At 37.7% G+C, this 144,179-nt stretch overlaps 2 protein-coding genes across 5 annotated transcripts in view; one reads left to right on the forward strand and one right to left on the reverse strand.

Annotated features, from left to right (window-relative positions):
* TDRD15 (tudor domain containing 15) overlaps nucleotides 1-5,502 on the reverse strand; it is a 10,841-nt gene extending 5,339 nt beyond the window's left edge. Inside the window, exons 1-4 of one of the 4 annotated variants that reach the window (XM_026092345.2) lie at nucleotides 5,309-5,436; nucleotides 4,666-4,735; nucleotides 3,861-3,980; nucleotides 1-2,585 (exon numbers count right to left, since the gene is read on the reverse strand). The exon at nucleotides 1-2,585 is cut by the window's left edge and continues 5,339 nt beyond it. In XM_026092345.2, the coding sequence (XP_025948130.1) occupies nucleotides 1-2,580 (2,580 nt within the window). In that variant the 5' untranslated portion in view covers nucleotides 2,581-2,585; nucleotides 3,861-3,980; nucleotides 4,666-4,735; nucleotides 5,309-5,436. The other 3 variants (XM_026092344.2, XM_026092343.2, XM_064508359.1) reach the window with 3 other exon arrangements.
* Nucleotides 5,503-50,111: 44,609 nt separating this feature from the next.
* On the forward strand, nucleotides 50,112-88,749 carry APOB (apolipoprotein B). Its single transcript, XM_026092318.2, has 29 exons — nucleotides 50,112-50,266; nucleotides 52,022-52,060; nucleotides 54,450-54,565; nucleotides 55,432-55,577; nucleotides 56,593-56,746; nucleotides 56,932-57,087; nucleotides 58,517-58,641; nucleotides 58,823-58,908; nucleotides 59,648-59,867; nucleotides 60,892-61,119; nucleotides 61,301-61,418; nucleotides 61,542-61,688; nucleotides 62,782-62,993; nucleotides 63,388-63,625; nucleotides 64,176-64,352; nucleotides 64,649-64,840; nucleotides 65,649-65,816; nucleotides 67,003-67,214; nucleotides 67,787-67,969; nucleotides 68,183-68,304; nucleotides 68,917-69,127; nucleotides 70,420-70,595; nucleotides 70,734-70,921; nucleotides 71,232-71,377; nucleotides 73,876-74,252; nucleotides 75,202-82,782; nucleotides 83,590-83,704; nucleotides 84,587-84,770; nucleotides 85,863-88,749. Exons 1-29 carry the CDS (start codon nucleotides 50,209-50,211, stop codon nucleotides 87,687-87,689), a joined length of 13,902 nt encoding a protein of 4,633 aa, XP_025948103.1. The 5' UTR covers nucleotides 50,112-50,208; the 3' UTR covers nucleotides 87,690-88,749.
* Nucleotides 88,750-144,179: the final 55,430 nt, after the last annotated feature.

The raw sequence follows: 144,179 nt of genomic DNA on the forward strand, positions 1-144,179 counted from the left end.
TTGAATATCTTTAAGTAAGACTCTTTCCCGATTACCAAAGTCTACAAAAACCACATCAACTTCATCCGCAGATACTTGCTGCACAACAGTTGCTCTGTACCACCTCCCATCTTTGGAGCATTTAACAACACAAGCAGCCTGTCCAGTTTTGTAAGGGCTGGTATGTACTTTATAATAAATCTGAATTTGTTCCATCAAGTTATTCAACTCTGGCAATTTGCTTTGCAATTGACATGAAAAATCTGCTGGGGAATCAATGTAGGAACACACCACCTCAAAAAAAGCTCCTGGTTTAAACACAAACTCTTTATAAGATATGTTTTCCTCTGGTGGTAATTGATGCCTCTGAGAAATAGCACCTCTTCCAAAACAGGAGAGCACAACAGATTCTCTCAGCACAGGAGGCACACTTAATGATTTTTCCTTTTGAAAGATCTGCCCATTTCCTGATATTTTATTTTTATGCTTATTACAGCTGCCCTGTGCACCTAATTTTTTCTTTTCAAACTTCTGGTGATTCAGGACTCGAGAATTTTTTGCCAAATTTAGAAGAGATTCTGGTCTCCCCTCCCAGTATTCAGCACATCCAGCCTGAACCATACACATGGCAACATTGCATTCCTGCAAACCATTCATACACTGTGCATTAACAATATATTTGCTGTTTTGCTTTCCAACTACTCGAAGCAGAATTGGTTTGTTAAACACGGTCTCTTTGAAGAAATCAGTTTCCTTTTTAATCCACACATCCTCCATGGGAAATGTGCATGCAAGTGCACAACACATAGCTAAAGCTGGTAAATCAGAAAACTCCGGAAGCAATGTTTTTACATCACAACAGGGTACTGTATCTGTATATCCAAAATCCAAAAAGTATACAATAACGTTGACACAAAGCACTTCAGTGACAACACCCCGATAATAGCGCATATCTTTGCTATACCGGGCACAGCACAGCAATCCAGGTTTTGGGTTTTTAAGGACCCTGTCATCCGTTCCACATTTGTTATACACATCTGCAATATTTTTCATCAAGGCTTGAAATTCATTCTTACATTTTTTTGTTTGAATCCAGAAGTTTGATGGATTTATTACATAAACCACAAAAGCAACATGGGAAGAATTCATTTTCATTCCTACCCTTTTGCAGTGGCTTGAAAAAGAACTGCCATATTCAGTTAAGCAGTTTGTCAGTTTATTTCTAGTATAATTCTTAAATGAACTGTGGTTCTCATCACCTGTTTTGTAGTTTACATCAGTACTTGTAGTTTTTGCATCAGAAGGTGAGACATGCAATGCAGCTGTCTCATTCAGTTTTTCTGGAAATGTATTATTTATTCCAAATTTTTGATTTTGCAGTGTAATATAATACAAGTGTTTACTGGCATTAAATAAATCAATACAGACACACACAGAAGTTTGTCCTATCAAGGCCTGCATAAATTCTTTCAGCTGAAGTTTTATTGCTGCTTCATCCTGATTACCAAAACAAGACAGTGCACAAGGAAATGAAATCATTGGTAATGACATGAATTCTTCTTTAAGTTTCCAAACACTACTAGATGGCACAGCTTCAATATTGCCAAAATCCATAAACCAGACTTCCACACGGTCAGCGAGAAACTGTTGTATCACACCTCTATGCCACTGTCCGTTTTGTCTTCTGGCAGCACAAAGTAACCCTAAACTACCCAATGATGTATTACAGTCTCTGCTTATAGCTTCATAGTACAAATGCATTGCTCCTGTCAAATCTTCCAGCTCTTTCTGCCATTTCTGTATCTGACAGTAAAATTTATTTGGACTTATTGCAACAGTTATTTTTACATTTTCTTTACTGCCAACAGGCAGAAGTGGCAAGAGATCACCAGGAACTGGATGAAAATACGATGGTTTCTCAGAATCACTAAATGTAAGTAACTCCTGGACTGCATACTTATGTTTCAACAACTGTGGCATTTGCTTACAAAGCATTTCTTGGGGCAATGCTTTTAGTGTTTCTACAATAAGACAAAATGAATCTCCATCAATAAGTTTTCCTAACTGCAGTTCAACAATATCACTAATGACCTTTGATACTTCCAGGATATACAGCTGATACGGTAAAACAGCTTTCACATGACCTGCAATCTGTAATCCTACCAGAGATGAAAAATAGTTTACAGCTTTTGGACCCCATTTTTCTCCAAGAGGAAGTACGTTTGCAAAAACTCCATAAACTATCTTTGGAGGCAGCTGAAACAATTCAGCACAAGCAGAAGCAATATGTATTTCATCAACCATTATCACTTTCCCAATGTCTATAAGACAGACCTCATAGATGTTCTCTTTCTTTTTCAAAACTTTTCCTCTATGCCATTTTCCTTCTGTGTCTTCCACCAAACATGATCCACAAATATCAACATTATCTTGTACTTTGAATGCACGTTCGATTTCATTTTGTAATATGTTGTAGTCAAATTCACACTCATCCTTGTATTGACCCTGAAATGCCACTAGCAAACACTCTGGATGGCATTCTACACAAGTTATCTTCAGATGCATATCTAAAGTGTTTGGTGAGGGAGCCAAAGATTCCATTCTTTCTGCAAGGCAAAGGAGTAAGATCAGTCTGATGATCTTTCGTAATTTTCTACAGCAAATTATTTCTAACGTGAAATTTGTTTGCAAAATGTTTTAATACCATATTGTTACAGTTCTGGGTAAATTGTCTGCCAAACATTTAACAACTTCATATTTTTGTAGGTGGGATACACTTGGCAAAATTCTCTCTTTGTAAAGACATGCTCAGACAACATTTGAAAAACAGTATCTCTCGACTAGCTCTTGTGGCTACTGTCTGATTTCATCACTTGAGAATAGCTCATAATCAGAAAGTGGTTCTCAAAATACCAAACAGAAGTAAACAGGGGGAGAAGAGACCAGAAAGATCTCTGTATTTCTGCTCAAAGAAACAGAAAAGGCAATTCATGTTATTTATATCATCTCTGCTAATAATACAAATGGACCTCTGATCTTTTTTACCCTGGAATAGACTATTCAAAGTTTCCAGAGAGGTTTAGGAGCCACCAACAAGTTCAATGGCTATTCTCTTCAAGGGAGATCCAATTCACAGTTTCACTGCATGTGACTTGCAGTTATAATGAGATCTTCTGTATATGGCAAAAGTATTTTCAGTACATTTCTTTCAGTTTCTTTTTAGTACAGCAATTATCAAGGACTCCTACTAACCTTGCTTTTTCTCTGTGTATCACTTTTCAAATCAATCACATTTACAGCTCTATGCTTTGCTGTTTATTTAATCTGATTGAATTATACTATCATGTAGAGCTGTATCATGTAAGTTTTCATAATTGCAAGGACATAGGGAACATTATCTGTGTCAAACATGTCTGCAGTGTCCATCAACTAACAGCTGCATCGAATGCCTTTTGTAAGGTGTTACTTCACAGTATTCTGTAACATTCTAATTCTGATAGTTTAAATGTCTTCAGACTCTGTAAATCCTGCTCAGACCTTCATTTAAGATTAGGTCTTCAAGTTCAGCTTCCAGTTCTATTCAAATTTGGACTCATCAACAGAGCTGTGACTACACATTGGTTAAAAAGGATACCTATAATTTAATCAAGAAATTGTGAGAAACAAACCACTATTCTGATTAGTGATTAGGGGTAGTCAACATTTGTCAAATGCAAAGACTGTGGATAAGCGCACAAGGTTAGACTGGACAAAACACATGCTTGATTTAAGAAATCCTAATTAGTGCTGAAAGTGAAGCTTTCATTTTCAACTACAAATTATTAAAACAAAGTTTTCTTCAAACTGCAGAAATTCAACAGAATTACAGTGACAGCTCTTACCCTAAGCATATATGAAGTGGCTAGTGATAACACGATCCACCTTCCAAGTTGAATATGGATCCCTGTCATTTGAATTTTACAAAAAACAAGTACCCCAGTAGTGAAACTCAGAAAAACATCCTGGGCAGGAAGAAGAGATGACTCTGTGAACACATGACTTTTCAAAAAAATTTTTAAAAAAAGTCAAGACTTCCTACTAAAAGCAGTACCAAACACTGATCTGAGAAATACCATGCTAACTAAACCCCTCAGTTTCTCACCTTCCCCTATAATAAAATAGAAAGGTGAATTCTACTTGTTTCATTAAAGAAAACAACTTTCAGAAAAGGGTTCTGAGCTGATGGCCTCCAGCAGGAAACAGCTCCCTGCAGCCCTAAATAACACTGAACAGGGATAAAACGTCAGCTGCCCCTACCACTATGGTCTTCTTTATTGTTTGGCTTTAGGCAACTTCCCAATGATAGTACGAATTCCAGGTGACCTACCAGTAAAAACAGATAGCCAGCAGTCTCATTCCTTTCTCTATGTAAGGAACAAATCTTTCTTACATAAGATTTAAGATGTCGTGAAGTGCCTGATGGAGGCACCTAATCATTAGACATATTTAAACCTTAGGACTAACATCACTGATCCTTCTGGCACCTATTTTTTTCCACTAAAACTAACTCCTGGTTACAGAAACATGTAAAAAAGCCTTTTGTTTTGCACATCAACATTTTCTAGCTTGCTAGCAAAACCCAAATAGTGGCATCAGACAAACAGAAACATTTCTAGTTTACAGGAGGAGGCACTGCTTTTTACTCACCTGCATACCAGTTATGGCTTATGCTTTCAGAAAACTCCCTCCAGACTCTTATTATCACCTCTGCATCTCTCTGCAAGAAAAGATTACAGCTAAGTCATTCGAAAGATAAAAGAAACTGGAAGTCTTGTTCTCCTTCTCTAAATCCTCCCTTTCCCCAGGACACAAGCCCTGCAAGAGTTCTTCATACAAAGTTTAATGACAGGGTTAAGATTTCAAAAAACAGAGTTATGAAATTCATTCCTTCTTCTTAAAAGCTGGAGTAAGACCATTCTTTCTCTGCTGCTCAAAAAGCACACCATGCAATCACACACACAGTTCCTAAAAGAACATTGCAAATTTACTTTTGCTTGCAACGCTTCAGCCAGACCAGATCTATCACTTACTTCACGCACTACCGCAAACGGACGAAGAGGATTTCCAAATGCAACGCGAAGCAGGACGCAACCTATCGCTTAAGGGTCCTGCCCTCTGCAAAAGAGATGTGGGACGACCTCATAACGCGGACCCGAGGGAGCAAGCAAGCCTTACGCGGAGCAGAGCCCGAACCGGCAACCCGCGGGGCCGCAGCATGGGGGCTCCCGCCGCCGGGAGAGACGCGAAGCTGAAGACCGCGACACTCGGGCGGCAGCAGCCGCTTCCTTACCAATCACAAGCGACACGCGAAAGCCGCAACAACCCGCGCACGACCACCTTGCACCGCCTCAACACCGCACGGGACCGAAGACGAAACACCACCCACACCCACCCCACACAGACAAAATGGCGGCGCAAAGCAAGCGCTCACGCAGTAAGTGGCGAAACGCGTGCGCGGTAACACCACCAGCGACTTCGGCGCCTCTTTTGTGGGGGCGGGGCTTGAGGTTGATTGATGGGAGCCCCGCTGCATCGCCCAGCCAATCCGCACGGCCCAACGGAGAAGGTGCCGCCTCCATCTTGCGCTGAGGAGTGCTGGGTGCGAGGCGTCCTAGGCGGGGGGGGGGGGGGGGGGCGCGCCTGTACGCGCGCGGGTGGGTGTTGCAGATCTGTGAGTAGGCTGGTGCGCTTAGTTTGTTTTCCCTTCAGGTTTGCAGATTTTTTTAATGTTTACTGATTTTTTTTTGATAAGAAAACTGCTCCAGCTGCTTGTTTTTCATAAAACACCGTCTAAGCTTTATAAAAGGCACCCCTGAGTTGTGGGTTATCTAAAGATCTATCTGGGGTTATCTAAAGAGCGTTTGGGAGGTCTTCCCCGTTTTCCTGTTGTCAGGAGGACTTTTTCTAGGCTAGGGCTGAGTGCATCTGAAGAGGCTGTAAAATGAGATGGCTGCATCAGGGAAACATGGTATGAAGTGGAGATAACTAGTCCTGCAAAAGTATTGACAGAGGCTAGTACTTGTATGTATGTGTTTGGAATGAATGAATGCATGCAGGTGTAATAATCTCTATGGGTTAACCTTGAGTTTTTACAGACTTTTACCACTGATCAGGATTGTTGCATCGTAGTTATACCTGGCAATCTGAGAGAGAAAAAAGCTGCCTTTGCAGCATCTAGTTATAGTAATCTTCCCCAAATACAGCTGTTACTATCTAGTCTTGATAACATATTTTATGTTCAAAGTAATATTATGCCAACTTGAATTAATCTTAAAATTTAAAGAATTTCTTAATTTATTTTTTATTTAAACAGGCATGTCGGTATTCAAATTTTTGTTCAAACTTTTTTATAACAGTACCTTGGAACAAAAATTGTAGATCTATCACTGGTAAATCTAATGCTTTATTTTTCTGTACAAAATGTCCAGTTTGTTCTTGCAGTAGCAAACATAATTCCACTACTGGCAAGCTACTTTAGAATACTGAATTTTGCCCAGTGTTTTTACTTCTTTAACAGAAAATAAGGGTACACATACTAATTATGAACTGTCAAGTTGTTTACCCTGTTTATAATGCAATGTGATAATGTCCTGTGCAGTCCCTCTGTACGCTAGCCCTCCAAGTTTGGGCTCTTTTCAGCCACAATTACCACTACTATATCTACTGTTTGTAGCTAAAAGACATTGCCAGTCTTTACGTAAAAGGTCTGAGCATACTTTTGTCACTTCTAATAAAAAAGTAGAATAGCAGGATATTTAGTATAATAATAGACTGATGAAAGCCTTGTAATATTGACATTTTCTCTAAGGTGTCTTGAAGTTACTTAACTAGATTTATGTGTGTAGTTTAACATGGTGATAATCAGATCTTGCATCCCTAGAAATTCCATTAAACTAATTAGGATCAGTTTGTGAGAATGCAGTTCATTAGTACCGTACTCTAGATTTGGTCATAACTTTCATCCCCTTAAAAACAAGTTAAAACCTCAAACCGAAATCCGGAAACCAAGGTAGATACCCCAACATCCATAATGTGCAGGGAGAGTGCTGCCTGAGAATGGCAATTCAGATGCCTCATGCGCCAGGCAAGGAGCAGTCTTAAGCTTCTGAATATACTAAATGTTACAAAGAGATGTAGGGGTATGGCTGTGTTTTATCCCTTTAATTCAGGCTGAAGTCAGTCTTGTTGGTCAGTCTGCTGTTCAAAACCCACTTTTGAGGGCATAGTGCGATCACTATCTTTTTTTAAATGAAGCGAGATCTACATTTTTCTTTTCAAATATTACAGTGCTGATAGCAGCTGTAATATAATAATCTTATGGTTAGAGCAGTAAGAAGTGGTTTCTCTCAGCCTGAGTTTAAAAACTATCTATCTACCACATCCTTGCTGAGTGCCTTGAACATGTGCAGTTATACATGATGGAATATACTGCATCCTTCCTGCTTGAAGTTGTACTGCTATGGGCAGGAGGAAAGGGAGAGAGAGTGAGACCAGCAAATGTCTCAGATACTGGACACACTAGCTTTTGCTCCTTTTTGGGAGAGGGCAGGAGATTTTTGGTTTTTTGACCTGTTACAGAGTTATTTTCCATATACTTACCTATGTCTGTTTCATATCAAACATACAAACCCTGTCAATAGGTTGAATTGGAACTCATTACCACTAGGAGAAGTCATACTGCTTATATCAGTCTGGAAAATAGTGCATTCATTTTCAGGCAGTGGAACAGCTTGAGGATAGCAACAAAGCTACCAATTCTCCAAAGACTAAACCTGATACCAGATTTTTAGAACAGTTTGATACAGGTTTTTATCTTGACAAAACTAGTAAACATACCTTGATAATTGTCACAAATTTCTTTAATGCTGTTATCAAGAAAGTCTATGTGAACAAGGAGGAGCAACAGAAATGCACAGAGCTGAAACAAAAATATTCTCAGATGCAAAGTGAGCAATAAAACATATAGCAAATGTTGTTAAGGTGTAGGTCATCTGTGTTTAAATTCATGAAGGGATGTATTTCAGAGTAATAGATAACGTACATCCTTGTTCATTAGTTTGATAGAGATGGAATATAACTTGAGACTCACTTTAGGAATTTTGTCTTAGAAGTATTTTCTCTTTGAGACTTCTTCAGAGAGAAGAACTCTCTACTGCTTCATTTCCAGACAGAGATAACAACTTCACTGTTACTGTTGCATTTGCATTAGAAGTAGTTAATGAAAAACTATAACTTTGTACTAATGAAGCCTTTTTATGCTTTTGGGATGAGGTGGCTGTTTATACCAATTTCTATTCTGTAAGTGATAATGGTATGACTCAAGTTAGACTGCTTTCAGAACACTTCCTGTTGAATTTCTTGTGAAGAAACAGATACTAGTTTTCCTTACAGAGCTAAGTGTACCATAAAGAAAGAAAGGAGAATTGTTCTTCTACTACAGCTTAATACAATATTGTAAAAGACACTCCACTGCCAGTTGTCTAGCAGGAGATAGAACGTAGCAATGTACGGTAAGCAAAAGTTGAAAACATTTTGCTGAGTAGCAGCACAGTGTTGATACCAGATAATGAATAACTAATCATTCAGTTATAGCTGACTTCCAACATTTATGAAAATTGTTTGGGGAAGAAGAAAACAAACACCCATAACTAAGACAAAACTAGGATTTATTGTACAAACTTCTTATGGAGATACTGAAACGTAAAGCCAAAGGATGGCTTTAAATGGCAAGGATGCTCGTATCCCAGTCTAGATGCCAAAAAGTAGTCTGCAGCCTTCTTAGAGCACTCGCTTGGCAGGTGATAAATATGTTTGCCTTACTTTGAGCACAGGAAAAACAGACAAAAAAAAGGACAAACATTGCAACCAGTAGAATATCATATAAAAAGAGGTAAGGGAATATCAGCATCTCCTCTTCTACATTTTAAAATAAGGATGAGCCTCACTGAGTTCCTGAGTGGAGGAAAAAACTGCATAGCCATCTATCTTCAAGGGAAGAAAAAGATACAGGTTGCAAGAGGATGAGAATGTCTCCCTAACTGAGAGATGAAGAAGGGTTTAAGACTTCATCCTCCCCATAGCATTTCTTTTCTGGATTGTTTTTAACAGCTGAACACTCATCATGCTGGCTCTCTGCACAGTGTGCTGATTGGAATGGATCCCATTATGAAGCACCTGACTTTCACTATAAATTATGTAAAGATCTGAAATGTTTTGATTCCACATGGGGAGAGAAGCAGAATTAGACTCTGCATCCTGCTTTTAATCCCCAGGACTCTTCTGGGATCTGTTCTTTAGTGATGCTAAGATAGTTTCTGAATATTACACTTACTGTGACTGAATATTACACTTACTATGATAAAAACTTTTTAAAATAGATCATTTTGTTATACTTTTTCATACTTAGGAAGGACATAGCAAGTCTATCATAACAAAACATTTTGAAATTGTCTCCTATAGGATTTGGTTATCAGGTCATGACATATTAATGTTCATGGGCAGAGAAGCTTATACTCCTTGGCTGAGTTCCAGCCCTCTCCGACTTCAGAGTCTTGTGGAAATGTGGAAATACATCAGTGCTTTCTGATTGCCACAGAAGTTATTTATTTGTTGTGTGCAGTCAAAGCACTTTTTGAAAAGGCATTGCAGCATTCTGCTTAATACCACTTGTGATTGCCCCTTAAATAGCTTGGGAAGTGAAGATACATGTAGCACACAGGTATGGATGAGTGGCTACAGCAGAAATACAAGACATTTTCAAATTCTGAAACTGGGGAGTGAAAACATCAACAAAGATAATGGTAAATGGATCATTTATTTCCAGCTGAGATAAGCCCAGATTTATTGTTTTAAATGATAAAACATACATGAGAAGTAGAAGGCATAAAAATAATCACATAATTGTAATTAACTCCTCCCTAAGAAACCAGTTGCTTGTATAGAGCAGGTACACAAACCTTTCACACTGCAAGGTCTGTATATCACTTTTTCTTTTTTTCCTGAGGTCAATCCGGAACTTTTGTTGTCTGTGTAGTAGTTGATAGTCTTGAAAAACAAGACTTAAAACAGTTATCTCAAAACAAAAGTTTGTGCACTTTTTCCTATTTTCTCCTTGAAAGTGTGTCCTCGATGCATCTTTAATTTTTGTTTGATAACTTGAGCAACAGCCACTAGGTGGCAGGAACAACCACCAGTTTAGCGCAATGCTTAGCAATACACTCGTGTTACTTCAGTAGAAGGAAGGAGCACAGGAGCAATTAAATCAGTCTGACCTGTAATGAAATACGAGAGTGCACGTACTACAGAGTTTGAGTAAAAGAGTCATCACATTAATTACATCATTTGAAATCACCTGAAATGTTTTCAGGTAACCTGAAAAAAAATTTAACTTACAAACCTATTTATTCAAGATGTGCTCAATTTCAAATATTCTACTACATCGTGTGTTACTCTTATGGCCACTGTGTTTTTAAAAGTTATGTTGATATCATTGGTGATATGAAGTTAATCATTAAGTCAGCAGTTTACGTATCAAAAAGCAGTGGGTGGAAGCAGCTCATGAAATACTTTCATCAGAAGACTGAAACTATTGCCATTGCTTTTACTAAAAATGCATGTAGTACTTTTCAATGGCAATAACTCAGAGCACTCCTATTATATGAGAAGATATTCTGCCTATTTTACAGGTGAAAGAATAAATTGTGACTTGTCATTGAACATTGGGACAAAATAGAAATTAGAATTTCTGTTAATAGGGACCATCCTAAACAGATAAGTTTTGCCAAAGTAAGTACATCATACCACTACAGCTATGCAGATACAGTCCCACGATTAATGTTGAGGCTGAGTTCCTCTCCTGTGCAGCCTGTATAGTCCTATGTAATAAGGTCATGTCACCATGTCATATTACATGTCAGGCCCCTGGTGTTGAGCTACTAAGATCCTGTACTGCAGTTTTACCCCAGTAACCCCTATTTGCTGGATGGAGTGAGCTCTTTTACATTAGCAAATACTCTGGCACAATGAGAATAGATCTGTAGAGTGAAACAATTGGTGCCGATGATCCAGCATCCATATCAAATACATTTTAAGGAAGGGAAGATTACTTCAGCCTAGCTTTAGTGTGGTTGCGTGGTCTGAATGCTTACTAGTATTTGAAGAGTGTTTTTTGAGTTAGTTTCATTCCAAAGGATGCCGGTTTGTGCACTCTGGTATGCAGTGCATACCAAAGTGTGGTAAGTGGGGATGGTCGGGAGATTCACGTTAGAAACACGCTCCTGTTCTGAACTAAATCTAATGTAGAAGCATCTATAGGGAAGCTACACTGGTGCACTTAGTGGTAAGTTTCTAGTTCTTCAGCATAGCAATGGAAAAGTAGGGCTAATGGAGAAGTTGAATGCCTCCTTAAGAACCTCTGTAAGATCTTCTGGAAGTTACTTTCTAGTAGTGTACTTACGTCCATACAGGAAGAGGAGCAGCCACCTTCAGAGTAGGACTTTAATTCTTTACAGATAAAGATTTGTATTTCTAATATGAATATTACATATCTAAAACTTTTAAATGTACATCAAGGAGGCTTTTTTTTTTCCTGAGGGAAAAAGTGAAGTTGCATGTACAGTTGCAATTCTGTTGTTTGAAATATTGAATAATATTTCTGATGAGTGGTGGAAGAGTCCATTGTATGTAGTGATGGTGGGTGAGCTAATTGAATTGTGAGTCATGGAATCACAGGAACTAAGAGGTGGAAAAAGACCTGTTAAATCATGTAGTTGCTTCTGAAGAGACAAACTGAATGATCTAATAGGTTTTTAACATTATTCATTTCTATGGTCCGTATCAGTTAACAAAGTTCTGGCCCAACTCTACAAGCTGTATGTGAAGAAAGGACCTTAGCCTCTCAGAGCTTCATGAATGCAGTGGGTGTCTGCAGAGGTACACGTTTCTGATTCTGCAGATCTGATGGCACTTGTGTGGTCTTAATTTATACTCACTTAAAATCTTAGCAAACCTTTGTATGAATTTTACACGTTCAAGTAAAAATCAGACTTCCCACAGTCTTAACCAAAGAGGTTTTTTGGCTCAAATACTATCTATGCATGGGTTCACTGGATGTATAATGCTAAAGGAACACAGTCTTACCTGGATTCTCTATGCATAGTTTTCATTTAAACATAAAAAATACATCAGAAATGAAAAAGGCTTTGATTGCTTAACTTTCTTCATCTCATAGTTCAGGTCTGTAGTCTGTAAAAGGCTTTTTTATTCGGGAATGTTGAGCATCTCTAATTCCAACTGTAGCAGTGCTCAGCATCTTTTAGAAGCTGAGATCTGTGGTTTAAGCTAGTCCTGTGTTTGTTTGTTTGTTTTTCTCAAAGGCTTTGCAATGTCAGACTTCAATGTTAATCATTATATCCATCCTGTTAAATATTTTACATCTTGTCTGTTTACAAACAGAATGAATTCCCTAAAACTGTTTTCCAGCATTTGTCATTAGTCATTTGCATGAAATGCAAAATCACAATGCAAACAAAGGCAATGGTCATTACAACTCATGCTTGCTTTTCAGACTTTCAGCAGAACCTGTTATTTCACACCAGCATTTTTGGATGTTCGTATGTATGTGTGTGGCTGGCCATTTAGTACCAGTTCTGTTTTTAATGAATGACCAAATTCTGCCTTCAGATAGGTACAGACAGTGTGCTGTTCAGTGAGATGTCTGCATGCATAATTTCACTCAGTGAGATTAGTTTAGAAATGGCTTTTAAAATATAACATTTTAAAACTAAATGTCTCTTTAACTTCTCTCTGGTAAATTTTAGCTCTTTATACAGCATAAAGTGAAAAACATTTCCGCATGGTCTTTCAGACAATGTACTGGAAAAGTATGATGTACTACAGTAATTTTAATTGCTGCAGGGTGCTGATCCATCTTTGGAATTAAAACACAGAGTTGTGTCATCATCTGTATTAAAGGGGCAGAGACAGGCTGAAAATCACACCAGCACTTGGGGAAAATTTTGTCCTCATTGAAGTCAATGGCAAAACTCCCATTGACTTCACTGGGGCCAGGATTTCACTCCATATATTTAAGGAAAAAAAATAGTCTTACATGTGTTACTAATACTGTGTGGAAAGTAAAAAACAGAAAGATTTTCAGAATCTGATTGGCTTTTTATTATTTGTGCTGTGGATTGATATTGAATCACAAGGCTGCTAGAGCAAAAATGATAGATTGGTAATTTTCACTTTCAGGATCTGATTGCACGAACTTGCACAAGTGAATCCATATGCCTGTCACAGTCTCAGTGAATTTTACACCTGTGAATTTGATTGTAGGATCAGGGCTCGTAAGCCTCCAAAGATGAGGGTAAAGCAATTGAAAGACAGAATGTACTCAGTAGCATGATTTTTTGTTCGATATTCACTCCCATTTGACCCAGAGCTTGGCCACATTCAGGAAATTACGTAAGTCGCACCTCCTGGTCCAGGCTTTGTGCTAAGCTCTTTTCCCAGCATTCAGTCTACTCTAAGTTTTCCCATCTCTGTCATGTAAAGTGGTATTTCTGGGCAGGTGGAGATTTCTGCTCCATATACTTTACTTTTACTTGCAATCTAAGCCATGTAAAACACATTCAGGCCTTGTATATACTAGGTTTTTAGTACCAGTTCAACTGCCTCAATGCAAAGCCTAGTCCAGTTATGCTCCACACAGATGTGCTGCGAGGTTTACCTGTGCATCGTACCTTGGTTTCAAAACAGCTACACCTACACCAGTGGCTAAAAATGCTGAATCGACAAGGTTCCAAATATTACCATATGGATTTCCATATAAATTCTTTTAAGTACTTTTTCTCTATATAGACTTCTTTATAAGGTAAGAGGGAATGTTCTAAACTAAGAAATCATAAGGCATTACTGGATATTGTTAAAAAAGTGTTTGACTTGTATGTTTAGAATAGATTCCAAATATTGAGACAGCTAATCATCTTTGAAATGAGCACATTTCCAAGGGCCAGTTGTGCACAGTTCTTGAGTACAACCTATATATGCACAAAATGAAATTAACTGTATAGTTCCTGCACTTCACTGCTGAATGTATGTATCACGAAAGTATTGCACTCCTGTGAGTGAGCTGAGACTGGCATTTGGGATAATCAGTATGCTCTTTGGTAATAAATGATGGTGACCTGCTAAGTTTGCTGCAGTTATAGCAACAGCAGAGTTGAACATCAGGCCAGTAAAAGAAACCTTACTTGTAAAATGTGTTTATATGCCACAGAGATTTGTCTTCTTTCTTCTTACATGAAGAAAATACAATAATGATAATGTTGGCTGATACCTGAATACTTTTGAAAATAGGAGCTTACGATAAAAAGGGATCTAGTGGTCAATCAAGTTTAGTCCTTTGCTTTCATCAGCCATCTTATATGTGACTCAGTCCATAGTTTACAACCATCTTAAATTTAGCTAGGTTGAGGATTTTTTTTTCCCTTCTGCTGCCTTTGGGAGGTAGTTCAGATTCAAAGTGTTGTGGCAAGAAATAAAATACCTTTACCCTACTGGATATTTGCTTCTGTGGAACAATTATTTTTTTTTTGTTTAAAATACAGCAAATAAAGACTGTATAAATTAAATGTATAGTTGAAATTATTTTTTACTTAAGGGAGACTCCTGCTTTTGTAACCCTACTTTAGGATGAGAGTTATAAAACCTCCTACATCCATCAGTGAGAAAGTATCTTAGTGGTTATATTTGCAGTATACCCTTTTGTCTGGATGTTGGTGAAGTTTGAGAGAAGGAAATTACCCTTCTTCTCTGTTCAGTTTGATTGTAATATATTTTCAACTATACTAAGTACTCTCAGTTAATGGAAGCTCCATGAGATTATTTGGTTGGCTAATGCATTTGTAAATTAATATGAAGTTTAGAAATGATACTCTCTTTTTAGGCAGAGCAGGATAAACTGCACTTATTACAGTTGGAGATTCTCAGGTCTAACGTTTTTCAAATTATCTTTGATAACTGCCATGACATTTTCTCTTTTTGAGGATGAGTGCAATGAAGGATATCTTTGCAATGTCCACATGGAAACTTTAATAACACAAATTACTTTTTTTTCTTTTTTATGAGAATGGAAAATACTTATTCTTAGGTAAGTACCAGAATCTTGAATCTTTCTTGAATATATTACTTCCCAAAGAGTGCTACGGTTTTGACTTCACAGAGACTAATTCAGGCTTCAGACAGTTCTTGTGGGTCACACAGTGAATGATTTGCCTAAATACAAAAAATCAAGTTGATCATGTAATGCTCTTTTCAGAGTCTGAGTTGAAGCAAATATTAGCAATTGTAAAGTAAGTTGTTAAATTCCGAGTAGATTTTCAATCCAGAAGTCCAATTTTGGTGACCCCTAACACTCTTCATAAAATGTTACCTATTAGTTCATTCATTTTGCTCAGTAATTGATGGATAGAAGTTTGTTGATTAGAAACAAAAAGCAAGCAAAGAAAAGATAAACTTCATTACCTTTTCCATATTTGAAATATTACAAAGTTATCTCTCAAGGCTAAATTTAGATTGGCTTTTCTGGCATTCGTATATGTATTATTTTAAATATAAAGAGGAAAATTCTCTCCTGTGCAAGTCAGTGGCAGATTTGTCATTAGCTTCAGCAGAGTCCAGATTGCATATAGCTGGTCTGACAATGTAAAGATTTGAGCAAAAGGGAGGTAATTCTTCTGTATAGTCATTCTGGCTATGTCTGTACAAGTAAATAAAACAGTGCCAGTGCATAGATATATCCACTAGAAATCAATCGTCTATATTATTAGATTATTCGACTAGTCCTTGGCATGGTTTTGACCTGAGCCAGCAAATGCTATCCCGAAACTTTCTCAGCATGATTACGTAGTCAGCCTAGGTCAGGGACCATTTCCAATAAATAGCTTGGGTGCAGTCACCCTGTTTTTGAAAGTAAAGAATTAGTAATAAGGGTGCAACTGGATTATACCAATTGTACTCCAGGCAGAGAAGAGTTCCACATGCTGTTTGTTTTTTAGGGCCAACATAGCCTTTTTGTGTGGACTCGTAAGGACCTGACTTTGTTGAAAAGGGTGCACGGTAACTTATCTAGGTATTTCATTGGAAAACTACACTGTCACTGCCCTGACTAATGTAAAAGAAGGTTTATTAAAAATAGAAATTACTCAATCTCCCCTGCTGCAGTGGGCATATCCACAGTAGAAGAAAGCAAATTCCCTTTTGCCCAACCAAAATCGATTTGTATCTTAGCTGACAGGTAGTTGCTGCAATTTGCTAGGTTATATAGGAGAATGCAGGGGGATTGGAAAAGGTAGGAGGAGCCTGGGGTGGTCACGTTCATCCAAACAGTCATAGTGGTTCATGGGAGTGATTCTTTTTCTTTCATGTGTTCTGTGTCAGGGTGATCTTTCAGCTGAACAGGTCAGTGTGGTCTGAAGTTGAGTATTACCTGTTGATCTGAACCCTAAAGTGTTTGCTTTGAATAATTCTTATCATTTGTCCCCCTAAGAATTACACAACATGCAACATCTCTTTAAAAGTCTTACCAGGAATCTTTTGTAGCAATAAAATATATTTTTGCCTTTTTTGCTTATTTTTGCTTTTTCTTCACGAAGTAATTCAGAAAATATGTAATGATTTGAGAGTTGGGAATATATATCCAGCAAAATAAAAATGTGAGTGAAGATGAGCAAGTCTATAAATATACAAGCTTTAAACTGTATAGCATGGGTAAACAAGAGGGAAGATATGATTGCACAGGCTTAACCATGGGTTGTACAATCACTCTGAGGACTTCAGGCCTATACTTCAGTTGTTAGCCTGCTCTGACATCCACAGTCTCCAGGCAGTATATTTGGTGCACATTTAAATCATTCTCCACTGCAGTCACACCTTAAATTTTGGGGGCAGCATACCTCAGAGAAAAGCTGCTATGAGTTCTCACTAAATAGCTAGACTGAAAGTCAAACTACGCACTAAGTTCTTTGATTTCCAAGATCTGTGAATGGAACCAATTGTTATTTTTTTACCCGAACATTGCTTCAGTGAAAAGTACTGTTTTGAAATACTATTTTTTTTTTGAGTTAACAGTTTTAGCATTTTTGAAAAAAACACAAATATGTATTTGTGTGCAATTAAAATATCAAAAACTGAAAACCAAATGCATGTTTGCTAAGACCTGTAAGAGATTGGGGAAATTTTATGCTGAATAAAAGAAAAATTGTTTTAATAGGATTTTTGTTTACATTGTAACATTTTCATGAAAGCCAATTTGTGTATTTATATCACAGTAGCTGTGAAGTTCTGGGACCCATTCAGAAGTCTGTCCTGATCTGCCTTTTTCCTTGGTTTTGATACAGTCAGTGAGACTGGGAAATATCAGGACCAAAATATATGTAATGCACTAATACAAATTTTGAAGCTGCATAAAATTTCACTATTTAATGGATTTGGGGGCTGTGCAGGCTTTTTAGTTTTCTCTCTCAGGCAACTAAATCCTGCCTATTACTCATTTTAGATGCCAAACTGTCTTCCTGGTATCATTCCCTATTTTTTCTCAGTTCTTTCCAAGCAGACTAATATTTTATCTCTTTGCTATCACCACATCAAACTTAACATTTATATACTACATTTTTTCTATGTAATAAGTGCTCTCATAGATGCCTTCCAAAGCACAGGTGTGGAGACAGCCCACTCTGATGCAGTTCCTTTTATTTCACAGTTTTTAATATATTTATTGGAAAGTGCTAATAATGCTTGGAGTTGAATCATAAATAGGAAGTTTGAGACCTGACTTAAATTCTAAATGAGGAGTAGGACTTGGGCACAGGTCTGTGGTACCAGTGCTTCTTTCTGATCCATTCATCTCAAAAGACTTCCACCTTTATGAACTGAGTTGAAATTTTACCTTGAAAGCTTTTTTTCACCTTGGATAGAAAATGAACTATAAAGTTAACCATTAGTAGGATATTTTAGTACATGTAGAATGGTAATTGTCATTTTCTATGAAACTAAAAGCAATCTTGGGAGGTGGATATCCAGCTTTACATTTTTTGTCTCTGCAAAAATTGAAAAAGACTTGATAATTGGCATCTCTAAATATATGTGCTCTAGGAAAGCCTCAGTGTATAAGAAATTCATAGCTGCTTTTGAAATATATACTTATTTGATTTTTTTCTTTTCCCCTCTTAGGAGATGGTGAAACTTGATGTATGCTAATTAAGTCTGTTTGCCCAGATGGACTGAGGCCAAATTTCAAGACTGATTTAATGCCTGATAAAACAGCGACTTGAGAAAAGGGTCTTTGCAAACAAACCTGAAAGGTAAGGATGAATCGATAATTTTAAAGAAAAAAAATCATTATACATTTTGCAAACAAACTTCACAAACAAGTCTACAGAAAGTAGGTTAAAGGCTAACGAGGCTAGTCTATGTGATGTTCTCACATGAAACTTTCTTTGTAATCAGTATAAGTCAGAGTCATACTAATTTCAGAGTGTGAATCATTAAAGATAAAACTGTATCCTCGATCAAATGATAAAGCAGAATAATTGAGGGTTGTTCCAGTTATAAAACAGCACCGTAAAACTTGGGAGACTGTCCCTTGAATTTGGTAAACACATATACTGTAACTAATATAGCTAACTACACTGACTTTGTCATTATGTCCTCGTTAATTCCTAAAGGCATGAATAAAAATGTACAGAATTGCTGTTCATAAGCATAAGCAGTTGTGTAAAAGAGAGAACTGGGAACAAAATGTAGGTTGTTCACACATTCCTATGAATGAATATTTTCTTAAGCAAGATACCACCACTTAATAAACTCATTTAAATGATAATGAGGCGTGACCACTCCTTTATATATTTTATGTCCATACAGTTATTTTTAATAGCATTCCTCATCATAATCTTGCTAAGTTATTGAAGACAAAGCATGGATTGCTTACCTGTTCCTGATCACTCCCAAAGACACAAAGAACTTCCTATAAATTAGATCATAGTGTGTTACTGTATGTTATTTATTGTAAATCCTAATTTTATTCTGTAAAACATTCTTCACAATTGCTATGTTGCTGTTGATCATACAATATTATAATGCAATTAGTGGCACAGCGAAGTAACCACTAATTTGCATTTTTCTTGTTCTAGGTCAAAGATTTAGATATTCTATAACCATTTGTTTCATTTTTGTTGTTGTTATTCTCTACTTACTAAGTGGGCTGGCCTAGGTCTCAAACTGCTAAATAATTTCCTATCATTACATTACAGTATTTAATCATTATTACAATTAGATATCATGGAACAAAAAAGCATAGATTTTGCCCTGAAAAATGTACATGTTAATGTCATGACCTTTTTCATCTTATGTGGGTATTCCTTATTCATGCAGTTCGTCCTACTAATGTCAGATTTCTTGGCCCTATATGTTTAATTGCCAATTTCAATTCCAGGAGTCATAATAATAATCAGTTTATGTTACTGAAACCCTCTGGGAATGTTAAAATTAGTGGGTATTTTTTTGATGATGAAAAGCTTTAGGCAAAAGAAGAGGGAGCAACATTTTGTATGTAAAGTCACATTACCTCTCTCTGTGCCACCAACAACTCTGTAGCAAATGACAATGAACGCTTGTTAATGGCCATTCTGATTCTGTAGCGCCCAAATGTGATGGCCACATGTACCATACTTCTTCCCCTGGCATCCAGCCATCTGCCATTATCCCTTTGCTGTCACATGATCAAAGGTACTGCAAACATGAAAAGTCTGTGCAGATCCATTGCTTCTCAGAAACATTAGATTTTCATAATTAATTCCACTGCACCTCACATACATAGCACAGGCACACATTCATTGCCCATAGCCCACTCCTGTCTATGCCAGAAGAACAACTTGGAAAGGTGGTGACTGGGAAGAAGATGCTTGCACCAGCATAGTTCAAAATCTGGATAAAAACAGGCTGCAGTCTCTGTGTACTGTTCTGATGACAGCATTTCTTCTCTTCACCTTCATTTTCCATCACTGGACTAACTACATGCCTGTCACCTGACTGCAAAGGGTGACACCCACCTTCACCCACTGCCAATAAATAGCACATTCAGGCTGCTTATTCTGAGAGGCCTTATTCTGAGAGGCCTTCACTTTCAGTGGAGAAAAGAATAATCCAACTATTCCTCTATTTTAGATCATTCAAGAAAAAGAAAGCAAGCAGCACTTTTAGGAGCATTCAATATGAGCAAAATCCTGGAGACATTATTTTGCCAGTATTAAAGCATCCTCGTAACTACTCAAAATTACAGGGAAGGATCATGAGCTAATTCATTTTATATTTAAATAGGAAAGTGTAACTGTTTAACTGAACTGCAAATGTTTAAATAGCATACTAGGTCCTAGAAAATCAGAATCCAAACAGCCATGCAGGTTTGAAAATACAGTGGGAACAAAGACAGTGGGAACATATGCAGAAAAGGGAAATTGAAACCAGTGGATATAACTGAGAAGTCAGAAAGTGAAGAAAGGTGAAAAGGAAAGCAGGAAAAGAATGTAAGGAAAAAACGTATTTTGAAGATTTAAAGACAATGTAAGATGTTTTAAGTGTATCATGAATAAAAGGATTTCTCCCAATATAAACAAATACAAAGAAATCCTGTTAATGCAGAATAAGTGAAAGTATCCTAGAAATATTTTTATTTTCACTTTGGGAAAGGACATATTACATGACCATCTAATATGGACATATTAGATGACCATCTAAATACTTTGCACTCCAGCAGTAACTAAAGAAGTTATTAAATGTCAGCCAGTACAATTAATACTTTAAAATAAGCTGATAGGGATAACTTGCACCCAAATGTTTTGTAAATGCTGTCTAAGGAGGCCTCTGTACTTTTAATGCTGATTTTAATAAATCTTCAGGCATTTCCTGAGGACTGGAAGAAAGCTAATGTTGTGTCAACAAGTGGCTATTTTTTATGTAGACTGTAGTGAGGCTTTTGAAATAGTGTCCCATAGCATCTTGAAGCCAAACTGGGGAGGTGTGTACTGAGTAAATGCATTATAAGGTGAATTAAAGCTGGCTAAGCTGCAAGGTTCAATGAGTAATGTTCAGTGTTTAGAAAACTAACTGGTGGTTGGTTACTAGTGGCTTTCCATAGGAGTCAATACTGGGCCCAAAACTGTTTAGCATCTTCATTAATGACCTGGATGGTGGAACGGAAGGCGTTCCTTAGCAAATATGGAGATGACATCAAATAGGCGGGAGTGATTTGTATGCTGGAGGTCAGGACTGCTACTGAGAAGGACTTTGACAAGCTAGAGATGTGGGCTGCCAGAAACCTCATGAAGTTCAACAAAGGCAAACGCAGAGTCTTGTATCTAGAATGGAATAGCACCATTCAACAGTATAGGCTGCGGACTGACTTGATAGAAAACAGCTTTGCAGAAGAGGAACTGGTAGACAACACATTGAACATGAGTCAGCAGTGTGCCCTTAAAGCAATGAAGGCCACCCTTATAAATGGCAGTATTAGCGAAAGACTAGGCAGAAGGCCTAGGGAAGTAATTCCCTTATATTCGGCACTCATAAGGCTGCATCTGGAGTACTGTGTGCAGTTTGGGGCTCCAAAGTAGAAGAAAGACACTGGCAAACTGGAGAGAGTCCACAGGACAGCCACCAGATGGTTAGGTGTCTGGAGCACATGATGTATTAAGCGATGCTGAGAGCTGGGTTTTTTCAGCCTTGAGAAGAGAAGGCTATAGGGTGATCTTGCAGTCTTCAAGTGCCTTATAGGCACATCTTTGAGAAAATGGAGCCACACTATTCTCAGGGATGCACAGTGAAGGGCTGAGGAAAATAAATTTCAGCGAAGGAAATTCCAGTTAGATATAAGGAAAAAAAATCTTCAGAGTGCTAACCTGCTTTAGGCTATGATTCCGTGACCTAATCAGTGAAGGGGATAACCATTCAAGGTTCATCTTCTTGCCATAATTTGGGGACTTTCTGGTACAGCATGTGTATGATAGGATTCTTTCACTGCCAGAAATCGAGATGGAAGGGTGATAAGATACCTGCTTACAATTGTCAAAATCATTTAACTGAAGTTTTATGTGAGAGAATTTGCATAAAGGAATATTAAAAAGTCAAGATAGACTGCGCAATATACCACAGAATTCCTCAAAATACAAAGGAAATGTAAAGTAAGTGGCACAACTTTACATAACATTTAATTTAAATTCATATCAAATATAAGTTGAAGAAATAACTTGTATTTGGGTGCTCCAAATGTGAAAGATAGAACTTCTGAAAAATTTCTTCAGCTATCCCAGTCTGTTGCTTTTAAATACTTGTAATGTGGCAGAAACACATACGTACTTTGAAATAATTTTGAAAATGTTTCCTTTCAGAACAAATGGATATAGTTTAGTCTTGAAAATACCTACTCACTCTAAGTTACAGTAACTCCAGTACTGCTAACAGCATTGTCATTTGTTTTGATGTTTTTAATTTTATTAATTTTATTTTTATTTTTAATCCAGTTTAATGTATTTAGAGTGTATCTTGATGAAGTTCTTAAGTGTTTTGGGGTCACTTATTCTTAACTGTCATCTCCATGTAGAGATGATGAAGAACTAACTGCCTGTCATAGGAGGAATTGTGTCTCAAAGAGGGAGTAATTTGCTTTCAGCCCTTTACAGTAACAGTTTATTGCCCAGTGCTTTGGTAGGGTGGAGCCAGGGTTCTGTCTGTTACTCTGTTTTGTCTGTTTCTTTCCTTCCCACCTGAGGATAAAAGAAAGGAACGTGCCCTGAGCCTGTCTGCGTGTAGTGCGAGAGAACTGGGAGTGGGACAGAAACATAGCTGATGTCTGGTTAGACCATAATCATAATCTCATCATTTGTCAGCTTGTGAACATCAGCAGATGTCTGAACCGTGAAACTATGCTGGGCAGAGTTGCAGCTGCATCACCATCTATCATAAGAAATGAAAGAGAAACTATTCTTTGGAAGTAGGAAGTCTTCAATATCAATTACCTGTAGTATGTAGCAGTCTTGGGGGTAATAGTCTGCATTAGTGACAGCTCTGAAAACTGAAAAATGGCCACAATGATAAGGAGATTTAAATAAATTGTTACTGTTTCCGGTTAATATTAAGGTCGTTATCTGGGTATTGAACATAAGTCCATCGTGTTTTCTTTACTGTCTTTGTCAGGACTGTGTGCATCAAAACAGCTTTTGATGAGTGTATAGTTGGTCATTTGCAGATCTAGGCTTTCTAGCTAAATTTTATATTCCTTCTCTATTTTTTTTTCCTTAGGGTAATTACCAAATGGAGAAGTGATAGGAGTACTTAAGATCTCTGATTAGTGGTGGAACAATGAAACTATGCTAGATATTTAAGGTTGAGATACATTCTCATGGAAGCCGCTGCAACACAATAATTATTTCCTGGTATTTTCTGGGTGTTCTGTTTACCGCACTGATTTGGGGGAGGTTGGATAGGTTAGACTCTGTAGATGCAAGTACAGTATAGTAGGTCCTTAGCCAAAAATGACTTTTGATAAGCACCCTTGTGAATTTTTTCAACTGCAAGACCTATGCCGTATTTGTACAGGGAACAGAAGTCTTATCAGTAGTGCTGACTCCACCACTGTTTATCAGTATTGTGCATGTAGGTTAAAACTGGTGTCAGTAAATGAACGAACTCAAGCCTGAAACCAGTGTCTGCCTGTACCTCCTGTTTATCCCAGTTCTTATCAGTGAAGTTATAAAGAAGCTGTTTTATCTGAACCCATTCGGATTATAAAGAAGCAACAAGAAATACCCTGCTTTTATTACAAAGATCCCAGATACCTGGACTTTGCACGTAACAAATCTCTGTTGGCTGCAACCTTTGCACAGCATAATAAATATGTTTGCTGTGTGGCAATGAGCTCATTGAGTTGGTAGCAGAAAAACAAAAGAATGGTTTGAAGTTAGTTGCATAAAAATTCTCTTAAACACAGAAGGAACTGCTGCTTTATAGCAATTGTATGCTCTAATTTATTCAAATAAAAAGTTATCTTATTAGAGGAAAAAAGTCTCTTTTTCAGCACTGTTAATTCACCATAGTTTTATAACAATATTTCAGATTTTCTCAGACATAGAAGTTAGATATAAACAAAAAACGTACCTTTTGCCTAGAAACACAATTTAATAAATGGCAACTGTAATGTCAGATGTATTCCACTACACCTTTTAGAAAACCAAACCCAGATAAAATAACACAAATTTTATTTATATTTGGTTTTACCTAAAATATTTTTTTCTGAGAAAACAGAGAAAATATATGTGATATTTTCATGAATTTCCCCTTGTCATTTTTCAGTCAAGTAAACCTACCAGTAGCTACAGCATTAGTGGCCAAACTATTTAAGAGAACTGGGCCTGGAAGAGAATTTAGTAAAGCATCCAGGCAGCTAAGGTACAAATGGCATAAATGGGACTACATAAACTAGTGAAATAAATGGAAGACATAAACTGGTTATCCCATTAGGTGCCTTTTTGCATCACAAGATTCTTAAATGCCTTTGGAAATCTGGTCCTAGCCATGATTATATTTTTGTTGGGTTTAATCTGTTTTAGATTAGAAGAAGAAATGCCAGCTATTAGCAAATTACTATCTTTTTTTTTTCTTTACAAAAAAATTGAGATATAGATCACAGAAATATTCATATTTTATTAATTTCCAGTGTTCAGATTAACTTGGCTGTTTTAAACAGATATATTTTATACGGAGATAGTGTAATTTAAAAGAGTACTGTGCACATAAGTGGGCTGGTCTAACACAGAGCCTGAATTTCATCCATTTCCTCTCCAAGGGCAAGGTGAAAAAAAGACCTTGGGCACATGAAATGCAATGCAATTGGGGTTTTTGGTAACTAAGTTCATTGGAGTTATTCATATAAATCTTATTTGGACACCTAAGTATGTATGGGTGCTTTTTTTTTTTTTAAGTGAAAACTTACTTTGGTTCCAAAAATTTGTTACTTGTTCCCTGAAGCATCACCACCTTGGGTGAGCTAAGCATCTCAGTGGCTCTCTCCCCCCTAAGAGTGTTTATGATTTACAAACAAGGCATTTGTATGTCAGCTCCTTTGGGAGGTCAGTTCAATCAGTACTCTCTCAGCACCTCTAACACACATGGACAGCATTTATTTCAACAAAAAGTACAGCAGTCACAGGCAATTTCATCCAAAAGTACAGCTGGAGGAAGCATCAGACTTTTGTATAACAGTCTAGAGACTTGAATCAATCGTCAAGGAAATGGAAATCAGGATTTCCAGACTCTCTTCAGTACAGGCATGTTCTATCCAACTTTGCTCAGCTTTCAGGTGAATGCTCTAACCCTTAACTGATAGGTAAAGCTGTAATGGGAACTGGATACCACTCCTCTTATTAGAGTGTGCTGCAATTCCAGATGTTTTCCTAACAGATATTGTAGTAAGTTAATTCAAACAGCATTTTATTTTTAGTTTTATGCAGATAAATTATCTGTGGGCACTTTCCTGCATTTCGTATGCAGTCAAAATACTTACTGAGGTAGGAAGTCCTCAGCGGGGAAAGAATGCAAGGCTAGGCTTTGTTTGTTACAGAAGTAGCACTGCCAGCCTAATAGTGTCTTTTTAATTTCTAGGCAGATGATAATAATAGTGATAACACACTGATTGCTTGAATTAACCTTAGCTTAAAATATGACTTTCTGAGAAGCAGTGCTGAATCTACGTAGTCTTTAATGGAGGAGACAGTGTTAATGTTTTACTGTCTAAAATGCACAAAATAAAAACAAATGAGAAAAGAAGCAGCCAAACTCCTGAACAGTGTCAAAGAAGTAGAGAAATAGCCAAACTTTCCCAGGCACTCCTTTAGGTTATTACTCTAGCTATCTGTATTTTGAGGAAGAAACTGGAGAATGAGAAGAAAGGTTGTGATGCAGGTAGGTGCTCATATTACCCAACTTTAGATGCCTTGCCCAGCTATTTTCTTCCTATCCATAAATGGTCAAAGGAGAAAGATGAGAGCCTCAGAAAGAGCCAGTCACTTCAAGTGATCTGAAAATGCCTCTACATTCACATTTTAGCCTGAATCCGGCATGTGCTCCTGAAGCAAACCTCCTAGCTCTCTGCACTTACTATGCTTTGAATCACATCATGGAGCAGTCTTGGAGTGTATGAACAGGATGCCTTTCAAATGAAATTACACCAAGCATGCATCTTAAGCTGTCCAGTCCCTAACTTGCATTCAGACCCTGGTAGCAGACCAAAACTAATCTGAAGTAAAGTCCTCCAAAATGTCCGTGTAGCTGTCAAGTCCTCAGCACTAACAAGTTTGCTCTGTGTGTCTACTCCTTTTGTTCTACAGTACTCACTAATGAAGGCATAGCCTGATTCACCCCCAGGAAGAATGTACATCTTTCTACTGACAGTAAGTGGACCCAGAAAGAATTGCCAGTTCAGTGCCTAAGGACAGGTGGCTGAATAAGCCCTGTTGGTCTCATTTTTTTTTCCTAGTTTGGTCATTAGCCACCTAAGCAGCATTCAGCTGTTGATCAGTGGCAAAGCCACTGTTCAATTCCACAAGAATACACTTGTTAGAAATTATCTGCAAAATTATGATTAAATTATCATTTCCTTCCTCAGCACTTGATAAACACTTATACAGGTTCTGTCCCAAAAAGAACATGTTGACAATTCTATACAACTTCCCTGGTTCCCTCAGAACATGCTCTGCCTTATCAGGGAAGAGAGCACTAAGCAATACTCTCCAATGGCCGAGCTCTCCCACAGTTTTCGTCTGAGCCTTCTGAGTCTTTACAGAAATATCCATTGAGGGACGCGAGATGCAGAAAGGAATACAGAAAATGAGCAAAACATGCCAGTCACAAAATAATAACCTCATGTGTCAAGATAAAAAGAGATCAATGCTAGATAACTGCTGACAGTGGGCAAAGTAGAGAAAGACACGCTGTATAAAACAGTCTGAAGCCATGCCACAGAAAACTGTCACGACAAGACAATTTTTAATTAAAATGTAAAATATGTGAGCCACTAGAGCTGATGTGTTTCTATAACCAAACTACTCTGTACCTTAGAAAAAGAATGCTAAAATAGATAAAATGTACATAACTTTTGACTATGCTGGTAGTTGAAAAAGATAAAAACTGCAGCTTTGAGAGAAGCAATAGAGATAAAATGCAGGCATGTCACAAGGATTGTAACCAAAATGCTGATCCATTTCAGAAAGCTCTGACTGGTTGGGAAGGAAGTTCCATAGTGACCTAAAATATTATATTTATTAAAATTAAAATAAATAAAAAATAAAGATTAGATTGGGATACTTTTTGCTCAGATAAACAATTTATGCTGGCTTCAGAAATTATTTCATGTCAACAAAGCTGATCTGGCTGTTGGCTTTATGTGCTCCTAACCCTAAGCAAATGTGAACTTAACCTGACCAGATTTCAACTGCTGCAAGCTAGGGGTGAGCACATGGAGAATTACCCTGGTAACTTGGCTGTTTGTCGAAACCTGCATTCTGTCCCTAGTGGATAGTCATTCAACCATGAGAAAAAAATATAGCCACTTACTTATATATCATTATTTCTCCTCTTTGGGGTAATGGGGTTTGATATGTTTCATAATTCACTTTAGAGCAGCGGGAGTACTACGTCATACTGAGCTGCTAAACCCTAGATTTTGAGTCATGCAAACTAGTATTGCAGTTTGTCTTTATAAGAAACAACACTTCCTTACACCTGTTTGTAGGTGAATAGTATGACAGTCATTTGCATTCAGAGAAACAAATGGTTAATGATGAGAGTAGCAAAATATTCATTGTAGAAACAGTGACCACCAAATAAATGTTTAACTAAAATAAATTTGCCCTAGATTTCTTTGGCAGAATGACCAGGACACTGAAAAGTAAACAAAGATCTTCCCAGCATTTTTATTTCTTTTTTAAATGGAAAATAATGGCTTAAAACTAATGAAAAAAGCTTCATTCTCTAAATACTTTGTTTTCTATTCTTCCTGGTTCTGTGGAGGGCTTTCTGGTAAAAGTTTTCTGTTTTCTTTTTAAATGGCTTTTAAAAGCTCACAAGATACATGATGAATCTGAATCTAAACAATCTGAGTTCAATGTTTTTCTTTTTTTTATAATGTATCTTTAACTATAAATATATGTGGCTTCCACATACTGTTAGAGGGAGCAGAAGTACAAACCTGCCACTGGGAGAGCCCATGGCAACATGGGGTATGACTGCTTTTAGCAAAGGGGATCTGGTAAAGCTATGAACTTGGGCCAAAATCTTTATATTTCAAATAGCTTTTACCTGCTGTTACCTATTCTATGAGCAACTTGAGAATCCCAGTCTGAGCATATTCTGTGCCAGCACCAATCCAGCTCACAGATCTGAGTGTGCTGGAAATACAAGGCCAGAGCAACTGGGTTTTTCTGTTGTTTTTTTTTAAGCTTAACATCTTCCCTTAGCAGATCTTTTTAATGGATAAGTAATGAAGGCCCACAGGGCTCAGGGATTGCTGAAGAGTTTGCCTAAGGCAAACTGTCTTCCCCATCTGTGAAGAACAACTCAAAAAGGGTGAAATCTTGGCACTCTTGCAGTTGATGGCAAAGCTCCCATTGACTTCAATGGGGATAGGATTTCTTCCAAAGTGCACAGAGTATTCCTAAGTCAAAATGTAAGCACACCGGCTTATTAATAAATGCATAATAATGTAGCAAGCCAAAGGCAGTATAAATACTTAGATGGAGTGTGATTCAGTTTAGATGCCAATAGCAGACTTACTTTTGGAAGCTGTGAAGGGTCCAGATGCCACAGCTAAAATTTCTCACGTTCAGGCATCTGGATTCACTGATTACTATTCAAAAGGAAATAATTAATAAAGAAAAAGTGGCAGAGTGGTGCTATATATGTAATGGCACAGGATTTTATAGTGATTATGAGCCATTTTTTAATGTTTAAGTAGGTGAAAGCCGGATTCCTTTGGTACAGTCCCTATTCCACCTTTTTCCAGGAGAAAGTGAAAAAGAACAAATGGAGTTAGCAGAGTGCGGATGAAAATGTCAGGAAGTTTTGAAACCATAATTTAAAGACATGGAAGAATGTGAAAATTTTAATTAAGTAGCTTTCTGTTTTATAGCTAGATCTACAATGTAGCATATACATTTCAGACAGAGATGAGTATCCCATTATTGACTGCTTTCTATGAACAACGAAATAATACATATTTTATAGATTTGATTTATTACTGAGACATCTCTTCTGTATGCACCGTAAGTGTGCCTAGGTGCAGTAGTCTGTTCATTTTCTCTGTACTGCAAAGGAAAACCTACACTAATTAGCTGAACCCAAATGAGGAAACTGTCTTATGTAATTATTTAGTTTGCTTGTTACTTTTTAGTGGCTCTTACCAAAGAGGAGTCTTGAAATGATTCTTTCTGCCTATAAGGGCCATAGAAAGATCCTTCCTGTCTTCACCGAGAGAGAGAGAGAAGTCTATTTATGTAAGCTTTTTTTTTCCCCTGAGGTTTTTTTTAGTCCTACCTTTAGAGGACTGGTGACCCTAACTAGAGGTTGTGATAACAACCTTATAACAGAGATCTGATAAGCCTGTGAAGTCATCACCTTTTGTCTAATCATTTCCAATGCCATGTCTTATTCTGAAAGTATTTGCAAGCCTGGAACAAAATCTCACCCCCGTATGTCAAGCATTTCAGAGACAGAAATCTGTGGGGAAGCAGGGAGGGAGCTACCCAGTAAAAAACATTTCTTTGCACTCGCTAGTACACAGTTTTCAGTTTAAAGAAACTATTTTTCCCAGTTTGTACAACCTTAAACAGGCTTATGTCATGGACACATGACGCAAGACTTTCTCTTCAAATTCACGTCTGCTAGTGACACTGAGTTTGGTGTAGTGCTCGTTTCTGTACTGTTAGACATCAGACATGAGGAAGGGCTGATGTCTTCTCTTTTATAATTTACGTTAAGAGGTGGAAACTTTACAAATGAACTGAATAATTGTTTGCAGTAAGCTCACTGTCCTTGATATAATCGGTGCAATTTCCCTCATACTGCTTTCCTGAAGGCGTGGGTAAAATGATCCCATTTCAGATTTAAAAAGGCAATTTAATTTTTACATTTTATTCAGTCTCCTCAGCAGTAAATACTTGGTTTAGAAAGAACTGGAAACTGTGACATAAACATAGCAAACAGAAAACAACTTAGATATCTGTGGAGCAGTAACTCAATCTCCTATTCCTTAGCTTCTCTTATAAGGGGGAGGAGGAGTAATAAAACTTTACGTCATTTAAGAAAACCCTAAGGGTGCGATTCAGCTCAGGTCATGAAACTGGAGTCACATAACCATAAGGCATCAAGTTTAAGTGACTCATCAAAGTTAGAGTAGGCTAGATGCACAAAACAATAAAGTAATTCCTAAGTAATTAAGGCATTTATAATCTTGTTTAATTTCAGCCAGACTTAACACTTCTAAGGGACATACTGTGAATATTCTTAGACACCAAAATGAGAAAATAAGCACCTTACGAGACTTTATAAAATCTCTTTATACTTTAGAATTCAGGAGAGGTCATCTTATAAATATTTAATGTGTAGCATTAAAATCTGAACTAGCTGTCTACACTCCCTTTATATTCATTGGAAAGAAGTAGATATGTTTAGCACAAGTCATCTGCTCTATTTGAGATGTTGCTTTAGGAGGAAACCAGTTTTATCTAGAGGTCCCTGTTTCTCCCATTAGGTATTGGAGGAATCTAAAATACGGATACTTGCATTAGAGGTGTTTGGTCAGATGAATCTAAATGACCAGTTTAAGATATGCATCTACATTGTACATATACAGAGTTAGGTGAAATTAATCCCGCTTTACATTTATAGGTATCCCTCACTTGATTCTGTCCATACCTGTAGGTAAGTAAATGTTATTAAAATGTTGCTTGAGGAGGTAAATAAAAGAAGAAAAGCAAAACACCAACAGAACTGAGGCTCTGAAACATCAAGTGCCTTGCTATCAAATGGAATCATCTGGTGTAGAGCATCTGTCTACAAGCCTAGGAAGGTTCAAGTGATTGAAACTGAAATACTCATGCATCAGCACAATACATAGCAAAATACCTTCCCAGGTTAAGCAGGAGTAGATTTCATTAATAAAAGTCAATTCTTTGCTTTGCTTTACTTCTTTTTCTACTTGTAGCTCTGTGGTTAGACCATCCATTGGGGTTGGTTGGAGATATACATTCAATTCCCTTCTTCACACAAAATGATATAAATTCATATCGCCACTTCTCAGATGAACCAACAGACTTAGGAAGCACATCTGTTTTAATTCTTTCATTTGCAGCTGTTTCATTCTGCATGCTCCCCATGAGGAAGAAGGTCATTTGAAAATGAGAATCTTCCATTTATTTCCTTTTATTTGAAGTTCCTCTAATAATTCAGAATTTTCTCTGGCCTAATGTGAATGCCTAATGTGATGCCTAATGTGAATCATCTGCCGGTAACAGTTATCTGTGAACGAACTCTAGCTCTATTTGCAGCTCTGGAAAGATCTACTTTTACCCTAATCAGAAGACCACTTGGATTCATGGCACTGAGGAAACTAAGAAGACATACATTGTAAATGAGGAAATGATAAAAAGAACAAAAAAAAAAAAAAAAGGAAAATTTGACATAACAGCTCTTGTAAATCTTGTCCTGATAGAAGAGGTGCGGTAAGGAAGACTTCCACAGGATTTACAAAAATGAACAAAAGAGTAAAAACACTTGTGCTCCATGTCAGGTCATCTCACTGTAGGCACAGTGCAGCCTCTCCCATACCACACACTCTTCTAAAAACAGTCTATAATCATGCATGTATTCATTTTTCATGTACTTACCCTCACTTTTCAAGATGCTGTGCATCATTTCCTCACATGACTATTTGCTTACTCCTCAGCTCTGGAAGCAAGGCATCTGCTGTCTTCAGCTGGGCTACCAAACAATGACTCAACACAGAAGGAGTGGTCTCTCTTGTTGGCTTTGATTTGACCATGTCCTCAGTTTATTTTTTTGTCAAATGACAACAGTTTGTTAAATGTCTTGAAAGAAAACAATGTCCAGAGGCTCCAGTAATGGTTACAGTGCATTTGCATGATGACAGCAGTGAGTACAGGAAGAACTGTAATGAGGCACTTAGCCAATTTTTCTAGGACATAAAACATCCTTAGTCCACTTCCATAGAACATGGTGATACCGTGTAATGCAACAGATGGTGAAACCGTGGCAGCTGTAATGAAGCCTACTGTGGCATCCCTCAAATTTCCTCCCATCAGGCTCTTTCTTATCTAGTAAATTAAATTTTACCAGTTACCATATCCTGACAAACTCCTGCTTATCAAAATATGTATTTTTTTAATGCCTTCATTATCTGTTAGCTGAACAGGTTTATGTAAAGTTTCTTTACTTTGATCTTTCTTCTTTTTATCCCAAGCACTTTGCTCCTTGACCCCTTCCTTAATTACACAGAGCTCAGTTTGGCCTATATCTGTATGGCAAGAACTGTAGTGCATGGAGATAATCTTGAACCTGCTAACGGGCATTCTGTTATCAGTCAGAGCCAGAGCAGGGCAGAGCTCAGTGCAGCTTAACTTCCCAAGAGTTCACCCAGCTTCTCAGGTTGGTTTTGCTGCTTTCTCTGAGCTTTGTGGTAATTATGACTACAGCAGTGAACAAGTTAGCTGATTTCAGCTTGTTCAGTAAAATGTATTCAGGCTATGGGCACAACTCAGAATAAGAATAGTCTTTCTCATAACAGAAAGCTAAAATTGCCTTTATTTTGCTGTTAAAAATCAAAATTGCTACTCTGATTGTAAAAAGACATGGAAATAATTATCTTAGCAGCTTTACTGATGCAGAAATAATTGATATTGTACATTTCCTTAGTGTCTATAATTGCAGAAAAACATTGTACTAAACCAAGTTCAAATTCAAAAACAGAGCATTGATGATGACACTGCTCTCTTTCTTGGAGATATTTTATGGATGGAGCTACTGCTCTGTCTAAGAAGCAATTGTTGTGAGCCTCTGCCTCTCTCTAGGGTTTCACATAAATTCCCAATCAAACACAGGGTACACTGAAGTCTGCAGTGGAGTGGTTTGTCAAGAATTACCTTTTCAATTTCAGCAATTTCAGATACTTGAGGAAATTTCACCATTATGGCCAAGAACTCAGTGAGAACTAATTTACGCTGCAGTTTTATAAATACATTAGTGAGCGCAAAGCATGGCACTAGTGCCTTTTAAAGTCCACCACAAAATAGACTGAAAGGTACTAAGGAGTTTACAATTGGTAATAAGGTGTTAGTCTAACAAAGCCAAGTGTTTTTTTTAAAGATAGGCTCTCAAGTTTGCATTTAGTATTCAAAACAAGTGGTCTGATTTTCATAGGTACTCACTTTTTAATCAAGTGTTTAAAATGTAGTGGAGGTTCTGAGAAAATGTTGTTCATTTTAATGGGTTAAATATGCACTCATATTTAGCATAGTTAGCAGCCTTATTTTAATTATTGCCATTTTTCAGAATCTTGGCTTTGGTCTTTTCCATCATTAATTTTTATGACTCTGTCTATGTCAGCCACCAACAAATATCTAACTTAAGAACTTCTCTCTTTTAACTATATTCATAATATTGTGAATTTTTCATTGTTGAATTTATGTTTGTATATTAGTGAAAACAGGTACATGTTATCCCCCCACACCACTCGAATTTATTCCTTGGCTAACTCGAGTAACTAACTATACACTAATGGAAAGAAATCTTTAAAGCATTTCTAAGAGTTCTTAGTTCCTACAGTCTACCAATAAAGTGTCAGCATTAATTTACAACATGAAGTGCTGTATGAAGTTGTGTGTATGACCACCATGTTGCCTGAATTATACCAGAAGGATAACTTAAAGTCCAAAGAGAGCTTGATAATTTCTGTCATAGTTGAGCAGTTCTATTAAAATGCCTTCTCTTCCTAATAATTCTGTTCTTGCCACAGAATAATAGAAGTTATCATTATCATATTCTAATAAACTGTGGTCTAAAATGTTGGTTTTCTTAGTAAATGGCACCGTTGTAAGAAAACTTCTTTGCAAGCATTTTGAAGAAAAGCCAATGAAGGGATAAGTAGGATCCAGTGGGAAGGTGTGGCTATCAACAGAGGTAGCTAAACTTCCTGCATAAGAAAGTTAGAATGATCCAGAGGTAGCTTCTTTCCATGTTGAAATCCCATCCACCACTTATTGCAGACATTATTATGCAATTTAGAGGAAATTATTTTAAATTTCATTCTTGTATATTAAGTAATACAGATTATTTTAATAAAATCAATGTGCTGTGTAGGCAGAGTTCTTGGAAGCATCCTGAGTAGCTTGGGTTTATCAGGTAGTTTATTAAAACAACTGTGTCACACTAAAATAGATGCCTCCAAGAAAACTGATGTTTACTAGCAATCCTACTCCTTGTAGAAAAGCACGTCTGTATTAATATTTCTTTACATCATAAATAAATGGATGTTCATCTGTGGTGCAATGATGCCAGTTTCTTTAGTGAAGCCAAAATTGACTTTAAAGATTTTGAGAAAGAAAATTTCTCTTAAAATGTGTCCAGTCGTAGATCATTTCTTACAGGTTTCTGTATTTGTGTTGCAAAAGTTTAATTGTCCTTGTACGGCCAGATTAAAAGTTATGTATTTTTATGTAATGGAAAATACCTGTATATTAGTAATCCAAGCAAAAACATAGTGGAAGCAGAATGGTTCAATGCTACCACTCTGGCAGAACTCCTCGATTTATTACTGTGATTATATGCATTTTGCATAATACTGGTAGCCTTATGTACTGCATTAGTTGCAGAGATTGTGGAATCTATTTACAGAGATATAGTACCCCTCAGGCACCTAATTTCCATTGATTAACTAATTGTTCTTGGTGCCTTTGAAAATATTGCTTCTTGTCTTCCTCTATACTTATACATTCCCTGACATAATCATGCATCTAATAAGAAAACATAAGTGCAAGACTGAGCCTGAATATTTGAATATTATATCAATTGAATAATCTGTGTTTTTCTGAGTAGTTGTCAGCCTTTGAAATTAGACACAGTTCTTATTTTAGACACAACCTTCTTGAAATCTTTGGTGTAGGTTTTTAGTGGGATTTTTTGTCATTCTGTTTTTAAAGACACATTACCGTTTGAGGAAAAATACCATCTGATGTTGCAATGAGGGGCTTCACCTTTCAGGCTAATATTTAACCTTAGGTATAAAGGTACACTAGTAACTAGTCAAACAAAAAGGTCTCCCTGTAAGAACTCTGCAGAACTCATCTACTGATGTAGTCAAAGAAATAACCACTGTGTAGCACCATCAGTCTCTTAATTCATTTCTACTTAGCGAAGTTCTGTATATCTGCCCACATTTCTGGAGCATAAGACTGGAAAGGACCATTGACATCATTAGGACCAAAGTCCTACCATCACAAGCAACTGTTTTTGTATACCATTCATAAATGTATTAAACTGTGCTCTAGAAGTAGTTTGGTTTTGACCCCTTAGATCTCACCACTCTTCTTCAAAGGCTAATATTATGATGCATAATTTTCAATCTTCAGCCTAGATGTACCTTTGACTGCTTTATTTTGGGCCTGTAACAACGTTATTCTTCAGCTTATAAGGTTCTTCTGTCTTCCTGGGAATTTAAAGGGCTCAGTTGTAGCCCTCTCAGATTTCCGTAGAATAGAAGTGCCAGGTTGCTTTGCCCCTGTTGAAAAAAAAAAGTTTTTTATTTCCTTACTGATTCGAATAGTCCTTCCATGCATGTCTAGTTTGAACTCAGGTTTGCTGAATATGACTAAAAAGAAGTGCTTATAACATTCTGCATGAGGTCTCAGCAGTACATGGAAAATAATTGGTCATTACAGTTATAAACTAATAATACATCCCTATCACTTGTGCAAATGCCTTCTCCGATAAAGCCTAAGGTTGCAGCTGCTCTCCGCAGTTATACCACAGCTGGCTGTTCACAGTTAACCTGCACATAACTGATGTATCTAAATCCTTCTCTTCCTCTCTTTTTTCCCAATATACAGTTTTCTATCTTAAAGCAGAAGCTCCTCCTATCTGTTCTTAAATGAATGACCCTTCACTTTGTCCTACAGAATTTCATGCTGTTGTTCTAGTTCTCAAGATCATTTAGTTCCTTCCTGGGTGATCTTCTTATCTCTTATGTGTTGACTGTAGACCAAATCCAAGGAAAGGTGTAGCAGGATTTAGTCAGGCTTTAGGTCAGCAATTTTTGCTGAGTAGCTCATTAACTCTGGTGAGAGCATTCGGCATTGTCATTGCCGAAGTACCTCCCTTCTTCACTAGAAAGTTCCATAAATGTCTTCAGTTGTGTTCCTGTGCATGTCCCAAGCTTGTTTATTGAGAATTGAGGTTGATGTCAATTTAATATTTAGATAAAACTTAGAGTATCTATATCAACTTTTTCTTCCTACCCAGTGGCCTCACCTCTTTTTCTTTGCTTGCTTTTGTTACAGTGGTCATACTTTCCTTCTGGCGTTTTGGCAGTTCTCCCTTAACCCTTCCAAGATCTAACTTTTTTGCTGATCTGCTCCTTTTTCTTATTCATCGTTAATGTTCTGCTTATTTTAGTAGTATTTTCTGACAAGGTTATTTATTCGTTTAGGCTTGGAGTTCTCCCTTACAAGTTTTTTCCCCATCTTTAATATGGAAATTCCAAAGTGGTGTTGCACTAAAGAAATTACAGTCTTCCTCTACATACTTAAGATCATGCTCTTAGTTTGAGTATCTCCCCTGAGAACAATTCTCTTTTTATAAGTGCTTGTCAGTGGTTGAACATTTCTACATTTTCCTCACAGTACTAATCAGTAATCTACCTATTACACTTCTCCTGTCAAATCTTCATCTCCCTTTTTTGGAAAAAAAAAAAAAAAAAAAAACTCTGAAATTCCACTGGAAGAATCACTGGAAATAACACCACTACCTTGAGTGTTTCCACTTTCCAGTAGGAAAATAGAAGTATCATTGCTTCCCAGCACACCTAACAACAGAATTTTTCTCATTCTTCCTCAGATCCACATCTCATGTCCTTGCTTTTGGCAAATGCTGCATCCTTCTGTTCTCTGGTTTTCCTTCGATGACAGGCTTATCACATACCTCCTGGTAAGATATTTCCCAGTTTTTTAGACCTGACTTCACCAGCAGTTAATATGAATCCCAGGATTTTTCCTTTGTGCTTTTCTTCTATCCTCACATCTTTGCGTTCTATTTAATCTTGCAGTTCTTTGTATATTACCTTCATGTCTCCTTGGACTCTAGTCTCAGACTACACCTACACTAGTAAACTAAACAGAGCCAGGGCAATGGACCTTACTTTTTCTTACAGCTAAAAAGCACAGTCCATGACACATTTTTAGCTCAGCCCAATAAGCCCAGATAATGACCACACACAGCTTCAGACTTAGCTCAAGTAAGTAACCATTCCCAATAAGCAGTTTGTATGTGATCACCTTGTTTGGGCACATGAGAGAAATTAATCCGAGGGACATGGAGTATACAATGCCCGTGGGCCTTAGAGCCCAAGAGTGATCCTTGGCCCATTTTAAGTTATTAGTATCAACAAACCCGATTGTCTCCATCATCCTTTTTGCCTGGAACTAATTTCCTTACTGTTTTTCTCTGCCAACCATTTTCTGTCTGCTTCTCTTTGTTATTCTCCACTACAGCAAGTCTGTTTGTCAAACCAGTCTTTCTCTAGTAAGGGATTTCTTCTTTTCCTTTTTCTTGATGATAGTTGCAGTCTGCATTTCTGGGCCTCTTGTTTAGGTGTCTAAATGTCTGAGTTGCCTGTTCTTTCTACTAACTTCTCTCTTCCATCCCTATCTGAACACTGCCTCTCCTAGTCCTAAGATTTTTTTCTATACATTCTATTTTTTAAGTATGTAGCTTCATTCAGATCCCCATCCAAAAACAATGTACATTCTAGTTTTCTGGACTTACTCCTCTGTACTAACCATCATCATCTTCTCTGTCTGGACACTAACTAAAGAAATAGAGAAAAATTCCTATCCAAAGTCTCCTGTTTATGGTCTATTTGACTGCTACCCATTTGGTGTTTCAATCTATTGCCTGATTAAACCCTCCTTCTGTGCTGTGAGTGAGTTAAATGTCCATCAGCAGTGATCAAAGGAAGAAAGCTTCCAAAACAGGCTTAGCTAAGCTGAGGTGAAAATGTTAAACGCATGTGTAATTTCATTTCAGAATAATTTTCTACCAAACTTAAAGTCATGGGAGAACTTCAGCAAACACTTTCCCAACATATATCTACAATAACTACAATTCAAAATTAGCCTCAATCTGAATGCCATGAAAATGCATAATTAAAATGCTAATAACTGAATTTCTAAGCCCAACTGCTATTCCAAAGGATTGGAGAAGCTTTTTACATACCTGTTTTTGACTATCATCCTTCACCAAAAGAGCTGATTCTACACTCTTACTGCGATGTATCAGAAATAATTTAACTTTAAGATACTGGAAAACAAATGTCTGTCTGATGTAGCAATGTGTCTGGTGAGAGCAAATTTTATGTGAGAATGTAACTGGATCACTGAAAAATATTTACTATTTACTCCAGTAAACAAACAAGAAAACTCAAACACTACTAGAATCATGCCTCATAAACTAGCTATTCAGACTGAAAGATATTAATAGAATATAAAGTAGGCCTATGGAAACAGTGATACTCTGTCCCCACAATGCCAGATGATTCACAGAAAAATGCTAGAACCTGTCAGAAGGAGTTATGGAATTGCTATCCTCTGAAGGAAAATACTTAGTAATGCTCATGTGCTCAAACACGAAAGTTAAGATCTTTTCAAAACTGTCTTGTCTGTAATGTAGGTGTTTGCAGGTAACCTAAATGTTAAAGCTCGTGTTACAGTCAGTAGAGATCTACAACTTTTTTCTACAACTGCGTTCAGTTGTCTGAACATGGGCACCTGGTGCTTTTGGAGATTCCCTATGTTACTGAAGGCCTCCCACCAGTAATGGCAGGTATGATACAGTACCTAAGATGTTCATGCCCTTTTGGAGAGGCAGCTGAAGACCAAACAAGATACTCTAGGGTATGAAGAGACACTAGATGTGCAAGTTCGGCAAATCCAGCAATTGCATCCTTCATGTATCCTTGTACTATCATGTCTGCCTGCTTCAGTTTCATGTATTTATATTAATATCACCAGTTCAGTGGAGGAAAGAAGTATTCTTTTTTGTATTTGTAAAATGCCTACTATGATAAGGTCCCAGTCCAGCCAGAAGAGAATATCCAGGAGATACACTAAACCAAGGGATTGTAAATGAATAGACTTAAGACAGAGGTTACCAAAGCTACCTGTGGCTTGTGTTTAGTTGTTGATTTTATTTATTTAATTTAGGTTTTGCATTCAGATTTATTGTCACCTTTCAAATTCAGTGAAAGCAAAATTAAGTAGACATGGGCATCTTGCATCATTTTTGACCCAGTGGAATCTCTCTGACCTTCAGTTGCTATCCAAGAAGGCTATGAAATCCTGTAAGGTCTATGTCATACCTCCAAGCATCATACAGATGTCCTGGATATCACAGAGAAAATAAAATTGGATGGCTATGTTTTAGCAACTGGTTCCCCCCCCCCCACACACACACGCACTCACACTCCAAATGTCTTCTTGTACTATGAGAAAAGGAGAATCACAGTGCTTCTCCTCTTTCCATATTTTTGTAATTGTTTTGTGTGCCTTTATCTTATCTCTTCTTATCTCCTCTTCAAAGCAAACAATTACAGTCTCTTCAGTCTATTCAGAATATTTTCCATGGCTCTGATCTACCTATCTCTTACCCTTCTCAATTTCTGCTATATGTTCTTTGAACTGGAACCACAGGAAATGAGTAATAGCTCTGTTTGCTTCTATTACTATTATTGTTCCTGGTGAGAACAAACCATTGTATATATTATTATGATACTGTTAAAATATTTTGACACTGTTTTAGGTTCTCTTCCCTAGTTATGTTACTGGTTTGCTTTTTTGCCTGACTCTACATGTTGACCACAATTCCGAACCGCTCACAACTATGTGCATATTTTTCCCCAGAATCCTGGTAATGGAATTTGTCTCACCCTATAGGCCTGTAGGCCTAAAGTCTACACTGACACTCAAAATGGTGCTAAAATAGGAAACAGTGCATATACCTGCTGGATATAATGCCATTGCACAAGCATTTCATCATGAGCCTAGGAAATGGGCAGTGGGTTTTAGCAGGAAGCCACACAGTAAAACACTTAGAGGTTATGCATTTTTTCATGCAACAAAAGTAGGCATTTTAAGGAGCTGAAGTGGTATGTGATGAGTACCTGCTAAGCTGTTCTCGCAGAGGAATTCTGGATAGGATAGTGAATTACAAGGGCTTAGTAAACAGGAGGATAAAGAGGAGATTTCAGTAATCTAATACCAAAGCAAGAGTTAGCAAAATGCAAACTACGAGGAGGGCAGAATAGAAGGGCCACTGAGATAGGGTGATGGGGTGTGGGTGATGTGCTGAAACAGAGGAAAATAATAGGAAAAGAAATGAAAACGCATATAACACTAGAAGATAAAACTCTTTCATTTAAACACAATTATGTCACTGAAAAAATCAGAGATATCAGATGCAATGGGGAAGATGGTGAGAGGTCAAGGAATAGAAAGGTAAATTTTGGAGCTGTTGGCAGAGGAGAGCTGCTGAGACCACAGGATCAAATAAGAACAGTTGAAGAGGCAGTTTAAAAATTGAGCCAAATCCTCCTATCAGATAGAGTAACGTAACTCCCATCATTGCCAGCCAATTTATTTCTGCAGATAAACTGACTCTTAGTGTTACATTCCTCTAAAAAACTTCCTTTTTCAAAAAAAAAATCATAATTGGTATGACACATCCTGATTTGATTTTTTTTTCCAAAATTCAAATGCCAAAAAGCATAATTCACAAATCTTCCTTTTTGTCTGCTGAATAAATATTTAGATGTTTTATTTAACTTGATTAAACATGTTTTCAAAGAACTTAAAAAAATTAACTTCTGGAAGTTTTCCTCTTGTTACTAAATAACATCTGAACTAAATAACATCTGAACAACAGGATGTTTCCTTTTCTTTTTTGAGCCCCAGCTGCTATTGAAAGATGAACTTTAACCTATTTTTGCACTTTATCTCGCTGTTGGTTCCTTTGAATGACCAGCATAATGAATCACTATCTTGGTGATAGTGGAGAGAATTGGATAAAGTTTTGCACAAACATAAAATCTAATGCTACATCTTTACTGAAGCCTTCATGTAAAGGAGTTTTAGCTTAAATGGCAACTGGTTACAATCCATTATCACCCAGCAAGGGACACATTTTCCAAAGACTTTCTGGACAGATTTCCAAGCCTTCAGACCCCAAAATAGAAGCCAGATACAGAAAGAAGTCAGTGCCCAATGTGGGAGTCTGGCCACATACTTTGATCTTTAAATTGCAATCATGATTTGTAGTCAATCTAGCCCATTAAATATGTAGTCAAAGCCAATAGGGGTCAGCCTGATTATTTCCATCATCATTCTTTCAAACTGTATGATGGAGTTAATAAAAATAGCATGTTTTTACTAATGAGAATGTACTAATATTGGAAGAAGGTTTCAATCAAAACTTCAGATTTGGAAACCCCTCGATATTGGAGGCAGCCTATATTCGTAAGTACATGCATGTACCTACAGACAAGTGAGGAAACAGCAATTCTAGATGCAAGATGTAGAATATACACAGTAGAACACAGTAGAGCGCAGTAGAATTCCAGAAATCATTTCTAGGTGAAACAGTAGGGTTAAGTTTTAGTATTCTGAGTAAATGTACTTTGGTCATGCTGATTTACATTCCATCAAGGCCATATTCCATACAAAATTGAATTTCAATTGCAAAGATATAACTCCTACTAATACTGATTTTAGGAGAGACATTTCTTTCTTCTGCATTCCAAATAATAATTTAAAAGTCTCATCTTAATTAGAAGACTGCTACTTTGTCCTTTTTTGCTTCAAACTGATTCTTCCATGTATCTAGTGCAGGATGTTGAACTCATTCTGTTGAGAACAATGAATTTACTTTGATTATGGCCTCTGGCAAGGGTGAATTTAGGAATGTAGACTTCACTTGACCCACCACAGACCCACAGCAGAAAGTGTAGGTGATAAAAATAGCCTGCCTTCTTTCCTTGCCTCTTTCCTTCCTTCCTTCCCTCCTTTCTTCCTTTCTTCTTTGCTTTGCTTATTGATACTGTATTTATATCATTACTTGTATTTGTGGCTTATTATCAAGTAGAGAAGTATCTAGCATTGAATAGTAGTATTCTTAAATGAATGATAAGAATGGAGGAGAACTCAAAGAAATAAGAACTTATGTATAAGCTGAAAGTATTCTGTAGGGACTTAAAGTCCTTAAAAAGAGAATATAGCAGAACTGACCATAAAGTGACTTCAGCCAGGGGCTGCTGGAAGAAAAACAGTATATGAAGAGGATAACATTTGCCACCACAATTTATCTGGGCACAAGATGAGTATTAAGAGATTAAAGAACAAAAAAGAGGATATTTACTAGTAAACTGAAAGATAAATGAAGACAAGTGCTTTACTTAAAAAAAAAAAAACATGAAAAATGTCTAAGATTTGGCAGCACATTTTAGCTGAGTTGTCTCTGTGAAGAGTGAGTGTACAGTAATTTACTCCTCCACAATTCTGCCTGGATAAGAAAGGATATAAATATTTTAATGTAATAACTAAACATATCTCAATATCTGTCATTAAAATATGAATGTGGTTCTTGCTGATTCTATATTGTCTAAGTTGCTATATCAAGTTTAGAAAGGAACCTATTTAGACCTTTCTTTTTAAAGCACTTTTTAAAAAATCAGTAATTTTGGTTACCATGTAGATTCGTGCTCTTTAAGCAGCAAAATATTGAAGTGTATGGGCAACCCTAAGCCATTTCCATGGTACAATACATATGTACTAAGCCTCTTTTGGGGATAAAAGGCAGATTTTTTTCTCAAATCTCTGTGACCCCTGGTCTGCCCGAGAATTTAAAATCACAACCACTACAATAAGGTTTCGAATTCTGAAAACATTTTTATCCTAGGAAGGAAACTGAGCCTGCTACTCATTAAAGCTGTATTTACAAAGGTGATCAGAAAGTGATAAGCCTTTGATGTCAGTACCAATAGGCTGAGTGACACGTCCCCTTCCTTTCTAACTTTTCAGAGCCTCGAACCTAGCAGGTGCACTTCATCATCCACTAATGAAATTTATAGCCTGGTCCATATATAGGTTAAAATTCAGTCCCTGCCTGGCAGCCATATCTGCTGTCATTCTCATTGTTTCATAAATTTTGTTATCATTTCTGGTAATATCATGCAGAAGGCACTGAGTCATTTTCTCTTCTTCCTTGTATAGCATCACCACCTCAGCAAAGTGAAAAAAAAGTTCTCTTACACCTCCTCAGATGAGACACGAGGTAAACCTAGCTACAGTCAAGTGTGAGCTTGGTCCACAAAGCCTTCCTTGTGGCTATCTAGCAGCTGGTATGTCAGAGGGTGCAACTTACGCAGTATTAGCTATCTAATGTTAGGAGAAAGCTAGTAGTTATGGCCTCCTATGCAATGCTGGGCAAGTTAGTCCCTTTGGCTTTCTATTCCCCATCTATAATGTGAAAAGAGAATTTTTTCCATACCTGAGGAGAACAGTCCCTTGAAAAGGCTCTGGAATGATCTCAGTATAATTAAACATGGTGTTTTGTAGAAATTTATGTTGCACAATACCAATCAGTTAAAACAGCCAAACTGATGTATCAGCTCAGACACTGAATGAAGCCAACCTGTCAGACTGTTTGACTTTGAGTGATTACTGAACTGCTCACAAAGCACAGAGAAAAATGAACTGCTCAGAGTGGTGGAAAAATGAACTCCCAAGAGAGCAGAAACTGGAGAGCAACTGGAAAAGATTTAAACATTATTCCTCAGTGTATTTGTGAGCATAGAAGCCAGTGAAAAGAAAAACAGTGAGGCAGTACTTCTATAACTGATCATTTTTATGTTTGAAAATATTCATTTAATTGAAGTGCAGAAGACTAAGCATTAAGCTGCAGTGTGCATATCTGAGGGACATGATAATCTCTGTAAAATTGACATGTGTAACAGATAAATACTTGAAAGAAAGAACAGAAAAAGTAAAGGAGCTGTTTCTATGATGGTTAACTCAACTTGTAATTCTGGAGAACAAACTGAGTCTCTGAGAAGTGGCCAGATGAAGAGTTGAGAAAAAGCTTCATAGAAAGCACTGTGATGGTGTGAATTCATTTTGGGAAAACAAAATTTTGAAAGCAGAGACATCACCCTGTGTACATAGAAGCCTGTGGAGACAGCATGAACTCTGACAATATGAACACAATGGAGGATTGAGACCATGAGAGAGATGAAGCAAAGGTACACAGAACTTCAAGTTGAAGTTCTCAGAAAACCCTGGTTGACTGAACCACGCATGTCATGACACAGCAATGGAATATGACATTTTGGCAGAGTTGGCAATACTGGAATATTACAACCTGGACAAAAAGGATGAAAATAGTGCCACTGGTTGAAAGAAGTTATTACAACACCAGTATGTAATTTTGCTACAGGAGATCCCTGGATTGTCATACTAAAAGTAAATGGGTGATTTCCTAGTTTTAACTTTTTTGCAGATGCACTATGAAGTTATACTAGAAACACTATTAATACTAAAATATACAGTAGATCAGGCTTCCAGTGGTGAGATTGGAAGGAAACATTTGAATGGAAATTAGAGAAAAAATTGGGAAAAAAATGTAATAAAACTGTGGAAAAAAATGCTGTTTTAGAAATACATTAAGCACTTTACCATGTCACCTTGTTGGTGAGACGGAACAAAGTAGAGGTTTGCAACATCTTTCAAGGCATCTGTCAGCAGAATTCATAACTGAATTTAGAGAGCCAACCAACCCACCGTTCAAAAGTACATTTCTTTGCCTGTGGAAAAAAACAAAATGAAGGAACTGGGGAGCTTTAATACTTTAAAAGGAAAGTGTGAATAAGAGGTTCAACAGAATTGATACATTTTCTTGTTAGTGCAAAAAGAAGACAGACCCTTTGCTGAGGAATATACTCAAAAGAACTAAATAAATATGTAAAACGGAAACATTTTCCACTACCTACAAGGAGAGAAATTCTGGAGGAGATGGCTTATGCCAAATATTTTTCTACTCTTGATGCCTCAGCAGGCTTCTGGCAGCTATTCTTAGACAAACAGAGTAGATGTTTATGCACCTCCAACACCTCCTTTGGGAGACACCGTTTCCTCCAATTGCCATTGGGTTATAGTTAGCACCATAGGTGTTTTGCCAGAAAATACAACCATTTTTCTCTGATGAGGGACATGCTAAGACCTGAACAGATGACACTGTGATTTGGGAAATACAGTAGAAGAGTAAGGCCAATGTTTCCAAGGAGCTCCCAAAGAACCAGAAGTACTGGCCTTGACCTGAATGAATAAAAAAAAAAAAATGTGAACACCATGTAGTGGGTACTTCTCAAAAAAGAAGTTTGCACATAAAGGTACACAGAAGGATCTCAGTAACAGTGAGACAATGACCAGCATAGTTGCTCTTGAAGAAAAGAGGAAGGCAAGGCAAGGCAAGACAAGGCAAGGGAGGGGGAGAGAGGAGAAAGAGAAAGAAAGAAAGAGAGTGAGGGAGAGACAGAAAGAAAAGGAAGGAAGGAAGAGAGGGAGAGAAGGAAGTAATGTAAAGGAAGGTCCACAAGGGTTCTTTGGAATATAAGAAATTCAGTACCTAGTCTTATTGCTTTCATAAGCAGTCTATATTGCTACCTGGCAAAAGATGTGGAATGAAAAGGGGATGCAAAATTTGATAAATAATATGAATGAGTTAATTGAAGAGGCTCCTGTCCTGAAACAGTGCAACAATAAGCACCAGACTAAATTGCTGGTAGATGTAACCAGTGAAGGTGCTACCACATCTGGCTCTTAATGGTACTGTGGAAGCATTTGACCAGTCTGCAGTGACAGAAAAAGGAAATGTCAATATCATCAAAGGCCATGGTATTAATACATAACTAAAGAAAATCTAATGATTTTTTTTGGTATTTGTATCAGCATTAGCAAAACTGAATATAAGCCATTGCTGGCATTGCCAAAACAGGCCCGATAAAACCAGTTACCTCTCTGGGAGTGAACAGTGTAGGAAGGAGGGGGTTCAGTTTCAAGTGTGTGATTTAGTATTGCAGACTTCCTCCATGGGGCATTGGACAAAAGTAGAGTGAAGCGAAATCTGAAGACAGATTACAAATTGATAAAATAACTTGTTCCTAGACTGTGAAAGCCAGGAAAACTGTTAAGAATAAGCCCTTAGAAAAAATAATGTGTTAATGCACAATATGGCTAACAAACAAATTCCAAGCCCAAATCCTTTTATCAGTTTAAGAGGCTCACTTTATGTTTCAGCGTTAGGTGGGTTTTCTGTTTAAAGGTACTCGAATGACCATCCCTAAATACAACAGAAGAAACTTTACTAAGACACACAAAGGAGATTTATACTGAAAAGAAAAAGGGATCAATGAGTAGTGACACTGTGGAGGCCATCAAGACCTGCCGTATATATGATAAATATGGGCCATGTCAAACAAGATAGCCAATGTTATGGAATAGGACTTAAAACTTTTGTTCATGCTTGTGTGAGGAGGCTGTAGCCTGTTAATAGTGCAGCTAGACTGAAGTCCATGAAGGACAGAACATCAAAGGCTCATGCCTTCAGCATTTGGTTGGACTCCACTGGACAAGGCCCTGAGTCAGCTGATCTGATTAGATCTGTTTTGAGCAGGGTGTTGGACAAGATAACTTCTGGAGATCCCTTCTAACCTGAATTATTCTGTGATTCTGTGATTCTATGATTGCTTAGGCTTCCACATCATGTCAAGGATTTTCCCTATTCAGTACACCTATGCCCAAATTATCTGTCCATACAAAGTATGGACATGCAGAACATCCTAAACTGATGGCAAGATTTTCAAGAAAAAAAGCTGACAGCTGTGAAAATGCATGATATATATGACAGCTCCAGAAAGCACTGATTGGATTTTTCTCTTATTTCATCAGCATTGATGCCCTTCATGTTCCATAATGAGCCATGACACACATTTCAGTAATGGTTAACTACCAGATGCTGGTGACTTTTTTACCTCCTTTAGGGAATTCTCCCCTTACTGGGTTCTCCTAATAAAAAAGAAGGGAAATGTCGAGGACCACTTCCTTTCTAAATAGAATGTCATCATTATTTTTTGATCATTTTTAACATTAATAGTTAAGCTTTTTGAAGGTGAATGGTGAATAAACTTACTGGTATCTAGCAGTACCTAGTGCTTCAGTAATGCTACCTTACTGTAGCAGGCAGCAAGGCCCAAACTGGCCCTCTTTCCAAGTCTTGTGGACTAAAGAAAAAAAGATATTTTCTTAACGGAAAGGAATCAGTGAGTGCAGCACTCACTTCAAATGGCTCGATCCAAAGGCAGTTGGAGAAATCCCATTGAGGTAAATGAATTTTAGCTCAGAGCTGTACAGAGTAGAGACATACAGGGTATGTTCAAGATTGGAGCTAGTCTCAGTGTAGGGCACCAGGGAAAACTTTCCATTTGGGGGATGATGTAACATCTGTGTTGTCATCAAACTCTTTTTTCTTAAGTTTGATGTGTCTGTCATCCTTTCTCTTTTCAGATCTGCATGAATGTCCGTCTGCCTCTCTTTGTCAGAGTGCAAAAAAAAAGATACAAAGGCTTAACACCCAGTCACCAGCTTTCAGAATGGTTCCACTGCCAAACTCATTTCATTTGCAAAAGATGAACTCAGAGGCGGGTATGACCTGGCCAAAAAGTAAGTGGTGAAACACAAAGAATGACACAGATATGATTTAAAACATACCGATCCGGAAGATGAATTGTGTTCTGAGGTCAATACTGACAATTTCACAGAAATAGCTGAAATACAAACTTTATATTGTCTAGCTCCATGTAACTGATGACTTGTTCCAGTGAACTGAGAGAATGAGAATTCCTTGGTGATCAAATAGACAAAGCAGTGTGTGGCATTTTGTGGCACCTGTTGTGAAGAAAACTACTGGCCCTTGACTAGGTAATATAGTAATAGAAAGCTGTCACAATAATATAATACACCCATGCTACTTGTATACTTTTGGCCTGAGTCATGATTTCTATAATCTATTTATGTCTATGCAATGCCGTATTAATGCAATCAGTCAGCCTTAGCTTGAGCCTGGATAATCACCGAAAGGTGGAATAATCACCTAAAGTGAGGGAACACAGGCAAAATTTAGAAATAACTAACAAATCTCTGAATGCTGTGCACTCCAGAGCTTTATATCTCTGCAGTGCATAAATAAATAAATAAATAGGTTTTAAATAATAGTCAAAACCTCTTGATACCTGAATGCAGAGAGGAATCAAATGCCGTGAGCAAAAATAGGACATTATTGTATGGTCTCTTATTGGGTAGAATCACATTACAAAGTAAAATCACTGTTCCATATCACAACACATATTGAAGCAATTGTGGACACAAATGTTAAAAACCATATTGCTTTTTGAAAGTAAAAAATAATAATCTCCTATTAATTTATCATATCTGTGATTGGTATCAGCCAAGGACAGAAAGAGAAATGGAAAAATGTAAGAAACGCTTTTTTCACAGTGCCCCTGATGTTGAAGCATCCAGGAAAGAGAAAAAATTTCTATAAGAAATCTCTCTGAAGTGGAATACTCTTATTAATGCCACCAGACAAGATCTTGACTACAATGAAGGAGATATGTCCCTTATTGGAAAGTATGTCCCATGCTACATCAATGCTTTCCATTTGGTTGAACTGATGCTGTACTACTTAGAAGTTACATGGTCTTAGTGCATCCTGGGAAGTGTAACCTGGCCATGAAGTTCAAGAGAGAAAGGGTAATGAAGAAATAAGATACTTTAAAGATATCTCCAAGGATGCATGGTGACATCTCAAAGGAACACAAATTACTGCTTAGCTAAGCCAAAATTTAATGTTTGGTTCAACAAGCTAAGCAGAAATGCTTTGATTTGGGAATGTCATAACATTTCATTTTGATCAGATATGTGAAAATTAAATTTATTGAAAAAAAATTCTTAACTATTTCCATAGTCAATGTTTTTACTGCAATTACCATTCATAGATATGAGTTGAGAGAGAATTCAAACTACTGGAATTTCTCATGATATAAAACCAGTCTTTTTTTACCATTTTACATATTCATAAAAAGATTTTTCATTTGTTCATTAGATTTGTCTTCATTTCTTCAGATAAATTTTATCATCTCACTTTCATATTTTTGCTGTTATTAACAAGCAAGAAAATGGAATCTAAAAATATCATTTTCTCAAGTGTTTAGAGATGTCTTCAAGCCTCTCAACTTCTAAACTGACAGCATACTGCAGCGATCATTTCTTCCAGCCATAATTTATAATTAATATATTGTAAATTTTCCTGTGGAAGCATGGGAAATTTATTTGAATAGACTGTTAGACTCTAACTGAGGCTTTTTTTAAAAAAAATCACTGTTTAATTAAAAAAAAACAATGAACCGGAAGAATAACTTATCTTTGGTATATGTTCAGTCTTTTGCCTTCAGGGACTCCCAGCAACCAAAGCAGAGCACAGTCTGGAACACAGTGAGGATCCAGGACTCTCACCTTTGGACCTTTGGCAATTTGCTCTCAGCTTTCTAAACCGTTTGCCTCAGCTGCTTGCTATAGACTATATAAATGGAGGTCCAAGTCAGAAGGCTCATTCTACCTCTGACACATTAGCAAAGAGGTGAAGAAGGGAGGGAAGGAAAAGCAGAGGAGAGGAGAGCAGCAAGAGGGTTCGGGGCTCACCATGGGCCCTGTGCAGCTCTTGCTGCTCTTGCTGCTGCTCAGCAGTGGTGTTCTCACACGTAAGTACCAACTTTTATGTCAGTATTTTCTGATGTTTTGCTTACTGAACCCATTAAAACAACAAATGAGCAGGGCAGTGGGCTATACAATCAGAGAGGATAAGTGTGAGAAAGATATCATCTTTTCTCTTTATAGGACTGGGCAATCATAGGAGGATCCCAGTGCAGGAAAAGTCGCAAGTGTTGTCTACTGTGCTTGGATTAGATTTAATGTATTTTGCAGTTTATAAGGCATTCTCATAGTTTATTTTTGCCTAATTGTTTTTCCGTAATGTTATCCTTTTCACCTCCATGGAGATATTGTGGCTTACAGTTCAGACTTACCTCAGCTGTTGCTAACCTATTTTGTGACAACTGTAAAAAAAATGGAAGTGGTAAAATAAAATGTATTTGGCAGGTGGTACTGACATTTGAAATACAATTGTGTATTAAAGGGAGATACTTATCAGTAGCAGTAGAAGTAGTAGGCCAGTAGAGAAACTTTTTTTTAAGATCAGAAAAAATGTAGCCTGGGTCAATATGATTTACTGGATTGTGAGCTATCTTCTTGCTTCCCAGGAAGGGTCCTTTTAGAATACAACATTACAGCATTATGTAAGGAACCTTAAAGGGGAAAGTTGCTCTGGGGCCAATTATGCAGGTCTGAACCAATGTCTGGTTTTATATGCAGGTCAAATCCATCATAAATACGCCTTTGTTGAACTAATGTACTTTTATTGAGTGAACTGATATTACACTATTTTATGGGATGCATTTATTTCTAACCGTTATTATGAGTGTTGTTATATTGAGTGGTCTGCCTTAAAATTTCCAGTGTGGAAACTTAGTCTGCAGGGAACAGTCTGAAAAGTGCTGGCATTCATGCGTGATGTTCCAAAGAATGACATACCATCAAATGAGTGCAATATATTGACTAGATTATTATTATATTTTATTTAAAATAGAAGATCACATGGGACCTAAGACCTGTTGGAGCAAATGATTCCTCTTAACTGGAATGCGCTTCCAGACAGTGTTCTTTTCCTCAGGAGTATAAACTCTCAGTATTCAAACTGATTGTCAGAAATAGCATATTGATTATTTTAAACAAAAGACTTAACAAATAATTATTCATCTTGATTATCAACATTGATGAATGTTTTTTATGTCTCTTGCCAATTCCCATTTCTTCTATTTTGTCTACCTGAAAAAAAAATCTCAGAGAAGATTTAATAGCAGAGAAATGTCTTATTACTCATCAAAGTTGTCATTTTACCAATGCACAGAAAGCAAAATATAGCCATTCATCCATTATGCAGTATTTCTGTGTGTTCAGATAGACTAAAACTTTTAAAGTAAGCCAGCTGTGTTGTACAATGTATTCCATCTGTCTACCTCTGCATTTTGTGCCCGTCATTTATAAACTTTCTATTTCACACATCACAGGGCTTTCAAAAATATTTGTTAACCCAGAAGCTGATCCTTCTCAATTTGAATCAAAGTAGTTTAACTCCATGATCTCAGGATCCTATTCTGAGCTATTAGTTCACAATATCAAGGCAATTACAGTAACTCCCTTTAGCCTTGACTCTGTACCATCAATGTTAATAGGAGCTTTGTCATTTACATCAGTGTGCCAAACAACATCGAAAGTTAGTATGAATTGGCAAGGTCTTACACTGAAAATGTAGTATTCACATTTGCATTTCCATAGTCCTTGCTTTATAGCTATAAACTGCTTATCCAGTTTTTAATTCTTGTTTTTATTCTTTACAGAAGAAGAAACACCTGAAAGTGGAAACTTAAGCTGTTCAAGTAAGTGATTTGTTGCATATGCTTTTGTTATGTATGTTTATATATTAACTGAATATGTTTCAAAGCTTGACTGTTCCTATTCCATAAATCTCTTCCTCTAAAATAGCCAAAACAAAAGTGATGGCAGTATTCTGAAGTCTTTATTGCTATTTATTTTAGGAATTTAATAATCCATAAGGCATGGCCCAGGATTTCAGGAACTTCTTCAGATTTGAAAAGTCGAGATTGTGTTGGAAACTTCTAAAAAGCTCCCTTTAAGAAACTTTGCATTTTATTGTTTTACTGATTTCTTTATATGCTCTCTCAGGTGCAAATTCCTTACCGTGGAAATCCCTATTTGTCAGATATAAAGCCTGAGCAATGAGGTTATGTACATTTCAGTTTACCTTGGGCTGGGTCTCACTTTTGTTTTAGCCTTCACAGTGGCTGCTAAACCCACAGAACTGCACTTGGATATCTAACTAAAGAGCTGTAGAATAAATGATAAACTCGACAGCAATTTATTAAAACAAGTTGAGACTCAGGAAATGCTGACATTTTACCCTGTCTTTATAATAAACTGACCCTGACTTGCTTGGTTAGACACATAATGTTCTACCATAGGGTCAAAGTATCGAATGAGTTGTTTTGCTCTTTGGCCCTTACCATCTTCAGGGTTTTTTTCCCTTGTTGGATACTTTAGCACCATCTCCAGGCAAACAAGTTTATTTCAACTATCTGAACCAACTCAGGAGACTTTTCTGGGCTTCTCTGCCAATTTCTTGTGTATTTTTAATATAACAAATTCTTTGGTATTTGCCTTTCTAATCTTATCATTTCCATATTCCTTTTCCAGTGATTTCTTTTAAAAAGCAAGAAATCAAGCAATAATCAACCTTTTAGTTTTAGTATAGTAGATACTAGTGTTGCAAAAATTTCTGAGAATGTACGGTTAATAATGGTATAGTTAAGGAAAGCAGAAAGCTAAGAGGACCAGTAGGCTACATTCATGGCAGGTATAGGCAAGCAAAACTATATAGATTTGATGGTGGCCACATGGGTTTACACCAAGATGATTTTACCGTCGTTTTCTGTAAGAGTGGATCAGGATTCAAATGTGTTCAGACAGTCACAAATAACTGCACAGGAGCAACTTAAGAAAGTGATTGTTTGCTCAGCATCACAGTAGCATCACAATCCCAGAGAGTTGCCCAGTCTGGACAGAGAGGGCAGTAACTTCCAGTTGCAAAACAGCTAAACTGCTCTAACACAATCACTTAAAATGCTTAATCTTGTTTTTAGTTTAAAATGATGCCTGCAAATATAATGGGAGTGAATTGTACCTGAGGACATTATTTGCCCTACATTATATGTTCCAGACACCAAAAGAAGACCTTGTATCACTGTATTTGATATTGAGCCAAAATAGTCTTTTCTTTATATCTCTGTCACCACATTCATTCATGCTTGTATGATTTACTATTATAGCTGAATTGCCTCTGAAGGCAACAGAAGCAGATTAAGCATAGGTGAAATTCATCCCTTTGAGAACACACATTTGGGGTTTTGAGGCTTCCTTTGATCTTAAGAAAGACACTTCCACAAATACCTCCTCCTGGATCATTCTTACTCTAGAACGTAGTGATTTTGCGTTGTTCTGGATGCTCTTTATATATGTAAAATTTCTCTCCCCTAGTCAGCTCTAGTGAAATTCACTGATGTAATGAGTGAATTAATTAGAGTAGATAATATTTCAGGAAAGTCAGGAGCAGGTTGATATTCAGTAGACTTGGGTGAAATGCTAAAGAGGAATGTTGGTTTTGATGTTCTGTCCCTTTACGTGCTTATCTACTTTCAGTTTTAGCCATGTGATTTAGATAAATCAGCTCCTTGCATTTTGTTTGAATTATGATGCAATAGTCTGAGCTGAAGTGAATCATTTTATTTGCAGTTTAAAAACTACCATTTGCTTGGCTTAATTGAGAAGCAATGTGGTCATTTTGAAAACAGTTCTATTAATTATCCACATCTTATGTTTCCTTGTTTATGTTTTTGTCACTGATTTTAATGAGGCATGATTTTAAAGCCAGATGGGGTCATATTGTCAGCTCTTCTCCTAATACAGAGCACGGAACCTGAATATTTCTGTTTCAGCCCACAGCTTCTGTCTGAGCTATAACTTACACTTCAGAAAGTATCCAGATGATATGAAGACTTTACTTACTTGTCTGAAAACTCTTTTATAGCAAATATAAAAAGAAACAATTGGGTAGTCCTCACACTTCCTTTGTATGTGGCATTCATTTTAGTCACATAACACTAAGTTATGTATGCTAAGTATGTATTGTGAGGATCTACACAGGCATATCTTACAGAAGTTATTAAAACACACTTGTTTTTCTAATTGCAGAAGATGCAACCAGATTTAAGCACCTCAAGAAATATGTTTACTCATATGAAGCAGAAACATCAAATGGAATCACTGGAACAGCAGATTCTCGAAGTGGTTCAAAGATCACCTGCAAGGTAAGGAAAGAGGAGTGAATATAACCTATTAGAACTGTTAACCAAATAATGTTGGAGCTGGCAAGCAGGGAGTGTTTTTCAGTGTTTTCCCCAACAGGGCCATTCTTTGGAATTTTGAGAGGCCTGAAGACTAAGTACTTCCTTTTGTAAACAGGAGACACTGAAGATGGCAGACATCCTTCATACCACTACACGAATGAATGCATTTAATACTTACTGGCTTTTAAGGGAGAGAAAGAGGAAAGACCTGGTGTTTCAGCTTCACTTGGCTGAGTCTACCAAATCAGCTAGTTTCAGCTAGAGGCTGAGTCTACCAAATAGCAATGCCCATCAAACAAATCTAGAGATTGAAGTAAGACAGCTCATTGATTCCATGAAGACTGCTTGATAGCCCGTTGCTGATGACAGTCAAGCCAGGATTGGGGCTGTCTATTGTGTGCCAATCACAATCTCTTTCCATCTTCCCCAAAACTTCCCTTTCACCATTTTTTTTCTGAAATGGAGTAACTGGGGAAGTTTTTTTATTTAAGACACACTATTCTGACAGAGTCTAAACATCAATCAGCATAATGACTCAAGTTTTCATACAGGGTTTGTAGTATTATGAGGATCCAGAACCTAGGTTGCTTGTTTGCCATATGTATAGTATATCCATACCCTTAGCCAAGCAAATAACTGTTTTCCTGCCGTCTCCCTCAAGTTACCTTAAGCTGCTTAGAGAACTTTGGAATCTTTCCCAAGAGCTGGTGTCAGCATGGCTCTGACACTTAACAAACTCAGGGAAGACTGTTTTTAAGACAGGGACTGAATGATCCTGGAAACATGATAATGAGAAAAGGATAAACACATTATATTTCTGTTTTCAGGTTGAACTGGAGGTACCACAGCTATGCCACTTCATCCTGAGGACAATGCATTGCTCCCTGAGGGAGACATTTGGTGTTGACACTGAGGGAAGGGCCATGCTAAAAAAGTCAAAGAACTCTGAGGACTTTGCAAATGCCATGTCCAAGTAAGCTAAACAGCCTTCATCAATACTTGTAGCCTTAACTTTAAGCAGGTTGTAATGTTACAGTCTGCCCTGCCTGTGTTGTCCCAGACTTAGAACACATTTTGATGTTAACATGGCAGGTTTATAAGCTGTTCCACAGCAGAACTCTCCCTAATATAATTTAGGCCTGACATGGCACTGCTCTTGATCACTACTAAGGAATATTTTTTCCATCCAGACTTTTCACCTGTAATTTCTTTGTCATTTATATCATTTATATGAGGAGACTGTTGTACAGTCTCCTGAAAGACTATTGCATATGGAATGTTCCTTCATGTAAGCAAATTCTCAAATGACTATTTGTGGCCATTTTAAGATTATTTTCCATTGCTGACATGGTACAAAGACTGTGCAATAGAAAGGCATTTGAGACTGAAGTCCAGATTTCCTATCATGATCTTTAATGACCCATACAACTTATCTTTTCCTTACTTATCTGCTTTCGTAACTTACTGCCACTACTCCCTCCACCCAACTAGTCCCCCACCTTGTCTGTGCATGTTTTACTCATGCACCTTTATGCTTGTTTCAGTGCCTCCCTATCCACTCCCTCTTGTGTTTCACAAGCCGTTTTTCAGAAAACAATCAAGGTTTTATTTAAAGATTTCAACCAGACAAGAATCTTCCCATCCTTTTGTAGTCTATTGCAGTAGTTAATAATTACCTCATTCTAAAAATTAACTTACCTCCTCTCTGAATTTGTGCAACTCCAACTTCCAGCCATTGCTCTTGGTATTTACTTGCCCTAGATGACATAGCCTGGTGATATCAGAACGTCCTTGGCTAGGACTTTGCAAGGAAAGACCTACCTTATAGTAGTGATACTTAATAATAGTAATAACAATTAATAGTAAATAATAACAGACCAGGATAAACATGATGCTTTAGCTATAGCCCAGCAGTTTATCGATATCGTATTCTTCACTGGTGACTTTAACATGGTTTCATACTAGTGCTGGGGTTTTCTTTTGGACAGGCATGAGCTAAAATTTAGCATTCAGGATGGAACCAAAGTCAAGCTGTATCCCGAGAAAGATGAACCTCTGAATGTGCTGAATCTCAAGAGAGGGATCATTTCAGCTCTCCTTGTGCCAACAGAAACAGTAGAAAATGTAAAAACAATATCCATGGTAAGTGTTCTTAAAAGCATTCACTTTCTTCCGTTAACAAATGGAACAAATCTCACTTAGCAGACTTACTCCCAAACATCATATTCAAAAGACTAAGAAATTCAAATGAGAGAGGGTGCATTTCAGCTACATCAGAAAATGCTTGACAGCATGAACAAAGATACTAATTTCTTCCTTCTTTCCAGGATACTGTATATGGAAGGTGCAATAGTGAAGTTGAATTCAAATCTAGAAAAGGAAATGTTGCAGAAGATATTTCAATTAACAGGGACCTGAAAGCCTGTGACAACTTCAGTCCCATCAGAGATTATGTCAGCCCCATCGCCATTGTAAAGGGACTGGTAAGTCACCTGTAAAAAATCTATGATGTAACATTCTTTACAGCATCCACTTAAAATGATAAACAATTACTAATTTTGGGTTTATTTTGTAAAAGCGTCGATAGGTTTTCTGCACCCTTATGTAAGAGTGGAATGTAGTCTTGGTGCCAGTAAACAGAGAAAGACAGATGCAGAGAAAAAGAGTATACTGACCTTCTTTCATGTTCTTCTCATGAATTTTGACAAGTTATTTTTGGAGGAGAGCTTTTCATAGGCAGTTTTCTATATTAGGGTTGGTACTATCGATTGTGCAATACTGTATTAGATCACATATAAATTTGTTGTTATGTTGGTCAAAATTTTCAACATTCCCATTTTATGTAAACCATGTAGTCCAAACCAGAACCCTAATATGTATGCAGTGTACAGGAAAGGGATCTAAATGCCTGAAAATAAATGGTTTGACAAGTCCCAATTTCCGAGGCATGTTCAGGCTGCTTGTGCGTCTACACTGATCACATGCAGTTGCTTGCATGAATGTTTGTAGATTTGTTCCTGGTATCATGACATCTGCACTTTTGAGTGTTTTCCCTGAAAAAAAAATCAAGATTTCGAATCGTGCTGTAGTTATGTGCCCATGCATGTACGTGGGCTGTTGTGAGTGGCACGTGTGAGATTCACCTTCACTCTGCAACTTTTGGATGCACAAGCCTTTTTCAGCCACATTTGTAGAAGTCTCCAAAATATTTATTTGATGCAAGTTTTTTTAAAATAGGCAGATAAATGGAGGGCTGAGGCAATGTGCTTCACTTTTGCTGGGCACTCAAAGAGAAAAACCTTGATTCCATGGGTCAATAGATCTCAGGCATCTAGTAAGGTATAGATTTCAGATGATGCTTTTGCCACAGTTAAGGCATGTGCATCTTCCATGTGGATCTCTAATACTGAGTAAGAGCTAAGCACAAGCTGCAGCCTTAGTTTAGCCCAGTTCAAAGTCAGTGAATCACGAGATATAAATCCATCAGAAACCGCACTTCATAATTTCTGCTGCTTTTACAGCTTGTCGTAGAAATCTTTAGAATATCTGTAATCAGAGTGAAACTATAAAGAACATCAGCTATTATGAGGGGCCTGTAAAAATTACAGACTAGTTTAAATGAACAAGTCCTTTCCCGTAGACAGCAGGGGCTCAATCATGAAGCAACTACTAAGGCAAACACCTCACTGAAGACTGAGGGAAAATTTCATTGGGATTTTTGCCTCTGAAGAGAGTTAAGAATAAAGATTGATAGTGGCACAATTTTCTTTGGGTATGAGAATGATTCCAGTTCTGCACCATCATTTTCAACATGCTGTAATTGTTAATATTAAAGTAAAACTATGACAGCCTTTAAAAACATGTTTGTTTCATATACGCAGCAAAATGACTGCCAAACTGTTTATTTTATAGAACATCCCATTATCTACCCTTCTGAGGAGCACTCAATTCTGTCATTACAATATTGATGCAAAGAAAAGGCATATAAGAGATGCCGTCTGCAGTGAAAAGCACCTGTTTTTGCCTTCCTCATACAAGTAGGTTGCATGCTACTTATCATTATCCTTTCTTTGTACATATTCGTTTTGAATAGTAATATGTCAAATTCTGACTTAGTCCTCACATATTCCCTTTGTTCTTAAGGAGGCAAGGGTCATGGCAAGATCCCTCAGAACTATTTAGACTCAACTAAAGCACTGTATTTTTTTTGTTTACTAGAAATCGCTATGGAATGATGACAGAAGTCAACCAGACACTGAAGCTTGAAGATACCCCTAAGATCAATAATAGAAATTTTGATGGAGGTATATCTGCAGTTCTGAATAAACATCAAATAAAAATACAGGGACAACATTTTTTTTGAAAAATTCATTCTTTAAAAATGCATATGAGGAGAACAAAACAATTTACATTTTAAATGAAATTTGATAAATTTAGTCAGAAAACATTGGGGGAAATTGGGGAAAAATAAAATTTTTTAAAATACTTCATTTTTTATTTAAATTAGACTTTTCATATTAATTTTTTAATTTAATCTTTATAATTAAGATGTTTTATATATCTTGAAAATTAACTTTAATCCTTTTGGAAATGGGTTTAACAATATATTCACAGTTAGGCATAATTTTTTTCTGCAATTTTTGGCTTCGGCTACCAAATCTAAATGATCCATGATTACTACACCTTCGGTTCTGGAACAATTTTATTTGTTGTGCGAATGTTACTACTAGTCATAGCGTGCATTTTTCCTAAGATATGCTCATTAAAAGTTAGAAAATCAAACCCTGCTAATATAAAAAGTGTCAGGGAATCATCTTCATGAAAATTTAATCGCATTTATGCAAATAGGTATCGTTATTCTACTTTTGGGAGAATTACATTGAAATTCTATTATTTTTAGAAACTGTTCAGCTGTTAAACTTCAACAATTATCATATAACGTAGTCTACAGAGTTTATATTTATACTAAATGTATGTCGGAAGGTAAACACGAGCATACCTCTTTGATAAAGACATAGCAAATGTAACTTTTCTAATTGCTAGATGAACTGGAAGAGAAAGGACTTGCGCTGGAAAGTACAGATGCAAAATTTCCCGGGCAGGAGGATGCTGTTCTGAAAATTCTTCAAGAATTGCAAAAACTTTCAGCCTCCCAGCAGAACCAGCAGAGAGCAAGACTCTTTTACAAATTTGTTTCTGGACTTAGAAGTTTACACAATGCCACTCTTGGCTCTCTTGTACCAAAGATGATGGAAACTTCAAGGTATGCTACAACAGTGCATTGTGCAAATCAAGCATGTCATTGTCCTGGCAAATCAATTCTGGAGTTGTTGATTTGCTGCAAATGATTTTAAGTTATAGGCTAATTAGATGTAAACATTGACTTTTCAGAGAGGTAAATATCATATTAATTATCTAGAGAGAAATAAGGAAAGGAAGAGAAAAAATGCTCAAATGGTATTAACAATATGAACATGAAGTATATGGAAATAATAATTTAAATAGGTCTGAAAGTTCTAGAGTTCTAGGAAGAGCTAGTCTTTTCTGATCATTAGCCGCTCAAGTCTCTATCTAATTGGAGAAGCTGCGCCAAAAAAGTAAATGCAGTTGAATATAGCACAGGCTTAAAGCCCAAGACAGTACTAGATTTTTCTTCCCCCACTGCAGCTGAGGGGGTATGCCTGATACAGTCCTGAGAAGATGTTAATACAACCAAACATCTACAGAAAATTCATCCAGTTTTGTTGAAGGACAATGATGTTAATTCCAAACTCCAAGTCTGACTTACACTGAAGAATGCAGCTGTGAAAGTAAGATTTTTGGAGATACAGGAGGTCACATGCCTTTCATCTTCCCCCGTCCTCCATCTCCCAATTGTTGCTGTTCCTGTCCTAGCTGGGCTTAATGCAGTTTACACATAATTTCTGTCCTCAGTCTGTAGAGACACTAAAGGCTCAGTCTGGTTCAGATTATAATAGTTAAGGGTGTGGGAAAGTGTGAGGTGGTTGGAGAAAAAAGATGTCTGTATAGTGATAGGATTGTTAATACTTTCTTGTCATCCATAGCTAGTCATGTTATTAGCATAACTTGTAAAACTAAGAAGCTTCTTTTCGATAAACAGTTGTGTGATTTGCTTCCAAGCACACGTAAGTATACATTACTTACATTAACTCACCTTAAAAAATGCATTGAATACTTCTTTCAAACATTCAGCTGCTTTCAAACATGCAGCACGTAGGGATAACTGCAAACAAGGAATTGATCAAAGCTCTCTCTTTTCCTTTCAGTTCACTCACAGTCCAGGCCCTGACTCAGTGCGGGACTCCCGAGTGCTATAGTGCAGTCCTTCAGATACTGAGAACTGGAGATGTGAATCCCTTTGTGGTGGACCTGGTCACATATACCCTTGGACTACTGCCTTCTCCAACTGCTGAAAGAATACGGGAAATTCTTAACATGGCCCAGTATCGGCCAAGTAGAGCTTCTTTTTATGGCTTGAGTCATTCTGTTACTAAGTGAGTAAAGACAGCACCTATTTTTACAAAATAATCTCAACAAGGCATTAAAATCCCCAGAATAAACACTAAGAGTAGTTGCTTTTTGGAGATTTTTTTGTTATTCTTATGAGTTTGCTGTTTTGGAATTAAAAAAAAAAATTCCTCCCTTTGTTTCCTATGTGTTTCTCTCTTTGCTTAGATTCTACAATGAGAAGATGACTGTGACAGAGGAAATAACAGATGTTGCAGACTTTCTGGTATCGCTGCTTGGCACTGATTGCTCTGGGGATGATGAGCTCACATACCTCACACTTAGGGTATTTTTATTTGCTTCTTTCCTTATGCATGCTATTATTATAGATTATTGCACACATATTACTGTGTTCCTGTTGGTGGAAAAAAAAAAGTTTATCATCTTTCTCTGTTTTCATCACTGACAGGCTATTGGAAACATGGGCACAGTAATGGAGAAAGCTAAACCCAACCTGAAATCTTTCCTGAAGACATGTATCAGAAATGAAGCTGCATCACCTTCAGTTCAGAAAGCAGCCATCCAGGGATTCAGGAAAATGACTATTACTGAAGAGGTAAATTGGATCCCCAAAGTTGACAGAAACTGTTTACAATTCACTTTAACCTAACTGTTCACCTAAATAATTGAATAAACCTAGATGTTCCCATTAATTCATACTTTTGCTATCTCCTGTTTACCTATCCCCAGCTTTTCTAGAATGCCTTTAATGAGTTTACTTAATTTCCATCCATACGTCTGAGAAGTTCTACAGGCTTGTGACTTAGTGGATACTGCTTCTTTGAGATGTATGAGATGTAGCTGCTTTACATAGCTTCAGTTTAAATGGGCAGTGTGGATCTGTTCTTGTCAAAGAGTGTCTTAAATGGAGTTCTGTCTATTTAAAGTGGCTTTAACTAAGGAATGACTCCAGATTTATATGGATTTAACTTAAATAGAAAAAAAATCAGTTCCCTATTTTAGACTGGCAGTTGATTGTCATTATTGTACTTCTTAGATTTAAGTTTACATTACCGTAACATAAAAACACCTTGTAGAGAATGGGTGTCATTACACAGAACACTTCAGCGTAATGGAGCAAAGGGCAGTTTCAACATCAACAAGTACCTACTATAAAATACAAGACAAGGGAGGCTTGGGGAACCTGGGAGCCTTCAAACACTTGGAGTTCAGGTCATCAGATTCAGTTTCATTCAAAGCATTTTAAAATTAAATATTTTTATCATTTTCAAAATATGTTTTTCATTTTTCTTCAGCAGAAAATTTTGATCTACTTATTTCCATAAATTGAATGATCTTATTTTTTCCAAAATTTGAGAATTTTTCTGCAGACCAGAACACTTCTTATTCCCACCAATCAAAATTCAGCATTTTAAACAAAAAATTTACCTGCCAGATACAAATCAGTTTCAATAAAACCATAGTTTCTATGAAAATTCATATCAAAAGGAACTTTATCAAAATAGAATAAACCAAACACTTTTAGTCAGTTACAGAAATAAAGGCCTTTGTGGTTATGCAATCCCCCCAAAATTGCATGAATCTCATTGTGGAAATTATTTGACCCAACATAGTCCAAAAAGATTTTGGCAATACCATCTATTAGCCAGCTCATCGGTGCAAAATTTACCTTCCTCTTTTTAATATAGGACCGTTCAGCACTTCTGAAAGCATTCAATGAAGGGGATGCACCTGCTGACAAACGTCTGGCAGCTTATCTCATACTGATGAAAAATCCTTCTCAAAGTGATCTCACCAAGATTGTAAGAGTCCTCACAAAAGAGAAGAATGAACAAGTGAAAAGCTTTGTTGCCTCACACATTGCCAACATCCTAGACTCTGAAGAAGTAGGCATTGAAGAGTAAGTAAAATTAAATGATATATTGATCATATAGGAAGAACAAATTTCCAATCCTAATTACAGTAGTAGTGCATTTTTTTGTCTAGCAATGCATTTTTTTTCTTTTTTATGTTTGTTTCCATGTTTATTTTCATTGCTTGAACAAAGATTAGCAGAAGTAACCTGACTAAGAAAGAACATCAGCTGGGTAAATCTGTGGCTTTGTGAGAGCAGTGACCATTTTCAGTCTTGCCTTTAGTCTGATTTTTACTGTTAGGGTGTGTAGAGAGCTAGTCATTTGCAATCATCTCAGTTGTGTGAGTATCTACAAGTGACACAAGATATCTCAGAACTAGGGCTAAATGTTTTTTGGTACGTGTGCTAATCATATTTGCTTTACTGCCCTCTTTTGTAGTCTGAAAAGCAGAATAGAAGAAGCCCTGAAAGGAAACCAGGTTCCAACAGCCAGAGATTTCAGAAAATTCTCACAAAATTATCAGATTTCCAAAAAAGTTTCTGTACGTGGACTTGATCCTATCTCTGCCAAAGTGGAAGGAAATGTGATATTTGATCCGAACACTTATGTTCCTAAAGAGACTATGCTAAAAACCAGCCTGAATATGTATGGATTTCACCCAAGTGATATCTTTGAGGTATAACAAAAACTTTTGCTATTATTCAGCTGTTGCCTTTCTCATTTCTATTTGCTTATAACAACTTTCTGTGAATAATGTATTGTTTTTTCAAGCTTTGGAGAAAAATCTAATGATCACTATGCTTACAAGGAGACTTTCATTTGATCCCCAATGTGATTTAGAGCAAGCATCCATTATGTGATGTCAGTTGCTGCTGGATGGATGGACCATCTTGTTGGAGTCACTAAAGACCTCAGCTAGGGTAGGGCTGAACCCACCTATAACAAATCGACTTCCTGCTAATGAATCATTACTGGCCCACTGAAGTACTCATAGTAGATTCTAAGAGATTCAGCCTATATTTAGGTTTTATGTTGGACCTCTCCACAGAAATAAAATTAAGCGTAAAACCTAGCATTCTCTTCTGTTGCATATCTTCCCTCAAGCGTCATAGAACTGTAGTATACACTTTAAATGCATTGTTTGTTCCCCAGAAAGTCTTTTTGTTGTAAAGTCCTGAAGAAGTGGAGAAGCTGTCTGAGTTATGACATTGCTTTATACATTTCAGCTTGGCTTGGATGGAAAGGGTTTTGAACCAACACTGGAAGCTTTATTTGGAGAGAAGGGATTTTTCCCAGACACTGCAAGCAAGGCTTTGTACTGGGTTGGCGGCAGAGTTCCAGAACAGGTTTCCAAAGCACTCTTTGACTATTTTGGTTATTCCCAGGATGGCAAACAGGATCAGGTACAGCTTGAAAATGTTCTCTGCACAGCACTGCATTATTGTCTGTACACACTAATTACAACACTTGCAATGTTTATTGTGTCTGAACCTTCTCCTCTTCTAGTAAGCTAGAACAGAAATTCTGAATCATATTTAACAATGATTTTTAACCATATTTAAGAAGGGCCTGTGTCTGAGGGAGCCAAGTTTGCAAGAAGTGCATGTGTGGATTAGCTTACTAAGTAACAGTTCTTGATATATGATCACACAGATTTCTCAATGTTTCATTTTATGCTAATTTTTTACTGAATTTTCAGGATATCATGAAAGGAATAATGCTTAATCTTGAAAAACTGATAAAAGAATTGAGCAACAAGGAAGTTCCTGAAGGAAGAGGGTATCTGAGAATCCTGGGAGAGGAACTTGGATACATGAAACTCAATGATTTCAAATTGCTGGGAAGCATGATTTTGAAGAGCATTAAAACTGTTCAGGGTATTCCAGAAATGGTATGTTTCTGATGTACCAATGAGTATTTTGTTTTGTTTTGTTTTCCACCAGTTTTTTTTTAAGTTTAAGTTGCATTTATCTACTGTTTAAAGAGCAGATATTTGATGGTAGTGCTGGTCACATGAAAATAAAATTATTTAAAATGAAATATCAAAATTTAGTCTGAAGGACTCTAAGAAACCCATTAAGACCCCTGCATAATTAAAATGGAATCCTTCCAGAACATGGGTAAGGGAAAGGGGAAAGGAAAGGTTTGGATCCTATTGCATGATTGAGATATCTACTGGAAAATGCCCAAAATTTCAATGTCCAGTGTGTTATATTGCTATAATTTTAAATATGGAAATATCATATATTAATATTAAGAAATGATTTATCATGTTAAAAAGAAAAGGAGATGTAGTATATTTTAGGAGCATTTGGAAAAACCCTGCTTCCACTGAAGACAAAAAGCGTTTTGCCATTGACTTTGGGGAAGCCAGAAGGTCATGTGTCCTCTAATCCAGTTCTCTTTGGTATGTTATTATATGTGTGTATCAAGGTAGATGATAAAGTGTCGTATTCATTTAATGCTGAGATTTTGATAAACAATCTTTAATAACTTACTTTTTCTGCATTTTTGAAGTTAAAATCTGTAGAAATTATCTTCTGTACTCTGTATAAAATTAATTATTGGATTATAGAGTTACAACTGAAAGAAAATTTCCAAAAAAAGATTCTTCATATCAAGATCAAATTTTAAAGTACAAAATGTACATGTTTCAATGAGTAGATTTGTTAATGTCCATTTCCTTTTTTGATTCACAGATTGCACAAGCCATCTCAAAAGGTGTTGACAGGGACTTATTTGTCCACTACATGTTTATGGACAATGAGTTTGAGCTCCCAACTGGAGCAGGTTTGCAACTGAAGTTTGCTTTGTCTGGAATAGTGACACCTGGGGCCAAAGTAGCTGTGAAGCTTCATCAAAAAAGCGTAAGTCTCAATAGCGCTCCTGCTAATAATCTACAAACTTATTTAGGAATAAAACTGTAACACGAGCAGAATTTTAAAGACTGTGAAATACTCCTGAAATGAAAAAAAAACACTTATCAGACATCACCAGATAATTTGTGGATGGCATTCACATTAAAGTAAGAAGTAATGCATATATTAAGTATGAGTTTATTAAATTTATGAAATAAATGTAACTTAATGACTTTTTAAAAATAATCTTTGTGTATTTCTCACTCTTACTATTCTCAAATGAGAATAGTGCAAGAGCTACAGCATGTGAATTTACCATTCAAGCCAGTTAATAAAAAATATTGATGTGGTCAACTCAAAATGTTAAAAGTTAGAAGAAACATTGAAAATGAAATTAAATGAAAAAGTTTTGGATTTGAAATGAAACATCTTTATTTTAAAATTCAAAAAATTAAGGAAATTATGTGAAATTAAATGAATTCTCAGGTTAAAATGAACATTTATAAATAAAATATTTTCATTTGTTTTTTATATTACTAGTGACTATTTTGACCGAATTTATTCAACATTTAACAGATTTCTCAAAAGTTCCAGTTGACCTAACCTTTTATTTTCCACCAGATAAGTTGTTTAAGTAAAAATAAAAAAAAATATATGTGCTCAGATTTAGTTTTGGCAGCCTTTTAATTGTTTTGGAATCTTTTCCAGAATTTAGCATTCTGTCCCCTCTTTCTATAATGTCCAAACCAAAAGTTTGAAAATAAGCTGTTTCCTATTTAGGGAAATTCAAATCTTGGATCTATTTCTATTTTGTCAAATAGTTTAGTAATTGTTTTTGAAAATTACTGTCATTTTTCTACAATGGAAAACTGGCTCTTGTGTTCAGATTTAAAAATAGATGCAAATAATCCCATGTACAAAATCTTTATGCAGCAGAAGTACTTCTACAATAAAGTAGATAAGGTTTCTCAGGGTTATTAGCTTGCTGTATTTGCTACATTACAGTTATCACTTTTGTGATACTGTGAAGACTCAGTGAGACTTAGGAATCAAATATATTGATTAGCAATATCAATTATACAAAACCCAGCTCTAGGTTATCAAGAGGAATGAAAACATTGCTTTTATATTTATTATAAAATTAATAAGAAATGTGTTGGGCAAATAAATATACCATTTTGTTTTTACCAAACAGATGCAAGCAGAACTCATTGCTAAACCTTCAGTAGCAATAGAGTTTGTAACACACCTGGGAATAAACATGCCTGAATTTGCTAGAAGTGGCGTGGAGATGAAATCCAATATATTCCATGAGTCTGGAATTGAAGCACATGTTAGTATGAAAGCTGGACAGCTGAAGTTCAGTATTCCTGCTCCAAAGACTCCGACAAAGCTCCTAAGTATCAGGTAATGGATCTGAATGAGAACTGCCAAGCCTCTGTCCTCCGTTTCCCTTCTTGATTCTTATTGTGATGGAATTGAGGCGTTGGGGTAGGCATAGAGAGATTTTCAGTTCAAAAAATCCTGGTCATTGCAAAACCGGGATAGCTTCTTTTGTAGGATAAGTGAATGGCCCAGATAGGGATGACTGAGAGTCAGGGTTTACAGATTCTTTAGTTTATCGTTCATTCCTGTAATTTTCATCAAGACACTTACTGTTTCTGCATCTTTATTTTCTCTCACATAAAATGATTGTCATAGCAATAGCTATTTTAGATTGAATTTAAATGAATTGCTTTTGTTAATTTCAGAGAGGATGAATGTCTCAATACACAGAATTGTAATTATCTATCTATAATAGTACTTATAATAATAAAACACAGTTTGATCATTTAAGCCCTAAAGGTTATTTTATTAAGCCCCTACCAGAGTAAATGATTTTTTTTTTCAGAAAGTAACCTCATTAATAGGACTTTCCAACTTATGTGTAGTATCTAAATACCTGTCCTGGGAATAATAGGTTCACTTTCCTGTTCCAGCAACACACTACATTTGGTGTCTCCAATGAAAACTGAAGAGATTCCACCTCTAATTGAGAATAGAGAGTCATGGTCTTCTTGCAAGCCTTTCATTACTGGTCTAAATTTCTGCACCCGTGCATTGTACTCTAATGCCAGTGCCACAGAGTCAGCTCCGTACTATCCCCTGACCGGAGAAACCAGGTAAGTCATACCAGCTTCGACCAGATCTATTTTGTGCTAAGAAACCCACTAAGGCCTTTAAGGCTTAGTATCTACAGTACCCTCTCACATACTCTAATAATAAATTAGCAGGAGCAGCTCAGAAAGAGAGCTAGTGAGAACTATATGATTTCTCCTGTTTGTGGTCATAACCAAATTAATTATTTACATGAGATTTATTTACTCCTTCTCTAGATTTGAAGTTGAAATAGTTTCCACAGGGGAAGTGAAGGAATACTCTGCAAGTGCTAACTATGACCTACAGAGAGAGGGAAATGACCTGATAGACACCTTAAAGTTTGCTGTCCAGGCAGAAGGTAAGAATCTGAGAAAGCAATATGGTTTAGCTCAGTTTTGAATTACAACATTGAAGTGGAAAAAGGTTTTTTAATGAATAAATCATAATAGAATATTTATAATATAAAATAGAATAACATTTCACCCAAATCTGCCAACTCTTTCACTTATTTCACTTCATGTATGCAATTCCAGTGCGAGGTCTTCATGACCAGATACAGATTTTATATCCTAAAAATGCTTTCCCATGTTTTAAAAAAAACAGTGTTATCAGTGAATGAAAGCAATAAAAAGGAGAAATTAACGGGTCCTATATAAGCAAGAGAAAAATGGTATTTCTGGTGATATATGGTAATACTGCATACCAACAGAGAAGAATGACATCAACAGCAAGGTTTTCAAAGGGATAATCTGTGGGAGATCAAGTTTTTATAACAAGAGTAGGGAATTAGTGGATCAGTCCATGATGATTTAGAAAATGAAGAGAAAAAAGATAAACCAGTTTGTGATTCAGATGCATCACAAGCTGCTTTATATCTTCAGGATGATACTAATTTTTTTTATTTTCCATTCTAGAAAAGTCCAAAAAGACACCCTAGTTGTGAATAACCAAAGTAATTTTTTTTTTTCAGGTGTGAAGCAGCATGAAGCCACACTGACCTTCAGGTACAACAGAGACAGGAAAATTTTGACCAGTGATGTCCACATTCCAGATATTGATGTTGACTTTGGTACAAACTTCAGAATTACTGATGAATCTATTTCTGGGAAGAAAGCATATACCTTAATCTTAGACTTTAACAACAAGAAGATTTCTGAAGTTACCCTTACTGGCCAAATAAGGTAACCCAGAAAACCACTTAAGCTTTTCCAGATACCATCGAATAAGATAGCTGAAGTTTTTTTTAAAGGTAGAAAATTTAGAGGAATAATATCCTGTTTTGGAGAAATTACTTAATATACATACACATATAAACTTGTCATCCAAATCCTCTTTCAAAAACATTTGAAGCATTCTATTTGTAATCTGCAAAGGATACATAAAATATATATGTGTAACATAATGATTAATTCTAAAGTAATACATAACAATTGAGCCTTCCTGCTATATGTGTATGTATAATTATTTATATTGCAAGTTCCTTGAGGTAGTTCTTCCATGTTTGTACATAGATGACTGCAAGAATGACATTGTAGTAGTGTTATTGCAGGTGTGATAGTCCAAGGATATAAACAAGGTACGGTTTGTTCAGAGAGGTATTATCTTTTATTGGCTATATTCAGTTCTAAAAAAAGTTATTACATCTCCCCATGAAGAAATCTAGTGACACTCAATGAACAACAAAACGAAAAATAACTGAGAGCTTCCTGTAAAAGTTCCCACGCTTCATGATGAGAATATTTCCGGGAACATCTACAGGGGAGCTAACAAAAATGTTCAGCCTGCCAGGGTTTCTAAAATTGTCTGCCTCACAAGCCCATGGTGAAATGAGCTGATCACATTCTTTAATAAACCTCAATCTTCCATGGAATTCTGTGATCCTGATGGTGCCCCAGGGAGTCTTTGTCTTTGCTGTTCATGCAGAATTGCCTCTGATATCAGTGGGAGCTTTGGACAGATGTCAGGGACCTCAATTCCCTTTCATTTACACTAACATAATATTAGAATTTTGCTCAAGTCAACAAAGTTACAGAGATATAAAATAAATGTGAATAAAGGAAAATGAGGCCCAGTGGCATAATATGTTTTGTCAAGTGTTTTGTTTCTATTTGATTCATGGTCGTGCTTCGTATTCTTAGTAGAGAGTGCAGCTTAAGTAAGGAGATCAGGATTTGGTTCAGGTACAGCTGTACCAAGATAGGTAGATATTTCCATCTGCTCCAGTGTTATAGAATTAATACTGGATTATTAATGTGTGTTATAATAATTTACCTTTGATTTCCCAAAGTAACTAGCAGGATCTGAAAGCATTCATTGATTCAGCAGAAATCCTGCAAGTTTGACTAGTTCCATTTTTTTTTATGCCACCTATTATGCCCTTACTTTGAATTTAAAAGTTGAAATTACTGCTGAAACATAAATAAAAGAGTAAAAAGAAATGCTTTATGTGCACATTGACTTTTCACTTTCACAGATATGCTGGAATGGAAGAGGCAATGCTAAGAGGCACTGTGTCTATTCCACGCCTGCAAACTGAACTTAGAAGTGAAGCACTGGTTAATTATTCACCGACCAAAGGATATCTTCAGATGAGCTCAGCTGCAACATCTCATGGGAACTCAGTTTCAGGAAGAGTTGTTTTCAGATATGGTAGGGGCAAAAATATGATCCCTCTGTAAAACCTATTAATTTAAACAGCTTGTTACATTAGTTTATATTATATCTCTAAGTAGAACAAGAATATTTCTAATTTTTACCATTTTCTTTTTTTAAATTCATGATTTTCAGATTCTGAGAAAGTTGAGCTAGAGTGGAATTCAGGAACAAGTGCTGCCGTGAAAAAAATGTCTTCTGGCTTCACAGTTGATTTTTCAGACTACCCAAAAACTTTAGAGAAGCATGCCAATGAGCTGCTGGATCGGAAAGTAGCTCATACTGATATGACGCTGCGACATATTGTATCACAATTTATCGTGGTATGTTTCAACTTACAGTAGATATTATAGCTTAACCACATAGCCCTGATGAATTCTTGTCTCCTTCCAGGATGCCAAAATGAACTACATGGGGATGACATGTAAAAGCAGTGAGATACGGTTTAAATTTTCAATTATGATGCAGCCAGCCACTTTATCAGATGCCTAGTGCTCTGTATGTGGATAGCTGCACTAGCTTTCAGATAGCTGTTACATAACTGAAAAACTGTTGGAAAGTCCTAAAACTTGTCATTTAACTTTTGCTTGTTACTTGTCCTTTTACTTTGAAAAACTTATCTCTTCATTGCAGGCAACCAACACCTGGCTGCAAAAGGCATCAAAAGATGTCCCCTATGCTCAGACTCTACAAGACAAACTAAGTGGACTACAGGAACTGAACATTCAGAAAGTGAACCTGCCTGTTATCACCATTCCCGAAGAACTTTTCCTGAAAAGGTAGGAAGAGAAATGAGCATAGTTGCACAGAGAACTGAAAATAGATTTGCGTGTAGAAAATAGATGTGTTTGTATTATTTTATTTGACTTTGGTTTATAAAATAGCCTAAAATTGTGGTAAACAGTTGCATAAAATTAGAATCGTAGCAAAGAATTTTAAGAGTAGAGAGAGGATTTTATGTAGTGGAAATTATGTATGATAGTAGGTAAGACAGAACTGATTCTACAGCAAATCACTCCTGCAGCATATGAATGTATCTTGAAGTACTGCATTATACAATCAGAAGTGAACAAAAATTCAGCATTCAACAATCTTTCCATGAGCCTCAGAACTAATGAAGCCTGATTTCCCCTAGATTTGTCATGCATCCATACAGATCCCTTTTTCTTTGTCCATAACCCTAACCTCTTGTCCACTTTTTCATGTACAGTCCTACTGGACAGTTCTTCCTGTTCCCCTACACACACTGGTTACAGCAGACTTTCAATACTCCTTTCTCTTCCTTCTCCAGCTGTCATTTGGCCAGAGGCAGCACATTCCATGCTTGGCTCACAAGGCGTACGCATATGGATGACACTTGCACTAGTTTGAGTCAACCTCCTCTACCTTCTACAAAGTTTTACAGAACTTGTATGAATGCAGTTACCTTTGAGATTCTTACCCTTCCGTCAAATTTGGTAGAAGTCATCCAGTATGTTAAAAATCTATAAGGAATAAGGTTTGACCAAGAAAAAGAGACAGAGGCAGATTAATAGCATATTTCCTTCTGTCTCTGGGAAATTAAACTATAAATCAGCTGGAGTGGATCTATACTTTAAAATGCCCTAGCACCTGCCTAGAAGTTGCTCTCGTTACAGGTCCTAGCTTAGTGCTCTTGCTAGCTAGTGTTCTGATCACATTGTTGTTCTGCCTATGCATAAGGATTCAAGGAAAACTATTGCTCAGTAACATCGTTAGAGTACACTCCCAGCTACCACAGTAGTATACAGAAACGTGCTTGTATAATTTTCTCATGAACTAGGGGAATATTGATGACTGAAATGAATGTAAATGAAAGGAGTAAAGAAGCTAGTAAAGACTGGATTACAAAAACAGATGGAAAAGAGTCTGGTATTTTCTTTCTCTTAGCACTGTTTTTCCACATACTGTCTTTCACTGTGGTAATATGAGACAGTATGTTAATGACACACATCTCCTTTACTTTTTTAGTGTTCCTGAGCTAAGTATAAGCAGGGAAACAACTGTTTCTTTCTCCTGTGTTCTTATCAACAGTGCACATTAGAATAATAATAACGGAAACTTCTACTGTTCTGGGTTCTGGGTTTCTTTAACCATTTGATGGAATGGAACAGTTTTTTTAAATCTATTTACTTAATTTTCATCTTAAAATGTAACTCTATGGGTAGAAATGATTTTCTGTTATACAAGGCCAGTTAAGCAAACAACAGAAGCATCTTGCCAGTGTATTGTTCTTGCACAAATTAAGACAGAGTTTCCTCCTGTTTTGTCTTTTCATAATTACACTTTTTACACACAAACTTTTCAGCTGGCAATCCATTTTTTCCAGTCCTAGCTTCTGGTTGAATGGTTAGATTCTTATTTATTTTTACTGAGAATAAATTAAGTGCTGAATATTTGCATAAAACTTTTGAAATACTTACACATCATCAGAAAGAGAAATTCTTGATAATTTAGGTTCTTACAGCATGTAATATTAATGAGACTTTTCTTGCATTTCTATAAAAATAGAACACTTTAAGAACATTAAGATATTAATAATTATTAATATTAAAATAATTATATTGTATATTATACATATTGTTTGTTATAGGTTACACATTATATATTCGATTGTGCAATAATATTTTATCTTAATACTAATACTAAGAAAAATTGTCTTTCTCTGGTATTCAGCATAACACATTGCAGAATTGTGGCAGTGCTTTCAGAGGAATTATTCTTTCCTGTATGTCAGCTATTTTCATTTAATTTGCTTAATTTAGAGGACCACTTTCATGCCAGTACATCTCTTCAGGAATGTTCATAAAGCAGATTAGGGTAGAAAAACCAACTGCAGGATTAATGAGAGTCTTGTTTAGCCCCTTGCAGAAAAATAATGACACTTTCTGTCCACTGGTTATCGTTAGTAACTCTAGACAAATAATCAAGAAGCTTTGAATTCTATTACAAGGTCTAACTGAAATAGTCCAGTTTTGGATTATTTGCCCTCTCAGTCTTTCTGACTATGAAATAAGGGGAAAAAACATTGACAGTATTCACCAATATTCAAAGTGTTTTCAGTAAATTCTGAAAGATGAATGCTTCAAAAATGCTGAGATAAGAATAAATCATCTTTACATTTCTCTCTATACCTAAAGTCAGGACATTGGTATAAGCCTGTAAATAAATAAGCTCAGTATCATGGGAATAGAGGAATTTCTTTGTGTGCATTATGGACTTTTATAGACTATTTAATGGAGTCATTTTTGTTTTCTAGTGATGGCCGGATCAGATACACTTGGAATAAAAGCAGTTTTCTAATTAATATCCCATTACCGTTTGGTGGAAAATCATCCCATGACATAAAGTTGCCACAAAGTGTTAAAACACCTCCTCTGGTAATGGAGTCAATGGGAATAAATGTACCGTCACAGGAATACAGAATCCCTCCATTTACTGTTCCAGAATCGTATCCACTTCATGTGCCTTTACTTGGCACTTTAGAGGTCTCTACTAATATGTACAGCAACTATTACAACTGGACAGCAGCATACACTTTGGCTAACAGCAACACAGAGAAAGCATCCAGCATAAGAACTACTTATGCCATCAATGCTGATTCAGTTTTTGAGCTGCTTTCTTACAATGTAAAAGGTAAGAATGTGTGTTGATATTGTAATGCTGGCAAAACTATTTTAATGGTTTTATTTTACATGTATCAGATACAGCACATCCATTTTCTTATTGCTTATTTAAAGAACAGAGTTTTGTAATCTGAAATCGCTCTCTGTTTTTAGAGATAGTTTGTGAATATGTTTATTTAGGCACTAAAGATGAAATCAGATAGTTCAATAAAGACTTTTAAGGTCCATATTCCAAGATACTCCCTACTGAGGATGAGGTCCTTCGGGACTGAAGGCCCAATCGTATAAACAGTTGTGTACCTGACAGGTCAAGTGTTTTCAAAATCAGGGCTGTGTCTGTGTGTGTGGGGGGGGTCTGCCTGCAATTTATTTCAATCTCTCTCTCTCTGTATATATAAATATGTATTCGTTCATAATTTATATGTGGCCATATACTGCCATAACTACGTAACAGTTATCCCAGACTCAGACTGGGTGGGTATTAAAATAGGTATTTTTGAGGTAGTTCCTCTGAAATTGCAATGAGAAAGGACAAGCAAACTTATTTAGTCTCTTTTAAACTCCACACCGTAAATGGAGGTAACAAAGACATATAATAAAGACAAGAGTTAAATAAAGGAATGTTAGTTATGCTTTAGTTTGAGTAATTCTTGAGCATCCATCTTGTTAATTTAAGTTTAAATAATGGCATAAGGTTGCATCATCTCACATAATTATACTTAATACAGAAATGTAGAGATTTAATTTATCGATAGTTTGAAAATTTAGCCCCAAATATCAAAATGATAACAGTTTTTATAGAAATATTCTGGATTTACCAAAACATTTTTTGCCCTTAAAGCAAAATGGTGGAGTAACAGTAATAAAATTCAAGCAGTAAAATAAAAGTCTAATGGCATCAGATAGTCTTAAAGACAAAATGTATATATTTATCTCTTGTCTCCTTTTTCCTATTTCAGGTTCTGGAGAGGCATCTTATAATAGGAATGGCTTTATCTATGCATATGAAAATCACCTGAAACACAGACTCTTAACATCAGTTTTTAAGTTGGCCAAGACAAAGAGTTATGAACCTAGTCCCACTGCGAACTACACGGTATCACTTATGGCTTCCAGTACTCTGGGTCCTCAGCTTTCATTTTCCACTGATATTGTTTCTGAGAAGACAAATAATGTGAATATCAATAATGTCAAGATGGAAGGCCAACTGGAAGTGGCTTCTGTCTTTGCAAGAAGTATTTACACTCTATCCAGCTCGTACAATGAAAAGAGACGGCTTTTAGAAGGGAAATCAAATCTGAAGTTGGATTCTTCTTACCTTCAGGCTACCAATCAGATGTCTGGCAGATACAGTGACGATGTGTTTTCCATTACTTCAGTCTCTGATGTTCAGAGTGGACTATTAAAGAACACAGCTTCACTGAGATATGAAAACAGTCAGCTGAAAATGACATCTGAAACAAATGGGAGGTATCGACAACTTGCCGGTGTTAATAACGTTGAGTTAATTTTGTCAAAGAAGACAGCTGCACTTCGCTCTGAATACCAAGCCACTTACAAGCAAACCCAATATTATGCCTTGTTTGCAGGTTCTCTCAATTCCCAGGATCTTGTTTTCAACACTGATATTTCTATGACTGATCAAAGGAATCGAGCTGCCCATAAGTCATCACTGAATGTTAATCAGTATGGTCTAGCCAGCAGTGCAACCACAAATGTGCAATTTAGTCCACTGACAATGCAGAGTGAAATGAATGCCAAACTTGATACTTCTGGAGGCTCCCTGTCACTATCCTCTTCTGGACGCTATGGTAAAAACAATGCAAAATTCAATCTAGGTGGAAGAATGAGTTTAATGGAAATAACACTGGGAAGCGAATATCAGAGTACAATTCTGGGTATGGACAACAAACATGTTTTAAACTTCAAAGTTAATACAGAAGGACTCAAGTTTTCAAATAACTTGCAAGGATCATTCAAAGAAATTAAGCTGGAGTACACAAATGACTTGAATATTCCTGGCTTATCCTTAACATTTGCTTCAAAATTAGACAACAGCTTCAGCTTTGACAAGTTCCACAAGCATGTTTTTGACCTACAACTGCAACCTAGATCACTTACAGCTAAGCTGAGCAATAATATTAAATACACTAGAACTGAAGTTATCAACAAAGCAGAATTACTCCTTGAGCCTCTGAAGCTGAATTTGGGTGGCAATGTGAGAGGAGCCTATGGAGCAGATGAAATAAGGCATACCTACACCATTACATATGCTGATCTAGCTGCAAACTTTAAAACAGATACGGTTGCAAATGTTCAAGGGGCAGCAGTCAGTCACAGAGTTAATCTGAATGTGGCAGGACTTGCTTCCTCAATTACGATCAACACAAACTATGATTCCAAATCTCTCCGTTTCAGCAACGCTGTACGTTCCACCATGGCTCCATTTACTGTCACTGCTGATGTACATACCAATGGTAATGGAAAGCTGATTGCTGTGGGTGAACACACTGGAGACCTTTACAGCAAACTCCTGTTCAAAGCAGAGCCTCTTGCTTTCACTTTCTCCCATGATTACAGAGGATCTACCAGTCATAGCTTGAAGTCTAGAGAAAGGTACACTACACTGCTTGATAATAAAGTCCATATGCTTTTTACTCCATCAGAGCAGTCAAGTGCTTGGAAATTGAAAAGTCAGCTGAACAATAATGTATATTCACAAGATCTCAGTGCTTACAACAATGCAGAAAAGACCGGTGTGGAACTTAGTGGAAGAGCTTTGGTAGATCTCTCGGTAATGGATTCGTCAATCACAGTACCATTCATGCCTGAAGCAATTAATTTAATTGATGTGTTAGACCTCAGGGGCAGTTTGTCAGAGCCTCAAGAATTCAGCATCTCTGGCTCTGTGAAGTATGACAAAAATAAAGACATGCATGTTATCAACCTGCCATTCTTGGAACACTTGCCAGTTTACTTTGAACAAATCAGAGGCACCATCCTATCCACACTGCAGGCCATACAAAGTTACTTGAAAAATATTAACATAGATCAACATATTAGAAAATACAAGGCAACTTTGGATAAGCTCCCACAGCACGTTAATGACTACATGGACAAGCTAGATATGAAGGGCAGAGTCAGCAGCATGAAAAATAATTTGATTGCTTTCACAAGGGACTATAGCATAACAGCTGATGATCTCCAAATTACACTGGAAAAAGTCATGGTCAATATTCAAGAAATACTGTCTCAACTGCAGGCCTATCTGATACAGATTGATCAATACATCAAAGATAATTATGAGCAGTATGACATTAAAGCGCTTCTTGCACAGCTTCTTGACCAAATAGCTGAAAAAGTGACAGCTCTAGATAACAAGTATAAAATAAGAATGACTGTAGTTGATACTATTCAGAAATTACAATTTTTTTTTCACCAGTATTACCCTAGTGAAATCGGAAGCAGCACTCTGGCTTGGATTAAAAATGTAGATGATAAGTACAAGATCAGAGCTTGGATACAGGAGAACCTAGAACAACTGAAGATTCAAATTCAGAATATTGATGTCAGACGTAGCGTCGAAAATTTGAAACAGCAGATTAAAATGATTGATGTTAAAGAAGTTTTAGAAAAATTGAAGCGTTCGTTACCAATTAAAAAACTGAATGAATTTCTTGAACAAATCAAAGACTTTATTCTAAACTGGATGGAAGAGTATGAAGTGTCTGAGAAGATCAGTGCTTTCCGAGGTCACATGCACAAACTGATTGTAAAATATGAAATTGATAAGCAAGTATATTTTTTAATGGACAGGATGGTAGAACTGCTTAAGCAGTACAAAATAAAAGAAACTGTCCAGAAACTAACCTCCTACCTGAAAAAAATTGATGTGAAATCATGCTTTGATAAAATTGTTACTTTTATTGATGATGCTGTCAAGAAAGTGCAAACATTTGATTATGAAATGATGATAAAGGAAATCAACAAGTTCCTTGACATGCTTATAAAAAATCTCAAGTCTTTTGACTATAACCAGTTTGTCGATGACACAAATAACAAAATCCGAGAACTGACCCAGAAAATAAATGTGGAACTCAGTAATCTAGAACTTCCACAGAAAGCCGAAGCACTGAAACAGTATATGAGAGATATTAGTGCTGTGATTTCAAAATACATAGAACAACTCAGGGACACCAAGCTTGCTGCAATAATTAACTGGTTCAAGGACCTCATGAACTCAACAGCATTTGCTAATCTAAAAGACAAGATAAATGAACACCTGGAAGATCTGCGAGAGAGGATTTCTGAAATGGATATTACCAAGGAATTCCAGTGGTATCTTCAGAAGATCAGCCAGTTCTACAATTTTGTTGTCGTATACATTTCTGACCAGTGGAACATTGCTTTTAAGAAGATTGTTGCTTTGGCTGAGGAGTATGATATCAAAAATTGGGCTGAAAATTTAAACCAGTTTGTTGAATCAGGATTTAAAGTCCCTGAAATCAGAACTGCTATAGTCACTATACCGGCCTTTGAGGTTAGTCTCCGAGCTCTGCGGGAAGCAACATTTCAAACACCAGATTTCATTGTCCCACTGACTGATCTGCATATCCCCTCCTATGAGATCAATATTAAGAAACTAAAGGACATAAAGATCCCAGTGAGATTTACTACCCCAGCATTTACTATTCTAAATACCTTTGAAGTTCCTTCCTATACAATTGACCTGCATGAGATTAAACTTCAGGTTGTGCGAATAATAGACCAACTCATGTCTGGTGAATTTCAGCTGCCAGCAACTGATGTGTATTTTAAAGATCTGAAGATGAGAGATATGCCTTTTCCTGACATTTCTTTCCCAGAACTACAAATGCCTCAGTTTGAAATACCAGAATTATTGGTTCCTAAGCTAAATCTAAATGAGTTCCAGATTCCTGACATGAAGATACCAGAGTTCCAACTTCCACGTATCCCACATACTACAACTGTCCCTACATTTGGCAGATTGTCTGGTGCTTTCAGGGTTGCCTCTCCATTCTTTACACTGTCTACACAAGCTGAATTTCATAACACTACAACTTCTGCAAACAGTCCAGAATTTGTGACGTCTGTTTCAGCTCAAACAACATCCAAATTAGATTTCCTAGTTTTCAGTGTTATTGCAGATTCACGTCTGTCAGCCCCTGAGATGAAGCAGCTGAACCTTAAAAATTCCATGAAGATCAACCACAGATTCCTTAAAGTTGACCACACCAATGAAGTGATATTTTTAGGGACTTCCGTAGAAGGTGAAGCTGAAACAAGAGCAAACTTTTATACAACAAAAAATTCAATTGAAGTACAGAATAATTTAATAGTCAAGCTGCAAAGAAGAATTTGGATGCAGAGTGGAACGACATATTCCCACAGACTGAATATTCAACAAGCTGCCTTCTCCAGTCAGGCTGCTCTGATCAATAACATGACAACAGAGCTAGAAGCCGGACACATATCATTTACCTCCACTGGTAAAGGAAACTGGAAATGGGCTTATCCTAATTTCTCTGATGAAGGGACTCATGATTCACATGCCACTTTCAGGGTTGAGGGCCCCATTATTATATTTTCTGCTGACAACAGAATAAATGATAAGTACTTGAAAGTCAACCAAGCTATGAAATATGAATGTGGTTTCCTAAATTATGCAACGTTTCAGATTCAGTCTGAAATTGAGTCACAGCCTGTGGGACGTAGCGTTCTAAACATAAAAGGCACAGGACAGCTTGGAGGCATGAAAATAGAATTAACAGGCTCTCACAATGCTCGGCTTAATGGACGGATTACTGGAACTGTGAATAATGAGATTTCCTTCTTGGCCCACCCTTTTGAAATTCGTCTTTTAACAAACAATGATGGAAATGTGAAAATCAGCTTCCCAATGAAACTGACTGGCAAAATTGAGTTCCTGAATAACTATGGTCTTGCACTCAGTTCCTCTATTCAGCAGGTCAGCTGGCAAGCTACTGGCAGGTTCAATCAGTACAGATATTCCCATAACATGTCTGCTGGCAATAATGACGACAGAATTGAAGCTCACGTTGAAATGAGTGGAGATGCCAACCTAGACTTCCTAAATATTCCTCTAAGCATTCCTCAGCTTCATATTCCCTATATTGGAATCAAAACTCCTCCACTGAAAGATTATTCCCTGTGGGAACAGGTAGGTCTGAAGGATTTATTGAAGACTACAAGACAATCATTTCAATTAAATTTGAATGCTCAGTATGATAAAAACAGAGACATGCACTTGATCCCACTTCCTTTGGCAACAGTGCATGAAGTACTTAATAAATATATCATTTTCTTCAACAAGCATTTTGAGAAAGGAAGAAATGCTGCTTTAGATTTTCTCACAAAATCATATAATGAAGCCAAAACAAAATTTGACAAATACAAAGTACAGACGTCACTGAACAAACTACCTCGGGTCTTCAGAATTCCAGGATACACCATTCCCATTGTGAATATTGAGGTTTCTCCTTTTACTGCTGAGATGCCAGCCTTTGGTTACATGCTGCCCAAAGAAATAAGCACAACAGGATTCACAGTCCCATTTATTGGCTTTTCAGTACCATCTTATACACTAGTCTTACCTTCTCTGGAGCTTCCAGTCCTTCATGTCCCACAGGATCTACGCACTCTTAAGCTTCCTCGATTCAGAATCAACAGCCCGTCCAATCACATATTAATTCCTGCTATGGGGAACATCACTTATGACTTCTCATTTAAATCCAGTGTGATCACTTTGACTGCAAATGCTGGGCTGTTCAATCAGTCAGATATCGCTGGGCGACTCAGTGTCTCATCTTCTTCTGTCATTGATGCACTGCAATTTAAGCTGGATGGTTCAACAAGTTTGACAAGAAAAAGGGGTTTGAAGCTGGCCACAGCATTGTCTCTGAGTAATAACAAATTTCTAGGAGGAAATCATGACAGTACTATTAGTCTCACAAAGAGGAACATGGAAGCTTCATTGACAACAAATGCAGATCTCAACACACCCATTTTAAAAATGAATTTTAGCCAAGAGCTTTCTGGAAATACTAAGTCCAAACCCACTCTTTCATCGGGGCTGAAATTAATGTATGATTTTAATACTCCCAAATATGGCACCAGTGCTAAGGGAGGAATTGCTCACAAACTTGCTTTAGAAAGCCTTACATCTTACATATCAGTAGAAACATCAACAAAGGGGAATGTTGATGGATTATTCTACACTGGAAATTCATTTTCTGGAAATGTAGACCATGAAGCAAACACCTATCTGAATGCTAATGGAGCTCGGTCCTCTCTCAAGCTTAAGGCCAACTCCAAAGCAGATGGACTCTGGAACAATGAAATGGAAGAAATACTTGCAGTTGAAGCATCTACCCGTCGTGTTTATGCAGTCTGGGAGCACAGTGGGAAAAACTATGCACGATATACACCTCTTTTCACAACTACAGGGACTCAGAAATGCAATGCAACCTTAGAACTGGCTCCTTGGCGTATGTCAGCGGATCTTCACATACAAGCTACTCAGCCAAATTCCTTCCTGGACACAGCTTCAGTTAATCAAGTTGTCTTAATGAAAATCAATACTGAAAACCAGAAAGTTGTCTGGAAGGGTGAAGGCCAAATTCAGTCATTATCTCTCAGTCATGATATGCAATTATCAAATGAAAAATCAAAAGCAAAGTTGGATGTTTCTGGGTCTTTGGAAGGATACATAGACTTCCTCAAAAACTTGAAGTGTCCCATTGCTGGGAAGAGCTTATGGGATATCTTGAAGTTGGATGTCACTACCAGTGCTGACAGAAAACAGTACTTAAATGCTTCAGCATCCCTGGTGTACACAAAGAGTGAAGATGGTTACTTTATCCCCATACCTGTGAATAAGCTGACAGATGGCATTGCTTTCAGTATTCCTGAGTTAAACCTAAAGTCTCCAAGTCCTGTTCTCAGCACTCCAGAATTTAGAGTACCTTTCACCACTCTCCAGGTCCCATCATATACTATTGACTTGCGCAACATAAAAATTCCACAGACACTAAACACAATGCCATTTGATGTGAATTTACCCACACTGCCAAGCCTAAGATTCCCCAAAGTGAATGTAGGAGCCAATTATGTTACAGTAGAAGAATATAAAATCCCCTATTTTGAGGTGACAGTACCTGAATACCAAATAACAGTGTCTCAATTCACTCTTCCAAAGAGTATTTCTCTTGGCAATCTACATATAAATCTGGATGAAGTAGCTAACAAGATTGCAGATTTTGATCTGCCTACAATTACAATTCCTGAACAGAAAATTGAGATCCCCCCTCTCAAAATGTCCTTGCCTGCTGGAATTTACATCCCATCATTTGGTGCCTTAACTGGATCTTTCAAAGTTTATTCACCATTGTACAATGCTACCTGGAGAACAGACTTAACAAATAAAAAGGACTCCTTTCAGCAGTCCCTTGACTCTACCTGCAGCTCAACTTTACAGTTCCTGGAATATGACTTGAGTGGTAAGACAACTTAAATTCTATATGACACAGTTTTAGGGGAAATATTGTATAGTGTTTTGTTCAGAATTTTTTTCTAGGACTTACTTTGCTTATGAAGATGCTGCTGCCTAATTAGCACTGACATTAGATTAAACTTCTCCTTTTATCATCAACATCACTGTTTTGAAACTTATAATCAGAGTCTCAGTCAGTCACCCTGAAGGTTAATGGCAAGGTATATGTATAGTTAATGGCATACTCTGAAAAAAATGGAAAAAAATCCCTTTTCTGTCTACCTGTTTCTTTCTTTAAATTGCACAGAAATCATTGTATTCCCTCATTACTTATGATGATACATGTAAGGGAGAGAAAGCAGACTGATTGGCACTAGATCCAGTTTAGAGGTAAAAAAAAATACCCATCTTTTTCCCTATAAAGTAAGTATATTTCATTTTGAAAATTATTTCAGCACAGAAAACTCAGGAGTCCCACAGCATCATATGGTATTGAGTTCTAGACTTCAGAATTACAGTAAAAGTATATATGTCAAGTATAAGCTGTCAAGAAATCAGACTCTCCATTTATGGTCTGCATGCAAAATGTTATATCCCTGTTATTCTAAATATGATGCAAAACTGAATACTAAATACTCTGACTGAGCAAACATTTCCATGCCTTTTTAGTTTGTTCATTATGGGCATCTAGTTTCTTGATGCATAATTTCATATACTATTGTCACACCTAACAACTGGCAGCCAACATAAAGCTGAACATGTATTCTTTGCTAATCAATTCTGTAAATATACACAACTGAAATCTTTTTTATAGTTGTTTCAAACTACAAATATGAAGGAGACATGTTTGTTGTGAAGACAGTTGGCAGTTTTTCACATCGTGACATGAGTGTAGACTACAAGGAAGATCTTACTGCTCGGGGAATTAGGTAAAGATTTGTGATCATATCATGTATCATGGACTAAATTGCAAACGCTATATTGTTTCTTTGAACTCTAATGCCCCAGAGTATTTTGCTGTAATTAACAAGAACCCATGTAGCTACCCTGCCATTATTAGCTGGGACTTTTTCTCTCCCCAGATAGCTGGAAAACCATTTACCTTCAGCATTTCCAGAATAACTTTTCTCAGCAGCCTTATTTCATAAAACTGCTGAGATATAAACAAAGAATTTTATAATCAGAGTGGTTCTAGATTTGACCATCAGCATAGTTTTCCCTGGAGCTCTCTGTCAACACAGGTCATTAAGGAATAATTTTTTTCACAAATGTCAGTACTAGGCGTTACAGAGATGGGCGTCTAACTGGCTTCTCAAGTGTCAAGCGTTGAAGTGTGAACACTTGACTTCAAAAAGTCAAGAGTTGTGTTACCATATCCAAGGGATGGAAGTCAGTGAAAGGAAGGGCAAATGCAGATACGAATTACTGTCCATACTTCTGTTCGTGGAATAAATGGAAGTCAGCTTGTAGAAATCCATAGAAAGCTGACAGTGCTGCACCTACAGACTTTGTTTTGATATCTTGATTTAATATAAGGTATTTTGATTTAATGAAAATTCTCAACAGATCTCAGTATAGTTTTACCTAAAAAAGGCAAATTGGAGTCACCTGAAGTTTTGAATGTGTTAGGCTAGATCTAGGGTTAGTAAGACCCTGCATTTTCTTTTGATGACTAAGGCATTATTTGCTTACATATGTATATTAAAAACTATAAGCTGTATTATATTTAAGCATATTGCATTGTGTACTTCGTTAGGACTTGTGCTATCTTAGTGCATTCCTTAATAGCTGTTTATTCATTGTTACTTTAGAATTGTGGACAACACTGCATCACTAGACATCATCAGCCCAACATTTACTGATGTTCATGTGCATTATAAAGGCACTGACAGCAGGATATCCTCCTCAGTATCTTCACCCTCTGCTGGGACCTTGGGCTATCTCATTGAAATGGACACTGACATTCTGAAGGCGAAATTTTACTACCGAACTCGGGTGAGCTTGATATGAGCAATAAAAAGCAAAAAGGTTGGGACTGGGCAGAGGATAGGTTCCCTTTTAAAATGTGTGCATGATTATTTTATGAAATAATGTAAGCACCTAATGTCCAAAGAAAAGATATATTATGAGTAATTGCAGTTTTTGTTTCCTAAACTGGCCTTGCCGTTACTAAAAGTAGCATCTCTGTGAAGAGGCTATTTCATCTTCTCCACACAGTTTATTTTGCCCTCTCCAATGATAAACAAAACACACCCACTGAAAGTGAATGAACAGTGCAAAACTAGTTTTAGATAAGCCACTATACACCCATCAGAATAATTGCAGTTACTATAAAAATGGCCCTTATAGGAATCAAGCCACTGGAAGAGGTCAGACCATCTACAGAATGCCTTTTTTTGGATACATTAATATATCACAGTACATTGTGAGAGGAAAAATCTTTATTAGATTTGTTATCCTTATTATTGGCAAATATATTGTTATTGGCATACTACAATAATTTCAGAATTAAAAGCTTAGCTTCCAAGATGTTATACTAATTTAAGTGTCATAAATAACTCATGATCCATTGTTTACAACTCAGAACTGGAAAATTCATTTATGTAAATAGGTTCTAATATGAGGAACCTTAATTTCTGTAACTCTCATACTAAATTCTCCTTGATTTAAATGATTACTAAGTGAAATCTTCTAATGTTTTCATATTAAGAAATGCTTATTAAATTCACATTAAATAATTTCAATAATGAAAGGAGAAGGGTCATTTTCCCAAGTAATTCACACGCCTTATCAGACATCATAGGCCTTTAATACAAAGAAGGAAAAAATCTTTGCATTCAAATAAAAAAAGACCAGACTGGAGTTAACTATTGATTCTGCTGTTCAAAGAGGCACAAAGTAGCTTGACACAATAGCGTTTGTTCGAAAATAACCTTTCAGTATGGGAGCAAATATACAGTAGACAAAAATGATTTATAGTGTGTGTGTCTGAGTGTATAATAAAATACAGGGAATGCAAAATGCAGATATCGAAATATACTCATTATAGACAATGCTGAATTTGATTATCCAATTTTATATTTTCAGTCTGCTCCTCAAAAGGATATTGACATATTAAAAAGTGAGATATCCTTCAAGAAACCCGACCGGATTCAAATAAAATTCAACTGGAAAGAGGATGCTGCCAAAGACTTGCTCTTGGGTCTAAAAGAAAAGGTACCTAGAATGACAAGTGCAATCTATAGCTGTGTTAATCGGTATCATAAGGAGCATATGGGACTGGAAATCAGTGCTGCCACCTTAAAGATGAAGAATATCATGCAGAACAATGCTGACAAAGCATACACGTTTGCTGTAAAACAAATAGATGCAATAGATGCTCAGCTTCGCACAGCTGCCAGTGAGGCCTCTGGCAAATACCAAGAGATGAAGGTCAAAGCTAAACAGTTATATCAAAAAACAGCAGATCAAGCCGAGCAGTTTGATTATCAAAGAATAAAAGCAAAGCTTTTGGATGCTACAATTGACCTAATAGAAGAATACCACAAAAGGATAAAACACCTAATTGACTCAGCCATTGAATTCCTGAAAATCACAAAATTCCAGGTCCCTGGGCTGTCTGAAAAGTACACTGGTGAAGAATTGTACCTTATGACTACAGAGAAGGTGGCAAAAACGGCTGATTTATGCCTTTCAAAACTTCAGGAGTACTTTGATGCTTTGATTACAGCTATCAATGAGCTGGAAGTCAAAGTTCCTTCTTCTGAAACAATTCTCAAAGGCCGTAATGTACTTGATCAAATTAAAAAAATGCTGAAACAACTGCAGGAAAAAATCAGGCAGACATTTGCTACTCTCCAGGAAGCTGACTTTGCAGGAAAGCTTAAGCAATTGAAACAAAGAGTGCAACAAATTTTCCAGAAGGCAGAAGAAGTAATTAGAAGCTTGCAATCCAAAAATTTTGAAGACATCAAAGTCCAAACACAACAGCTGTACAAAGACGCAATGGCTTCAGACTATGCAAAAAAACTGAGATCTTTGGCCGAAGATGTTAAAAAATACATTTCTCAGTTGAAAGTTTTTAGCCAGAAGACATTCCAGGAGCTTTCAGAAAAGTTGCACCAGCTGCTCCTCTACATAAAGGCATTGCGGGAGGAATATTTTGATCCAACTACACTTGGATGGTCAGTTAAATACTACGAGGTGGAAGACAAAGTACTAGGATGGCTGAAGAATCTAATAGATACACTGGTGGATTGGCACAATATGTATGTTGGAGATCTTGCTAACTCACTTACACGCCTGACAGAACAAGTAAGAGAAATAGCGGAAAACTACAGTCAGGAATATTACGACCTTATTACTGATGTTGAAGGAAAAGGAAAACAGAAGGTCATGGAGCTCTCATCTGCTGCCCAGGAAAAAATCCGATATTGGTCTGCAGCTGCTAAAAGGAAAATTGATGAACATAACAGGCAAGTCAAAGCAAAACTTGAGGAGATCTATGAGCAACTTAGTCATTCCCAAGAAAAGGTAATTAGTGAGGCCAAAAAATTAATTGATCTAACTATAGAAAATTACTCTGCATTCCTGCAATATATCTCTGAGCTTCTTCGTTGGTTTGAGCAAATAACAGCCGACAGCATAAAACCATATATAGCTGTTCATCAAGGAGAGCTTAGAATAGATGTGCCAAAACCATTTGATTTGGAGTCCATTTACCAAGTGCCCCAGAAAAGCAAAGAGGAACTCAGAAAAAAAGTGGAACTAACACGCACACTGATTCAGCAAGGCATTGAGCAAGGCTCCAGGAAATGGGAAGAAATGCAAAGATTTATAGATGAACAACTTGCCACTGAGCAACTGAGTCTTCAGCAGATTGTGGAAAAAATACAGAAGCACATGAAGACCTGAATGGACATGCAAAAGAGGAAAAATAATGAGTTTGTACCACAATGTATTTAAAGATAACAGCAATCAGCATATTGGAACTTCAGGTAGATACTGTTGAATCTGAATTTGTAAATGAAAACTGAATAATCTACAGTAGGTTATTTTAATAAACTTAATAAGACAATAAATGAATTCTTTATTACATTTTTGTGTCATTTATTACAGGTAGTTTTACTTGGACCATACAGCTTAATCCAACAATTGTTAAAGGTCAATGGAAGTCTTTGTGTTGATTTCACTGTGTGTTGGATCAAGCAAATAACGTGCAATACATATTGTAAATAGTCACAAAAGCTATGGAATACGCAGTATAACAGGTTCTAAGAGAAAGGTCACATTCATAAGCCAGGTGAAGAACAATTTGGAAACACAGCTATTTCCCTGGATAGAAGTACCTTCATAGATAAGTTTGGGAGAGAAAGAGAAGAACATGCAAAAAAAAAAAGGAAGAAAAAAGAAAGAATTCTGGAAATAGTATCAAAAAGTGAATAAGAATATCACTATATGGAAATCCAACTCCTGGAAAATTACAGATAATAACAGTGATCTGTTAAAAATAGATAAATCTATACATGTATCTGTTTTCAGATTACTTTGCCAAGAACTTTAGATGGACTCTTTGTTTCCTCCTGGCTAATTTATGATTCTGAAATACAGGATTTTCTCAACTGTTTTCCAGTGATATTTCTAGTTTCACATCAAATTGTCTAACTTAATTATCATAGGTTTAGTTAATTGTCAAAGTTTCACTGACATCATTGAATATGATGGGAGTCAAAAAGAGTTTTCCCCTCAGTCCCCTAAGCTACAGCCTGGACCTCATTTAAATGAATTCTCAAATTTAAAGCTTAATTTAAATAATGTTTCAGAATTCCTTCACAAAATAGGACTTCCTTTGAGTGGAAAATGCAAGGAGCTGTTCACATTTATTTTCAGCTGCTGGATATAGATATGCCTTGAAAAAAGCCTTGTAGGGCTGAAATAATGTTACCTCTTTTACAATAAATTCTTTAACAAACAACACGAAGAATTTTGTGTACATGTTTGTTTTGATACAATCAGTTCACTCTGGAATATGATTTTTGCTTTTTCATTAATGGGAGAACAATGATTATCTCATCTGTTTGTGCGCAACCATGATCTTTTAGAGTCTGGTTTCATCTCATGGTATGATTAGCTAAGTACATGAAGCGATGGAGCATCAGTTTACAAATACCTGAGTAAATTTTGCGGGAGCAGATACCTATTCAAGCACAGAGCAGCACCGTGCAAAGATGCTAGCTCAGCTCCTGGAAACAGGAGACTCCAATGCTGCATTAAGCTTATGCAGCAATAATGCTCCCCATTCCCGAGCTAGCTTGTTTGATTATAGCAAGATCTTGGCACAAGTTGGGCTATTCAACTTTGACATGCCTATTATCAGATAATATTATTACCGGAGAAAGTCCACCATGAGTGATTTTTTTCTGATGAGCTAAATTAACCCCAAAACCCAGAATTAGTCAAGCACAGTAATATTCCCACACCCATCTAGCTGTCAGGAGGCAGTGGGCTTCTCTTAGAAAGTACAGTAACATCAGTTCTCTCTTTAGATCCGGAGTTGTCAGGGCTTTCAGTAGAGCAATAGTTCTCAGATAAAGAGATGGATTAGTCTCCTGTGAAGTGTAAAAAAGAGGATTCTTTTTCATTCTGAATAGAACTAGTCTGCATGTGTCACCCTTCCCAGGAACTAGAGCTATAAAAATCCCCATGTTCTACTGAGTGTCTGAGTAAATAAAGACATTGGCTGCAGAGCCCTTTCACCTTCATTCATGAGGAGACTCAGGCCTATGGGTCATCTGATCTTTATTTGATGTCAGATTACACAACTCTTTTCCATTAATTTCACAAATGTTTAAGCATAACTAGATTTCTTAGACACAGTCCGGCTCTTGCTTCTCTCCATCGTGACAAATAATCCTGTGAAACGAAGGACGATAGAAAAAATTAAAAGTTATGGGAGAAGAGAGCGAGAGATTTAAAGTTTTGTTTCCTTTTGTTTTTCCCCTCATGGCTATTTATTTCTGTCCATCATCCTTAGCTCTTGGGAGGGATATAAATTCTGAAGAAGGATTTGTAAGAAGTGGGTTAATTGAATGATAAATATGCCAAATAGCATGAATACTGGCTCTCCCTGGCAAAAGTGAAGCTGCCCAAGAGTGAACACAATAGTTTACATGCTGAACTGTGGTTAGAGGTTAGAGATTTCCAAGTCTCAGAGCTGCATTGCCGCCAATTGGATTAAAGCTCACAATTAGGTAATCAATGTGACAGCCATTTTGCAGTTCCATTCCGCAGTTGGTTTTGGGAGTGCCTGGAAGCACAACATTGCTCTCAAAAAACTAAATTCGCTGTAACTTAACTTCTGTTAAATCTCCACACCAGAGATGTCATCTCAAGCAACCTTTAGAAACTCCTGTAATGTTTTGACATTGGAACGGGTGTATTTTGCACATGTACCATATGTGTGTGCCCCAAGAGTGTACAACTAAGTATAACTTTAAAATTCCATGTTTTTTTCCAGATTTTTCTTTAAGATTCTATCAAATTTTAGCCATATTTTTCCATGTATTGTGTTGCAGAAAGGCAGACTAAACCAGTTATTCAAATTATGGTGCAATTCACTCCACTTATGAAATTTTAGCAGCATAATCATTTAAAATATTGGTAGCTTAATTTTGGCCTCTTTTTCAGTCTAGTTTATATAATAAGAAATAATATATTTAATGAAATTGAATTGTGTGGGAGATAACAGGGAATGAGCAGCTATCTGGGACTCGGTGACATTGCTTCATTTTTTTTTCCTATAGTCTTCATCATTTGAATTCTCATAAATGCCAGAGGGGCTTTTCTTTATAATTTACAGCAAGTATCAGACATAGAGCAGAACTGGTTGTAAAAGTTTAATTAAGTGAAACATTTTAACAAGAAATTCAGAGAACAATATGCCCTGCTCTCAACTAAGTGATTGTAGAAATAACATTGACAAGAAACGTGTGTGTTCCTAAATGAAAAATTTTTGCAGACGTAGGACAGCAAAAATGTTCCAGAATTTTAGATTATGCAACTAACTGGAGCTGACCTTCTGTTAAGTGATTTAAAAATATATGTATACATTTGCTGTGTGTAATGGATTATACACACACATTCACACCCACACACACCATACAGTGCGTTATCCATCTCCAGCTCTAAATTATGCTATTGATATTTGTACTGCAACTGTCACTATGCCTACTGATATCTTATGAAGTTTAAATTGAAACTTTTAGTTGTTCAGTAAGTGACACCAAAGTTTGTACTCCTCTCCTGCTGGCAGATTTATTGCCTAGGTGGGAAACCAGAATTTATTAAAGGCCTACGGACGTACGGAATTGCGTGTATTTCTACACAGCCAAATCCTAGCCCAGATGAAATCAGTGGCAAAATGTCTATTGGCCTCAATAGGAGTAGGCTTTGGCCAGTTATGTATATAACTTGAGAAGCACTCTGGCATCCTGTAGGACAAAAAGATATATTATTATAAAAAACAAACAAAAAAAACATACAGACTGGAAAATTAAACCCTAACAAATTTAAGAAATACCAGAACAAAAGTTGCCTGTGCAGCATTAACTGGAGCCTCTTTATACATACACACTGTTATCCAGTTTACCTAGTATCACAGAGAAAGTGTGTCAGAGCCAAGAATCCTGCTTTCTGGTCCCATGCCTTGAATATAGAAACATCCTTATTCCTCTCACCACCCCTCCCTCATTTCACTATCCATGCAAGGCACTGAATGAAACTGGGATTTTGTAGAACAAAAGCCTGTGTAAGCATGTTACAGATTTGCAAGACAGGACTGGGCAAAGCCCTGAGCAACCTGGTCTGAGTTGAAGGGTGCCACTGCTTCGGGCAAGAAGTGGGACAGGAGACCACCCGAGGTCCCTTCCAACCTGAGTTACCCTGTGATTCTCTGTGAGTAAAGTGTCGTGGCTTCAGGGCACCATACTTAACACTATACTTACCCTTTGGTAAATGGGTTATGAGAAATTGGTTTCACCATAATTCTAGTGTAGAGTTATAAAAAGAAAGAGAATTTTTATCGTATCAGTGTGTGTAAATGCATTGTCATTCAGATTGCAACCCTGAGGCATAGGCCCCAACCCCACATTCAAATGCTACCACCAATCTGAATATTTTCTGTCCCTAGCATACCACTGCTTGCCCTAATCCATATACACATATACACATAGGAGTGTATTTCTGATAAAAACCTTTATACCCACCATTCAGCCAACAAGCCAAAGGACTGCCAGAACTTCTGAATACTATCAAACTAGTATGATTAAGCCACATTTCAATACCAAGCTATCGAAACAGTATGATTAAAGCACACAGGCCCATGTCCATTCATCCTTATTTCTCCAGTTCAAACAACCTGCTACCCAGGCTAAAAAAAGTGGAGGTGGGTTTCAGCTGAAGTTTCCGAGAAGGCTTGAATATCTGTTTTTCGACTGACAGTAAACTATTCTAACGGATCTTCCACCATGTTTCTATTCAAGCAGTATTGTCTTCAGGGAATAGCTTCATCTTTGTAAAACACACAAAACTCCTACGAATCTGCACAGTTCTCAGGGTGTCACTTGAGAGCTAGACCATATTTTCATTTGGCATGATACATCATTTCCTTTGATTTCCTCAGTGTCTGTTATACTTGCTTGTATCAACCTGGATCACCTTTTGCAGAGCTGCTCCTTAATTTTTTCTTTAATATTTCTGGGTTCCAGGCTCACCAGAATTTGTGAGTCCAGGTAATTTCAGCCATGCTTTTACAGGGCTGAAAACCTTTTGTTTTGCCTGCTCTCACATATGAAGCAAGAGCGAGTACCTCAATGTTTCTCTTACTGGTGAGACTATATCTGCAACATGGTTGGACCAGGCCTGCTGTTGTCTTTACCTTCCATAAAGTATGTCAGGCTTGCCATGTACTTCGATGTGTAATTGTGTCCACAACCAGTCACTTCTCTAAAACTGAATGTGTACCTAGAGGATAAGCTTGAAAAATCAACCTAGTAGTATGAGTGATTATGTAGGACAAATTATTCTTGGCTACTCCTATCATTCCCTGCAACTGTATCTTCAAATCTCTAGCTGCTATATACTCACCTTGCAAGCATCCTGTATGTATACCCCTAAAGCATTCTAGCAATTTAAATCTTCCCACTCAATACTGCATCTTTCCATATTGAGTGTCTGAGTTTTTATTCTGAATCACTTTGTGTAGAAAGTGCTGTATAGATGTCTTTCTATTAAACTATACCATTGCTCTGAAAGCACTGGTAATTATAGCTCTATCAGCAATTTTAATGTACAGAAGTTTTCTATGCTGGGACTTCCAGAAGTCCCTCCATCCCCTGAGCTTCTTGTTATGTCCATTCAATAGGAGATAAGTCAGGGAAAAGGACTGACTCACATTGGTTATTATACTCTCAACATTTTAACCATGACATACAGAAAACCAATCGCAGCTGTGGCATGCCTCTGTATCATAGGGTTAAAAAGTCTTGGTCATATAAAATTATGATTCATTGAATAATAAAATCTCTAGGCTTCAGATTTTGGAGTAACTGTCCTGCACAAACCATGAGAAGGGAGAAAGTCAAAAAATAAGAGGCACTCTGCAAATATCATTCATCTGTTGCCTAGTTCAGTGTCTTGTCAGTGTTCTCCCTGACTTTCTCCAGTGGAAAAGAATGTTTTTAGTCAAACTGGGAAAACTGCACCCTCTGTAAGCCCTCCTAGTCCTCAGCCTTGCTTTTTTTCTCTCTGCTAATATGCTCTCTGTCACCGGGCTCCTAAAGATCCTCCTCATGAAACTCACCAGTGACTTTGAAATGTCATTTCATTTTTATCTTCTGAAGCCTTTAATATTCTTAAGTTTTCAGCTGGCAGCCAGCCTGAAAGGCAGTTAAAATACAAAGCCAGTAACAAGTGGTTCTTAGATCCTTATGTCTAGGCAACTGAATCAAGCTTCTGCATTTAACCCAAAAATTCCCACTCCTTGTTTGCATGCTCACTGACCCCTGCACTTCACACTCTCATTGTAAAAATGGAAGAAAAGTGGTGATGTGGTATCCCCGTCTCTGAGGCTGAATATGGGCGTTAATTATATTTTCCTGCATCTAATATACTTCAGGATCACTACCTTTGAATGGTCTCAAAGAGTCATTGATAAAAAAATTCATCTCACAAACAGCTACCACATTTGTGTTCTACAACACTTCAGACATTTCATATTGTTAACAGACTGTTTGTCTGTCCCAAATGTTCTTTCTCTGTTTTCATTATATTTGTTTCTTTAATAAGCTTTCGTTTTGCTGTGTGGTAGTTACTGACTTATGACTACTTGCAAACAATATCGAAAGTTATGCAAAAGCACTTTGTTTTAAGGTTGCAGAACAGGAAACCAGCCAAATCTGAAAAAGCACACCTCTCTCACACAAAGTCCATTTACACAGAGCTGTGAAATCAAATGTATTACAGTTGTACAAACCCCACCTCATGTCTCTCTCAGACACATCTGTCTATGTGTGTATACATCCATGCAAACACACACGCGTGCAGAGTGCACATTAATGTCAAGTTAAAAACCTAAAGCTAATCCTTAATCCTCAGGTCATCCCCTGCATTTCAGCACATTGAGCCAGCCAAGTCTTCCAAACATGACTGTCAACAAATAGCTGAGGTAACTCTTCCCACTCAGCTCCCATCAGTAGCTTCATCTATGGTGTTCCAACAAGTTCATCATCTTCAATTTTTGTTTAAACAAAAGAACAGAAGGTTTCATTTAAAAAAATGTTACAATGAAACAGCTTGACTTAATTTTTTTCTCCTCTTTTATCTCAAACAACCTGATGAATATGATGTACAGTTTTTTGAAATGATATGGTTGATCTGATTCAACGTTTGCCAGTTCTTCCTCCAAAAGATTTGAAATGAAAGTTTTCCAACCCTCTTAGAAACATATTTTTGTTTTAAAATGAGCACTGATATTTTACTAGCACGGGATGATCTCAGGAGGCAGAGACTTCTCTGTGGTTATGTGTACATGTGTCATCTGGATCTCCACGTCCTTCCTCTTAAGGTTCCATTGGATGTCACCATCTTTCCGTTTTTTGCAAATCTTCTTAATGTATACCCCATCTCTGACTAACCTTACAACATATTACCCAAGACAGAGACAGGATGTAATTTCATTAGCTAACATTCTGGATTGGGATTCAGTTCTCAGGCCAGCTTTGGATTCACTGCATGATTTGGTCACATCATTTTACCTCTCGTGTTAGTTTCCCAACAGTAAAACAGGAATTATACTTCTCCACTTTTCAATGGAGTTGTCAGGATAAAAATGAATTGCTGATTTGGAGATAATCTAGTAACTCCAGTGGTGATGAAGGCCATGAAGTAGGCAGACCCATTATAAAGGCAATAAGAAATCAAGAAACATGTATTGATTTCTCTCTCCCATCATTACGTTTATTGTTTTAGAAACTTGGAGTAGATTTCACATGCTAAATCACTCAGAAACACTCTAGTCCACCCCAAAACCATCATACATACCAGGCATCAAACATATAACACTCTCATACAGATAAATGATCCGAGGAATGGACTCAACGGCTGCTAGCAGTTAATTTATATTGTGGTTTCTCCATAAACTTTTAACTTTGGAAATAATCTGCCACCCATTTCAGTTTTTGGCTGCCGCATAATGCACCTTTGTGAAGTCACTTTTCTGTCTAATAGAGATGTTTCTTTTTACGGGTGAACATTTGTTTTAAAAATAACAAATAGTTATCTCATTTACAGTTCACAAAAAGCATGCCACTTAACCGTATGTAATCAAGCCCCATTTCATCTGGTTTAATGTTTAGCAAGGCATGCAAACTAGTAGATATTACACGGAGAAGATGATTTATTTAATAGAATTACATTACTCTTCTCCATTAAAAAACAAAATGCTTGCAACAAAAAATGTTTAAAATGGAAAAGCATAGCCTGCAATGATTGACACCAAAAAGTCAGTATATACTGGAAAGTCTGAAGCTAAGCTCAGCTGCTTCTTCACCCCTGTCTCCACTTCTGCTTTGTATATGGTGTGCAGCCAGTCTATATTTCTGAAGTCAAGTACTCCCATTGCGATTACTGATGTCCACATAATGTAGTTAGCAGATAGCACCATTTGTTTCGTTGTGGATCAGGTTGCATCAGAACTTTTTCAAAAACACTTTTTCCATTGGGGAAGATAAAAGTATGAATATACATAGATATAATATGTAGTATGCAATATATAATATATAGTTTTTATACATCTACCTATCTCTATTGTCCTGGCAGACAAGAAGCTGAACATGAACCAGCAGTGTGCTCTTTTGCCCAAGAAGGCCGACTGCACATGAGGCTGTGCTAGCAGTCATAGCTAGAGGTCAAAGTGATCCTTCCCTTCCATTTGGCATTTGTGAGACCACATCTGGCTTTTTGTGTCTAGGTTGGGGCTCCCAGGCACAAGAGAGATTTGGACATACTGGAGTGAGTGCAGCAGAGGCCACCAAGCTGGTGAGGGGGCTGGAGCGCAGGGTGTACAAACAAGAGGGAAATGAGTCTGTTCAATCTTAAGAAGGGAAGATTAAGTGAATATGTTACTGCTCTCTTCTGCTGTATTCTCAGTGGTTATAGAGAGGACAGAGGCAAACTCTTCTCAGAGTTTATCAGTGAAAAGACAAGAAGTATTAGATAAAAGTTGTAGAAATTCAATATTAAGAAAAAAAAAAGTCACAATGTGGGTGGTCAAACACTGGGACAGGAGCCCGGAGCAGCTGTGGAATCTCCCTCCTGGGAGATTCAGAAACCAAGTGGACAAGGCCCTGAGGAACCCAATCTAACTTCAGAGCTGAATTTGGCTTCAAAGTCAGCCCTACTTTGAGTAGAGGGTTGGATCAGATGACCTCCAGAGGTCCTTCCTGCCTGAATTTCTTGATTCTGTGATAAGACCTATACCCTGTAAGCACCTCTCAAAAACGTGAAAGGCTGTGAGGTCACACTTACTTAATGCAAGAGATTCCCCAAAGGAAAGCACATGAATGCCCCAGACACACCAAAATCTTCTAGTGGAACTTCTAATCAACCATGCAACACAAATCTGTATGAAACCTGGCTTCATTGCTTCCTGTGCTCCTAAAACTATTTAGCATAGCATAAGTGGAGAAAGCTCATGTGTTCCCCACTCACCTTGGAAGTCACAGAAAATGACCCTAGATGACATTTTATGGTCATAGACTGGCTGCTTTGCTGCTGTTGTTTATCTTCAACACATGTAAAAACTGTTTTCGGGAAAAGATAGGCCAATAAATGTGATCTTTTGTTTTGACGTAATGCATTCCTCTTACTCATTAGATGACTTTTCGAGATTAATCTAAGAATGTTGCTCTTGAAGTCAACCAGATAAGGCATCTTTTTTTCTTTTGCAGAAGGGAGGGGTGGGATGTCTACAATTTTTTTGGCTAGAGCAAAACCGATACTTTATGCAATTGGGCCTTTGTTCTTAAAATAAACACATAAACTTGGCTTAAAATAAGAAGTAGTAGAATTTGTTTGTTATTAGAATGCACTTGTGATTAGCAGAGCCATTAACCAGCAGCTGTCTTTTGCTCTGTCTGTGATGACCACACTTTCCCCACATATATCGAAGGACAAGAATGGCATGTGCTATGATGTTGAGGATGTTGGAAATGTTGAGGATGCCTTTTAAATTACATTTACTGCTCTGTGTCTCTCCTACCAAAGAGGCAATGTAAGAAAGCAAAGAAACTCTGAGCAAGACAAACAGCCTATGTCCAATTAATTTTATCTCCGAGCTTGTCCAAGGGTATGAAACAGGGTATGAAACCCTTGACCAGGGTATGAAACAAAGTTTGCTCTGGATAGTGCCCTTTGGGAAAAAAAACACATTGAAAGAGGGCATTCATGCATTCCTGCACCTTTTTCAAGGAGTGTCTGTAGCACTGCACTATGCACCCCTACTGCAGTACGCATGCCACTGTTTGGGAATCTTTTGCATTTGAAGCTGGCTGTGTCCTCTTCACATCCCTCCAGACGCTGCCCTTGAAGTCTCTGTTACAAAGCCAGTGGGAATTTTTCCATCTTCTACCCTTTGCCTAAGCCACTGATCTGGCTGCCAAAAGGTGCAGTGAGTGACTGTCTGACCATGCCCTTGTTTGTTAAATACTTTCTCCAAGTATGTTCTTCTGAATGCTGTGGTTTGTTTTTTTGTTTGTTTGTTTTATTTTCACAGGTCTAGTCTCTTCTTTCCAGCATGTAACTCTGCTGCTCTGCTAGGTGACTCTGGTTTGGATGCAATTAAGAGATGCGCATTTAATTGATTCCATAGGCTGATCTTATGGCAAGCCCCCTTTTCAAGACTTCTTTTCCCATTTCTTTCTATCAGAGCTCTTTTATATATATATACATATATATATATATGTATACACACACATACATACTTGTATAAAACAAAGTATGTCTTTTGTTCCACTCTGTTTCTCGAGTACCACCATATATCCCTAACGCTAGGCGATCTCTGTGTCTTACATCCACCTTACCTAAGCTATGTGTCCTTGTCATATTATGGCTACAGTCAGTCAACTTCGAAAATTAGGCATCTCAAAGTGGAGGTTTATCCCACAGAGGAAAAGACTTTTGACACTAAATTGTTTCCATAGTGTTTCTAAGTGCACTTTGTCTCAGCAGTCTCTCTCCCAGCCCCAGAAGTCCTCCTGCAAACACACCAACCAGTTGCACCTATTGCACAAGGCTCCCAAGCATGGGGGAGAGGCTGGGCAAGAGGCCATTAGCTGCAGGTTAAAAAAGGCACATTTCATACATCATGTGTGACACTGGACAGATTTTCTGTCACTAGAAAGGCCCACTATAAGTGGCACATGCAACTCAACCTTCAGAAAGAAAAGGTTCATTCTGTACTGGAGCCTGACCGTGAAACCTGCCCCAAAACTTTGCCTGGGGATGACAATGATACAGGAAGAGCAAGAGACTGAGGAAGTAAGTTCAGGTTTGCACAATGGTCAGTGGGAGAGCTAGAAACAGAGAGCCAGTGTCCTTTGCTTTATCAGCTGGAACAAACTTTAGTCAGCACATCCAACCTTTGGCTGTTAACTTGGGAAGAAAAAAGAAGTTACTTTTTTAACATTTTGTATGTTCCTTGTAGGTTTCTATAGCAAAACGTTTGGACAAAAAAAGGTAGTTTTAAAATAAATATCCAAAATTGGCTAAAATATTCAGACCAGTCAGGAGTGACTTAGAAATCTACTGAAAGCCAGTGCACTTAGATTCATAGATGACCTAAGTTCTTTTGGTAATAGGAATAAGAACTTAAAATTAGGCAGGTTGCCGGGTTATCAGTAGAACCTGACATACTGCTAAGACTTCATGCCTTCTATCATTAAACAGCAGCTGAGCAGAAGGGTTTTTATTTTTTTCTTTAAATCTGTGTGATATAGTAAAATTTTGGACTTAGGCACCCAAAGAACTAATTGTGCCATGGAATTGTTTTGTATATTTAGCCTTAAGGCTCTTTTAACAATAAATCTGCCTGGCATAATGGAACAGACATTGAACTGTTTAAAGCTAACTTGTGTCTAAAAGCAGCTGTGACTGCAGTTGGGGAAAATATCGGCATTATATAGATTTTAGGGTGCAAAACTTTTATGGAATACAGATAGTCAGAATAGCATGGATAAGAGAAAAAGCAAAGCAGTCCATGAAAGCCAAATAGTAGCTTTGAGAAAGAAGGATTATCCAAAAGGTCACTCATCATCAAGGACGTTCTGTGTTAAAGGAAGATATCTACGGCTCCAATGAACACTCTAGCCTTAGCTGAGGTTTTATGAATGCATGGATGTAATGGAAGGAGGAAGCGTTTTCTTAAACCTGTCTTTTCCCCATATTCAGGAAATGCACAGACCTCACATCATGGCTTGACCTTCGCTGGTCTAAGACACTTGAAGTACATTACTTTTGGTAGCTCTACAGTGGGGTCAGCAACCTCCAGCAAGAGCCAGTAACAAAGAGCTCAGGTGCAATAACATCTTAAACCACCGCAGCTACTTGTTTGGCGTATGCAAGTCACAGGTCCAAGTGGATGAGTATAAAAAAACCATAAAGGTTACATGTATGTTAGTAAACTGAACAGTGTCAGGGCTATCAAACCATCTGGAACAATCCGATCACATCCATAATATTAAACTCTCTTAATCTCTAGAACAGGGCAGCCGCCTGCATGTTGCCTACTGGCAATGATCCCTGGCCTGTACTTACTCACAAATGATACCTAGGAATTGTTTGGGAGATTACTAGTTGATGTGGGCCAAAATCGCTCCAAGGACTGTTCTAACAATTGAATAGTATAGACGAATAAGTTCCAGTGCCTGTGCCCATACCTTGACACTGTTTAATTTACTAGGATAGATGTATCCATAGTTTTCTGAATGTGTCGCTAATCTATTTGCTGTCTCTACATAGTTGGATCTCTGAATTTAGATATTTAAAACATATGTAGCCTGACAGTGCCTCTTTATTATATGCATTCCTAATCGGTGTGTTGGCATGCTGCACCCAAGCTTTCCTCCATAAATATACATTTTTTGATGACTGCAAATGAATACATCTCCACTTGGAATAAAAACCCCCATGTCTGGTCAAGCCAAGCATACTTTCAGAACTTGAGTAGTCTGGAATGCACATTTGGAATGTGCAACGGTGTAAAGAGAGCCTGAATACTAGAAAAGCAACAAGTTGGGCTTTTGAAGCATGACACTTACTATATTTGTTTTCCAGGCTTTGATTCTGTCTGGTTGACAGTCCTCTGTGGTCACTACTCTAATGTGAAGTAATGTCTGGGTGCTTCTAACTCATCAAGTCTTAGTAGAATTCAGTAATGATGTCTGTAGTTCTGGTCCTACAAATATACGCCAAAGACAGACTACTTGTACCACACCTCTCCTGGAAAAGTGAGGTCTTTTCTTCAGCCAGCCTACATGCAGAGTCATTCTTAGAGACTTCCTCAAATGTGTTCCCAAGTAGGTTGTATACGCATAGTCCTACTCAGACACCAGTCAGACATTTTAGCTGGCTACTGTAGCTCTTTAATAGCACACAAGGTCATATTCACCACAGCCCCTTCTGTAACTGCAGCTGTTGTCCAGGCAAAAATGGCAATAGGTGCCCACATCCTCTCCCACCCCCAGCATGTTTCTCATGCTCCCTGCCCCAGCCAGTGGCATGTCCATGGTCCTACTTGCCAACAATTAACAGAACTGGGAGCTTTGAGTCAGATGTCGGGTGGGAGGGGGACAGTTTGGATTGCATGCCAGGGAGGGTACTGAGCACTGGAAAATTTTGTGGTTATCAAAATTCCTCCTTCCCAGCCCAAACACTAGAAGTATTGAAGGAGGGAGTACCAGGATTAAGTCTTTTCAGGACTCAAGGGAGCTCTTGGTGGCCCTGAAAATCACATATGATCACCAAAAAAAAAAAAAAGTCATCCTCAAAACCTCAAAGTTTGCCAAATAATCAAAATAATGGAGAAGAAATGTTTTGCTCAGAGATTTTTACGTTTACTACCAAAACCAGCATTGGTTTGACCACTGCTTTTACAACACCGCTGCTTCTACAGTTCAGTGCTTTGATCTTGCTTGAGAAGAAGAGCAAGGGCCTTCTAACTTAAGGGCAGTAAATGTGGAAAACTGAGAATCTACTGAACAAGCCCAAAGCATAACTTTCTCCCTTTAAGTTGTTGGCTTCTTCTTGTTTTTAACCCGCTTTTTTTTCCAATCGCAACATGTTTTGTTATCATCTGTCCAGTTCATTCTTATTACAGATTCCTGAACAGATCTCTGTTCTTTATATATGAAAAAGAAAAAAAAAATCATCTTCTGTAGAAAAGCCACAAGCTAGCAATGGCTCCCTACCCTTCCTGTATACAAGTTCCAGGAGCAGGAAGATTCTACCATTTTCAAAAATTTTCTTCCCAGTTATTTTGACAGTGATTATTTTTAATGTGTTGTCAATAAATCCTTTCAGAGCAATGTTGGCTTGGATGAACAAGAAAAATTTTAAATATAACTTTCTTCCTATATATGTTCCAAGAAACAGGGTTATTTTATACTCAATAGTCATTATGAGGTGACCTTGTAAATATTGTCCAGTGATTCATGTTATTCTATAGACTTTAGGTCATACACTTTATTTAGAGCTGAAAGTGCTGCAAAGGATATATTAAGCTCTGGAGGAAGCAGGGAAAGAATACAGTGTACACTCCAGATTCGTATCATGGGTAACCTGACTGTTTGAAAGCACTTTGCAGCAAAATATACTGAAATTGCCGCAAGGAACCTGAGCTGAAGAAGCAACTAGAGTGTATGTTTCCTTACTGATTTGGGAAAGAGAGGTCCTTAACTTGTCAGCATAAGCAATGACTAGAATTAAATCTTCACAAGTTCTTTGGATATTCAGTGCTAGACAGAAGATTAAGGATAGTAACAGATATTAACACAGACTTGCTTGATGACGCAATTTCTGATGATGTGACGCCCTGTAATAAAAAATGACACATAATATTTTCTTCCATCTATCTCAAGATGCTTTTTGAAGGAGACACATAGAGCTTAATTTTAGAGGTAGAAAACTCAGGCATGAACAGGTGAAAATGAACTAAGTGGCCCCAAATCACTCAGAAGCTGAGAAACCCAACTCGGAGTATGTGGGCCAAGGCACATACTATGTCCTTTTAATTTCAGTTTCCTAAGCCAATTTTTCAACACCCAAATGCATTTCTTAGGGAAATCAGTGTATTGCTGTCAGCTTGTAGAACCTAGGTGTCTGTTTTGTCTCTGCCAAAAATCAGGTTACCTCCATGAGAGACAGAAAAAGCTGATGGGGGGGTAGGGAGGGAAAGAAAGCACTATGACTAAAGACCTGGGAAATTCAGTTTGTCTATTTTGTCGTGTTTCATTTTGGAGCCTACTGATTCTGTGCTTTGCCTTTACTTTTCCTAATGGCAGAGAGAAGTGTGTTCTTCCAGGGAAATATATCTTTATTACTAGAGATGGATATGTCTCTCCACAACTGATACTCTCTCTGCAAACACGGAGCAAACCCAGCCTTCCCATTCCCTCCTAAATTCCTGATACTGGAAAAATTAGTTTTTTTTCCACCAACAAGCACCTACAGACCTCTTTGCATCACATCATACTCAAACTTCCTATCTAAAATCAAGGACACAGCTAAATCAGGGATAGTATCAAATGCAATAATTTGCAGTTGCAAAAAAAGTGACATATCACTACCAATGTGATTCTCCCTAAAGGAAAACTTGCACAATGCTATAATACTACGGAGATTTTTTATTCACTTGAGCTCAGTGCTGCTGTTTAGAGGCAAAACTCTCTACTACCTTGTGAGATAGTCTTTTTTTCAGTTGTTGCACCTCAGCTAGGGAACTTTAGCTAGGGCTAAATGACTAACCTGCAGCTGACACCATCCGTCTACATTAATGTTATCAGACTGTCTTGAACTCCAAAATAAGATAATCACAGCCCTAAACTGCTTATTAGAAATGGTCCTTGGTCTACATTAACTTTAAAACTGTACACAGGAATTGTCTGGGAGAGTGCTCATTGACCAAGGCCAAAAACATGCCAGAGAATATTCTAAAAATGTAACGTTTGAGACGATTGAGTCCCAGTGCCTGCATCTTTGCTCTGGCTCCATTTAATTTGCCAGTATAGACATAATCAGGAAAACCACGGAACTAGTGATTATACCAAAATCCTGTAGGATTGCCACAGTGTGAACAGCAGCCAATCCAAACAGTGCTGTCTTCCTAATGGATTTCCAGTCATCAAAAGCCAATTTTATCTTCCAGGGAGGATTCCTACTGCTATGGTTACTTGTTTTTGCCTTTACTCAATTTTTACTTTTGTGTTAGAGAGGCTGTGTTCCAGTAATGTGCTCCAAGCTATGACCTGAGGCTGTGCCCATCCTATTTGGTCAGTCCTGCCCATGGGCTGCCCCCAGCCACCCTTTTTCCTTAGTGCTCCCCAGACATTTTTGCAAGGAATTGGCTGTTAACCAGGTCAATGGCTCTGGTACTATCCGTCCACTCCTAACTGGTATCTTCCTGGCTATCTCATACCTCATACCACATCACTGGAATGCTGGTATCCAACACATGGCAGTCGAAGGGCTAACAAGCCTGGATTTTCCTTGCAACAACCTCCTGTTTTGAGGGATTTCCTAGACACTGCCGGAGGTTTACCTGGCAGGAAGGTGCATGTGCTTTATAGTTCATATACCTCAAGGGTAATATATCCCAGTTAGGTTGGGTTAACTGCACAAACTCAGATCAGCTTCAACTTCATCACAAATGTGCACATATCTCTGGCTGCATGATGACAGCGGGATGGAAGTAGATCATCTCCAAGTACTTCCAGAGGAGTGAGTGGAGCCACCAAAACAAGAGCTTTAGGCACCAGTGCCCTACAGCATGGAACTGCTTTTGCAGTCTCAAGCATTAGCCTTTTCCCTCTTTAGTTTCAAAAGCATTTTCTACCTCTCTACTTATCAGACTATGAGATTCATTTCATGTGCTCACCCTCACTGCGTATGCAGCACACGATGAATAGAGGACTGCTGCCTGTACTGCTCTGTATTTGCTCAGTAGGCCACAGAATGCATCACAGTTCATTGTAGCTTTCTGAAGAGCCTTCACTTGCCATCAGTTTCTCTCCAGAAACAAGCTGCCACATTACTGCAATATTATTGATCACATCCCAGCATTATAGTGTTGAATGCAAGGTGAAGAGAAACATGAAGTGATAACTTGATAATGAGGACTGTCCTTTACTGTGTAAAATGATTCATCGCTTCCAGACAGATTTACTTTTCCTTCTTCAAAAGGTCAAGATGCTTAGGGCAGGTGTGAGAGCTGTTGTACAAACTAACCAAAGGGCAAGTTATATACTGCACCTTTTAGTGGGTGGTCCCACCAAATATTTTTGCATGGAGCCTTCATGTTGGCCCTAAAATGGTTTCCAAAACAAGGTCAAATGAATGTGTTGGAAACTACTGCTGCCATCATTCAGGGAGTGAATGGCATCAAAATGCTAAAACTGGGGAATAAAATGTACCATATGTTACTGCTATAACCATATCCAGCTTTACTAGTGCAAAAGATCCAGACAGCATGTAAAACATCTCGGCCGAAATGCATCGGTCAGTCAGATGATGGCACTACAGACACAGCTCCACCAGCCCTGTTCTGTGCTCATTAAAATGTCTGTTAGGCCGTTCATTATTCTGGTTTCATTCTCAATCCTGACTTTCCCCTGGTTACCTGGTTGGAAACTGTACCCCCTGATAATTCATACGCTCACACAGACAGCCTATAACAAATGTTGCTAAGAGAGGGACTGCCACCTGTTAAGAATCCATGGTTTGGGGATGCAGTGAAGTGTGCTCTTTTCCCACACTAGTATTTTAAAAGGTTATAGATCATGTGTGCATAATAGGCAGAACATTAGGTCACTTGTCTCACTTACAACAATAATCCGTTTTGATATGGGTCAGGTTGACACAAAGGGTCCACCCATACCAGATCTATTGACGAAACTGATCCCTTTCCCCCAAACTAATGAAATTTTCAACTAATGGGTACTTAAGTTAATAAAGTGTGCCACACATCTGCTAGAAGCCATTTGTAAAATAAAGCACTGGAGTTCAATTTTGAGATCATTGACATAATGTTTGAGTGGCATCCCACAGGGACCCAGCATGGCACCAAATTAAGGAGAGTAACACAATAAACGTGTGAGAAATAACGTTAGTATATAAACAGTAAGTAGGAGCTTCTCTTTCTTTAAAGGAAGCGTAATACTACTTGGGGTTCATACCATCACTAATGAATTGAACAGGACAAATCCTGGTCTCCCCTCACAGCCAATCAGCATTTGGACAATGACTTCAATAGGACCAGGATTTAACCTGAGGAATTATTTTGACGGAAATTGGCAACAAGCTGGTTCATAAACCTGAAAAGTATCTTTTCACTGAACTTGTGCATGTCTAAAATTCTCAACTCTACACTATTTTGTCCTTTCTTTTGTGGAGGAAAATGGAGAACAATTATTTCAGCAGAGCTCCAGAGATTTGATTTTTAATTCCTGCAGGTACCTAGCTTGATTCAATTCCAGCCAAATGTGTCTTAACAGTAAAAAACCCTCTCCTTTTCTACAGCACTTGGAGATTAGACACAGGAATAGTTCTAGAATATCGGCTGAATTTTAATAGTCAGCTTTCCTATGCCACGTTACTGCAAGTCATGGAGCTGCCTGGAATATTAGTGATCGCTTTATTATCTCTGTTGGCACCACTTTTGCTAAAAGGCAATTTTCAAAAATTGTATTATTAGAGTTGACCCACATTTCTACATGAAAAATATTTTCCATTTAAAAATGACATTGTTCAAAAAGCCTTTTGGGCTTTTTTAAGACATTTGTTTTACCTTTTTAAAAATAAAGTCAATTATGAATAATATTATCAAAACTTTTATCCTTGTTTCCCATTTTTGATGAAAAAGTCATCTTACATTTATAGGATTTCTTTTGTATTTTGAGGAAAGAAATTAGAAAAAGTGCTTCATTATTAAAACTAAAATTTGAATTCAAAAACAGAGAAGAGGATTTACAGCTCTACTTACTAGTTACTCTTTTTCTCAGAATTTATATAGAGGAAAGGCATGCTAGTTTTACCAGCAAAATTTTTAAGTCTCCTCCTTAACATATGCCTAAAACAGCTTTTCAGTGACATGGGTACATGACAGATGATGTGGAAAGGTTTTACTGAAGGATCAGTAGAGTTTATGCCTTGGCTTTGCCACAATATTTACTGCGTGATTTCAGATGATGAAAGCAAACGCTTCAAGTGCAGATCCTGTAGTAGAACTCTTCAAAATGGTATGAAACTGTAATTGCATTTATAGCAAATATTGGGAATTATTCAAAGTATATTTTTCCTAATAAAGCATCACCATTTTTAACCTGCTTCACTCACACCCCACACAGATTGTCCTGGTAAGCCCTCTTCTTTCCCTTTTCTCACTCGGGTGTCCTCAGCTTTAGCTTACAGCTTTGGAAAACAGGAAGCAAATACACATCCAAGTTGCAGGGCTGAGACTAAATCTGGCCTCAGTATAAATGTGGTTGGAGCCCCCTTAACCACCACACACTGGCACATGTTCCCTCTCATCCCTCAGCACACATGTGCAGTTCCAAGAACGACGTTTCTCACAATATTTCTAAGCTTTCAACACTGATTCCAGTTGTCTGTTACAGTACATAAACAGGGCAGGGGAATAGCTGGGGATGTGAAGAGGAAGATCCCACTCCACTGCTATGAGACTGTTTTTCCCAAGCTGGTTCACTCCAGGACGCATTCATGCAATAATGACATTTCCCAAAGCAGATCTTTTCTCTATCCCAGATCTTTTATCATGCAAATATATGGGACCGTCCTGACTGATTTCAGCGGTTTTTGAACTGCATTCTGCTTTTTTTGTTAACAACAACTTGATTTGAGTGGACGCAGGTGTCTGCTGTGTCTGCCATGGCTGCCCGCAGCGAAGTGGATGGGTGGGTGGACATGAAGTGGGATTTAACTTCAGTCAGGACAACTTTCATGGCTTACATGGGTCACACAGCTATCAGCCTTACCCACTTGTCCTGCTCTCAAATCTCACCCCATAGCTTTGCCTCTCCATGCTTGAGTTGTTGAAGCAAAGTACTAAACGCTTGTTTTGCTGAAACCTTCAGCAACTGAATTTGACAGCTTTGAGTTGCCTGGTTTTGTCATGGTGAACACTATGAACAGTATGTAATCTTGAGTTCAAGCGTGCTGTTCCAAATGACAACCAACAGAGAGCTGCAGAAGATTTGGTGAGCTCAGAAGCTTGACGTTTTTTCAACTGTTTCTCTGGGATTAATAAAAATTATTAGCTCTCTTTACAAACCCTGCCTCCGTTACCTCTGTTACAGCATGTTTCAGCTAGAGAGGTCAGATCGCAGAGTAGTCTGAGTGCCGTGAATTTTTGCAGTGGAAGAAACAAAACCATATAGATGTGCCAGCCTGACCTACAGAACAGGCCAATGGTAGGGCCAGGAATAAATTCCCAGTTTCCCAAGGCCCTGGCAGGATGGAAGACTTTTATCAAGTGTATCTTAGATCTCATGTTTGACCGCTCCTGAAATTCTGCATGTTCATTTCCAGCCAGCAAGACTCTCCTGCTTTTCAATCTGATTAGACTAGGCCATTTTGATGCCAAGTGAAAGCTGATGTACTTCTCCTGGATTGGAGATTTAATTATTAGTTTGTTTTTTTTCTCTGCAGATGGATTGTCTGTCATTTTTTTCATAAGCACATTGGCAATACTCTGCTGCTTGGACTTACCACTAGAAAGGAAAAAAAAGAGAATGAAAGAAAAGCAAAGGAAAAAAAAGAATCCAATCTGATTTGTGACTTGTTCACAGGACATATCCTTTGAGTTAATTTCAACAAATCACTTATTTCTTGAGATACTGATTGATCTAATTTCATGCAAAGAGAAAAAGGAAGGAATTAAAAATTCAAGGACTTGCCTTCTCCTTCCAGCACCGCTATTTACTTACCTCCCATTCAAGGAGATAGAAGAAGAGACTGGGCTTCCTTTCAGCTTTGCTACAAGGCAGAAAGGAGAGCTGCATAGGCATCTAGGGCAGAGAAAGGGGCAAGGATGGAAGAAAGAACTGGGCAGGTTTCTGAGGGTTAAACTGTGGTGCATTTTGGGCATTACTTGTGATGTCAGAAAAACCAGCTATGCCGGGGAGTGTGTGTGTGAGGGGGTGAAATCTGGGCATATTAGCTGTGCTAAAATGTATGTGGCCTGGGTGGTGAGTCTCATCTTATGAGGCAGATTGGAGAAGGGGGTGGTGAAGGGCCAGACAACCTCCCGCTTCTCCTTACAGCAGATGCTACAGGGGCCTCTTCCACCATGACATGCTTGGTCAGAGGCTCAAATCGCTGAAGAGCAGGCCACTAACTCTCTCTCTGTAACCCCCTAATAGAGTAATGGGCATGCTGCAAATTCATGCCCCGAGTTAATCTTAGAGGTAAGAGGATTTCTTTAAGGTTGTGCCTGATAAATTGTGTTTTCCCACTATGGTTCCACTAACTACGAGATTCATATTCAAGAAGGAGTTTTCCCCAGAACATATTGACAGAGTTCAGAGAAATTTTCACTTTTTTCCATTAAAGTTCATTGGCTTTTTGTCCCTTAGAGCAATGAGTTTCACATGCTAATTATGAGTTGTGTAAATAATCTTCTAAACATTTCCTTCCCTCATTGAAGATACAGTAGGTCTTATACTGCCAGCATTAAAAGGTACCCATGCCTTTCTTTCACTTTTTGTTCATTTTGCATAGTAGTATAATATCATGCCATTTTTTTATCCCCAAAATTACAAATTTTCAGATTTTTCAGTCTCTTCCATTCTGATATCAACTATTGCAAATGAAATGCCAAGGGTTGAGCAGAAGCTAGATATTTTCTGATCCATAGATCTCACTTGGCACTTCCACTAGTATAACACCATTAATGAAAGTGGAATTAGGCCTGACTTGAGTGCATATAACACCTAGCAGCTTTTACGGACAAAAGACCCTTCTTTCTTGCATTTACTCCCATTTCAAACTCATATAACTCCTTTAACTTCAACTGATTTATACCATTACAAGTGAGAGCAGAAGCCACCCTACAGGATATAATTCTGTCCCGATATACCGAGGTATGACTCTAGCTAATTCTTTGCAAATGAAACTGCTGTAACTAAGGACACAGTGGGACTGATCTTTAGGTATTTGGACTGATACTGGTGATACTGATACTAAGGCAATGGAAAATAACCTCCTCTCCAAGGCTGCAGAGTCAGCAAGTTAAGTTTTAGCAAAATCTTGAAATTGCCAAGTAGAGCTGATTAAAGAAATGAAAACTTCTGTATTTCAAGTGTTTTCATTTCAAAGTATTTCTTTTTTCCATTTTCTTGATTTCTCCCCATGTTTTTAATTCAAAAAACATTATGGGAATAGCCACCAGCATTTTTCATTTATCAAATACAGGGGTTTTGACACATGCTATATTTTAACATATACTTCCTTGTGCTTCCTATAAGAATGTATTTAAATAATATTGTGGAGATCACAAATTATTTCCTGGTCAAAAACTTATGCCAAAAGTCTACTTGTTCATGCTATCTTTTGGAGCAAAAAAATTGCCATCATATCTATTAGCAACTCTTCTTTTTTAGGGAAACACCTGCAGAATCTGCTCAGGAAAATCTGGCAGAAGTCCACTTCAACCTCATCATGTCTCAGCGTTACTATTACAGCCTGAGGTTAAATTCTGCTGGCAACACACATTTATGTTCTGGAAGCAATTTTTTGTTAACACCTATGCTAGCTCTTAGAGTCAAGTTACTTAACATGATAATTAGCAGGAATCACAGCAGTGACACTCTCTTTTATGCCAAATTCCTACCAAGAAATCTAACAGAGAATTAGCTACATCAAATGAAGAAGAGAAACACCATCTAAGCATCATCTGGAATGAGGAAAAAAGTGCCAATCTCCATGAATTCCACTATAAATTTATTAGTGCCATTGATTTTACGTCAGGCACTACATATGTATACAGTTTATACTCAGGCACTGCATATGCTGTGTATGTGTCAGTGCATGCTTTAAAACAGAACCTAACCTTTTGTATAGTCCTTCTTTTTTCCAAGACAGGATATGTTTTTGGGTATCTGCAACTTTGACTTGGTACAACCCCTCTCATAGTTTTTCTTCTGAAAGAGGATATTTTTCCAATTAGGGAATATTTGCTATGTGCTTAGCAAAAAAATCTTAAGGGCCTTCTGAATAGGTATGATATTTTCAAGTTCAGCCCTCACCTCTCTGTGCAAATGAAATATGGAAGTCAGAGACCCCCCAAAAGGAATGAGGTATTTTCACATGCATGTCAAAATTTGTCCCCTGCTCATCTAATCAACCGGGTTATCAGTATTTTAAATGTGCAGTGCCAATATGCACAAACTGCAGAATTCTGGAGCAGCGTCAACTATCACAGTACAAATACATGGTAAAATTCTTCAGAAGATCCATCCCACAAACCTCATATGTCACCTTTAAGTAAAACCCACCTGGATTATTACATGCCAAGACGCCAGTGCAGCAACTCAGTAAAGGGAGCAAAGTTCCATATAGGCAGGGTTTAAAAGGTTCAGAGCAACAGCTGATACTTGAAAATCAAGAGCATTTAGTGCAGTCAGAAAAAGTGCCCATCGTCAGGACATACACATGCTAAACACCACCAGTCATAGCAGTTACAGAAATTCCAACCATAGTAACCATAGTGTGTGAGGGCTCTAACCCTCAAATATGCTTTAGTGCCTAAAAGTCTTTGTAAATTTTAGTCTAGGCATCAACATAGGATGACTGAATCTGTGCTGCAAAGAGAGACCAGTCGATTAATTCATAAATTTCCCAATTATATTTATGCATATGTCTGATGAGAAATGATAAATTTCTTAGAGAAGAAGAGAGGAGGAACAGACACATCCTGCTGTAGTGGAACTGGGATCAGATTGTGTGAGTAGCATGAGCAAGGTCCATTTGTAATTGTCATCTCTCTGGTGGGCTGTGCTGTCAAGCACCTCTGAGGTTTGTCATGGTCTCTTCACTCTGTGGCCAATAAGGATATTCATCAAAAAGCTCTAGGTTCCCAGCTCTCACACATAGGTGGTTCCACTTGGGAGTGAAAGGATACAACTGTATTGGAAAATAGCTACATTATAACTCCAGCAAAAGAAGGGATTTTTGTAATAAACAGGGAATATCGCAGACAAATGAGAAATAAAAAAGTAAAGAGCCCCCTCCAGTGTCACCACATAAGTGATTAATGAGACTTAAGGAATTCGCCAATAGACTCTCCAAGCAACTGAGTTCTGTTTCAGTGGTATGCAGTCAGATTGTATTTGTATTCAGAAATCCCAGCTGTACTGGATACCCAAGACTATTCCATATATGTGAAAAGAATTACACCCAGTTCAGCTAAGAAAAAAGGAATCACCATTAAAACATAAGATATTTTTAAGGCCAGGATATTTCTGTAGGCATTTTTGCCATCTAACAATTTCTCTCCTCTTTCTTTTAAGCAGGATGCAAGGAAATTAGAAAGGGAAGGAGTTGTTAAAAAGTTATGCCGATTTATGCTGATCTCAGAAAAGTTCAGTTTGTGTGGGCCAAAGTGAAATGAATATACTTTTTGAAAAACTGAAATACAAATATCATGTAGTGGAAAATGAAGACACTGAGGTTCAGGCTGCATAGCTTTTGTCTGGTTATCTAACTCACGTGCTTAACTTCTCCTTGAACCTGATTTCACTGTCAGTGGAAGAAGAAACTTTTACTCCAGGTAGTTTATTTTTCAGACTGTTGGCTTCAGATCTGAAAAGTCCCCTGTGCATCTTACACATTGGTCATCTTTCCATGTGTTGGAGGCCACACAGTGGGTCTTTGAGATTGTGGCAGAAAGACTGAAGACTAATCGACTTCACATCTGTAGAAGACTTAAGGAGAGAAACCTGAATAAATATTTCAAGGGATGGATAAAGTGGCATTTAGACAATTCTGGTCTATTTTTAATACCCACCGAGATCCCTGGCTGTTTCAGTATAAAGCCAGAAGTAAGCCAAAGCTGAGCGCCTTTCCTAATTCTTTATGTCTCTATTTAAAACACTATTTTAAAACATTTAAACCATATGGTTTCTCTATAGATAGTTTACATTTTTTTGCAGTCAAAAATGTATCAATAGCTTCTTATTAGTTGATGGATAGGAATTAATATATAAACTAGGAATCATACCTAGCCTGAAAAGCAGGAATCCACAATCCAGAAAGGGCCTACAGTGGTTGCATGGGGTTTGGATGGAATGTCCTACGAGGAAAGATTATGTTTAGTCTGGCAAAGATTCACTTGAAAAGTGGTTTAATGATAGTATACAAAACACAGACAACTGAAATCTGGACAAAAGACAGAGGTATTAGAGAACCTAATTTCTTCAAATACTGTAAGATGATTAAAGTAAAAAAACAATCAGATCTTATTCTAACAGACAACTGCTGGTCTTGTGTAGCCCTTTAGCCTTTTAAAAATAACCAGGAGAATTGCAGAACAATTAGTAGAACAAATATTTGTTCTTACAAAAAGCATATTGAATAGATTTAGAACACAGGATGCAAGTAATTATTAGAATCAAAATAGGCTAATGTTCTCCCGATGCTATTTGTAAAGCAATTTGAGTTTCATTATTAGAATGTGTATTTAACATATCATTTTGAATCTCATTACATGCTATTTGGACTAAGTTTAATAGGATTATTATTTTTGGCATTCATGGTCATGCAATGTCCATAAACAAGGTTTCCGAAACCTTTAATACAAGAAACAGACATATGGTGTCAAGAAATGCGCAGAACTTTCTGCGTTTTTAACAGTACACTTATAACATGCTATACATTCTTGTATTTCTAGGAGTACTGGTGAATGCATCACTCTTAAAGTACCATCTATCCATCTATCCGCTTATCTGCTCAGTCTTATTTGGACTTATTGGACAGAATAGCCATGGCTTGATTGAAAACGTTATTTATCACACTCACTGCGTTGGTTTTGATTTTTTTTCTATCACATTTCTGGAGAATGAGTTAATGCTTATGAGGTGATAGAGCAAAACCATTAGAGTTCATCTTGTCCTAAGAGTACAAGAAAAGGAAACAGCATAAGTCTTATTTCTCAAATATGAGAAGTCAAAATGTCTCCTTCCCCTATCTGGTGTATTTTCTAATATATACTGCAGAGCTCCCATGACTGTCACTGGGCTGCACTACAGTGACTGTAAAAGCAGGGAATGTCAGCAGTGATATCTGAGGGCAACCTTGGACAGTTCAAAGCCAGACCAAGGTGAAAGCTGCCCTACCCTTCAGATATGTCTCACTGCACAACTAGCAGCAAAGTGCTAAATTCTTTCTGTTTATCCACTGAGGAATATATCCACCTCTTCTTCCAAGCTAAGGGCCAGGAAAGATGAAAGCAGAGAACCAGCAAGCGGGAGGAAGGAACCGAGGGACTGTTACCCATGCCTGGGATCTGCAGCCAGCTGTGAGTTTAAACACAAGAAGAAAGGTGGGACAGAACTGACCTCGTAACTGAAAACTGGGCATGGCTTCCACATCAGACTGGATGTCCATCAGGTGCTGATATTATAAATGGTCTGTGAGCTTCAGGATGAACATATATGAATGGATATGTAGATATAAGTTTAATACCATCAGGTTGCTTTCTATATACCCAACCAGCTTCTGCTTGCTCTCCATCCCAAATCCCTTTGCATCATCTTTGAGAAAGGCTGAAAAATGACTTCTGTCACTTGCTTCTGCATCATGGCAAGCATCTCACTTGGCCAGCTGGGAATCTGCAATGTTCTGCTGGAGATGCCAAAGAAGAACACAGGCTTGGATAGAATAAGCGTTTTGTAATATGCCAGCAAGAAATGTTCATAGGTTTGATGCCTGTCAAGTCACTCATGACTGTCCTGATAATTTGTGCTGACAGGATGGAACGAACATCCTGACAAGATGTCGGCTGGAGCCCCCTTTACAAGAAGTTATATTTTTACTTGTTTCATCCATGCTATCTATCTCTGTGTGATGTTAGTGGTATCCACAAACTTGTGTCGATGTTTTTTGTGGGGGGCGAGTGAAAGAAAAATACAAGAATATATTTGAGACATGAAAATACATGGTGAGTTTAACCATTGAAATGGTGGTAGGAAGAACTTTGATTTAGGAAAGGAACTGAAAACACCTCAGAAAATAGTTGGTACCGCATAACATAATGTATACCAATCCAAGTGATTTGCTTGTGAGTTTTCGCTTTAATCTTGCCTTGACTTGTGTTAAATTACAAGTTCTTCGGGAGAAGGACTGTGCAAATGTTTACAGAACACCTACTGCAAGAAGGTCACAATTATGACTTGGCAGCATGTTAGAAATAATGAAGAAAAGAAGAAGGAGAACTGCGCTCTTGAAACGGCATTGTTCAGCCTTCAGTATCCCACAAAGATACAATTGAATGTAACTAAATAGTAGGCTTAGTCCCACAGGTCTGAAAGAATTCCTGAAAGAATTTCCAGCCTCTTCAAAATAACAAAGGAAGCTGCCAGTCTGGCATGTAAGGATAGATTGGTGCCTGGTGGAAGTAAATTCCTTGTTAGAGGCAAACACTTCAATTACATAGCAGGAAATTCTGTAGCAAAGGCGTTTCTGCCACATTCAGAAAGATTGTGAGGGCTTGACCGCACACCTTGCGCAGCCGAGAACGCTGAGAACGTTTCTCTGCCTTCTCTGATCAAAAAATAGGGTGATGCTGTTCATTTGCAGTCCTGCATCCGCCAAAAGGCCCTGTGATATGAGACTGTATCAATGAAATATAACTCAGGTATCAACAAAATATAATTCATGGTGAAACTGCACACAAGTAAACAGGAAGTAAACAGTAATACCATCTAATTGGAAACTACAGAATAGTCCCCATGCAATTATGCAACCAGAAACTAGCCAAGGATGCAAGGTTTAAAAATTTGTTTCCCATAGCTTGTCAATGCATCTTTCAAGGTCAAAGCTTTCCAACAAGTGTTGTTTTCAGCAGAAACTATTAATTACTTCAACCCCAAATTTAGTTTTTTGTAATTCTTTCTAAGCTTTCAATTATGTTTGCAAAAGTATGATTTTAACTTCTTACTGTATTTCAGGACTGTGAAAAACTGAAATATTCAGAACTACCACAGAATTATGACATGCCCAGCACTTAGGACATAGCTTTTATCTTATTTCTGAGACACCCCTTTCAGAACTGAATGTTAACCCATTCAATAACTTGTTTGATTCATAGGTTTCCTATTGAATTCTCAGGTAATTTTGAGAAGCACTTCAATATTTTTTGAAAGGTTCCTTTTCCAACACTGTTTTGGCATAGATTTGCTTAACTAATTAAATATGTCAGAAAGCAAGGTGTAAAACAGATCACAGATTCATGAAGTTTATGGACAAAGGAGAACATTGTGATGCTCCAGTTTGACTCCCCAGTGCAAATATGTGTTAGTATAGGGAAAAAAGGCTAAAACACAAGGAATGGGCAGAGACAAAGGTTAAAGACTCACTTTGACAACAGCATGCCACTGCCTTAGTTCTGTTTTTCCATTTAGCACCAAAACTGGCGATACATCAAAAAAGGCATCTGATCTTTATTTGGAAAAGCTGTATTGAAGCTTGTAATAACAAACAAACAAAATATATTTTTCATCTGCATAAGAATGAGATAGTGCTCATGAGAGCTTTTAATATTAATTGCTTGTCTATAAATAGTTTTGCTCCAGTGTGACTAAATCAATAAAAAATTATGATAAGCAAAACTGGTGCAGCCCCATATGAAAGGAGATCTAAATCTTAAGGTGTGCATAATGCTGTTTGCATTGCATGACAATTTAAGCAGAGGCCTTTTGCATATGTGTCTGTCTATTCATCCAGCCAATGCCATGATAACTACAGATCATTCACCCAAGTATATTGTTCATCCAAATACCACTACATTCAGCATTGCTAGCCCCACTGACAGCTGCAGCATGTAGTCCAATGAGGATGGAAAAGGGGCTATGACGATGGCAATGTGTCTGCCACTTCTGTCGTGTCTTCGCCTGATTTCTGGATGCACCTTATTCCAAGTGCAAATGGGCAAATAGCATAAAGAAGAGAGGGACCAGATTTATCCTGTATCTCTGCAAGGTGAGATTTTTTTAGCTGGGTAGCTTTGTTCAAAATCAAACTCTCTTTTTAGCTTTCAAGATGCTGGTTTAGAGCAAGGCTGAGGAATAGAAATGTGAGGAATATATCATCCAAAACCTTTAATGTTAATTTAAATAACTGAAGAGGAAGATGAGTGGAAATACAAAGAGTAGATACAAAGAAAGCATAAACGTTGATCAGAAATAGAAAGGCTGTGCTTATTTATAAATATGTTTAAACTTGGCTTTTATCTATCTCTGTGCTTAAATATTCAGAGCATTTGTGGTTAGAAACCTAAGAAGGCAAAAATATAATTAAAATAGATCTACAAACAGCATTCATAGCGTGCAAAATCTGAAAACTGTAATAACTTTTTCAAATCAAACCTGTTTTATAAAAGAAGCCACTCAAAGGTAACAGATCCACCATGGCATGGAATATATCTTTGCATGAGAGAAAACAGTATCACATTTACAGGAAACTCTTGGAGTACGCCAGCCTGCGCTCCGCCTGGCCAAATCCTACCATCATTAGCGCTTCAGAAGCCAGGAGGCATGTAGAGAGTCAAGTCTTTGAAGGCACTGGACTGCCTGACGCTAATTCACAGGGATGGATTGCAATAATAACATTGAACGATCCCCACTGACAGTGAACACAGCCGAGTCCCTTGGGTGTACTTGGGAGACAGACCATGCCGCACTGAAGGTAAACGCAGCCTGAAGAACTCAGGCTAACACTCGGTAAAAACAGCTAATATGCCAGAAATCCAGGAGCTTGAGTTTTATGTTTGTTGGTAATGTAGGAGAAAGCCCTCAGCAAAAGGCAGGAGGCTGCCAAAAGGTATAAAGTAGAAATCACAATTTGCTGAACAGTCAGGACTCTTCTCCCACCTCTGTCACACCAACCCATTCCTTTAAGTTTCACTAGATGGTAAAGCAAGGTTTCCCCCACCGGGAGTGTTTTTCTGCCAGGCCAGATACAGCTCCCGCTGGCATCCCCATAGCAGAAAAATCCCACCGGAATCACAGGACGCTGAAGGCAACAGCAGGGCGACAGCTGGGTACCACATTCATGTCATCATCCCAGTCAGAGGTGATTATAGACAGAAATGAAGGTGCGTCCCACCCAAACTAACCTTTCCCAGCCTTCTCCACCTCCATCTAGCCTCCTCCCACAGGTTTATTTTCTAATGACTATGAGTAGCTACGCGTTAAGTAAACATATTTGCTCATCCTACTCCTCATCTGAAACTCAGACACAAAGAGTGTGTTCCCAGAAGACTTCATAAATAATGAGGCAGGTCAAAAAGCGAGTCCATCTTACGACCTGCCTCACTCTCCCCACAGGGGGAAACTACCCCTTGCTGATTAAAGCAGTTTAAAGAAACCTGCTTGTTCTGCCCTGGGATTTGGAGAGGGGTACGCTATTCATAACATAAGTCTAGCTTTTGCAAGAACTGGCAAGACACTAGAGAGCTAGACAGCCTTTAAAGTGGACACACTCTGTGTTTGCAGTTTATGTTGCCATTCAGTAAGAAAGAAATACAAGTCAGTCATTTTCAGATGAAGCCACCAAATCACAGCGCTTGTGTTTTATAAGCTTCTACAGACAGTTGCGATTCCCCAAATGACTCATATCTTTGTGGGGGCTTTTTGAAAGGCACACTCTTGGTTTCTTTTTAGCTAGTGAAATATATACTGTTGTTTGTTTGCTTTTTTTTAATAGGCAGCAAATAGTACAGCAAAACTTAAAGTTCTGCTGGCCACAGTTAAGAGCTTAGAAATTATGATGTCCAGTGGGACACTGTTTGCAGAAGGATATTCTGGGATGCGTGGCATGTTGGGCTTTTTCTTTTTTCTTTTTTTTCTTTCTTTCTTTCTTTTTTTTTTTACAATGTTGTGTTTCGGAGTCCTTTTTCTTTAGTTAAGTACAGATATGGATCCACTAGAAGCTAGTATAGGGGAGCCTCTCAGAACACTGTTCTGTAGATAACTCTGAGATATTTGGAAAAGTAAGATTTATTTATACAAAATATTTATTTTAATAGAATATTTTCTCATGTTTTTAATTAAGAAAATATATTGTAGTGTATAACAAGGATTTACAGTCTCAGTTCTTAAAGAAGGCAAATCCAGTTTGGTTACACTGCTATAACTTGGTCAAAGAGCTGGTCTAGCATCTGGTGTCAGCTATGCTGAGTGTTCCTCTCACAGCTTGATCATGGAAGAGCAGAAGCTGTAATTGAGATATTTCAAAGAGGATTTATTCAAGAACAATAAAAAATTATCAAACCTATGAAATGGGTTAGAAAATTTTTTGGAAGAGGGTGCAAAAAGAAAATAGCAAAAAAGCCAATTTTTTCACAAAGTTTGCCTCTCTCCCTATTTCCTAATACTGAAACTCAGATTCAAATCATCTCATTTTAGGCACTTAGCTATCGCAATCAAGACATAGGAGCCTATATATCCTTTTATTCCTTCTGTGGCCAGTGGATATAGTCCAGAGTATGACGCAGTCCCTCTGAATCATCCCCTGGAAGTGTATTTTCATTGACTGCTGAGGGTCAAGAGGCTCCTAGCTTTTAAATGTCTCTGGACAGGTGAGATGAAGCTAGGTTGCAGAACTCAGGGAAGCATTTGAAATGCCAACCTCATTCCAAATTGCCAGTTTAGATAGTAAAGGGAGTGTATAGTCTAAACCAAAATAATTATAAATAGTTCTTACACATTCTCAGAAACCTGTTAGCCTTTGAGCAGTTCTCACATTGCTCCAGACTCATATTTTTGCATCTCTCAGACATGAGAGGCCAGGCCTGCCATATACTATTGAATACGCACCATTCAGTGCCCCTTCAGCAAACAAGAACGAATATCTCTCTATAGCCCTGAAGCCCCCTGAGAATGAGAACAATGTGGCAATAAAACTAGTGCGTGTTCGCCAGTGCCCGTTCGCTCCTGCTTGGGCAGCCGGACCCCACACAAAGGCATATTTCAAGTGCCTTGTCTCATAACTTCAGCTTTCAAGAGATATCCACCCTCCTCACTGGCCATTCCCAACATGTCTACTGAGTTGTTGTGTCCCCTGTTTCTGCCCATGACAAGGTAGAAGATACAGGACACACTAGGAGACCCCATACTGAGCGGGAGGCAAGTACTAGGGTAGCAGCAGATGAAGTGCAGCTTCCTCAGCTTTTACTTCCAAAAGAGAGGGAAAAATGGGGGCTTATATCTGATTTAATTATAGACAAAAAATGTACAGAGGTTCAGGCTTTGAAAATATTGATTTAATGAAAAATGTTGATTTAATGAACAGCAAAAAAAAAAAAAAAAAGATGAAGGTGAGAGATGTGGGTCCCCACTGAGGAAAAGACTCAAAATGAACTTGCTCTATCAAACACCTAAAACATCTGGTGGACTCTTTCCAACAAAAAAAGAAAAGAAAAAAGAAAAAAGAAGAAAAGATCTATTATGCTATTATAGCTTAATGGCAGAACACATTTCAGTTAGATCTTGCCTTTCTCTTAGAGACAGAAACCAACCCTCTTTGTGACATGAATCTTCATGATCTCAGGCTCCTTTGGTTCCAGCACTTGTTAAACTTCTTAAAAATTAAATTTGGTGATTTTATACCACTGCTGTGATTAGCAGAAGGAAAGGATGAGGCCAGCTCATGTTTTTGAATGCTTGGAATTGGCCATTCTGCTCCTGGTCCCTAACCTGCTGCCCCCCTCCCTAGTTTCTATCCTACACCTTCTACTTTCTTTCAGACTAATCTGAATTTAAACAGCAACTGTGCCTCTAATTTTATAGGTACGACACATAGAACAGATGAACCAGTTTATCAAAGGGCAGTGATTTCAGAGGCCTGAATGTTCATAACCTTGTGTGTGAGGGTGAAGAACTGAAGCGCTCTATGAGTGTGGTTTCTTACACAGCTTGTGGGGTTGTGCATGACTTCCACCTCTAACCACTATTAACAAGCCTTTTTAGGCTGCCTTTAAGATCCATGGGGAAAGACAGATTATTCCAGAAAACGGAGTCAAAGAAACTTAGGTGAGCCTCCTGACCCAAAGCATCTTCTGAAGGAACTTTCTCTCTCCACTGAGTACCATGCAGCCCTAGAGCCTGGCCCACTGACTCCCTCGCTATGGTATGTGCCACTATTTATATGCTGCTAGTATCATCCCACCCCTCCACCAATGTCACATACCGTAAAGAGGATGCCCATCCATCAGACATGAAAATGAGGGCTTTCTTTCTCCTTCACACAATTTTCACCTTCCTTTCAGTCTTACACTACAGCTGTATTCAGCACAACTATGCTAGTAGAGCTTAAACCTACTATTAGATATGCCATGCATCAAACAGTTTAAATAAACTGCAGTTAGGTTCCTCAGTGACAGGTATGCACATGTAGATGTAAATATGCCCTATATACGATAAAAGAAAGTGATGCCTACTTCATCTTTAATCTCTCTAATTGCATTGTAATGACAATGAAAGGTTGTTTTGAACGAACATTCCCTTATTGATAGTTCATCAGCATTCATGGATGGTAACCCTGCTTTATTGCTAGAGGGTTTTTCTTTCTCCTGCAGCTGATGGAGTATCTTGTTGACATTTATGAGGTAACTTTTCTTTTCCTTACTTAAAAGCTGTCTCCCATGTTGACCATGCCAAAACACACACCTGATTTATGTGGTGGATTTGTTGTAACACAGTTGCCACTAGACATAGTCATAAATGATGCAAGAAACACATTAATATTTGTGAGACAGCATTCAAAGCAGTTTATTTAGATGTAGCCAAAGCCATGAGGTGTCTGGACAGATCCCAGCCTGGACAATGAATTCAGCCATAGCTCTGCCAAAGACAAACTGCTTCTTTGCTTCCAGGTGCTTGTGCACCACAGAAATTACTTAACACCTAAGCTGTCATTCAGTGAAGTTATGAAAAAGTTTCCCCGTTTCTTTAGTCCTTTTTCTGCAGAGTGTGGATGGCACCAGCTTAGTCCATCAAAGCAACAGAGTGAGATTTTCCACTCTGCTCATTTCACAGGACTGGTGTGTAATTACGTTTGGAGAAAAATAAATCTTTCTAGCATAATCATTTAGCTCAACAAGCTTTAATCCAGCAGAGCATGCTGGCATCACCTACTTATATAATAAATACAGGTCTAATAAATAAATGTCTAAAAAAGGCTTCATGGCAATAGAATCACATTAACAGGGGTCAGGGTTTTACATCAATGCCTGTTAGAGCCCACTCCAAAGCAGTAGGCTGCTTTCAGGTCTACTGTGGAGGTTTTGCTTTCTTGTACAAGCGAATGTGGTTCACCTCAAGGGAAAAGAAAACAGATCATTTGATCATTCGCAGTAGGCCTGCCCGCCACACTGCTAATCATGAAGGACTCATGGAAATACACCAGGTGGAAGGCACCACGAGCTGATCCAACAGACCTTTCCCTGTAGCAGGCTCTGGGGACCACGTCCTTTGGAGAATAATAAAACGGCGAGGGAAAACGCAAAAACAAAATGCAGAGAGATTAATTAAATGAAGGGCATCCTTCCAAAAAACCTGTAACAACTCTATGAAATGCGGTTTCAACACCACAATACTCATTCTCTGTTTTGTTTCACAGCAAAACCATTACATGTAAGTGTTGCCTTTGAAACTCCAGAGAAAGACACTGATGAATGTTACACAGCAGACCGGAGGCTGCCAAAACTAACAGATTTCTGTTTAGAGACCCTAAGAGTGAAATCCCTGTGAAGTAGCAGAGCTTGAAGAGTAATTAGCCACAACCATAACAAAACAGTGACCTGCTCACCACTCACATCTCTATGACTTCTCTGTTGTTTTAATGGACATTGGTCTTGCAGATTGCTGAGAACAGACCAGCCCTGAAAGAATCGCTTAGCACAAAAATGGCCAAACTAGTAAGATGCGAAAAGGTCATTTGTGAAAACATACAAAGAAACCTTTCCACATTACTGAAAACCGTTTTACCTGTCCCCAGTCTTTACAGACTTGAGACAAAATTAATCCACATGCAATCCCACTCATTTCAATGGAGACAACACCAAGGAAATCCTGGGCCAGCAGGTATCCTTTTAAACATCAAGTACTAACTCAGGTGATAGAGGCTTATCATCACATTCTCATCATCTTTTTATAACCTGTTTAGGAGGACTTTTTTTGCTAAAATATTCATATCTTTTCCAAGAAAAAGGAAACAATAAGCCTAAGGCCAGTTTGCACATCAAATGAACTGACATTTTATTTGCTGTGTTTTCTGCATCTGCTGTGTGCACAGTGGCAGAGGGGTAAAATATTGATAGCTGATTTACAGATTACACCATGGCTGGGATCAGTAGTGTTACACTTCTAATGCGGCATCTGAGGAAAACCTCAAAAAAACAGACTACCTTACTGCGTTTTCAGGAAAGAAGATGGACAGACTAGAAGAACACAAAGAGAAACATTTTCATATTACAGTCATATATTAATCATAATTAATCAAAGTAAATGCAGGATTTTTTATGTCTGTGCTTCTGTATTGCTTTCTTGATTTTATGTTGTATGTAAATGAACAAAGACTCATTCTTCACTTCCTAGAGGGGAAAAAAATTTAAATATATTATATGCTAGTCCTACTAATAAAATCTGTAAAGGTAAGCCAGCATTTTATGTGAGCCTTTCTGCTCTCCTTAGTATGAAGCTGACACTGCTCCTTTAATGAATGGGAATACCTACAAATTCCAGTGCAATCATTGTATAATTAGGAAATGGATACATGCCAGATTTATTCATCCAAGGCAAAATTTGAATTTAAGGATTTGAGTTTTTCCAGAAATCTTAAATTTTCTGGGTCTGGAGTTTCCCTTCATAACCATCCTATCAGAGTTTGGATACAGAAAAATTTGCGGGTAACTCTACAGTTTTCTCCATTTTTTTTTTTCTGTCTGTCCCATGCAACCATCCTTGAAATATTTTGGGAGAAGAGGAAGAAGGCTGGAGACTTCTAATCCAGGTCAGAGTGTCCATGTCTCTCAGCCACTGTTCCTTGGTCTGAGGTGCATTCAGCTCTCAATTTTACAGTACTCCCTTTCCCCATATGTGGCCCATCAGGGAGAAGGAGCAAGTTTGATTCTGCTTGCAGAGTCAAAACTGTTTCTCTTGTACTTCTAGTTTACCTATGGAAAACCATTTTATTCCGTTCTGCTTAAAACAGAACTTAAAGCTTCTCTGAGCTTTAAATTGTCAAATCTTTTTAGACATATAATTCTTTTTAACCTCAAAATGAATTCATTCCAGCAGAATTGCTGTACAGCTATGAACATAATGCCAAAAGCAGTAAATAATAAACTCAGATATTGTAAATAACATTGTGAATTTGTTAGTTAGGCTTTTTCTGTTTTTTCCTCTGTCTTTCCTGTTATAAAAGTGATCAAAAATTATACTTGAATAACAATCAAATCTGTCACATAACTCCTACAGAAATGTGGATTAAGTAAAACAAGGCCACACTGGATAAAGTAACAGCGATCAGATGTTTCGATATAAGTGATCATTATTTTCACTAACACCCTGCGAAGCAGAAACTTCACAAGAGAAGACCATCAAATTATTCAGAAACCCAATGTGAGATTTCCTAACACTCATATGGACTCTTTACCTAGGACTTATGAGGGAGACACTGTAAGATTCATTAAAATGACCAAATCTAGTTATGTTGTCATAGGCCTTTTGCAGATTAGAAAATATAGCAACAGCATAGTATTTTATTGAATTTAGTCTACTTCCATTGTACATATTTCAGCCAATTGTCATTTTTGACTATCCTGGCCACCCTTTTGACAATTCAGTTTTTCTGTAATTTCCACACATCAAGAGAGCAAACTTAGAAAAATGCCTTTCCCATCAAAACTGCCCACAAATTGCAGAATCAACACTGAACTATTTTGTAGCGATTATTCCAGCGACAGGATTTGAACTTAACATCCTCTGATCCAGGGGACTGAGATAATTTATTCACTCTTTACGAAAATAAAACCCAGCAATGTCCAAAGGAATTACCTTCTTCTGTGGGCTGGAACAATTATGTAAAATGGTTTCCTTGTCAGCTGCAGGAACAGTAGTTCTTTTGACATCACCATTTTTTCTAATGCTGTCAAACATCAGTCTAAATGGAAATATTAGGATTCAGCACTGTAGTCCCAGACTTGCTTACTAGGAAGTGTCAGAATTGCTGTTTGATTTAGTTAAACCATCATCTTTCTTTTGGAAATGGCATTTTGTTCCTTACAGCAGTTATTTGTATACTGTGACCTCTGCAATAAAATGCATAAAAATCCATATTTCAGGAATGCCTGTTCTCAAGTAATTTTCAGTTGGAAAGAGAATGATGTGCACTACTTAAATAAGTTTGCCACTTGATACAGTTACACAGGTTTCTGCTTTAATAATTTCCCTCCAGACTGCGATAAATTCTGTCACTCATTTTATAGGGCTGATTTTGACATTCCAAGGTTTTGCCACAGCACATATGCATGGGGAGGCCCTGGCTCCCTTAAGAAACATCTACAGTCTTTAGCATAAAATTGGCAAGATTTGGACCCCTAGTTGTCCCATTACCACAGGGTCTATCAGTGGTAATAATTATGAAAATTACTGAAAACAGGTGTGTGACCTAGACAGCATGGTGATAAAAATACCTCTGTCTCCTCCACATTACGGCTCCTATTAAACCATCACGATGACTTTATATATCACGTATTTAACCATTCCTCAGCTTCAGAAACTGTTTCGCTTGACACAGCAAGTGCACGACCTGGGTCCTTACTGCTGATAATCACCTGCTCAGCTGCCTTAAGCCAGCAGCTTTTGTTGTATCCCATTAATCTTCTCTGGGAGGGAAAAGCCATCCAACCTGCCAGCTGACAACTCATTTCCTCAGCCTCTCAGTGCCCTGCCAACCCTTCCAGGAGTTTCTGCCTCTGATTTCCCCTGGTAATTTCTGATAGCAACTGTTCCCTTTCCAGGCGTATGAGGCAGCAAGGAATGCAGCAATCATGTTGAGAAGAGAGGTGTGGCTGGGGTGTTGTGTGCACTTTCTGAATCTCCATGTTCAATAAAGATGAGCTTCAGCTGGAACAGGATCTATCTTTATAGGATGACACACGAAGGACTTGTGTAGTCTAGAACTTGCTGATATAGCTAGATAAAAAGGAGCAAAGATTTGATTATCCTCTAAATCTACTGGAACAACACAGTGTTAGGGAAAAAATATCCACCTGAAGCTGAAGAAAATGTTGACAGAAGAATAAGCAGATATGAATTTTCCATAAATAAATTTAGGTAGAAATTATTAAAAAAAGTTTCTAATCTTTGCAGTGGGGTAATATTTAAATGGGAAGAGTGGAATAAAAACCATTTCTACCCCTAATCGAGACCCCATAACTTTATCAATAAAGCTCACTGATGTGGTTGCCTATGACCGCAGTGGACTTGATGTTTCCTTCGGGCCTCTTTTTGTACTCCTTCACCCAGACTTACTAATTTTGCAGTCATCCAGCCAGCTCCTGCAGCAGCCTAGAAAGATGAGAAAGGACAGAGCTGACAGGATGACAAGAAAGAAGTGTCCTTATTTTTCTTCATACTGTTTTGCTACCTACTTGTCCTATGTCATTTCTGAGTACTTCTTCTCATTTGATGTCATTTCTGGTTAGAATGCTTAGATCATCTTCATCCCTTGCCATAAATATGTCAAAAGCAATTCATCTTCTACAAAAAGAGCGCTGAGACACAAATGTTGCGGTTCTGTCACAACTAAAAGTCCCTCAGCTGATTCCTATTTCCAGAAAATAGGAAAACAGAGAACATTTTCAAAAGAACAAAGAAGAGGCTTTATTGCAAATGAATTTTCTGTTAGCTAGGAAAATACATTTCAAAAAATCTTTCAGAAATCTTTCCGTATTGCAGTTCTCAATTATCTAGCCAGAGGACACTGGAAAGTGATAATTGGGTGTTAAACACTAGTCATGTTCCTACAGATAGCCCTCCTGGCAGCCATTTAACACATACTCAGTTGCTAAAGCTATGAATTATGTGTTTTTCAACAGCATTTAGGCACTAATAAATTATCAAATAGTTTGAAAGCAAGGGTCTGCCTAGATGGGAGCCTTTCACCACTAGGGCCATGGGCGCATGACTGTGTTAACCTGAAGTAACTGGAGCAGTTCCCATTTAAGGGCAGTGAGACAGGCTTGTCGGTAGTGTAGCTGTATTTCCACAGCAGCCATGTACCTTTGCACAAGTCAAAGGCAACTATCTCACACTTCTAAGTGCCTCTTTCCAGAATGGACAGCTAACGTAATTGGGAGTGTCTGCCAGGATTAGGTCTTGAGATCCACCTCTTGTGTGTCCAGAGTTTACACTGCCAGACAGGTTTGTTTCATGCAGAAACAGTCTTTTAGATAGGTAAGTTCCACTTGCCCTCTTCTCTCTTTATTAAACGCACTTTAAGTATGATTTTATTAAATCATTTCCCAAGCAATACTGAGTCAGAAGTGCTACCCCCAAGCCAGTATAAGGATGTCAAGAGTTATAATTTTTCTGGAATATCAATTTTACATCCATGCCCTTAGCTTATAGCAAAGAAGTTCTCCAGTAGAAATAAAGCTTGTGTGGATTTACAGTTTAAACCAAGAGCACGAAAAGCACTTTAGCATCTAACTCCTATCTGGCTCCTAGCTCACGTTTGGGAGTTACTAACAGAGTGAGCATAAACCTGCCATGTCAACACTGTCCCCTCTGTGTCAGCTACACCTAGTCCTGCGCCAGCGCTGGAGATTGCCTTACACTTCATTCTGCTTTGCCCGTATTCCTCATTCCCAGGTAGAATTTGCTGTGGATGATTCATGACCTCTGTAAGTGAACTGCAGAATGCAGTACCAGCATCTCTGACAGGATTAGAAATGAGCTCAACTGGGCTAAAAATATGATTATCAGTAGCTAGATAGACATTCATACACATGCACATACATGCACACACATTTTCCTGACAAGTGCTTACTATTTTCTGAACCTATTTTTCACTCAGCAGGGGTATAAATCAAGAATCACCACAGTGCAGGAATATAGCTTCACAGGAGGTGAAAAAGTAACAGAAATGAATTAAAGGCCGGGTTCAAAGGGAGACTTGAGTGCCTAAACATAGGTAGCCATGTTCATTTTAGGTGTTTCAGGGCATCCTACCAGCCATTGCTTGCTGCCTCAGAAGGCTGCAGGCTTCTGTAGGGCCTGTGTCTTACAAACCAACCTCGTGCGAATAGCTTGGACACCTAAGCATAGCACAAGATAACTATATTTAGGCATATGACTGCCTCGCCTGCTGTTCACCCTTCAAGAAAGTTTTATATCATGGTAATATGTACATGCAACATGAAAGGGAATGGAAAGAAATGGAAAAGAAGTGTAGCCACAACAACTTAGCAACTGCTTGTTATATGTTTTGTATAGTTACCCTAAAGCGAAGAATATGATGGGGCAGAGGCTTTCACATCTCTCCCACTTATACATTGCCTTGAGTCTGGCCTGTTCATGTCCAATCCCCTTCCTGATACTGGGTTTGCTCTAAGCTCTTGATCATCTAACAGGGCTGAGAAAAGAAGCTGCAATCAGTTCTTTGCACTCACTGCTGCGAACTACATAGGAAAGAAGAGTTGGCCTTGTTCCTTACTAAACTCATTTGGGGATTTCATTTCAGTGGCTAACCCAAGGAGAACTGCTCACTTATCTTCTGTTGGAAGTAACTGAGCCAAATGCCATCCAAATATACATTTGTACTCTATAGGGACATTGTCTTTGATAATCAAGGTTCTCTCCTGGCAACCAAACATCTCACATACTGCAAGTCTTCTGTGAAGAAATGAAAACAAACAGTTAAGGAGAAATCATTTAAGAAAAAATTTCAACAAAACTGGACCAAATGGTTTGAGGCTCATCTTTCTCTGTAAATAAAGTGGTGAAGAGAATGAGATGTTTCAGTGAAGTGCTCAGCTCTAGAAGGGGTACAGATGAATGAAACCAAAGTAAGCACAACCAGAAAATGTTGAGTAGGGAAATCTTTTGTTCCACGTATGCCTTTTTCCTTTTCTTCTTATCCCTCTGTGTGAATTCCTTAGGAAAAGTGCTGTTTTCTTCTGCAGAAGGATTTTGCAAGTATGAATATTCTTCTATCACTTAACAGACAGAAATGCTTGAGGTACAATGTGACTTGTGCAACTGTATTGGAGTGGTCCAGATGGTCAAGCCAATAAGTTTTGTGCAAAGGCATTGAATGATTTAGGATTTACACACGCTGACCACTTTCCCATCCTCTATAAATAGATGCTCTAGAATCCAGCACACATTTTCTTACTTATATTGTATATATATATTTTTTATAAGCTGTGCCAATATAAAAAGACCTTGAAATAAGTATAATGTCTGTCTTATGGCTTCTTTACATTTCCCCAACATTTCATAGATATTTTATAGAATGTTTTATAAGATAGAGGTGATGAAATCTTTATCACTGTTAAGTTTTAAGAACAAGCACCTGCCAGGGATTACATAGATAGAGCTCATCTGGTCTCAAGAGACAATGGACAAGATGACATTTGAGCTCATTTCCAGCTACACAGGTTGTGACATCTTGCATTTTTGGCACAGAGAAAATGCAACAGCCTTGACTGGGTATATTTCTGACACCAGCACTACAGTGCCACTTACATAGCAAGTACTCCAAGAAGAAGGAAAGGGTGGCTGGATGGTGTCAGTGACGCTTTCTGATTCTTATTAAATATCCGTTGCTCTTTCTAGGCATCTTACTCTGAACTTGACAGTATGGGAGGTATTTTCAAGCAACTTCTGATTGACTTTCTGGAAATTAAAAAGGTGATAACACTGCTGGAATCATAATAAGTGAAACTATCTGGGAGTAGCTTTCCCCAAGCCATTGACCATAAAATTTATTAAAAACACATACAGCTGATATAACAAAAAATGAAAATTCATTTGAAGTTGTGGAATGTAGATATTCCTGCTATTTCTACATAACTGAACAGGATAGTACAGAAGAGGATGGGAATCCAGTGAGAAATTACAGAGGAAAGTTGCAAATTTAATAGGTCAGAGGAAGAATAAACATTAATGCTGGCCAATCATCTATACCACATATTTTACACCTTTTCTGCAGAAAACTACCCAGATTGGACTTCTGCCTGTGGACTTATTTTGCAAAGATATGATTGATTTCACTCATTTAAAAAAAAATCTTATATCAAATCCTATATCAAGTTTCGGGTACAACTTGTGGTTTTAGTCCCAAGGCAAAACATAAGAATCTTATCTAACAGGCTAGTGTTTCAGAAAGTATTGCCTGTATATGATAATTGTTGACTAAAATAGAACAAATACCATGAAGAGGTTGCTGCATCTCCATCCTTGGAGATATATATAACCTCCATAAGAAAAGGCCTGGAGCAACATGATCTAGCTTTAGATTTGGCCCTGCTTTGGGCTAGGGTTTGGACCAGATGGCTTTCAAGTCTAAGCTATTCTTTCCTTCTATGACTGATAAACTATAATTGATAACATGCTGCTATATTTTTAATTTGTAATTGGTCAGAAATATATGAACTTTGATTACTTGCACTTTAGTTTGCAAGCTCCTCAGCGTTTTGCTCTTCCAAAGTACTGCATTGTCTCATGACTGTCTATATTAGGACCAAGATTTGCTTGAGTGACTTGTAATTTGGGATATCTTCTTTTTCAAAAGCTTTTAAGGGATGAATGCCTGTATGACTTGATGTTTGAGCACTGCGAAACTGAGGGTTCCCAGATCACTGATGCCAGCCAAGAGCAAATCAAAAGGTGTCAGTGGAGCTGCTGCAATTCTCCCTGCATGCACTCTTCCCTATTGCAAATGCAATGTAACTTAGCATTAAATCCTCACTCCATGACAGCTAAGTTTCATTACTTTGCACTTGCCGTGTGCTAACAGTATGTGCACAGTCCATTACAGCAGTTCAGATGCATTCTAGTTTGTCAAGGAACAGTAACCTGATTTTACATCCAAGCCTTCCTGTGTGTCTTTCTGAACTCTGACTACCTTTTTTATTAATCTACTTGCTAAGAAAGCAAGAAAGACATTGATTGAGTGATTAGGTGATAAACTCCCAGAGCCGCTCTTCAGGGCATCTGAAGGAGCCTGTGCATCAGACAAATTAGCAATTTCCCACACTGGTTGCTCAGGGGCACAGTTCAGCCCCCACTGAAATCCATGGAAAGACGCTGGGAGCTGGATGATGCCCTAAACGAACAAGGGCTGTTGTTCCACAGACTGAGTGACATTAAGTATTCCCAGAGGTTTTTTTATTAGATTAAAATCAGTTCTTAAATCACTAAATTGTGTGGAAATTTCCCATTCCAGAAGTAAGCAAATATTCAAGAGTATATATATTTTACTTAGCAGCCACCACAGAAAAATATACAAAGTGGGAATCTGTTAAATACAAAACCTAACTGGATATAAAAATATGTTCCTTTGACAGGTCTGTTTCTTTAATACAGTTTCGTTAAAGAGGGTACCATTGTTTTATGGAATATTCTGTGGTTTGTTATATAAAATACGCAGCCACTTAATGTATCTCAAATAGTTCAGTTTTGCACTGTATTTTAACTTTTGGGCAGTATAAGTTTTTCCCTAATAGTTCTCTCTAAAAAGGCTTCACTTTCCTGTGGTGCTTAGAAAATGCTCTCTTTGATCAGGCAGACTCTGACTCAGATAGATAATGTTGAAAGTATAATTTCTTTATTAATAGTTGAACAGATTGGTGGGACTGGTTTCTTAGTACCATTACAACAAACTTGTTTGAAAGAGGTCAAAGCTGACAGACATTTATTGACTTTTGTGAAATATATTAGTTGTTTCATTCCATTTTCCTAGTGGACTGGTGATGGTGACACTAAAACTGGAACAAGCTCTGCCACACTGAAGGAGACAAAATACCTTTTGAGCAAAAAGAATGAGACTCAGAACAGCTGAAGCTCTTTAACTTGATGTCAGCTATACTCATCTAACCTAAAACTTGACCATGAAGAGGAATCTGCAGCTCCGGTAAAGCACACAATAGCAATATCTGCAGAGAGGCCAGAAAACTAGGTGAGTGTGGAATGTCTTAGTCCCAGGGGTGATACTTGTCCATAAGACTGAAAGGATGGGCCTCTGCCAGGTCATTATTTTTTAATATAGATTACTTTCTATAAGGGAATTCACAAAAATATATATTTCTACCGTATCTGCATTAGACATGTGCAATGCAAATGTGCAGTTGCAGGAATTAAAACAGAAAGAAATATGATATACACTACTGAGCAGTCCTGGAAACCAGAAACAGCCTTATTTTCATTGTTATCTTGGCTGATTCATCATTTACAGGAGACTTCAACAGATACCACTCCTCAGCTGAATTGCTGCAGCTGCCTTTCCAACTCTCCATGCATGCTGCCAGCTTACTGTGTTAGCAACATGGTGTGAAGGACAGTATAACCGGCACATCTCAGGGGTGATGGAGCGGACACAATCCTATGTGTCTTTTTAAAAAATGCTCAGCTTCACCTGAGATTTAAATATGCTCTGTGGAAATGTGCTTCTAAACTGAAATTCCTCTGCCAATATACAGAAAATAGAAGCAATACATACATTTTAAACAGAACAATTAACTGTTGCAACAGCTTTTTTAGGATACGCCCTCCACCCTTCCTCAAACATGGCTAACACAACTGATACCGGATTGACTTGAATTTTCATGGTGGTTTTTGTAAGATATCATACTATATGATCATAGCATACTATACAATCTTCAGGTCTTGAGGAAGCAAAGCAGGAGGATATAAGAAATATCTCTCAAGATACTTGCATACGGGGTGTCTCTATGTCAGACTATCCACTCACAAGGAGAAATACTTTAAAAATGTTATCAGAAAAATATGACTGTTTCACCCAATGCATTGTTAAAAAATTCTTGGGTTCGCATAGTATCAAACAAAGCTCCCGAATTTAAAGGATACCATTTTAAATTTAAGTTAGTTTATTAAATAAATCGGAAATATTTTATATAATATACATGGCCTATTGTTCCTCTTTCTTGTACTGGGGGATTAATATCACAGTTTGCCTCATTTGACCTTCAGCTTGTCTAAATTGCAATCAACCCTAATGGAGGTATGCTAATGTACTCCAGCTTGGACCTGACTCACGGGGAGATTCGGGGACTTTTCACAGAAGTGGTTTGTTTCCCATGCAAGCGGAAAAGGTTGACTGTAGAAGGGGAGAGTGAAACTGCCATACTGCTTCCACACGGCGCTGTCAAATAAATTACAGTTCGAGTCCCACAAGGAGAATTTAGTGTGCAGAACTGTGAACACAATCGGTATCCATTAAGGTAAACAGAAGGACTGCAGGGGAATTACGACAAGCCTGTTAGGAGCCATAACCAATTATTCTCCTCACTTTCCCACCAGTTTTTCAATGATGCCCTGATACTTCTTAGCAGTTGTGATATTTTGAGCCTGCGCTTGCCTCACATCATTAAATGCCTCAATGACATTCTGTGTTAATAGGCTCCTTTGAAAAGAATTCAGGGTGTATTTTCACACTGCAAAGAATATTATACAGATGCACTGGCATGCACAAAGGCATATCAGTGTCTCAAACCACTCTTCCATATGCCCCTGCCTACAGGACAGGGCAGGACGCCAGAATAAGCATATATGCCTGCATAACCATCCACACTTGTGAGGATGTACAGCTTTAATGAGATGAGGTGAGAGTATATGTCAGCCGTGGTATCTCTGGTGAGGATGTCAAATTTTTCTAGCCAGAGCACAGAGCATCATACAACAACTGAGACTCATTCACTGTAGTAGAACAAGGTTGCAGCCTCTCTCCCATCACATGTCATGGAGCATAACACTGCTTTTGTCTTCCATTTCCACCTTGACCAGCACTGTTAAACACTTAGGAAATGGTACAAAGGCTCCCACCAGCCCTGCAAGAACTCTGCTCCCTTTTACCCACACACATGGTTGCAGCAGCAAAAGTCTGCATGCATCGTAATCCCATGCTGGTGTAAGTCTAATATTAATAATAGATTCACTAATAAATTTAACAGAAGCAGAGTTCAGGTCTACAGTGAGCTCTGCAACACTCCAGAGGCCACAAAACCCCAGAGAGAGAAAGACTGGATTTCATCTTACATACAGAACAGTTTATGAAAATTTTGAGACCCACAACTTCAGTACTCCAAGCAGCTCCCTCCTAGACTCCACTCACTAATTTCTTGTCTGAAAACAGTACAGCAACAAATCTTAGATCAGCTTATGTTAGGGAAAAGGTACTTCAAATGCCTCAGGTGGATTCCTTTTGCCCTACGAAGGACTTGGTGAGATGGAGACGTCCTTCTACTTCCTAACACGTTTCCAAGCTACTGTGCAGTGTCGACAACATATAATTAGCTTTTGATCACTTGACTCTGCTGTAACATAGCAATAATAGTACTTGAAGATATCATTTACTGATGGCAAAAACATTGTCTCCGAGACCTATAAATATTGTGGGTTTTCCCAGGATGGATGCCCACATCTTGGTAGACAGGCTCTCTATCAAAGCAATGTTAAGCTTCCATTTACAGCAGATGAATGACACTGTTGGTCTCTGATTTATATACTTGTTCTGAGGCTCATGATTAGACAATTTATTGCACTACTGCAAATCTGTCATCTTGAAATGATGACACATGCTACTCATGCATCAGTGACAGTACTCAAAAGCAAAATCAGCCACAGACAACTTCTACATAAAAACTCATTAAGTTTGTCACATGACATATCAACTATACTATGTTCAGGCTCTTTTTCCACTGATTAATCATTAACTTATTTTAAATACATGTTGAAAAGACAACAGCAGAATTGGACCCTAATTCAACAAAAATCTAAGAGTGTAGTTAGCTTTCACTGCACGAGCAACATGACTGAAGTCATAAGCAATTGTTTGGTGGATTTGCTTTCCTTTTGTGAAGCTGTGCCTGTGGAACAAAAATTATTCTGCCTCACTGAGGGGACAGAGTAAGTTGAGCTGCAGTATGAGTCCTAGCTTAAACTCAGAGTAGTGGAAGAGCAAACTGCCCAACCAGAATAATGTTGACAAAGCCCCAGTCATTATCTTAAAGCATAGTTTTTTTGAAGGTAGACAATTTTCTGAGTTGATTTTGCTCCTATGCAAAATGGGATCTCATGTCTCCATTTGCCTAGCATTTTCACGTAAACCTACATTCCAGGACAACTAGATAGGGCCTTCTTGGGGGAAACATAGCAAATATGAAATAATCCAAGATATCACACAGCAGGGGCAGCAGCTGTAGCCAAATCATGGGTCTTTGGACAGCCAAGAACTTTCAGCCCGACCTTTTCTGGCTGGCTGCATGTCCCAACCCTCCTCCCTCTTAAGTCCTGTATCTCTGTTTCACTCCACATCTTCCTCTTATATTTTACTTCAAGCTTACTTCTTTCACATCCACCCTTTCACTGTTTCTTCATCCCTTATTCCCATTAATTTTTCATCATTTTCACTAACTTTAACTCTCCTCAGTCATGAAACTTGTCCGATGTTTGTCACCACATCATTATTTACTCTGTTTCTGTGCTCCTTCTCTGCTCCCACCCCATGTCTGTCACGTCTGGAGGGACTGCTGCCCGGATTTATGCTATGGCTGGAGGGTGCAACGCTAAGCAGTTCATAGCTCCTCAGCACTTGATTAGTGAAACTCAGAACAAAATAATAATAACAATAACGCTTTGCAATCCAAGATAAGCACCTAATCTCAAACAATAAACTGGGCTCCTTGCACGTCTGTGGAAAGAAAAAGACTTCGATATCTAACTGCCAAGTGCCTGAGTGAAGGCATGAATTCTCTCACAGAACTTCTTTCACCAGCTATGTAAAATCCAGGTCCCCTTACAGAGGCCAAACTTAAATTAACTTCAGCAGCGCCAAGATTTCACCCTCAGCATTAAGCTCCAGCAGGGTGGAGAGAGCCAAACCTTGGAGAAAGTGATGGGACTGGGGGAAAAAAATGAAAAATTAGAAAATTGGGGGCACAGTAAAAATTAAAAATTAAAAATGAATAACGAATTTCATCTCAGGTAGAAGTGGGAAAAACTGTCAATACTGACAGCTCTGTTTCAGCCGGGATTGGATTCTACTTATTTTAGATAGAATACTTCAACAGAGCAAAACCAATTTAGCAGTGCCTCTCTGGAACAACTACCTTTAAGCTACAGTTCTTATACCAATGACAAAGGCTGTTCTTCCATTTCTTATATAATTTTTTTCCCTAGTTCTTCCTTCTACTTGTTAACACTTTTCCAAGTTACTCAGCTTAGTTTTTCACTCTCTCCGTAGTATGAAAGCTTTATTGTTCCCTGTGACTGCTCCGTCACTTACCCCTCCCAACTCCAAGTTTTGGCACAAGTGGCCTCCTTTGAGCTTCTGTGTGAAGACCACCTGCAGCAGACCTTGAAATGACTAACGCACAGGCAGACTGAGATCAGCTTAAACCTGAGTTTCAAATGTGCTCTACAACTCTTGCTGTTTCCTACCTCCAAAAACGACTTCATTTCCTACCCCAACTGCTAAAGCAATAGTCCCGAAAGAGGGAGCAATAATTTACAGTAACTCTTCTTAATACATGGACATTAATTTTATTTATTGTACCAAGAACAAAATTTACTAGAGACATAGTCAGCGACTGGCATTTTGAAGGAAATACGGCAAATTACTCAAATCTATGGATATAACTGTAGAGATTTATAAAATATTGCCTTCAATAGTTAGAACATGATATATGACTAGTGCTGAGGTCATGTCCAATGTACGTTTTGCTCATTTACTTTTGCAGGTGGAGCCGAAACAGTTGCCAATTCACGAAATGAAGGAGTTTTTTTGATAATAACATATTGAAAAGTAGATATGCAAAGACTAAATAAAAGTGTTACCTGTTAATAGCAAACATATACGCAAAAGCAATAAAAATTTATTTGTTATTTTTTATCCTTGAAAATTAAAAAAGAATCCTGTGAAGACTCAGTTTTCAGGCAAAGGGCATATTACCTGACTAGCGCCACGCCTGGCAGAGCATGCCAAAAGGCACAGTATTTGCTTACAATAGTAAAATACTGTGGCTGATGATATTTACAGGGTCAGTAATGATAGCTTAGTTCTCCAGCAATTCTCTTACTCAGGTGAGAAAGCTATTGAAGTCAATGAAATTGCTCGGGATTAGCGCTAAGGTGACCGAGTGCAGAATCAGCCCCAACGGGAATATTTCTAATAGTCAGGCCTGGAGCTAGGCAGATAAGAAAACACTCCTGTTTTCAAACATCCCCGACACACACGAGCCAGCCGCACACAAGTGCACGTGCTGGGGAAACAGGATTAGTGAGCGGTGGCACTTGTCCCAGTGCACCATCACACCTGACAGGCCTGAGCTTGTCTCGGACGTGTTTTCTTCTCAGTGCTGGAAAGCAGAAGATTGTGAAGTCACTTAGAAATGTTTCTGAATGTGATGCTCTCCCTTTTTAGCTTTCTTTCATTTTCCTTTCTTTCAGGAAAACATTGGAGATGTTTAAAATCCCTAAATCATGCAAGGCGTATTTTTAATATCTTGTACTAGGGATAACCTTTTTAATAGCACTGGAAATCCCTGTACACCATATCTAGGTGTATCCAGATGGATTGCTTCCATATGAAGACATTTTCTTTTGCCATTTTTCATTCTATTGTACGTCTCTGTAACGTATGCTTTTTATAATGAAGGGCTACTCTTAACCTTGTATTTATTTTATTTTATTTTTTCAGAAAGAGCAGATGTGATGAAGTGAATGAGAGCTATTGGTTTAATAAAGCACAGTCATCTTCCCTCAGATGTTACAATAAACCAGATTAGATAGAGCTCTAATGGAAAAAGCTCCAATGTTACTTCTGCTGTTGATAAATGGTCTGAAATTTCATTTTCTCCGCTCTGCGTATCTTGCATACGTGCCTGTGTTTAACTTTTCAGAACCTGGCACAATAAAAATATGAAAGTGAAGAACTCTAGGGTCTCAAAAAGAGTTGGTTATAAAAATGATTATGCCTAACTGATAGGGAAAAGTGAGAAGTGATAAATCCTTCTCTCTCAATTAAATTCTTTTCATGAGAGTCTTTTGTATATTTTTGACTATAATGTCACTCAAGTAATAACAGAAAACTCAGTGTCATTACGGAAAAAAAGACATTAAACCCCTTTTAGGGGTGGAGAGAGGGGATATGTGAATATACTTCAAAGAGAGAGCCTTGTTTTCCTTTTATTCCCTCAGTATTTCCATGAAACCTAAGGCAATGACATCACAACAAAACAAGGTTGCCAAGATATACTATACAAAAACATGTTTTCACATGGTTACATTTTCTGCAAATTATAGTTTTTGGAGTATAAATCAGAATAATTGTTTAAATCAGAGTGACTGTTGAAACAGATTTACAGAGATCAAATCAAAAATGCAATAATTCTTGTGGTTTCACTAATGCTCAGAGCACCAAATACTTCTGAAAATTTTGGTTGTCAGTTATATATAGTGTTTACATTAACATGCTGCTTGAACAGAGAAAATATATATTTTAAGATGAAAATGTGAATCCAGGGTTACAAGAATGTTTCTGAAACAGCTAAGTCATCTTGTTTCAAGTAAAACCAGATGTTTGCTTAAAGTGAAAGGCAATCATTTCTTTTAATTACGTTCACTGGTTAGGCCACCAGGAATATCCATATGTGCACACAATGATCCGATTAAAATCAAAGCCCTTACGATGGAGAAAGCAATCAACAACTGAAAGACCACCAAATGACATACAACGCACTGACCTGCACGCTGCTGTGTCCATTTGCTCATTTTCACTCAGCAAGTCAGATGGGAGAGACCACTACAATTCTCCGAGACCCCGGTGTAGGAGTTACACCTTCGGGCCCTTGCAGCGTCTTCAGTACCAACGGTCTGCTAAACAGTTCCTCTAAACCAATTAACCTGGATGAAATGCACTTCTCAGCACTGCACGCAGTCAGTACCTGCAAAAAATCTCGACATGCAATACAGAAACAGCTGCGTCACTGCGTGCTCAGTGCAGCCGCTAGGACAAGTGATACTGCGGTGAATCTAATGAAAGGAAAACATATATACATATGGAGAATCGTACCATATTTTGCATTAATACTTCATCCAAGGAGGTGCTGATAAGTAAACAGATCAAACAAGTGGATTTGCATGTCTTCCTGAAATTCTGCCTGTATATGCTATTTCCTCTTGCTTAACTGAGACAGTTAAGCATAAAATGTCAGCGTGAGGCTTTTTACCTAACCTGTGTCTTACCGCCCTTACTGTCCTATATGTTTCATATGCACATATCGCTGCCTGAATTTTTAACTGCTGCTGATTGTTTTCAAGTTTTATAGTGCTTTTTGTGGTTTTATGTTTTTTAACCTTCTATATATGACTATGCTGTTCATGAATGCAGGGACCTCTTCATAGTCCTGTGATGAATCACTGCAAGCTCTGGCCTATGGGGGGATATGCACCTTCTGCTGTTGTACAGGGCAAAAAAACCAGTGCTTTGGGAACTGGCACCTACCTCTAGCAGGGTCTCCTCAAATTCTCTGTGGTGCTACCAACAGGCAAGGACATCTCTACAACCATCCGTTTCACTGTCAATGACAAGTTTGTACTGTATTTCAAAAAATCACACATTATACTTTATTTACTATATAATATACAAATAATATGCACGCACACACACAATATATATATGCAGACAGTACTTTGAAGATCAATATAAAATAACATGAAAACCTCTGAATTTTTATAATATTCTTTCTGAAGCTGAACATTTTCTATAGGAGAATAGGGAAGGGAAGGGAAGGGAAGGGAAGGGAAGGGAAGGGAAGGGAAGGGAAGGGAAGGGAAGGGAAGGGAAGGGAAGGGATACATGTTCTCTGGCCATGTGGATTTATGAGAAAAGCTGGCATTTTCAAAAGGCCAGACAGAATACATGATCATGCAATAAAACGCTTGCCAGTTATAAAAGCTGGGTAAAACCTATGGCTCCAGTGAAGCCATGAGGATTTTTCACTTTAATTTCAATGAGCACAGGAAACATCTCTTTGTATTTTTCCATGCTACTTCTATCACTGTAAGGTAATTTATTCCACACGTAACAATTTTGGTGCCGATGGTGTTCTCCTCTCCCGTTTCTACACGGTCTGGGCTCTTTCACTGTGTTGCTTTGCTTTTTGTTTTCTAGTCCAATCTCTTCAGTAAAGTTCCTCACTGAAGGCAGTCCTTTCCTTCTACCTTCATTGCTCTGTAAGACAAGATTTTTTTCTCATCTTAACAGAAATCTTAGAGCGAGTGCAGCCTCCTGAGTGTCTTTACAGATACGTACAGTTGCCCATCTCCAGGATAATTTTAGCTTGGCCTTGTGAGACTCATGGCTGTGGACGGTCTTTTCAACGCACTCCTTCACATGGCTTTACTTAACTGTCAGCGTTCTCACAGGGCCTGTTGCACATTGTATCCCATCCCGTAAAGCTCCTCGCACTGGTTTGACTAATAAGTAGTTACATTAAAACACCGGGCCAGGATATTTAGAGAAAAAAATCATGCAGACCCTGCACGTTTAGCAGCAGACATGTGATCTTTGCTGATTAGCTTGTAGATGATGTTGCCAGAAATATCGTCCCCAAAGCATACTCCTGTCTTGAACCATAACGTCCTCACCAGTTCTCTGCATGGGAAAGGAACCAAACCTAGTCAGCACTGGGGTGGATGACCTCCAAGTACTTCTGGCCCTGCCAGATGGAAAGTAGATGGCATTACTGTTGATACACAAGAGCAGCAGGCAGCCTAATTTGTAATCCAGCAGGATCCCAGGATACGTCCAAAATATTATTTATGACTCAAAGTAATATACTAGAGTTAAGGCAGATTTTATTGTTTACTTATCCAAGTCATAAAATATACAACCACAGCAAATATAAACAACAGCAAAACAAGTTAGGAAAGACGTGCTCTCAGCTAGTTAATCATCTCAAAATTCTAAATATTATCTAATGACAGATGGCTGCTGGAGTCTGTGAAGGACCACACCAAATCCTACTCCCTATTCCACGCAGACTACCCCTATCGAGGACACTTCCACCCAGCTGTATTATCGCCTATCGTATCTTCAAACAGAAAATTTCATTTCCTCATCACCATGTGGTGAGTCTTGTGTTGGAAAAGGGCCTGTTGCCTACCTTTCTTTGTCCAGCTTTTGCAGATGGATCGTTCTTTTCCGGTGTCTTCAAAGGAACAGTCAAGAATGTCTCCTTGCCCTACTGTGCTGGTCTGGGTGAGTTTTTCTAGCCTAGTTTTTATACCCTTTTTATCACTAAATTCTAAACATGTCAGTGGTATGTTAAGCGATACAAGCAGTGTCTGTCATATATACTGTGAGTTCCTGCTCATTCTCCTTTATTGTTCTTCTTATTCACACTGGCACAGCACCACTAAGTATGCTGCTGCTGCTTATCTGGGACTGGCTCAGGAAAAAAAACCCAAATCACAGATTAACAGAAAATAGAGTCACAACAGATATCAGTAGAACATTTAGTATATCAGCTTGCCCATGCAGGGTCAATATATTGGCCATGACAGAAAATTTCATATCTGTTTTTAAAATCCTCCAATGAAGGTGAGTCTACAGCCTCTCCAGAATATTTATTCCATTGTTTGATTGTGACTTTTTTTCTTAATATATGGTGAAGATGTCCTTCACTGCAATTTAAACCAATTACTTCTTGTCCTATGCATCTTGGCTGTGAAGAACAGATAATTCTACTTTCCTGCTTTTTAAAGACTCTTAAAATGACATATTTCTTTTTGAAGCCCTCTGACTGTATGGACTGGATTCAACATGTCTGGAATTAATTAATTAGCAGAATTAATACCACGTGACTTACTTGATCAGTTTGAATGGCCTATCAATCTATTTCAAACTAGGTTGACAAAAACATTTCCAGAAGTTACAGACAAGTTGTATTTCAGACTGAAATGTCATCATAAAATATCAAAAGTTTGCAAAATGAATCTACTTTTACAAGTACTTCATGAACTTGGAAAAGTGAGGTTTAACTGAGAAAAGTCTAATATTTTCTTTTTCTTCTTCCATTTCTCACTTTGTTTAGCCAGAAAATGGACTTAGTGTTTGATAAAAATATGCTTTATATCAAATAATTTTTAAATACCACATTTGATAAATTAATAATTAAATAGCCTGGAATACAATCACTATTATAGTTTACAGATAAGGGAAAAGTGCTTGAAAAGGTCTATAAGAATGTGGGCTAATCTTATGAAGAAATTAAAATCCATAATCCTATTTAGGCCATGGTCTGCTGGTAATGTATTCAAAATTAAAGTATTGTGTGATTTATAGAAGTCAAAAAGGAAATTACTCAAAAGCGTCTACACTGAGTGCTTACAACTAGCTCCCACTCTCCCAAAGGACAGAACATTAACAATCACCATGGCTCAGTTGAGAAGATCTTTAACTTGTTTTGCAAAATGTTTGCTTGACTTCTTCAACTTCATCAATTAAATGTGTTTTGCTCAGTCAGATAACAGGCATACAAGGTTATGCAAGACTTGTAATTACAGTATCAATCCTTATAAGATATTTTGTAACAAAGGGAGGAGTCTATTTTTATTCTGCTTTCATATTTCCTTGAGAAAAATGTTCAGAAGAATTAATTGCAATTAATGTTTGAAACTCATCACACAAAATATTTATGATCTTGCATCTTTCCATTTTTAAAATTATAGACTATTTCAGTCTATGTTCTCCATAGAAAAATATATATTTGAAATGTGAATATTAATGACTGCTAAAAATGAAAACTGCTGTTCATGAAGAAACAAAATTCCAAAGTTGTTTTAATTTTCAGTTCTTCAAAATAGGCTACATTTGCCATATATTTAAAAAGCCACCATTGTTTAAATTTGCTATGTTAGAATATATTAAGACCAGGTTGACAGAATATATATGACAATGAGAAAATAAAAGATTATGAGTCAGATTAAGCAAGGTATTCCTGAGTTTTCTTTATTCTCAATAACCCAGCAGAAGTCATGACAGGATAAGATGGGATAATATAAGTCTACTGCTGAAGACAAGAAAAAAGGAACTTGCAATCATGAATACATGGATGGCTTTCTACTTGATGATTCTACTTTAATCATCAGATTCCTTATAGGAAAGCTGGAATTGAACTACTAAGTTGTTGGTATTGAAGAGGAAGATATAATTCAAGGCTTATGTCAAAGTAAGTCCTATGTTTCATGAATATTCACTCATATTTCCGGTCTCCACTTCGGAAGAAATCCATTGCCTTCAGGTGGAGATGCAGGTAGCAGGGCAGACTGACAACACTGGAAGCACTGATCTTAGCCAGCCAGCTGGATTTGATTTAATGAGTGAAATAATAACACTGATGTAGGAAAAAACAGAAACAAAAATACAGGTTTCCATGATGTTTTATGAGTTAGAAAATGAGAAGTCATCCTCCACTAAGCCTTTTCCGGTTTATGGGTAAGTGCGGATATGCATTCTGAGGCCTATTGTAACTGATGGCCGTGATTCAGCTAGGATCTGAAATGATTACTTCATCAATACAGTGAACAAACAGGACCCACAGATTGCTAGTGTTTAAAGTCTTTTTTATCTTCATGATGCACGAAGTGTAAATTGAGAACAGACAAATAACAAATGTATTTGAAAATCAACAAAATGTTTTTTCGGTGGTAAAAATCTACATTGATTGGCCTTCTAATTCATTTTTTCTTCCAAAAGGTATTAATGTCAGATTGCTTGCTCTGTGATCTGCTGATGACTTTCAACTAGTACCAGAAGTCACAGAGCAGGTGAGTGGCTGCAGAGCTCAGCTGTACCCAGGAAGGGGGTGAGAGGACAGGGCTCCCTAATGGTCCTCTCTAATTACAAATTAAGCCAACAGAAGGTGAGACTTCAGTTCTGCAAACGCAGACAGAGAGACCTGGAGGCTGAATTTCATTAGATGCAACCTCACAGTCCCCTGATGATACTCATAAGCCACTTTCACGCTACAGTCAAAAAAATGATCACGGTCTCATATCAACATACTCAAGAGGACTTGAAAAAACTACCCAC

This window comes from Dromaius novaehollandiae, chromosome 3 (assembly GCF_036370855.1).
Source record: "Dromaius novaehollandiae isolate bDroNov1 chromosome 3, bDroNov1.hap1, whole genome shotgun sequence".
NCBI classification, from domain to species: domain Eukaryota; kingdom Metazoa; phylum Chordata; class Aves; order Casuariiformes; family Dromaiidae; genus Dromaius; species Dromaius novaehollandiae.

Excerpts from the sequence above, each read along its gene's own strand:
- APOB (XM_026092318.2), top strand. The coding sequence starts at position 50,209 with ATGGGCCCTGTGCAGCTCTTGCTGCTCTTGCTGCTGCTCAGCAGTGGT. Across the intron at positions 69,128-70,419 it reads ACCCTTACTGGCCAAATAAG|ATATGCTGGAATGGAAGAGG; the intron begins GTAACCCAGAAA and ends TCACTTTCACAG. Across the intron at positions 70,922-71,231 it reads TTGTATCACAATTTATCGTG|GCAACCAACACCTGGCTGCA; the intron begins GTATGTTTCAAC and ends TCTTCATTGCAG.